Source organism: Natrix helvetica (assembly GCF_964273705.1).
Source record: "Natrix helvetica genome assembly, chromosome: 5".
Lineage (NCBI taxonomy): Eukaryota > Metazoa > Chordata > Lepidosauria > Squamata > Natricidae > Natrix > Natrix helvetica.
In genome coordinates this window covers 50,141,309-50,285,487 of record NC_138551.1, presented here as the reverse complement: position 1 = coordinate 50,285,487, position 144,179 = coordinate 50,141,309, and the positions used below count along the sequence as shown (strand labels likewise).

Here is a 144,179-nt window from a genome sequence, read left to right as displayed (position 1 = left end):
ATATATTATTATGTAAAAGTAAACGGAGTTCTATGCTATTACATTATTCTACTGCATCAAATGGAGTTGGAAGTCCATGCTTTTATTTTTCTTTTCCTATTCACTTTTTCCTCTTCCCCTTTTCCTCCCCCATTTTTCCCATTGTTTTCATTTCTCTTTGTATTTTATTGACAGGTTTTAATTGAGATAATTGATATGACACTTTATGCTGTACACCGCCTAGAATCCTGCGATCGAGCAACAAAGAATATAATGAACCGATACAGGTAGTCCTCATTTAACAATGCTAACCGGGAGCAGAAACTCCAGTGGTGATGAGGTCATAAATTGAAAAATCATGTTATCATGCCACTTAGCAATGGCAATCCCAGCAATCCCAGGTGCTCTTATTAAACAAGGATCACATCGGTTGTTAAGCAAGGGCATCGCGTGACTGCAATTTGCACCTCCCTGCCAGCGTCCCCATTGAGTTTGCTTGTAGGAAGTTGGCAGGAAAGCTTGGAAATTGTAATCATATGACTGTGGGGACACTGCAACAGCCATATGTATGAGGTCTGGTTATATCTACCACTTGTTTAGTGCTATTGTAAGTTTGGTTGCTGAATGAGTGGTCCATCCATACACACCTTATTCTTTTGCCTACTTAAAGGCAAAGATAAAAGTTTCCCTCCCCACATATGTGCTAGTCGTTCCCGACTCTAGGGGGCGGTGCTCATCTCCATTTCAAAGATGAAGAGCCAGCACTGTCCGAAAATGTCTCCATGGTCATGTGGCCGGCATGACTAAATGCCGAAGGCGCATGGAACGCTGTTACCTTCCCACCAAAGGTGGTCCCTATTTTTCTACTTGCACTTTTACATGCTTTTGAACTGCTAGGTTGGCAGAAGCTGGGACAAGTAACAGGAGCTCACTCTGCCTACTTACAAGAAATTAAATGCTTAATCACTGGCATACCTTATAAGAATTAAGTCTCACCAAGTTCAGTGGAGCTTAATTCCCAGTATATGCAATGTATATGTCCCCGGCAATATGGGACTAGTGCTTTCGTTTTTAAGTGGAAAGAAGAGTCTTTTTTAATGACTTGCCAACAGTGGATGGTCCTGTCCAATTGGCTGTGTAATAATGAAATAGAGAGAAATAAACATAGCATTAAAACATTGAGGTGCAAAAATACCAAGAGACACATTTTGATCAAGAACCTCTTTGCTCAAGCCCTGCTAGGGATCAAACCGGAGAAGAATCTTGTTCAGAACTAGATGGCAAATGACCTCACAGAGATAGGCTAAGCACTGATAATTAAAACACTTGCAAGAAATGAAAAGTTGAAGACTTCAGAGAGGGCTACACCACAAAAAACATGAGAAATGTTTTTGTTACAGTTCCAGCTAATTAGCTAACTACCACTTTGATTTTAATCGCTGTCTGCTTGTTTAGGAGTTAATCCCATTCAACTCAGGCAGAAATTAGGAACCGCAGAACTGGACTGCACAGCACCCAGTCATTCTTTCGGCACTTGGTAAATCCCAGGCTATCCAGGTCTGCACTGATTTCAGAAAGCTGCAAGATAGACATCCCATTGTTAAGGCAAACGGTTCCCCTGGCTTTCAAACACAGGTTGCCCGTAACAAGAGAAGTCCTTGGCAGTGGATGGGAACAACAAAAGGTTCTCACTCATTTAAGGAAGATTAAGGATAGCTTTCTTGAGGACCTGCAGATTGCAAGTGTTACCATTGATCGGGAGGCAGTGGCCTGAGTGTCAGTGAATTAGTGAAACTCAAGTGAAGGTCTCTCACATAACTGAGGGAGAGAAACGGGGAGTGGAGAGAGAGGGAGGGAGGTAGAGAGAGAGAGAGATAATCTATTTTCTTATCATAGGTCAGATGTGGGGCCATTCACACTTGTACAGAATTTGGAAAGGAAAAGAGGATTCTTCTGTGGCCGAGATACTCTCTAGCTCTTCTACCTTACAAATAAATTATCAAACAAAGAGCGCTCCCACTGTGCCCCTGCCCAGGATGGAATGAGTGACAGCTGCTAATTCAGTGTAAATGGCTGGTGATGGCTCAGGACTCTCCCCTCCTCCCCTCAGAAGGCCTTATCTTATCAAGGCCCGTAATTACAACTGCTATTTTGTTTCCTCAAATCAGCAATCAGTGCTTTTTGCCACCAGGACAGCTCCTGTCAGCCTGAGCCATGAGTGACAGATTAAAGAGCTGGTGCCCTGCTTCTCTCTCTCTCTCTCTCTCTCAAAAGAAGGGCACAGCTTGCTTCAGTTCTTTGTTCCTTCAACTCCCAAATAAATGAGATTTTCATTTTAATAGAAAATATACTTTTTTGGTAGAAAAGTATTTTGGATTGACAGATTTTTTTTAAAAAAAGTTTCAAACTCTACCCCCTCACTTTGCTCTTAAAGCATTGTTTCATTTCCATTTTGGAGGTAAAAGTATGGCATCCTATTTGGATATTACACAATTTTTGGATATCAAAGATTTTGAACATGCAATTAGGTAAACATTGAGGAATCTGATTTCTGTTGACTGTGATACTTATTTCAGTTAGGGTTGTTTCTAACAAGGGTAACATTGGATAGACAAAAAGTCTATCCATCTATGACATATGATAGAGAGCCAGTTTAGTGTGGTGGTTAAGAGATCAGGCTGGACTGTGAGTTCTAGTTCAGCCTTAGGCATAAAGCCAACTGGGTAACCTTGAGCCAGCCATCTTCTCTCTGTCCTAAGAAGGAGCTAATGGCATATCACTTCTGAAAAGGTTGCCAAGAAAACCACAGGGACATGCCCAGGCAGTCACCAGGAATCAACACTGACTTCAAGCCATATATGTGTGTGTGTGTGTGTGTGTGACCATATGTACATAGACATATATATTTATACACATATACATGCACTATAAAATATGTAAAAACCCAAGGAAACACAAAGGGGTCCCTGTTCTTAACATTCTTCAGGGAGAAAGTCAAAATACCAAAAACAGTTAATTAGTCTATTCACCCAATACCAAGATTCCTTAATGTAGCTCCCAATAGACCTAGTTATCCACAGGGCTAAAATACCTGCACTCAGTCAAACATATTGTAGGACCTTCTAGTGCCAGTCAAGCAGGGATGGGTTCCTGCCAGTTCTAACCTCTTCTATGGAAGAGGTTCCACAAATCTACAGTGCCATTTAGAACTGGTTCCAGCTCCCTCCCCTCGCCCGTCCGCACATCATCAAGATGAAGAGCGAGAGGAGGAATTCTGGTATTTGAAGTCCACAAGTCTTAAAGCTGTCAAGTTTGAACATCCCTGGGGTTTTTTTCTAAAGGGTTAGGGGTGCAAAGATCTTATAACTTGACAGCTTTAAGACTTGCATGCTTCAAATGCCAGAGTTTCTGAGCCAACATTTTGGTTGCTAAGCCAGAGAGTTGTTAAGTGAGTTTCACCACATTTTACAAGTTGGCCACTCCCACCCAGTCACATGGCTGGCAAGCCACTCCCACCCGATTGCATGCCCAGCAAGCCACTCCCACAAAGCAGCCCACACCTACAGAAGAGGTTCTAAAAAAATTTGAAACCCACTACTGCAGTCAAGTGACGTTTTTGCTTAGCAAGTTTTCTAAGAAAAAGAGCTGGAGGGGGAAAAAAGCAAGAGAGAAAATCAAGTTTAGTACAAAATTCACTATTAAAACCTGCCAGCAAAGGATATTCTTCATTACTGTGCTTACGCTTATCCCATTGACCAACAGAGGTGAACTACAATTGTCAGGCAGTCTTAGCAATATTTGTCTGGCACCAGAACTAATGATATATCAGGCAGGTCCTTGTTGCAGTTTCAGAATCTCCAAACATTTACTATTGAGTACAATTGTCTTGCTGGCAGAATCACTAAAATCTGACCGTTATCACTGATGACAGAAGCTTGAGCTTATAAAGACTTAAAGAAGCAATTAATGCGACAGTCCTGGATACATTCTGATCATACTGAAGGTCACGAAGAGCCAAAAACAACTGAATGACAAATTGCCCGAAAAGTAACTGGATAAGAAAAGATGTGAAGAAAAGATTCGTAAATATATAAATGTGTCCATGCATCTTCAAGTGGTCAAAAAAGCCAGAACCTATATCAAATGCATTATGAGAAATGGAAAGTGCTGGGAAACAGAATAGCCTGGTTATATTGGGGGACGGGGACGGGGAGGGGGACGGCGACGAGCAATACTGTATACAAGACAAACCTATAGAGAACTCTTGGAAATAGGACTATGGTTCCTAGGGTTTCCAAGATCATGGCACAATTTTGATTTCTGAGTAGGATGGAAACTAATTCCACAGACATGGAAATCACTGTTAGGGAAGCCCACATTGCCATTATGTGCATAAGGTACTTTTGCTGTAAGCTTAGCTGTTGTCCACCAGGTGGCACTCATGCCCCTCTAAAGACATTTTACAGACCTGAAGAAAAACCAACGGCAAAATTCAAAGAGGTTTAGCTCCTTTTTGAAGCTTTTTGCAATATGGTTCATAAGGCATCTTCAGATTTGTTGCCTCTTCAATTACCAGATTTATTTTGCTTGCTTGTATTTATCCGTATTTTCATCTCAAGGCAAGCTATTTCCTTTTGAACAAACCTTTGTTCTCAGTTTTATTCTAGTTTGCATTCATCTATTTTAATCCAAATTATTTTCTCGACAGCCAGAGTTAGCAGCAGAATCCCTGCAAAGCCTACTTTAGTGGCATGAGTTCTATGCCTCTTGCATGTCAAAGCTAGGTATTTAATATTAAAACATACGACAATCTATTATAAAATTGCCTCAGTTTCCGGTTTCCTCGAGGGTGGTTTTAAGCATTCCGAAGGCTTCAGGGAAGCCTTCAGATGGTAGCCTCCAGATGGTCCCTGAAGCCCAAAGCAGTGTCCTCATGCCACCCCAGAAAAATGATTGCCAAATCTTTTCTTGAAAACCTCCAGCGATGAAGCAGCCACAATCCCGGGAGACAAGCTGTTCCACTGCTTCATAGTTCTGAACCAGCTGTAGAACGGTAGCATCCCACCACTATAAAGCATTTGTTACAAATTCCATGGAAATGGGAAGAAGAAGTATCAGTATTTGCTAAAATGGAAGACGTACAGCTATTCACTTCTAAAATGAATAAGCAAACAATTGTGGGGGTTTGGATAAGGAACAACCAACCATCTCAAACACAAGAAGACTGAGTGGTTTTGAGTTTTAAGGCCTCCTGAATCTAGTGATTTTCATCTTTAGTTCTGGATGGGCTTGCATCCTTCCAGACAGAACCAATGTGCCGTTTGGGGTGGCAGCTACTGGATTTGCAGCTCCTATTCAAAGAGCAGGAGGCAGCAGTGAACAGGAGGGCTTTTGCACAATTTTTGCACTGTGCGTCAATTGTGCCTCTTCCTGGATCAGAAAGTATTATAGACTGTCCAGTGGTGAAATTCAATTTTTTTTTACTACCAGTTCTGTGGGTGTGGCTGGGTGGGCATGGTGTGGCTTGGTGGGCGTGGCAGGGAAAGGATACTGCAAAATCTCCATTCCCACCCCACTCTAAGGCCAGCCAGAAGTGGCATTTGCCGGTTCTCCGAACTACTCAAAATTTCTGCTACTGGTTCTCCAGAACCTGACAGAACCTGCTGGATTTCACTCCCGACACAGTCCTTTTTGCTTTGGTCACCTTCTGGCTTAATGCAATGGGGCAACCCGTGCTGAACATATGTAATTGCTAGAGAATACCGTGAAAGCAATTGGTGTGCCTTAAAACATTTGTGTGACACTTTTGGTTCACGAATTGCACTGAATCCCCACAGTTTCTAAATGTAATTCTAGGTGTTAGTTGTCACCTATAAAGCCCTTTATTACATGGGACCAGGATATTTAAGGGAGCTCTTATCTCCAATGGTTTCCACCCATTTCGTTAGATCTGACAGGAGGAGCATGCTCCAGGTCCTGACACCTAAAGAGTGACACTTAAAGAGTGTCCTCTGATGGGAGCCAGGAAGCCAGCCTTTTCTCTTGCTGCTCCTGCTTTTTGGAAAACCATTTCACTCAAGATTGATTGGCCTTGACCTTGCTGGCCTTCCATAAATCCCTTAAGATCTGGATGTTTTCCCAGGCATGGGGGTTGGAGGTAATTGAGCTTGTATGATCTTTTTCTGATGGCTTTACCTTCAGCTGCCCTTTTTTTTTTCTGTTGGCGAGCTACATGGGTTACTACACTTGATCTTAGCCAAAAGGCCGGGTTATTAGTAAGATTCTGCTTCTGCTTCAAAGTGCTGGTTATTATCTTTAAAGCCTTACTTTGCATAGGCCTAGTTACCTGAGGGACCATCTACCATTCATAGCTTCTGTCTGTCCTCTATTAGGCAGCAGCATTGGCTTACTATAGATCTTTTCACTTAAACAGTAAACCCAAGAAACAGGCCTTGTCTACTGTTGCCCTACTGTTGCAAACTCATGATGTCACGTTGCCGTCACTTGACATTTTGTGATGTTTTCTCCCTTCACGGAGCTGGGGTGGGCATGGCCTGTGCATGATGGACCCGGCCTCCACCCGTTTGACACCCCTGCCCCAGAGTTTCTTATGATCCCTACCCTAGTTGCCTTTAATCAAACCTTAAAAACCTGATTCTTCCTCCAAGCGTTGAGTTAGCACAGGATCAGATCAATTTTAATTGGGGAATAGGATAAGATATATAAATATGATTATTTTCTTTTCCTTCTCATTTATTACCCTTTTCCGGTTACATAACCCCCAAAAGAAGTAGCATGAGGTGTGTGTGTGTGTGTGTGTGCATAAGAAACAGGATTTGCCACCTTGAGTAAAACCTTGGCTGGCTTTGCTAATTTACATTTGGGTGACTGGGAAGCATCATTTGGGCAGCCAGAATCCTTGGGCTGGCCTTGGCCCCAAGGGCAATCTGAAAACAGACATCCAGTTCAACCAAAGACTAAGCATCTCAAATGACGGTTGGTCATCTTGGCCACTGCTGTGCTTTTGCCCCTTCCCCTCCTTCCTTCTGCTTCCCTCTTCCTTAATAAGCCAAAATGTGGGACACATGGAAATCAAGGTAGATATATACCTTAGGCAAGGAAGTACCTGGACAACTGATGGGATTGGGTCAACAAAAACAATCTCAGAGTTCACAGCACAGGCAATGATCTCTCCCACCACCTCTACAAAAGGAGACCCAAATTAATGGAACACTTTAGTGACAACAGCACAACTTTGCTATGGCTGGGTGACTCCCAGTTGCCGCAGGCAAGGCTGTAAGACCAATTAACATTGCCTCTCCCAGGCTCAGTGTGTTCCCTCCCCAGCCTTCTAGGGCATACTCCATGGGAATGACTTTGTTGTTTGTACCCACAGCACAAACATGGCCCCAGGGCAGCAACAGCCACTCATGGGAGCAAGTCTTCATTTACCCGCTTTGATTATCAGAAGGAAAACACACAATAGCCGGCATTTTCAGAGCAGGGGGATCACCCGTAAAAACGTCAGTAATTCTGTACTGGCTTTCTTCATTCTGCTTGTATGTTGGATTCCAGAACAAAGGATTAACCCCAAAGTGAGCCAAAAACTGTCCACGATAGGATAGAGGAACACAAGACCATTTTCCTAATATTGATTCCCAAAATAACGCAGGTAACATTTATCTGGAATGCATCATAGAGTTGCAATGTCACATTTCATCTTTCATTTGTCACAGGGCTGACTTTTGCATGCAGTCTACAACAATGCAGTTCCACAAGAAGGCAGTTTGCAATAAGTGATTTCCTCAGCACTTGGCTTACGTGTGGGAGGGAACCTACTGTATGTTCACAGACACAATTTTTTTTAAAGGAATGCTTCCTAAGAATAAGACTGGTTTAATGGTTTAGAACAGGGGTCTCCAACCTTGGCAACTTTAAGCCTGGAGGACTTCAACTCCCAGAATTTTGAAAGTTGAAGTCCTCCAGTTGCCAAGGTTGGAATGGAGACCCCTGGTTTAGAATAAGACTGGATTAATTGTTTAGATAAGTGGTTTAACAGTGTAGCTAATTGCTTTAGGGGTGGTGGGATCCTTTCATTGGATATGTTGAAACTGAAGATATGCTGCCACCTGTCCAACTAAACGTTGAAATGGATGATCTGTAGCAGGGGTCCCCAACCTTTCAGAACTGAGCTGCAGAAGCAGTGGGCGAGCACAAATGCATAGGCAACTCCACTTGCGCACACAGTGGGCAGGTGACCGCCTACCGCCCATGTGGAACCATCCCCTCTCCCCCCCCCCGCTGGTCCACAAAGCCAGAAAGGTTGGAGACCATTGATCTAAAGGACCTTTCCCCAATGTTCAATACTATTAAAGATTATGTTTCTTTTGCGGATAAAGTATTTAGCTTACATACTAAATTAATAGCTTAATTTAATAATATAGTTATTTTTCCATATATAGGAGTCATTCTTGTTCCACTGGGTGACATCCAGCTGTACGAAGTCTGCATCTATGTATATTCTCTTTGAGCCATAAGGCCATAAGCATACCATCACATAAGCATAAAAAAAAAAACAGGAAAATGAGTGTTATGTTCATAAAACTATTGTTGTTGTTGTTGTTGTTGTTGTTAGTTGCGAAGTCGTGTCTGACCCATCGCGACCCCATGGACAACGCTCCTCCAGGCCTTCTTGTCCTCTTCCATCCTCTGGAGTCCATTTAAGCTCATGCCTACTGCTTTGGTGACTCTATCCAGCCACCTCATTCTCTGCCATCCCCTTCTTCTTTTGCCGGTAATCTTTCCCAGCATTAGGCTCATAAACTGTGGATAGAAACAATTGCTAAATAGCCAAGGGTCTCCAAGACGGCCCAAGGATCAGGTTATTATATTATTATATGTCAATTACTCAGGCAGGAGAAAATAATGGAATTTTTAGATTCCATTCATACCTCTACCATTCCTTCCACCTCTAACTTACAGCATATAAAACAGTAAGCTTTAAAAAACTGCATATGAAGACAATTCAGCAAAAAACCCCAGTCTGGAAGCACTTTGAACTATATTTTAAGTCGGTCTAATTCCTATTTCACAGTGTTAGCCACATGTATAAGAATTGAGGCTGTTGCCTAGAGAAACAGCCACCTTCAGAGTTACAACGTTTGGTATTTTCAAGTCATCAAATGTAGAAGTGGGCAGGACAGAAAGGTTCAGACAAATGTCACTATGAGGAAAACTGTAACTTGAGACCTGTGTGTGTATTTTAAAAAGAAGCCTAAACAAACTTTATCAAAGAAACTTTTAGGGCTCCTGCCACAGTGGTGGGTGATTTACTGAACACATGAATTAGTAAAACTCTGGCGCTTCAATCTAGACATTTTAGCCTGTAGGCGATGCTGCTTCTCATTGTCCATTTCAAACCACAGAGGTGCACATCTGTTTCCTTATGTTAAAAGCCTGGAAATGCCTGGATTGGGAGAATAAGCAAAAATATATCAACATCTCCAAATTAAGAAAAAAATGTCAAAAATAAATAAGATGCCAAAAAAAGAGATTTACAAGAAAAGTGAAAACATGAGAGAAAACACACAAATTTATATTGGAAATGTAAGTCCATTTTAGCTAAGGCTGACTGGCTAATCCTCTATTTTCTCTGTTTTTAACTGAGAGGAAAATGATATGTACAACATAATCATAGCATTCGTACTATTTTTCTTATGAGAAGCTTGTTTTGCTTCTGCTCTTAGTCTGGTGGTCCATCTCTCTTGATTAAGACAAGTTTTAATCTCTAAGGAAACCTGAATCTCCCCCCTCCCCCCAAGGTGAGAAAGTATCTTTAGTTTCATGCTATAATTTGGCCCTATATCTTCTATACAAGCAGAAATTCTACAAGGAGACCTGAAAGGTGCTTTTTAGGACTTTAAACTGCTAAAATGATCATTAAATTGGGCATTCTGGGTAGAATTATGTCAAGCAAAATAGACTTGACCACTATACTAAATTGACTCTTAAAGACACTTGGGAAACTAAAAACGTAAAATTAGATGGTAGTATATAGTTCAGCTGAATTCTTTTCAAAATGTTTGCTAAATGTTAATTGTGCAAAATAACCCGTTAACAGTGGTCGGATTCAAATAATTTAACAACTGGTTCTCTACCCTAATGATTTCTTCCAACAACCAGTTCACCAAACTGCTCAGAAAGTTAACAACCGGTTCTCTCAAAGTGGTAAGAACTGGATGAATCCCACCACTGCCTGTTAACTGGAATTTCTTTTTAAATTCACTTTTCTCCTTTAGTGCCTTAATTGTGCATTTTTTTTCCAGCAGGGCATTGGTTTCTTTGAATGATTCTCCTCATTATTGTTTAATTCTCCGTCCTCTCCTCTCCTCACTGCAGTACCATACTTTCCACTTCATCACACATGGGAAGCATGTTAAGCTCAATCAACATTTAACAGAGAGACTCTTGTGATACTCCCAAAAGACATTTCCTGCTTATAGATACATAAGGGATCCACCAAACTTCAGAATTTTGCTTAGTTCCCAAATTGAGAACTAAAGCGGGTCCTACTAGTTCAATGCTCAATGTTAGAGTCATTATATTTACTGGAGAAAAAGCCCTCTAGAGTTATATTCAGTTTCACTCTTGCACAATTGCAAAAATAGAAGCATGGCTGGCTGAGGAATTCTGGGAGATGAAGTCCACAAGTCTTAAAGTTGCCAAATTCGGAGACCTCTACTTTATACAAAGAAGTACAATGTTGGAATCTCCTCCTGCTGATGATTTTTGATATGCTGGAGAAGATGGATAAATGCGATTTTATCCTGGACATGCATACACGACAAGGTTTGACCATACAGTAGAAGCTCTGGTCACGGCCATAATTCATTCCACAACTTTGGTCGCAAACTGATTTGGTCATGACGCAAACCTAATTTTGGAAATTTGTCACTTACAAAAAAAAATGGCGCAGAAGGGGAAATTGGCCGCGAAAAAAAAAAGATTGTGAATTTTTTGGCCAGAACCCAATTTGGTTGTGGTCAGAAGCGTTTGTGACCAGAGGTTTTACTCTACCTAGTTTCCTCCTTACTCCTTTAAATTCTCTCCTTCACATCTGCATGTAACCTTGACTTTAAAAATGTGCTGTCTTATGCTATAGATAATATGATATAAATCAGTGGTGAAATGTAAAAATTTTTTACTACCGGTTCTGTGGGCGTGGCTTGGTGGGCATGGCATGGCTTGGTGGACGTGGCTTGGTGGGCATGGCAGGGGAAGGATCCTGCAAAATCTCCATTCCCTCCCCACTCTGGGGCCAGCCAGAGATGGCATTTGCCGGTTCTCTGAACTACTCAAAATTTCTGCTACCGGTTCTCCAGAACCTGTCAGAACCTGCTGGATTTCACCCCTGATGTAAATACATTTAATGATATTTTTACCTGTTAACAAGTCACAATTCTTTCAAATAATCTCCCATTGTTAGTGCAGATCCCAAGGCTAGTTCACCTGTGTATATTCATTTATTCAAGTAGGGAAATGCCTATGTGAATAAAATATTATAGATACGACACAAACAGAACTTCTTCTTAACTGGGGTAATTTCAAATGCAGTGTTGTTTTTTTAACTGATCATACAAATGGCTAATCTTGACAATGTACAGGACACGTTGTATTAAAGGCAGTAATGGATTCCATGACTTTGTTTCTCTCTTAAACCAAATGTCACCACCTGCTGTGGGGGTAATCATAACTCTCCTTAATGTGGGATGAGGTGGGGTTGCAGACACGTTTTCACAGATGGCTAGGTTATTGGGTTTGGCCTCTGTCAAAACTCCCTCTAATTGGGCGAAAGTATTTTGGGCAGTTGAATTCAATTGGAGATGAATGATCGGTTCTTGCCCAGCACAAATACTATGCACACTGCATTCAAAGGGGACTGCTTTATATATAAATGTATTTATATTATTCTGTCAATTTGAGATAGCTGACCATTTCATAACTGTGGTGTGTACTTTACGTTATGAAAGCAATGTATATCAGAACAAACAAAGAAGATTAAAAGGATGCTAATCAATATGCCACTGTCCCTGCTAGAGATTAATTCCATATTCTGGTCCAGTGCCCAAGAGGAAGCAGGTTTTTCAGAGCCTTGTGAAACACCAATAGGTTGGAGCCATCTGAAGCTTGGAGATAAACCGTTCCAAAGCAACACAACAGAGAAGGCAAGCTTCCTGCACCCTTCTGAATAGAGGTTTAAGAAATTAGCACCTGAACTTCTGTCTGAAAAAAATATGAAGATCATCTGATAGTTAGGTTCCCTTTTAACTCACCCATGCAAAACTTTTGTGCCACACCAGAGCTAATTATTGGGCTTCTCTTGGATGTGGATTTAATGTTATTCCAGAAGGGTATCTGTATTCAGAAATAGCCCGAACAACAGCAATTGCAAATGATAGTGAAAGCCAGCCCCCCTGAAAATTCTTACACACTTCCTAATAAACGATGGTCTAGTAATAATTAGAAGGAAATTACATATTAATTTCATTTACTCTGACAAAATAAGTAATAATGAATTTACTTGGCCAATTGATACCCATTTATGCTTAATTGCTATAAGGGTGATGTAGGATCCCATTTTTGCTCTGGAAGTCAACTGAATTGAAAAATTCACCCGATCTCATCTGAGGCCATTGGTGATACATTTTGCTGAATGGGGGAAAAATATTATTTCTAATTTAAATATTTCTAATTTGTTAATATTCTACCCTGAAAAGTTGGTACCTTTTCTCATAAAATTTTGTTTTAAAATCTTCATAGAATTCATCTCACTTTTTCAAGATGGTAATTTCAGTTTCTTTTAAACATTCGTTCATTCTCTGTGATATATCCATATACTTTTTTTTTTTAGACAAACGGGGTTGCAAGACCAGTAATATTTCTTTATAAACCAGGAGGTAAAAATTTATTTCACAAGTCTGTCTAAACCCTGGGATTACATTTATCTTTTTGTGCCGTGACATTTATGCTCAGAGCACTTATAGCGCTCCATATTTATTTGGAGAAAAATAGGCTTTCTATTTGTTTTCTTAGTCCTAGTAAATGGAATAGAAACAAATATACCCACATGTGTATCTGTCCTTGTTTGGGAAAAATAAACTAACCGCTCCTTTTCTTGGAATGGTTTGCAACAAGAAATCTGTGACATTAAGATCTCCTTTTCCTAGACAATCCTCTTTGTTTGCACAAGGTATTTAAGTCTATCCTGATAGCATCATCTCTACAGAAGAACTCATTGCCCCTGCCTGACCCTCTAATCCTATTCTTCCCCTTAAACATGGTCTGTATAACTAATCTTTCTCTCTTTCTCTTATACGCACTCTCTCCCTCCCTCTCTCTCTTGATGACAATCTCAGTATGGATGTTTGAATCTGCAAAGGTTAAATATTAACTTTAGGTACTTAGTACGTAAGAGTTGGTTGCTGATAAAAGTGTTCATATAGACATCACAGTTGATACACCAGGAAATTTGCCACATTAGGATCCAGCTTCAGTCATTTCATACATGAAAAGCGTTGATACGTTAATTCTCTGCTCCAAGGATTCATCAAACACAAAATCATGACTGCTATAAAGAACGTGGTTAAGCTGATCAAAGCCCTGAGTAGCATTTGAAAACAGGTGGGGTCTGGCATAGTGTAATTCACCAATCTCCACTCTGCTATTGTATTGTATGTCTAAGTTTGGTGGGGATGAGAGAGGAGAGCTGCCTTCCAAAAAGTAATGGGAGTATGAGAAATGAAGATTGATGTACACTTTAAGTTGAAGTAAATTTAGAAAAAAGTATATGTAACTATTGTGCATCAACTTTACCTTATTGAATAATAATGACAGCCCATTTGGTGCCATGGTTAAGGTGCTGGCCTAGAAATCACAGTTCTAGTTCTGTGTTAGCCATGAAAGCTGGATGATTCTGGCCCAGTCGCTCTGTCAGCCCAACCCACCTCAGGGCATTGTTTTTCTGGGGAAAATAGGAGAATTAAGTAAGGTATATTCTCCATTTTGGATTACTTGTAAAGTAGGATATAAATAGAATCAAATAGAATCGAATAACAGAGTTTGAAGGGACCTTGGAGGTCTTCTAGTCCAGTGTTTTTCAACCTTGGCAACTTGAAGATGTCTGGACTTCAACTCTGGGGAATGGCTGGGGAATTCTGGGAGTTGAAGTCCACAAGTCTTAAAGTTCTCAAGTTTGGACACCCCTGGTCTATTCCTAAACTGGTCCTTCAAGTCTCTCAAAGCTACACCCATTTCCACTGCAATTGTGCCCACCTCACTTGCTGCTAGCCTTTCTTTTTCCTTTTCCTTCCACTTTTGCCAGCATCGGAATCTTCCTCAGAGGAGGAAAATATGATTCTGATCAATTGTGCCCCAAGAGGACTGATTTGTTTCACGATCCCTTTGTTTTCTTGGCTGTCCATCACATTCTCAGTTCACTTCAACACAGAAAACTATGTAAAAGACTGTAACTTTATTAACTGTCTTTAAAGGATCTCATTATTGTTCAAAACAGTTTATAGGAAATAGTGAGTGTCACTGGTCTGGTCTTCTTAAGGCCAATGTTTTATGAGGGAATCTGTTGACAGAAGATACATTGATAGACCAATGTATTGGTCTATCAATGTATTGGTCTATCAATGTTTTATGAGGGAATCTGTTGACAGAAGATACATTGATAGACCAATGTATTGGTCTATCAGACTGACAGGTCTTCACATGGTGCTTTGGAACTGAAGCTGTGTAAAGCAGCTTTTAAAGAGTTTCAAATGTGCTGGCAAATAGGCAATAGCAAATAGGAATGGATGTTCAAAGCAATGCAACCTGTTTACAGAGTTTAGCTGAAATAACCAATATAGATTGCTCAGTCTCTTAAAATGATGTGCAGGTAACTTTATTGCATCATAAACAAGTTTTCTAACACACCCTGAGCTCCATCCGAGACCTTTGAAGAATGGGTAAAACTAAACCCTTCAAAGTCCCTAGAAAGAAACAAAATTTAATTGTCTTTGCTGATAAGGCTGCCATCCTGTGGTTGCATGAAGACTCTGCTCTTCCACGAAGAGCTGTTTAAAACTGAGAACTACACTTTTTTGCTTGCAGGGGAAAAATATATATATGCTTTCAGTAAATTTGTTGAGCATGTCGCCCCATTCCACAAACCATTTGAATCATAAATGACTTGAAGACCTTCTTGCCCTATTGTTGCCATATTCCCAGCCTGGTATGAGGGATTTTAAGTGGTTGGTCTGCTTATCTAGAAAAAAAAACCAGATTGGGGAGGCCGATTTGGAGATTGAAAACAGGTGGAGAAACTTCTGTGGTTCTAGCTTTCTTGCAAAGGCTTCCAATATCAAGTTATCAGCATCACCCATCTATTAATCTGCCTGATTCATCTTTCCCAAAGCTTTTTGTCCCAGAAATGTTATTTTATTAGATTTGAATTTAATTGAATACTTTATTTTGCCAAGTGTGATCAGACACACAAGGAATTTGTCTCTTTTTATCTGATAAAAAGATTTGTCAGGCATTCAAGGATTTCAACAATTAGAACCACAGAACATGCCTGATCACCTAATTAATTTATTTTATTAAATTTATAGACCGCCCCCTCTCCCCAAAGGGACTCGATGAGCAAAGAAACTGTTCAACTCTGTGCACTATTGTCCTTAAGGATCCAACCCAAGTCTCTAGTTAATGGAATTAAAAGTGGATTATTACCCAAGTTAATACTTCTTTTGCAATCTCTTTCTTGGGCAAATATCCAATAAATATTTGAACAGTGGGTTCAATCTCATCCTATTTGGATGCCCTGAATGACTAGCCCTCATTTTCCCTCAACCAACACGCCCTGTGCTGGCTGGAGAAATGCAAATTGATAGTCCCAAACTGGAGACGGCCAAAGTAAAAGAACTCCAGCCAACAAAATGTGTTTTCTCAGATCTGGAATCTGATTTAATCATGGAATTAAATAGATTTGTTGCTCAAAATATACTTATTTTGCTGGTGAGTTTTTATGTATATGTTTGTACCTAAACGTCCCATCCATGTACATACACAAAAGGAAACAGGGGAATTCCACACTGAAGCAATTTGTTATCTTCACCAAAACCAGGAGAAGCAACACATTTCAGTAACAGGGTATAATTTAATTTTAGGGACCATGTTAAGAATTCATGTTTTTCTTCCTTGATTGCTTTAATAAAGAAAAACCCTCCCAAATGCCCTTTGAACAATGCAGAACCAGTCCAACCCTTACAGCCACCTGAGAATGATTGCTCTGCTTTTCTCTACCAGCAGGGGATCCAGACCTTCTGGAAGCCGCAATCCCTGCTCCGATAGGTAAATTCACGGTCATTCTAGACTGCAATCTCTGTAGCGTTTCTGCTTCTGTCGCTGCCAGCCAGCTATCAGAAAGTCTCTGACAGACAGTGCTGCTGGAGTAGGTATGAGAGTCTGAACGTGGAGACTACTCTCAACAGAAAGGAGACAATACAAAACAGAGGAAGATGATACAGGATAGCGAAGAAGTTGCTGGACGTTCAGGAAACCATAAGGCAGGCAAGCAGAGGAGGCTCAAAGGGGCCTGGGGAAAAGAAAAGACTGAATTGTAAACAAGAAAGCAATGGGAAAAAAGAAGGTTGAAGGATGCTACTAAAGTGACTCACCCAGTAGAGACAAAACACTAATTGGGTTAAAAAAATAATACTGGTTGCGGAAGAGTGGATAGCACAGCCTGAAAGTGAAAAGAAGGGACCTAACAATGACCCACCCTGTGGTAGAGCCTGGGTATGAGCTGGATTCAACAGACAGCTGTTTGCATTCTTCAAGCACAGCTGGAAGAGGAAAACAGCATAGGAGACTTAGCACACAAACCTAAAGCCAGAGCATTATGTAAATAAGCTACCAGGTTTAATAGGAATAAGCTTGGGATTAGAAAGCTTGCTAAAATAGCATACTGTAAGAGTAGCAAATAATTCGGATTAAAACTAAGGTTTTACTTTTGTAATTGTTGAGCAGCTAATACATCCTTGCAAAGCTGAAACAATCCTACTTGTGTCAGTGCCATCCAAACGGACAGTGACGATAATTGTAGCCTATTTTAGAAAATGCTAGAAATTCTCATTAAACCCGTTACATATTTAAGGAAGGGAATGAATAGAAATGATAGAAAAATGAAGCAACAGTACTTCGTTTTGTATTTTTCAACACTCGACATTGTTCAAGAAAATAAAAAGCAAAAGAGACCATGTATAATAAATGTGTTTATTTTTTTAAAAAAAGGACACCAGTAACAAGGGCAAAACATACAGGCAGCATTCTCAGCTATCTATCAAGTTCGAAATTGTAATAAACTCCATCTGGCCAATAGCGAGCAATGTTTCAAACTCTATGAAGTTAAGTAAAAAAATAGACCTTTATTTTTTTTTCTCAGAAAGTGTATCTCGGGAGTATCTTCAATAACTATGGAATATATCAACCATTGCAGAGAATGTGGCTCATATCAAAACAAAATTAAGAGCCACCCAGCATTAGCAAAATGGACTCAGTAACTTTCCCCGAGAAGTTGATAATGTTCACTTAAAAAATGTAACCTTAAAAACAGATATAAAACATTTGGAGAACAGACCCTATTTTTTACCTGGAAAAAAATAAATAATATCAAGAGCAAAGGGCTTATAATTAGATACTTTTCTTAGTATCAATAAATTCTTGATATTGCATCACAGTATTGATATTTTTTTCCCAGGAGTGGAAGTTACACACTTGCAGTTCTCCAACAACTCCACAGATTCCCCACCTCCAAATAAGAAACATCTATTTCTAAAGATCACTAGATTCAGTGACCTATTTGATTCAGCTCCAGATGCATCTCGATAAAATAAAATGTGTAGTACTTGTCACAAACAAAAATCTCAATCACGGCAGCAAACACATCCAGGATATGGGCACCTATTTTTTTAGCCCCACAATTAACCACATCTAGATGGTCCCACCGCCCCTCTCATCTTGGGGAGAAGCAGAGATCCCAGACCAACTTCATTAAGCTGCGACCAGTTTTGCAAGATCAGCACATTCTGTGGGTCTGTAACACTCCCATGACAAAGAAAGCTGGATCCGGGAAGGTCCCTACCGTGGTATTGCAGATAGCTACTTTCCTTGTCCATCTGCAAATAGCAAGCTCTTTTCCACACTACACCATGCTATTTAGAATATAAAATCAGAGATGGGGTCAATGAGCAAAAAGCTGTAGAACATTTCCTGTCCAGAGCCTTTAAATGAAAAGGCCGATTTCAAGAGGTCAGTTACTAATGGTGTGAATGGAGAACTGTCCATGGTATCCTACAATAATATAACAAGCTTAATTAATAAAAACAAGAATTCTACAATATTCCTCTGAGGATGAGCATTCTCAGGCAACTGAACAGGTACCTACAGAGAAGCTCAGCTAAGATTTTTGTTTCTTCTTGGCTGGCTTGATAGGCGAAAGATCTTCCTCCTGCTCAATAGATTCTTCATCATCACTGACGTCTTCGTCTGAAAGATCCTTTCTGTGAACTGAGAAACAATTTGGCTTGTTTATACCACCCAGAGAATTCCTCAAGCCTCTATCCTTCCTATTAACCATTAATTTCCATTCTAAAAACAATGACGTTTAAATTGGTAGAGCACCCCATATTTAGCAGTTCACCCAATATCCTCAGGGGTTTACATTGCTCCAAAGCAGTAGATTGGCAAAAATGCTGGTTCTGTTAAAGATAGCAGATCTCTTTTCCATGTAAATGACAAAAACCAGCTTATACCAGGAAAAGTTCCAGAATCCACAATATTGACCGTGCTAGTTGGGGTAGCCGAGACACTCAACCTGGAATTATGATCTCTACTCCAGAAAGTACTACTTTTCTATGTCCCTGAACTACTATGACATGCTCACTGTACCCAATAGTTTCTTCTACCCCTTTCCCGGGTTCTTACAGATTTGATGTTGTCCTGAAAGATGAACAGGGCCAGATCCTGAGCGCAGACGGAAGGTCACTGGGGGCTGGAACTCAAAATTATCTAAACACAACTGTGGAAAAATAAGGAGACAAAGCAATTGTGAAACATCATGGATATCCCCAGGTCTCATTTAGTTCAACAGGTTTTGAGGTTTATTCAGATGCTTTGTGGCTATTGGGGTTTTTTTGGGGGGGAGGGGGAGAATGTGAGCCGTGACGTTCTCATATAATGAAAAAGAAATACTGTGTTCCTACTTTTCAAATTTAACTCTCATTAACACGTCCATGGAGATTCAGAGCACTCATTAACACCTTTTAAACCGGTGCAATATATCCAGTTATTCTAATGATTCATTATTATATCAAGCCGCCTATTTAAGCTGATTAAACAGATATGATCTAGAAAGTCATGAGTCAAGACAGATTTTCTGATACCAAATTTTCAAATCCCAAATATTTCACTCAGGATGAGCATTCTTTGGCCCACTCTGGAGAAACCATAGAAGGCAGGCTCTGGAAAATCTGGTGATACAACTCAAACTCTGGAGCATAGCAATAGTGTTTAGACTTATATACCACTTCACAATGCTTTAAAGCCCTCTCTAAGTGTTAGGTAAGCTCCCCGTTAGGAGGGCGAGTGTGCAGAGAAGTTTAATGAGAGTGGTATGGAAGAACACACAAACCAGCGTACAGAGACACTGCAGTTTAAATAGGTTTTTACTTTTGTGGAAAATAGAGGTATTCAGAGTTCAATTTACACACAGTTCAGTCAGTCAGTTATCCATCGAACACAGTCCAGTATCATATAATCAGTTCAGCACACAAGGTCGCTAACAGTAGCAAAACTCACAATAACTCACAAGCAGTTTCCACCGATCAGCATCTAACAAACAGAGCGCTAACAGTCATTCTGGCTCCATTTTATGGCTGCTTGAGGTAACAGCAACCAATCACATTACAGCAGTACTTAAAGCTACAGTACTACCATCATGGTTTATATATTGCTGACCCAACCGTTAGCTTACATTCCGAACAGCAGGCTCTGGAAAATCTGGTGATACACCTCAAACTCTGGAGCATAGAAATAGTGTTTAGACTTGTATACTGCTTCACAATGCTTTAAAGCTCTCTCTAAGAGGTTTACAGGGTAAGCCTGTTGCCCCCATCAATCTGGGTCCTCATTTTACCAACTTCGGAAGGATGGAAGGCTGAGTCAACCTTGAACAGATAGGAATCAAACTCCTGGCAGTCGGCAATCAGCAGAAGTAGCCTGCAGTACTGCATTCTAACCGCTGAGCCACCACGGCATATCAGGGGGGGAGCCATCCCAAGTAAGTCCAATTGTGTTTGAAAGTCTTTCAAGTCAACATTCTGGAACCATTACACTGATTTTCTCCAAGACGCCCATATTCCCAAAATATTATTTTACCCAGGGCTGGCACGACAGCTTCAGATTGGCCACAGGCACAGCAACCTCCTTGTTCTGATAGTCACGACCCACCACCTCCACAATGTTGCATTCTTCTTTGGCACCCGCGGACAGGCAAGCCTTGAAAAGAGAAGGAGAAACAAAACTGAAGGGGGATACTGAGGAATGCTTAGCTAAGAATGACATGCTATCTTAAGCTCTAATGATGAACCTCTTCCAATAAGCATTTGGAAGCAGGATCAGAACAAAACCATCTAGTAACAAACATGAACAAAATAAAAAACAGTAAATTTAGCCAATTTGCAGGCTACGTAATTCATCCCATTAAATCAATTCTGTAGCCTTCATGATGTACCTATCCCAAAAATCTGCTCGGGGGTGTTTGGGATGCCTCTGGAATACCCAGAGGTATAAGAAGAGGAAACAATACAGTCAAACAACACTGGGTTTATATATATATCCCTAATCTTTTTGCGGTAAAGTTCCCTTTAGTGCTAAATTTATTGATTAAAAGAAGTATGCAGAATCACAATACACCTAAGAGATTCTGTTTTAAAATCTTGCTTTATGATTTTAAGCAAGTAATATTTGGGATGATACAATCAGAAAAGGTAGTCTTCAGCACAAAATATTTAATTTTTGTGTATTCGTGTGTGCAAATGCACAGGCTGTGTTCTGTGGCATAATAATGCAGAAAAATACAAAGGCTCAGAGCCATCTTGCCCAAGCAGATAGATATTAAACCAGCTTTGCCAACAAAGTATTTTATCAACTATGTGAAATAAACAGACTTTACTTCCATGTTGGCCACAGAAGATGTGCAGCTTCATTCATGGTAATCTGCACAAAATTCTACCTTATTAACACTAACACTAGCTAGGAAATAGCCTGTAGCTAGTCTCCCCATTTCAGAGTGAAGTGAAATCTCTTACCATATTTAGAGCTAGGAAATGCTCTGAATCATCTTCTTCTGAAACTTTAAAAGTATAGGAACGTGCACTGCTGTTCAGCTCACATCCTGGGAAGGGGGGGGGGGAAGAGGGAGATTCAAATGAATATAACAAGGCATTTAAAAAAAATAGCACACATTTTCTTAAATGGAAGAGCTAAGTTTCTCCAACTGCAGAAATGCTACACATTTCAACATGCTTTCACTCTGCAGAAGCCAAAAAAATAAATCCAGCATTATCAAAAGCCGAAAGCTTTTGGTCTCTGAGCTGAGCTTGATTTCTGCTACCTCATGGAAATCCCCATCTCGCTTTTTAGGCAACAATATAAAAACTGTCATTGTCTTCTTATGTGATGCTTTTTCAACGTGGTTTGTATTGATCTCCCCTATGTTTCCTCCAACTTGAAATGATGGAAGTACTATATTGGATTCTAAAGCCAAAGGAATTAACAAGTATTTTTGATTTTCAGAATTATCTGCAAATCTACCAATGATGTTTTAGTGTTATATAAAGGAACACATTCTTAGTTGTTCATTACGGTACTTCAGAGTTGCTGCCCAACAAACGTATCTTTTATGAAAAATGTGAGATAATTTTGAGTGACATGTTGCATTTCAAATCCCCTCCATCAACCTTTATAGAAGCAAATGAAAACAGGCAGAACAATCTCTATTGCACATTCACTTCAGTATTCCAGGCTGTATGAAAAAAAAAACCACAACAGACAAATTTTAACAGCTTTAATTTTTCGTTTACCAATGTTAGAAAGCCTTGCCGTGCAATTACTCCAACATGGAGTGAGACCTGCCTCCTGCCCCGTGGAACACGCATTAAGTCCCACCCTGATCGATGAAATTCATCCTTCCTTGCAACCCAAGAAGAGCAAACAACACGTGGCTTGTATGCCTTCCCGGCCTTTTTTTTTTCAATCAACAAGCCAAGCCGCTTGCAAGGGCCGAGCTGGAGAGCCCGAACGGAAACCGGGACAGGAAAGCACGTGGTGCCTCCATGTGCTAGCTTTCCAGAATGAAAAACCCGACCTGCGGTTACTTCATTACGCGGTCCAATGTCCCGTTCTAATACGATCCTTAAAAGCCCCGTTCAAGCCATTCCCAGAGCGATCAAATCCTCCCAACCGATGGCTACTCCGGGCGTAGCAAAGAACCATCCCCCTCAAAGCGCCTGGTTTGGCTTTCCAGCACCCCCCCAAAAAAATCTCCCTCCCCGTTTCTCAAATACGACCGCCAGCCAAAATTTCCGGGCCTGCGAAGCCCCCGCGCATTTTTTACCAACCGAAAACGAAACGACTGGTGCAAATCGGCGGCGTAGCTTCACCGTCCACGCTGTCCAGATCCAAGAAAGAAGCCATGTCTGGCCAGGAAGCGCAGAGCAGAAAGGAAAAAGGGGACGGCAGGAAGACGCTCCGGGGCTAACCCCGCCTGCTGCCCGCCCCGCCGGGCCTGCTCCAATCGGCCATGCGGCTTTTCTCCAATGACAAGCTTGTCCGCTCCAGAAGGGAAGGCAGACAAGGCCTGATTCATTCAGTACAAATGGCAGAAATCGCGGGTCTCTCAGGTGTTTCGCTATTCCCCCCCCCTTTCTTAAAAAAAAAGGAAAAACCCAAGTGAGATTCTGAAACTAAACTATGCACGCGTCGAAAGTGGGGGGGTGGGGAGACAATCTAGATGGTCCTGTTGTGGAAAACAAAGCTTTCCTCTGCTGAACATCTTTGCGTTTAGGGCCCCAAAATTGAAACCCAAAACTCCCTGAAAGAAAGGGGATGTGTAGCTGAGGGAAGTTCTCCGATTCTACTCCTTCCTTACCAGTGAGCATTATCAGAACTTTATGTAGGGCTTGCTAAAGGGAGGGTGAGCCAAGTTCTCACCACACACTCACATCGTGAACAGAAGCAGCATGGGGAAACGTCTTTATGCCTATTAGTCTGGAAAAGGGTCATAAAAAGGGGATCCACCAATCCACGTATCAGTGATACTGTCTTAAAACGGATAATAGAAATAAAAAGTGGCTATCCTGTCGAAATCATTCCTAAAATCACACCTTTAATGAAAATAACATCCAAGGATCTGCTTGTCAAAGGCCTTTCATCTGGATTAAAATCAGTATCATTCCAACACCAGAGACAATGGGTAGAAATAGAATTCAGGGGGGAAAGTAGCAAGTTGGAAGCAATTCCTTATTAAGAACATGGATGTTTGTCTTAGGTTTCACAAAAACCATGCATATAACTCTCCAGAGTTCTGGAAGAATGAGTCAAAAGTGGAAGTTTGGAGGCTTAATGGATGAGGCAGTCAAGAATTTCCTACCATCAAGCATGAAAATAATACAGGTAGTCCTCAACTTACAACCACAATTGAGCCCAAAATTTAGGTTGAGAAATTAGTTAAGTGAGTTTTGCCCCATTTTACATCTTTTCTTGCCACATTTCTTAAAGTGAATCACACGGTTAAGTGAATCTGGCTTCCTGTCTTTTACTTCTGGGAAGATTGCAGGTGATCACATGACCCCAGGACACTGCAACTGTCATAAATAGGAACCAGTTATCAAGCATCCAAATGTAAATCACATGACCATGGGGATGCTACCAGTCTTAAGTGTGAAAAGTGGTCTTAAGTCACTTTTTTTCAATGCCTTTGTAACTTTAGGCACGAAATGAACTGTTCTAAGTTAAGAACTACCTGTACTGTGAACCTGAAAAACTTGTCCTTGCTTAACAAGGCATGAATTCTGCATTGTATCAGAGACTTCACCTGGAGAGTATGTGGCCATCTGTCTGTCAGCTGAAGACAGTAATTCCAATTCCAATACTTGCTTCCACATACAAGCAAGTCTATAGGAGAATGGATGGAGAAAAGCAAACTCAATGTTTGGAATGGTCAAAGGTGAGATCTAAACCCAACAGAAATGTGGCAAGAACTGAAATGAACAATTTAGGTTATAAAACTCTGAAATATGATTCAGTTGAAGCAGTTCTCCATGAAGATGTAGGCCAAACTTTCTGTGATCTGAAATCTAGGAATTTCACACTGTCAAGTTGACATCTTTATTGGACAAGTCCTGAAGCAGATTTTACGTATTAAAAACAGCCCTTGAATAGAGATGCAACAATTAACATAAGCCACAGTGGGCTGGTTGCAAACTAGTCATTAATTAGTCTCATTTTCCTACAATTCGCTTGAAAATAGATTGGGAGAAGTGCCATGGCATAATACTGAGATGAGTCCACAGAGTTTTCTGCTAATCAATTTTGTGAACGACCTAAATGAAGAGGTTGTGGGAATAATGATCAAGTCTGCACATGATACAAAACTAGGAGTAACTAATTTTTTTTATTTTTCATGCAGTGATCAGGATGTTCTAAAAATAAGAGAAATAAGGAAATGTTTGAAAAAATATTAAGGGATAAAGTGCTCCAAAAGGATTTTCTTGTTTTGCACTTTCTCTGTGGAAAAGTAAAAGTAATATTAGAAAATACAGAATGCAAAAATAACCATTGTCAACATTACTGTGTGAATAAGAGTTAACATAATCTGATATATAACATACTACACACTCTTCCTAAATAATACTATAATATACTACGGTAACTGCATTTTAGACTACCTGATCTAGTCAAAATGTGGGGAAATTTGATGGTCCATAGATGTTTCAAGCAGGGAGTAAATTATCTCAGTGTTACCGTACATATCTAAAGACCATCTGTTGAGACAATCATAATTTCCCTTCTCAGAAAAGAAAACATTTGAGGTGAGAGTTATTAAATTACCTACCATATAGCGTCATGGCAAGATATTTTGTTTTTTCTGGTAGTTTGGAAAACAGATAATGTTCCCCTTTGGCCTTGTTATTTGTAGAGGCAGTAGTATGCTGAGCCTGAGATTTAATGTTTTGGAGCAATTTTAAAAATTAAGGTCAGTGATGCAACTTTACTACCATCATGATTGTAATAGGCAGGCTCATCAGTTTTAAACTTTCTACTCTCCATTGAAGAGCATGTAAAAATGCTTGAACTAACCCTCAACCGAAGGCAATAATTACTGTCTCACTTCTGTCATTACATTGTGATCTAAATCTATTTTTTTAGTATCTTTCTTGGTCCAGACCTGCAGCACAGAAGGAAGACATTCAAGAAGCAAACACTTGGGCCGGAAAGAAATACCTATTCAATCCCCAAGTTCCAAGTCAAATATTTTATTAAACTTAGAAATAAGAACTAAAAATATAGAACAAAAAAAAAAAAATCAGACAAATGACAAAAGAGCGACATGAAAGTTTCAATTTCACATAGCCTGTTAATACTATTCCCAACCTTTATGAAGTCCAAGAAGGCAATTAAAAAATTTTTTTTCTGTTTAAACAATATGAAATTGAGAGATTAAAAAGTACAATATATAAAACAGCTAAATCTGGAAAACTGAGCAACTGACATAGTTGGGATCCAAACAAGGAGGCAAATGATGCCTTTGAAGTCCTTGCTTAATTGACTAAGCCAGGTGTCTGGATGTGTGTGTTAAAGCTATAATTTCCACAATTCCCAATCAGTATAGGCCAGGGGTGTCCAAACTTGGGAACTTTAAGACTTGTGGACTTCAACTCCCAGAATTCCCCAGCCAGGCTGGCTAGGGAATTCTGGGAGTTGAAGTCCACAAGTCTTAAAGTTCCCAAGTTTGGACATCCCTGGTATAGGCTAATGAACTGACTTGCATTGCGAAGCGTATTGATGTTTACCACACTGTCCACTGTACTGGGGGACAGAAATGGCACCCAAATGATATATATATCAAAAATGTTAATTCATATGTAACACATTTAGACTATCTGAATAGAAATTTACTCATTAAATATTCCATTCATCATGCTAAAATACTTAATTCTAGGATAAATTCTTTAAAAAATCCAGACACGTTATATGAAAATCGTTCCTCTCTTATCTAGTAATTATGGAATTCAAGGGTTTGAAAACATATCAACTAAAATGGAATCAAAAGGATAGGACTAGTATTAAACATCAGGTCAAGCTCCCCCCCCCCACTTCCCTAATTTTTCATTCAGCTATCTAGAACTATTGGGCAAAATATAAATTTCAATAAAAGGTTATGTTAGGTTTTGACCACCAGGGTCCCTGAGCTTGATTGCTTTCTTGCAGACATTTCATTACCAAACTAGATATCATAACTACTACCATTGATGATGTTACCTAGTTTGGTAATGAAGTCTGCAAGGAATCAACCAAGCTCAAAGAGCACCAAGGACCCCATAGTTCAATCCTAAACTACAATATGTTCTCCTATTGGTAGGCTAGGATCCCTATTATTTGGAGCCAAGACAAAGTGGAATTCACTTTAACTTAATTTAATTAATTAAACGTAACATTATTACTCTCATTTTCCATTCTGTCACATTGAAAATTGCTAATTGATGGATCCTTGGGAGTTTTTCCTTAGGGCTTTGGAGGGGTACAAATTGCACCCTTCTGCTGTCAGCAGTGATCTTAATTATATATAGTGGTAAAGGACCATTATTACCCGGAATTACTAGTCTTTTAAATTAGAAGATATTATTTGTGAAATCTCAGTAAGAATAAACACCTACTTCAGTAGCCTTTAGAAATGTCCATCTGTATTTATAGAAAAGCACGCCCAAGAGAAATGAACACAAGAGGCAGATTTTCTCTATCCAAACCTGCACCGTGGAGCCAAAATATGAACTATCCATTGCTACCATACATTCATTAGAGAGTTATAAAACACAACAGAGGAGAAAATTATTTTTCTCCACTAATTTTCCTCATTCTCTAACATTATACCAAAACATGCCTTTACATTGACTTTGCAATTTATTCTATTTTTCACATGGTTTCCAAATACAATTTTACAATCTGTTTTGCTACAGATACAGCAGATCGAAAGACAGTCATGAAAATTGCATTCCAACTGATACCATAACCCTGAAAGTTGAGTCAGCGCTACGCTTTATACACTCAGAGCAAGCAACTGACTCAAACTTCCAAGATGCACAGAATTAACTTATAACAGTGATAAATTTATATTTGTTAACAGTATAAAAATCCAGATGCCCTCTTCCCCACAAAACTGCAGTAAATCCAACTACTGTACTGTATATACACACGCTGCCTAGCTAAAGCCAAACTTTAAAAGCATTTAAAAAAAAATCCATGAGAATCCTTTTGTCCATTATTTTGCTCCTCAAATGAAATGTATTTGCTGCAGCTGAAATTTTCTGCTTTTCATTGTGAAAATAAAACATCAATAAGCAATTATAACTAAGGCCAAACACTAGCTTCTATGAAATGGGTGCAAATTGAAATGGCAGTAAAATGTCATTTAAAAAGTATGATATTTTGAAGTTTTTTTTTTTTAAAAAAAACAGGATCAGTTCAGTTTCCATCTTTATTAAAAAGAAATAGTTTCAAAGGAAACAAAAAAGATAGTTTTTTGTAATAGGTGAAAATAATGAAGCATTATGTTGGCTAACAGCTTCTTAGAACAAAAGAAGTGCATCCATCATCTCTCCTACAGCTCCATAGAGTTTGTCAGATTGCAGTAAAAACCTTAAATGTTTGGAACAGGCAGTGATATTAAAATTAAGTAACATGTAAATAGTATATAAAATGTGCTTTTTGCTATCCCCCCCCCCTCGAAGTCTGTAACAAATATGTATGACTTGAAGACCTTGATTTAATGAGACTGAATAGGGAAGAATGGGGCACTGAAGTTGTAGTATTTTTCCATTCACCCATTGGGAGTAAGGGTGAGCAACTCAGTAGCTATCATTGAAGTGACTGGCGATAAGTTTTTCTTAGTAGGAAGCAATATTTACCCATTTCCTGAAATTTCATTCTCTAAAGGATTGATCCCTCTAGATCAGCACTTTTCAAAAGCTTTCACACTGGCATTTTAGTAAAGGGCATGAAACATAGTCTAGATCAAAAATAATAATAATAATAATGTCTTTTTTGAAATTGAAGGTGCTGTCTCGGAAAAAATACCACTTTGCTTTGGAAAGCAAAAATAAAATAAAATACAAAAACAATTAAACACAAAGCGTCAGCATTCAGCAAGTTTATATATCTATATATCTATATATGTATATATTTACACACTGAAATTTACATTTCTGCCACTGAGTGACTTTGCCACAGACAAATGCACAATTTATCCCTACAAAGCACAAAGCTTAATCAATTTTCTTTAGAAGTGATGGCCATTTCCTTACTAATAAGCAAAATAGCAAACACAATCATGAGTTATTGTTCATCTTTCATAACATGACCTGCACAGGTACTCTATTCAGGGATCCCACTTCCGTATTGCATCCCATTTCATGATACAAAGGAGTTGACCTCTCTGCTGATATGCAGAAATGGAGAAGCCCCCAATCCTTCTCTTGACAATTCTTGTGAATCTTTTCCTGAAGCTACTTCATATGCAGTATCCCTTGGCACTTCATGTAAGACCAGGAAATGATGACCAGTAACCATTCTTCCAACTCTTTTCAGCAGCATAAGGGAGAATGAAATGGGTGGTTCTTTCCTGTCAGGCCAGCTGACTGCTGCCATAGAAAGGGCAGAGAATAACAAAACTCAGGCTCACTACTCTCCAACCGTTGGTTGGCTCCAGTCTCAACAGGTTCACTAAAAAAAAAATCCCTTACAAACTTCTTCCAAGGATGACAACATCTTTTGGAAAACCTTCCATTTTGGCTATTTCAAAGCATCCCAGCTTGCTGTAAAATTCCAGGATTCTTTTATCATCCGGTCTCACCTCACAGAAAGCCCCACGGGAGCCTAAAAAAGAGCAAAATGCTAGATTGGCAAATGAATAAAACCAAAGGAAAGCATTTGGTAAGAGTGTAGAAGCAGAGAGAATCTAGACTGGTGACTGAACAGAGAACGGCACAGATCATTGTACATTTAGTCCTATAGTTTGATCCAAATTCCAATCATGCACAGCGGAATGATCAGCTTTTCAGTCTTCATGAAATTGCCTAGCATCCAGAAAGTTACTTCAGGCATGCCTGGAGCTCTTATAAACTGTTCTGGAACCTTTTTCAGGGTTTCCTGTAAAACATAAAGTTCAAACTTCCTGGGCATATGAAACTAGCTGTAACTGGATTATGCACCTCGGTTAAATCATGGACTTAGGCCTTCTCAGAAGCTAAAGAAAAAAAAAATGAAACAAACTATTCAAGACATACAAAGGTAATATAGTATATTAACTCCAACCTGCAGTCACAACCTTTTTTGGTGCTTTTCTGTATCAGTTGATGGTTTTCGTTATTTAATTTCCAACTCCTTACATTTGCTATGATGAGTAAGTTCCTGGTAGCCTCTTTGGGCTTTTTGTTTCTTTTTTATATATTAAAAGAAGTAGCAACCCCAAAATAATGCATCTTGCCTTAGTACCAGCAATGATTCAACTTTAGATTGTTACATAATAGAGATGTCCATGTTTGTGAATGGAAACGTAATATGGAGTTTATTCCATTGGAATGGCTTATGACAAAAAGTCATTAAGAACAAATCTTCCACAAGCTCATTGGCAATACGACTAACAGATGCCTTTTAGTATTTACAACTCCAAAGGAAATTAAGTAGCTAAAAGCCCATCTGAACCAAGATACTTAAGGAAACTGGGAACACTGTTCCACATGAAGATTATAACCACTGACCCCCCCTCTTGATCTCACAGAATCTCAGATGCAGATAGCTTAGTAGGCTTTCCAAGATAGATTTTAAGGTAATGTGATGGAGAGGCACACAATAATAAATCTTCCTCATGTTACTGCTAGCAAGCATCAAGTAAGAAATGAAAGTATTGAATTCTGGAACAGTTGCTATTGCTAAATAACTCATTACAATAATTTAAGCATGAATATTACATATCACTCCTAGATTACAAATCTGATCTCTTTACTCTGTAGTGGAAGTATTAATAAGCAAGGAATACAGTTGGCTCATTCCTGATTATTTACATTCCCCACCTGATAAAACAGCGGTCCACAAATTTTCTGGCTTAGCAGCCAGGCAGGTGGGAGGGAATAGTTTCTTGTGAGTGGCACGTGGGCGCGCAGCTTCATTTGTGTGAGAGGCAGGCAGCTCACATGAAAGTAGCTTAGTGCACGAGTGCAAGTGGCTGCTGCTGGTGGGAGAGGAGCTTTGCCTATGAACACAAGATGGCTGCCCCTCGAGCAAGGGGAGCTTTGTGTGCAAGGGAAACCTGACGTGTGCACACATGCTCTCCCACTGCTTGTGCAGCCCAGTTCTGAACAGGACTGGTACTGGGCCATGGCCTAGGGCAGTGATAGCGAACCTATGGCACGCGTACCGCAGGTGGCATGCGGAGCCATTTGCCAGGGCACACGAGGCGCTGCCGTTAGATGGCCAGTGCGCAAGCACGCTGGCCAGCTGAGTTCACCCTTTTTTAAAGCCATTTTCTCCCTCCCCAAGCTCCAGAGGCTTTATAGGAGCCTTGGGAGGGCGAAAAGAGTCCCCCTGCGCCCCCTCCGGTAGGCTTCAGAAGCTTCCGTGAAGGCTCTGGAGCGTAAAAAACTGGTCCTACGGGCAAACCAGAAGTTCAGGAACGGACTTCCGGTTTGCTCGGAGGGTCGTTTTGAGCGCTCCGAAGGCTTCAGGGACCATCCCGAGGCTTCCCTGAAGCCTTCGGAACACTTAAAACGACCCTCCAAGCAAACCGGAAGTCACTTCTGGTTTGCTCGGAGGGTTGTTTTGAGCGCTATGAAGGCATCTGGGAGGCCTCCGGACGGTCCCTTCCAGTTTGCTCTGAACTGGAAGTCACTTCTGGTTTGCTCGGAGGGTCGTTTTGACTGCTCCGAAAGCTTCAGGGAAGCCTCCTGAAGGTCCCTGAAGCCTTTGGAGGGTGACGGGGGGGGAGGGGGGGCGGCAGGAGAGGCTGTTTTCGCCCTCCCCAGGCTCCTATAAAGCCTCTGGAGGCCTGAGGGCAGCGAAAAAAGCATGTAAAAATGGGGGGGGGGCGCCTGTAGTGCACGCATGCGCACTGGGGGTCACACATTGCATTATGGGTGCGGCACGCCCGCACACAACCCCCCTGCGCTCCCCCCACTTATGGCACACGAGCCAAAAAAGGTTCGCCATCACTGGCCTAGGGGGATGGGGACCCCTGCTGTAGTTATAACCTTTCCAGAAATGCAGAGTGTAGTTACTGCTCTTAATACCTCAGTAACCTGTAAAGCAACAACAGCAGTTTACCATTTGCCTTGAGAGAGGACAACAAACAGGCCATCATGCTTTTAGCGACGCTTGGATCTGTCACTTTTTTATGAATATCCATCTTTATCAGTGATGGGAAATTGGCAAGGAATGTTTCTGGCAGAACTTCTTGCTCTTCATGAAAGCTCAGCATGATTTTCTGTAATATACAAATATGTATTTTACTATTAACAGTATACATTAGAAACATTATCTTGCTAAACAAGGGCTGTAATAGCATCTTGTTAGCCAAAACATTGACCAAACCACATAGAAAAGATGCTATACTGCCTAAATGCTATGAATGCTAAGATATCCCTCTCTTCAATTGATCTAACATGTTTTAAATTAAACGCTCAAGACTAGAAAAACTGCAGAAGCTTCCTCATGAAAAGCATTTACACGTAGAATGTTTTTTCTCTGAATAATTACTTGTGAATGGATAGGAGGAATCTTATATTCCCTTTATAAAAAAAACTGCTGAAAACAAAGCAAGCAGTATAAGACATAAATGCTTGCAGACAGCATTGTTATGGAATATGGATGCCCTTATTTTTGCCTATTTATCCTTATTCTTGTTATACATTCTAATTCCTAACTTCCTTTCCAAAGGATTTCAATTCCGCTTCCTCATTATTCACTTTCAGTGTTTTTGAAAAAAATATTTTGTTGGAAGAAAGGAGGGAGAGAAATATGTGCAGGTGGGTGTTGTTTAATAATGAAATGACTAATCTAAGACATACTCATATACAGGTGTCTAAATATAAATGTCTTAATAAGGATATTATGCTAAATTGTCAGGCAGAGTCTTGTCAAGAGATGCCTAGACCTTTTTACAAATATTGCCATCAACCTTTAAAAACTATGTTCAACACTCAACTCAGAGGCATGCAGACACAAAAGCATAAGGTATAAAGTTTTCATAACCTTGATAGAGCGGACCTTGCATATAATGGGGAACATTTTCATGAGCTGCCATGAAATTATTATGCAAATGATCCAAATTATACAGTCAGCTCTCTTGCATCCACTGCATAATGACAGTATTATACTATTGACATATTCTGAATCACTTGTGGAATATCCTTCCTGAACACATGTACCCATCCCATCAGTTCTAATCATGCAATCTCGCTTCAAAATAAAAAAAAACCTGTCTGAATGGTTGCAACATTATTTTAATTGTTAGTAGTAAACCACCCAAAGTCAAGTTCAGGCAGATGGATGACCATATAGATTTGTTAAAGAACAGAATAGCATAGGGAATGGGAATAGGAATAGAATAAGCTGGAAGAGACCTTGGAGTTCTTCTAGTCCAGCTCCCTGCTCAAACAAGAAAACCTATACTATTTGACTATTCAATAATTAAATAATCAAATACAACTGCACCAACAAGTTCTTTCAAACTGTTTTGGGCCTACCATAGACCAGCAAAACTCAGAATGCTTTCATTGTTCTGATTCTGGAGAAACCGAACTCAGGAGCAAATAGGGCAACGCTGGTGCATATACTCACTTCCCCTAGTACAGTGATCGACAAGCCGCGGCTCGCAAGCCACATGCGGCTCTTTACACCCTTTAATGCGGCTCTTCTGTGTGTCGGGCGGCCGCTCCCCTCCCTCCTCTCGGGCTTCGGAGGGAAACTTCTGCAAAAGCCCGGGCGAGTGACAAGTTCCCGCCGTTACGAAGTCTCCGAGGCTGTAATTTTCTGAGCTGTGCGTGCGTGCCTGTTTTCCACGGCGTGGAGCAGCGGCGAGCGATGATTCCGGAGGCCATCAGTGGGGGGGCAGGGTCCCCTCTCGCGTTCCTCATCTTCCTGGATGGCCCCCGGAATCATCGCTCGCCGCGCAGAATCTCGCCGCTGCTCTACGCCGTGGAAAACAGGCGCGCGCGCACAGCTCAGAAAATTACAGCCTCGGAGACTTCGTAACGGCGGGAACTTGTTGTCACTCGCCCGGGCTTTTGCAGAAGCTTCCCTCCGAAGCGTTCCGAGGGAGGAAGGGCCAGTTGGGAAAGGGGCTTTGCTCCTGCTCCGGGCTGTAAGCTTCCCTCCGAAGTCTTGGGATGTTCTGAGGAGCCCCCCAAGGCAAAATGCCGCTGCCAGGTAGTTAAAAGTACGTCTCTGATTCTGTCAGACTCTGTCAGTCTCTCTCTGATTCCCTCTCTCACTCCTTCTCTCTGTTCCTCTGTCTGTCTGTCTGTCTGTCTCACTCACACACACACACACACTGTGGTCACCTTGTTGAGTGTTCCAATCACATTTGAAACACTCAACAACTGGCCTGCATTTATGGTATTTTGCAGCATTCTGCAGTGGTCCTATGACTGCAGAATGCTGCAAAATACCATAAATGCAGGCCAGTTGTTGAGTGTTTCAAATGTGATTGGAACACTCAACAATGTGACCACAGTGTGTGTGTGTGTGAGAGTGAGACAGACAGACAGAGAGAGGAACAGAGAGAGGGAGTGAGGGAGGGAATCAGAGAGAGACTGACAGACACACACACACACACAGACAGAGAGGGGGAGGGAGGGAGAGAAAGATAGACAGACAGAGAGAGAGACACACACAGAGTGAGTGATTAAGTGAATGAGTGAGAGACAGACACACCCACATACACAGAGTGACAGAGAGAGAGGAAGGGAGGGGAGAGAGACAGAGGGAGAGACAGAGACAGATACACACACACACAGAGTGAGTGAGAGACAGACACACACACAGAGTGACAGAGATGGGGGAAGGAGGAGAGAGAGACAGAGATACAGAGAAACAGACAGATAGACACCCAGAGAAAATGACAGAGGGAGACAGAGAGGGAGGGAGGGAGAGAGAGACAAAGAGCCAGAGAGAGAGAGAGAGAAAGAAAAAGAAAAAAAGAAAGTGGGAGAGAGAGATGAAATTAAAAACAACAACATACAAACCTGACTTACTCAAACTATCCAAGAAAATGCAAGGCCAATGTTCACATTAGTGGTTGTGACTTTGTCAGTCATTGTCAGGATGTAATTTTCTCTACATTGTAAGGCAAATTTTACGGAATTTAACGTTATCGATAAATAATATCGTTCTAAAGTTTTTGTTTTATTAGTTGTGTTATTTGTATCCTCCCGACCTATGTGGATACTTGCATGCAGAATATTCTCAATAAAAACTTATTGAAACTGAAAACAGTGTACCATCCTATGTATTTTCGGTTTTGAAAATGTGGCTCTCAAAATAAATTTCAATCGTGGTTTTGGCGAGATTTGGCTCAGTTGAAAAAAAAGGTTGCCCACCACTGCCCTAGTACTCCAACATAGCATATGGGTACTCCTCAACGTACAACCAAAATTGACCCCCAAATTTATGTTGTTAAACAAGGCAGTTAAGTGTGTTTTGTCCCATTATATGACTTTTTGTCTTAGTTGTTGAGTGAGTTACTGCAGTTGTTAAGTGAACCATGATCAATTCTCCTATGTTTCTTTTGTAGTAGTCGTGTTTTGGTCTGTGACCATAAATAAAGTATTAAGTGAACCATGCATTAAGCAAACCTGGCTTTCCCCACTGACTTTGCTTGTCAGCAGCTGGCTGGGAAGGTTACAAATGGTGACACAGGATTGTGCAATTGTTATAAATACATGCCAGTTGCCAAGCACCCAAATTTTGATCACACCACCATGGAAAGCTGCAGTGGTTGGAGGTGTGAACACTGGTCATAAGCCATTCTTTTCAGTGCCACTGTAACCTCAAACAGTCATTAAACAAATTGTTGTAAATTGAGGATAAACTGTGTTCCACTGAAGTTCCCATTTTCCCTGTGCCTTCTTACATCCTTGCAGCCATCAGCCCTAGGTCTTTTCCCCATTTCCCCTCATGCTGACTTATTTCTGCCTGTGCCATTCAAAATCAGCTGCTCCATTTGTGGAAAATGTTACATATCCCTATAAAAAAAGTGGTTGCTACGACAGATAATGATTCAAGGCAATTTCTAAGAATGAAATCCAACCTCTTCAATTCACACCCAAACAGTGAACTGAAGATATATATTAATAGAGATTTCTTGAGGCAAAGAGAAAAAATAGGTATCATATTTTTTATCATATGCATTTATAGTCTCTGTAAGTCTAAAATGTTAACACTGGACAGGACCTGCATAAATTGTTCCCACTAAAGTAGAACTGAAACATGTATCATATTACTCGTTCATATCATACATAAGTTGGCATGACTAACCTCAGCCTCTGATAGTTCCTTATCACCGCTTGGCTTGCTATATTTCTCCTGCATGAAAGGAATCCAGGCAATTTTACATTTCTTAATGAAAGGGGTTACATCAACAGTACCCAGTGCATAACCACAGATGCCATCTTCATCTTCCAGGACAAAGCAGTAATCTGGACTCAGGGAAAGCAAGCCACCCACCAACCTGAGAGGAAAGGAGTAGTGAATGAGAACAAAAGCAACAAAAATTCAAATCACAAAAACTACATTAAATAATAGACAACAATCGCAAAACATATCTACAGAAAAGCAAAACCATTAATATAATACATGGGAACAAAACCTGGAAGATATGAATTAATGAATGAAATCAATAAAAACTCTGCATATTAGACAATACCTTGAAACTAAAAACATTAGGCCAGTAGGGTATGTGTTATGCTTTCTAATGAAACTACATGTTAAAAACCTAAAGGATCTGGTAATATCTTATGGGAAATTTTGAAAAAAAAAAAAACCTGTAGAGGTAATGGCAAAAAGAGGAGATCAGGCCATATCACTCCATGAAAATCCATGTCAAAGTGGATTTAAAGAACATTTGGAGAAAGCTACCTTAAAAGGTGAGAAAACAGATCTGAACTAGCCATTTCTTAAACTTGAAATTCTGGACCAAGCATGAAAAGGGAAAGGACAAGTAAAACAGTAAATCTAGATCTATTAAAGAATAACAGAACAATCTCTTTCCCCTAAATTATAATACTATGGTAACATGGAAGAAATTTCTGAAGAGTGATTTTTTTTAAAAAAAATCTGCCTTTTGTACCAATATTTTATATCAATCTCAGCATTCTAATATTAAGTCCCAGATGTGGGATAGTGATAGAAAATTTGAACAATTATAATTGCAAGATACACATACCATCCTAATAAGACATTCTACTTGAAGAAAAACAACCAGCAGAAAAATAACAAAGCAATAGGTATTAGTTGAGATAAATCTCAAATGGCTCCAGTTAGGGATGAAAAAAATAATTCTACTTAAGCCAAATAACCTAATAATGAAACAACCTTTTTTTGATATGGTTTTATTTCAGAAATCAAACTTATTTAATATGAATCTTCAGTTTTTAAAATTAAGACCTGTATATATCTATATAGGGATGTGCTGGCTCAGTGGCTAAGACACTGAGCTTGTCTATCAGTGGCTTAAATCCCTAGCGCTGCGTAATGGAGTGAGCTCCCATTACTTGTCCCAGCTTCTGCCAACCTAGCAGTTTGAAAGCATGTAAAAATGCAAGTAAAAAAATAGGGACCACCTTTGGTGGGAAAGAAACAATGATCCATGCGCCTTCGGCGTTTAGTCATGTCACCCACATGACCACGGAGACGTCTTCAGACAGCACTGGCTCTTCGGCTTTGAAACAGAGATGAGCACCGCCCCGAAACACGAGGATCATGGAGGAAAGAGTTTTCAGGCTGAGCAGCAGCAGGGGGAAAGAGTACACCTCTGAGCTGCGGGAAGCGGCTGCCAGCGATATCCTCAGGGTGATGACGTTGTGAGCGGAGAAGGCTCAACCCCCTCAGGAGCCACCAAGCCCTTGCCGCCCTTCTGACACCCGTGAGGATTGTGGAGGAAAGCATTTTCAGGTGACCCCTCCCCCGCGAATCCAATAACAATGTGTGCAGAATGCGCTACCACCGGAAAGCTCTTTCCTCCATGATCCTCATGTTTCAGGTGGTGGATCTGGCCAGGCGAAAAGAGAATGTGCGTCTGCGGTGGGAGGAGGCTCAGCGGGTGTCAGAGGGGCGGCAAGCACTTGGCGGCTTGTGGGGGGGGGCTTCAAAAGGCTTTCAATGCAATTCCCTGGGCAATTCGGGAATCAGGCTCCATGTGGAAGTGAGGATCCCCGCTACCTGGAACCACCTGAAAATCCAATGCATGGACCAAGTAGGTGGGACTACATTTGGAGTATAAGACGCACCCAGATTTTCACCCTCTTTTTGGAGTAAAAAGGTGCATCTTATACTCCGAAAAATATGGTATTACTTTTTCTCTGAAAAAATGTATATGGATGGATTCATTACAAAATGAATAAATCAAGACCCTTTCTCCCACTCCCTTCTGTATGCCACATGCACAGGTTCATCTACCTATCTTTCCAGCATCTTCCTTTCCCCACCTATTCTTAGTAAGTGCCACTCCTGGATTCTAGGTTGGTATATCCAACCAATTTGAACACTCCTTCCTGATTCCCAACACTTTATCATCATCCTTTAACCACAGCTGACAACCTTATCTATATTCTTCCCTTCAACCCCAAAATGCTTCTATGTCTGCACCAAGTAATTTTAATTCAGGAATAGGTCACCAGAAACTGGTTGCTCCATGAAAGGAACTTTCTACACATCCCTATAACGACTAAATATTCCCACCTCAACTTAGCAATTTGAAGTAAATAGTCCTCTCAAAGTCAACTGCAGTATTAGGCTTTGCAAGTCATCCAAAGTTTGTTAAATTCAGGAGAAATGTTTACATTGTATTCATAGTCCATGTTATATAAATTTGTTTTCTTCTAACTCCTTAACTATTTCTCAAGAGTCAGATACAAGATTTAAAACTTTTAGGGCTTTTTCTCTGAGATTTTTGGTTGCTTTCAGAAACTGGAATCTTAAAACATGTGTAATGTATTACCAATACTTAGTTAACCCTATGTCACCATAGTTGTGAAAACTACAAAAATCTCACAATGCACAAATATAATATACAATGAATTGTATTACATTTTTTATAGCAAGAGGTGTACAAATAGAATATATAGCCAACACAATCAAATTTCTGTCAAAGTAATGCATACTTGTCTCCGATTAGGTCTGGCTGACTGTGAAAAGGCTGATCAGTTCCATCATCGTATATTTCTCTACAAATCTTGTACACTGATGCCTAAAGACACACAATACACAAAAATTATGTTTAAACTTTGTGCCAACATGCTATTTTTCTTTGGGAGTCATAGCATTCTAATATGAAACAGACATGCTCATTTATTAGAACCATGGTTCCATAACAGTTCATATTTCACAGATATTGCAACTACTGACAATAGAATGTTATATAAATCAAAAAAGATAACTCTTCAAAACCCCACACAGTAAAGAAACACAAGGGACAAAATTCGAAGCATATTAATTACAATATTAGTCTCCCATCCTCTTTGATTTGATCTGATATTACAAAGCACAAAATTAATTCAGGATTAGTTTTCCAAGTATCAGGAACATGTGAAGCTTTGATTCAGGAGTCTTATCAAGGCAATCAGTCAAAGTATCAAGAATACTTACTTTTTTTTTAAGCAATAGGATCAAGCTAGCTATATTGTACAATTTGGGAAAATGTTGGTATAAATAATGCCAGGACTGCATGTTATTTACAATGAACCTGGAATGAATCATTTAAACTCACTTCAACAATCTTTCCTATTCAAGCCATATATTTCTCAGGCATTCAAAAGACTCTTGAAAAAGGAAACAGTTGCCTCGATCAAGATGTTCTCTCAAAAATCAAGTTTGCACAAGACCACAAAAGAATTTAGGTTACCTCATCTTTCGGAAAATAGGGCCTGATGGTGTAGATTTTGGAAGTAGGAGTCAGAGGAGGGGGCTGAAAGAAGAGGTCATTTGCTCCTTCAATAGGCAGCAAACGCTGTGAAAATAAAAAGTTAATGTAAGTGAGAAGCAAGAGACGATACATTCTTGGGTGCGCACTGCAGACTCCCAAGATAACTTTTGGTATTGCAGGCACCCCAAAGGAAGATAGGATTTTGCAGGCTTTACAAACGTAAGGACCATTTTATCTGAATAGAAGTCTAAGATACACAACTGTTACAGCACTTAACATTAAACTCATTTTTTAGCATTATCTTGCCAAATCTCATCTATGTTCTCAGCATAAGATAGCCATGTGTCAGGAGGAAAGGTTTGGTCTGAAGAGGGTTAACTGGCCAGAGACACTAACCCAAAACAACGTGCTGACTCAATTGGCTGTGCGCAGAGAGCACCTGTGAGGGGGAAGAAAGTAAGCCCCTGAAAAATCCATGAGCAAATTCAAACACAAGAAGAAACCAACTTTTAAAACTGACTTTCCAATTGATTTGTCAAGTAGGCAACCAATGTTTGCTTTGAAAGAGTTCTTAACTACACTGCATGGCAATCTCTTTGCTCATGGAGTTCTCACTGGAAGACAAGCAGGCGCGCATTGTGCAATTGCGGGCGCAGATAAAAACGCTGTGCGACCTGCAAAGAAACAATGTGAAATGTACAACTAAAGCCGCAGCGCTTCGCATGCGCGTGGGAATGGCAGCATCTCCTTGGGATATTACTGTAGAAATGGGAGGAAAATTATTTTAAAACAAGCTATCAGGCTATTTGGGTTTTGAACCAGAAAGCCTTCGGCAGACCAAGCCTTCCAGCCCTCCGATGTGCAAAAAAAAAAAGATTTCTCAAACAAAGACAATGTCATTCAGTTGTGAATTCATATTGATACCTGGAACTCTCCTGCTAGACCACCTCTAAAGGCCCAGGGTTCTTGGTCTCCACTTAAGAACTGTGCTGAAGATTGACTACGACACCCTGTGGAGATCAGATCCAAGCGGAGAACGTTACGAGAAGGGGGATTGTCCTGAGATACTAAAATGTCCAACAAGCTAACACATACTTTGTGGGAAAAGCTCTCTAACTGAGCTATTATCCAAGAGCTTGCTGGGCTGTAATAATGTTGCACAGTACATAGCTTCCTAATCATAAGGTGCTTGTGTTCTTCACTAATAAAATCAAAAGAATGTTACAATGATAGCCTTAGAGCGCAGACAGTCTATTACTCCTAAAAGCTTCTAAGATGCTCCATTTGATACATGAAATATACAACATATAAGGAAACAAATGTCTAATTTCACCCAGTAAGGGACGTACAGTTACTAGCCATTACCACAGCCCTTTAAAAAAAACTTGGACCTGTCTGAAGTCACATTTTCATACGGTTTGAATCTTGCCAGAAAACTAGGTCTGGGGTATGGGATAATATAGCCCAAACAGCTATGTAGAACAAAAGCCTCTTTTTCAGAGGTTAGAGACCAATATTATCTGCTTCTCAACCACATAACACAACAAGTACCTCATTACAAAGAAAGGCAATGGCTTACATTACAGTTATTCCACAATTACATTAGAAATGCTATAATTTCTGACAGCCAGCCTTACGTATGCTTTTAAATTTTTGCCACAATCAAGGATGAAGCTATAAATTTTAAACTAGGACTCAATTCTGAGGAAAATTCTGTTTTAAGACATTAGAAAACCAATCAGTATATTTAAGGAGATAAATAAATGATGTGAAGCGTGTATCACCCATCTAGTTTTCTGATAAGATAAGCTGCGCAAGTTTCTTTCTTCTTGTGGACAGCGATCTACTTCCTGTTCAAGTAACAATCTCAGATCAGTAGTCACACACATCATGCTAGCCAGGCAGTCTCAAAGCGAATAAAGCTAAATATTGTCCCTTGGTTTCAAATTATAAAAGCAAGCCTTTAACACAGCAAGCTTGACGTGACCCAAAAAGCCCAGTTTGAGCTTCAACTGCTTCTATTTGCTAGTCTCCCGTAGACAGAGACTTTACACAGAACCCCTTCACAGGTAACTTGAAATACTTCTCCTTTGAGATTACACTGTAACTAGCACTTCAACTATTGTACATTTTATAGAGCTGCATGAATGAAGAGCTGTATGAATGAAAATCAAGAGTTAATGCCTAAGTCGCTGCGCAAATGTGACTTCAGCCCATGCCTACAACCCTAATCTGAACTGCCTCACAATCAGAACTTTCCCATCTTAAATTTATTAATCACGACACGCTGAAAGCATCTGGCGTGGTCCATCCAATAGCAGTAGACACTTGTGCTGAAGATTCTCCCATCTGCACACATTGGGGAAGAAGACAGTAGAAGGCATTAGTAATCCATAGTAGAATTATCTACGCTAGTTATATAAACTGAATGCTAGCTGGATTGCAAGAAAAAGTAAGAAAATCAGCCTTCAGTGGACCACTAAGCATTTGAATGTTCACTGATACTGTTCTGATTTAAGTTTCTGTTCATTGTAGTTTAATATTTTATGTGTTCTTATAACTTTAAAAATTGTTTTATTATATAAGTAAAATTAACTAAAAATCATTAACCATCGGTATCAGTGAGAATTCACCATTAACCCCTTGTAGGGGTAAAGTGTAGAGTAGAACATGAAATGCACAAAATTGGTGATTAATTACTGTTAAGAGAGCGCCAAGTGGAGCAATCTATATGGCTAAAATATAAAATAATGTATATTCTGGTGGATTTGTTTATTTTAAATTTTGTTAAGATGGTTTAATGGTGGACAGGATCACATGGCTTGAGCTCCTGAACAGAAAAAGGGGAATCACGAGCTTTCAGATGTTGGGTGAAGAAGAGACAGAGATGCTGACAGTCCCTGGTTTTTAGATTTAAAAATATTTTTTTTCAAGAATTAATTAGTAACTTGAGAGCCTATTTTTCTCGCTATTAAAATTATGTCTGGATTAGCTCCACAGAAAAATAGAATTTCATATTTAGTTCATTTAAGGAAATCACTGCTAGGCAACTTTAGTGTCTTGATTTTAATGACCACATAGGCTCCCAGCATCTTCCATTCAGAAGGTAATGTGCATTATTCAGTTACTTCAAATAATACTGCCTTGTATTTTGGAATCCTATGCTCAAGCCATTCGTTTCTATTTCAATTTCTGCCCTAAGGAAACAAGGCCACTATTTCTATGTTGCATAGGGATTCCAGGACTGTGTGCCTGTACTTGTACTTATGAAATTACACAGTATGCTATTTGGCAGCATAGATTTGTCATTTAGATTCTTTACTTTGTATTTCTAAAAATTTAGAAACTGAAAGTTTATCTGTTGAGGCTTCAGGGTTCACCATCCCTGGAAGTTTTTAAGAGGCAGCTGGATAGCCATATGGTTTAACTGATTTTCCTACACATAGCAGGGAAGAATTAGTTGCTCTAGAAGATTCCCCTCAGTATACAATGCTATCATATGGAGAGTTTATATTTCTAGTCCCTTATATTGGCCATTGTCATCTTTATAGAACGAATTTAGCTTTTATCTTGTTTCAACTAGCCTAATCTTTTGATGTGGTTAGTATGTCATTGACTTCCGTAAAGTGACTGTAGAGACATTTTAACTTGAAAAGAAATCATGTATTTTAACCTCCATGTAGTGCTATTTTTGCTTTAGCAAATTAGCTGACAATTTTAATGAGTTGTCAGAGAATAACTTTATTTCTCCAACTGTGTAACTATTCCTAACTGGTGTGTGTGTGTGTGTGTGTCATTATAATAGAAAAATATCTTGAATTCAATAAGGATTGCCCATGACCAATAATCTCTATACCCAATACAAAGAGAAAGTGGAAGCAAAAGAAGTCAAACTCCTCACAAAAATATATCCACAGCATGTGCTATTATAATGCTGTCACTTTGAATGATTCCCTTTTTTGTCTGGGAAAAATTATTCCCATTACAGAATATCTACACTAAAAACTCAAAGGTGTTGGCTACCTTAATTTTCAACCCAAGAGTCTATGTTATATGGCTATTGTAATATAATTTTATGACTATAATATTAATGACTTATGTGATCCAAGCACTGTAGGTTGATCCAATATGGAGCAGTGAGTTTATGAAGACATTTGTGACTACTACAGAAATGGTGACAAGAAACCATCAGTTTTGCTGCCTGCTATGTACATCAAACAAGTCCACAGCGTATTTCCTTACAGCTGGATTGAAACCTGAAAGTGAAACGAGGTCACTAGAGGAACCCAGGCCATGCTGGTGCTATTCCCAAAAATATTTAATTTGTAAAAAGCTGCAGACACACATAAAAAAAAGCTCTTGGTTTTGGCTTCAGAAACCATCAGTCTAGCATAAAGACTCCAGAGCTCTGTAATTTCTTACCCTTGCCCAAAATTAGGCTCCTTGCAAAGCAAATAACTTTTGCACCAGAATAGCCTTATGCTAAAAGCTCGCATGCGCAGAGAAAGGCTAGAAAGCTCGGCTCCCTCTTGGCCAAGCCCAGTGAAAGGTCACATCTGCAACTGTTCTGTTGAAGACAGCAATAACATTATTGAAACAGAGCAAGCAGCAGAGAGCTGAGGTATGGTCACATTTCATAGTGTCGTTTCCAATTTTGCTATAAGTTGGAAATACAAAATAATGTAGTCCAGTGTGCATTCAGTCTGAGTCAACACTCATATTTCAGAGATAAACTTTCAGATTAATTAGCCCAAGGAAAATATATATATAAATCAAGAGCTATTCAGCGTAAGTTCACTTGTGCTTTTATTACCAATTTAATATGAAACCATAAATAATGCACAAAAACAGAAGTAGTTTAAGTACAACAGATCCCAATATGAAAACATTTGACATTCTCTTTTTCCCGTGGGCTAATTGAAGACAAACATATATGCTAGCTGACACTATAATTGGTTCCTAGAGAACATACCTAGCCACTGCACAAAAGATTTCACCATTGACATGATGCTCTTGATGTCCCAGACGTATGAGTACATATCATAAAGGATTGTCCGGTTGGCGCAGTTGGAAAGGCGAGTGAACATTCCCATCACCAAGCTACACATCTCTTCAAACTTTGCTGCGCGAGCCTGCCATTCTTCAATCTAATAAAATTCATTCAAGTTATTTATGTTCCATTTTTATCAAGCAGCTATACAGGTTGCCTTCAATTTACAACCATACATTTAGGGACTGTTTGAAATTACAATGGCACTGAAAAAATTGACTTGTGACTGGTTTTCAAATTGATTACTGTTGCAGCATCCCATAGTCATGGGATTTCAAGCACTTGGCAATTGACATGTATTTTATAATAACTGCATTGTCCGGGAGTCATGTGATCACCATTTATAACCTTCCCAGCTGGCTTCTGACAAAGTCAAGAGAGCAAGCCAGATTTGCTTAACAACACGGCTTACTTAACAACCATAGTAAAGTTTGGGCTCAATTTTGGCCATACATTGAGGACTACCTGCACTTAATTCTATCCACTTTGCTTCTCTGCCATCAAGAAACATTCACTAAACGCTCATCTATCTCTTCCATACCTATCATCAGATAGAGCTAATCAAAGAGTTGGCAATTAATGCAAAGTGTGACAAACTTTATAGTGCAGGCTTTCCTAACTGGATACATTTGTTTGGAACTGGACATTAATAGCAGCGAATTCTGGGATTTGTAGGCTCAGTGTAACTAGAGAGCAACAGGTTGAGAATTACAGGACAAGGAAATGAACATCCATGTCTGCATGAACATTTTCTCTTTACATCAAGTTTATCTCAGAAGCTTTGCTTCATTTCCTTTGTTATTGTGTCATCCACAATACTGAAGACCCACCTGTTCAACTTAGCTGGCCTGGCCTAACTGTAGTTTTTATGTCCCCTAGCCTGTATTTTAAATTTTCAGGGATAGATTTTTAGGTTGTTTTAATTCTTAACTATATAGTACAGCCATCACTTAATTTGTTTTAATGGGTATTTATAAATATTTAAGTTTTGTATATTTGTGGTCTGTACACCGCCCCGAGTCCCTTTGGGGAGAGGGGGCGGTCTATAAATTCAATAAATTAAATTAAATTAAATTGAAAGATGATAAAAGTGTCACTCACTTTTTCAGAATCTTTTCCTTTGCAATTCACACTGACAACACTGCTATTTGCTCTGAGCCATTGGAATTCCCGTAACATTTGAGCCCCTTTAGGTCCATGTTCATAGGGCAAATAGAACAAATCTGCAAGCAGCTGTAGATCTTCTAGAGTCAACGGCTCTATAGCATATAATGACTTCTCATGGGGCCCTGGCACAAACTGTTCCTTGTTAATCTGCTCATCTGTCTGCATTGGTGCAATATCACTACCACAGTCCTCCTGCATTGACATCTCTGGAGATTTTGATTCCACTATGCTCTCTTTATCGGTATCCATTGGTTTTAAATCTTCTGACATTTTTGCTTCGGAGATGTCAGTCAATATTTGGCTGATATTCTTGTCAGCATCCTCTTGCTTTTCCACCACCATATCCATCGGTTCCTCATCTAACTGCTTCTTCTCTTCCTCCTCTTTCACCAGAGTCTGTGACTCACTGCTTAGGTCAGCTCCTTGACTCATTATGGGTTCCTGATATACAGTAGTAATCACCGTGGTAGAATTTAAAGCGGATGGTGCAATTAGAGGTACATCAACCACACTTGTTTTAGCTCCACTGTGGGCCACTTGCCTACCTGTGAAAACAGAGAAGACCAGCAATTTTTATTCCTACCTATTCAACTATTTCACATAAATATTTTCCTTCATATATTTCACCTGTACAAAAACATGAATACGGAGTGTTCATTTTGCTATTGAAATTCTTTAAAAAGAATTTATTTGATTTCCATGTCATGAAATTTTTCTTAATTCTTTATATATAAAAAATACAATATGATCTTTTTGGAATATTGTGACTTAAATCTGAGCCTTTTTGATATCAAGCTATGTAGCATTCTCAGAAATATAAAAATGGCAAAGAAATAATGTACTTCTTTTTTCAACCTCTTCCTGGCCCTAAAAACATTTCTCTTCTACTGAAAATAATGGAAGAGAATGTATTTAGACTTTCCCATAGGTTACGTGTGGCAAGAGCTTATGGGACATAGGGTTGCAGTACCTTCCCTTTCTCTTTTGGGGCTTTCAACAATTGTATACCCTGAGTTTAGAAAGAACCAGCCTGTCAGATAAGCAGGATAAGGTAGGAAAATCTGATGTTCTATCCATTCTTGTTATGACAGGGTCTGAGAAGTCAGAAAAGCAAGCAACAATAGCAAATCTATATACTGTAGAATTGTAGGTTACAAAATAATTCCACTTCAAACAGTTCACATAACATTCAGAATATTTTGCATGGTTTTATGATAAAAAACAAAAGGTTTGTTTTCAAAACTTCCCCTCTGTTTGCCCTTGGACTGCAAAGTCAAGTGTTTACATTTAATTCTGCAGAAACCTTACCAAGGAGGTATTTTTAAACAAATTGTAAACATTTTTAGAATTTCCAGACCAGCAGGGTTAGAAACATTTGAGCAGTTTATACAGCCAGCACCTGCATAAAGATCTGCGGAACTGGGTCCAGCAAAGAAACTAACCATTTCAATGCTGTCCTTCAGTAATATGGTAACAGCACAACTACATTTCTCTGGTTGTTTGCTTGAAGATTCTTCTTCATCCACGTTCTTATATAGTGCCTACTCTTTGCCCTTAGCCCTATACACATGCACTAAAAAACACACCATACTGCTTAATTTTAGATTTGGCTACCCAACCAAAAAAACAAAGCACAACAGAGAACACTAAAGCAGGAGTCCCCAACCTCTGGTCCATGGACTAGGACAAGTCCATGGCATGCCAGAAACTGGGCCACACAAACAAGCGAAGTCCCATCTGCTGGATGCAGGCAGCACACAAAACCACGCCCCCTCCGGTCTGCGGAAAAACCTCTCTCCACGGAACTGGTCCCTAGTACCCAACAGGTTGGGGACTACTGCACTAAAGGATCATTATATTACAACCCATAAAATCGTCATAATGAACATTATTGTGTTTAAAATTTCAAACTAGGGTTGGGAGTACCAGAGTTCAAGTCCACCTCTTAGCCCCAGAAACTCACTAGATCTCCCAGTTCATCTTACTTTAAAGAGCTCTACTGCGGGGATAAAATGACATTTGAGCAAGAAGCCTATATACGCCACCTTGAGCTTTTGGAGGAAAGGGTAGTCTACAAATCTATCAAACAAAAGTACTAGATAAAAAGAAATCTTTTTCTTAGGAATAAATTTTGCTTAATTGAATCTCCTTTATCTCCACAGTCCCATCAACTAAGTCTAGGACATGGCAGCAGTGACATAACCTTTACATTAAGTCCTTATGTGGCTTGAAAAAGTTAAGCTTTGGATATAAGAAGACACACAACACAGCACACCTTATCCTCTTTTGAGCTCAAAATGTTTTGTAAACTCTAACAAATTACAATAATATGCAATTAAATGATACGTTTTTCAATTTGATAATTTCTCTCCATCTTAATATTATGACTGAGTATAATACTGTGTTCGATTTAGCTTGATAATATTTTGTCAGGTTCCAAAGGGTTAATGAAACCAGACATGTTTACTGTAGCTATTTATTATTTATTCTTTTCCCTCTGGGGAAATAGGTACAATTTTGAGACAAAGAGTGAAATGAACTTGCAACTTACTGGATGACTTTAGCTCATCCACTGTATATCCTGATCAAACTTTCTTGAAATAATCTTGTGAGATAAAATGAAAGATTGTCATGTATGCTCCCATAAAATTCCCAGTGGGAAAATAGGATATACTGTACATATAATGCAAAATAAGCAATATATCATTTTAAACTAAAATAATAGCACAGTATATTTCCTTTTGCGTTTTGTTTCCCGAGAGCATGAAAGTCACCGTTCATTTGAAGAACATTCTTCATTCCATTTAAGCTTAAAGCTGAAACAAAGCTATAAATCTTTCTTACTGCTATATTGATGAGGTACTGCAAATTCCTGCAGCCATTCTGTTAGTGATAACTTCAAAGCCATCTGTGGGCTATAAAGAACATCTGTTTCAATATCTTCATCACTTCCTTCATTTTCTAGTTTAATCTGGATTGACACTGTACTGTCTTCAGTGTCAGCTGCAGAAAACACAGGAAATAGCATATTAAATGGTGAAAGCTACAATCAAAATTGCTGTTTGCATTTAAATACAACTCCTTTAATCATTAATACCTGCCATTTTAAGAAGATTAATATAATTCTGCATTAAAGCAACATCATTTGCAATTGTTGTAAAGTTTGACCTTTAAAGTTATTAAAACTGGCTATGCAAGGCAGTCCCCACAGCAGCCAGATAAAATCTGCTCCAAATTAATAATTCCAGAATAGATAGAATGTGGGTGTTTTGCATAAAAATCAACTGGATATTAAAAACCTAAGAATTTTTAATCTGCATCTTTGTCAAATGATTGATCTAATAAGAAACCGGTGTCTAAACTGTAATCATGTTCACTAATAACATTTATTAATTTCTTTTGTTTATTTTCCCCTTGCATTATTCTTCTTTGTCAACATGCTCGGAAGCTTCATTAATATCAGCTCTGGGGAACCACCGTATGCCAGATATCAGCTATAATTTTAAGCCAGTAAACCCAAGTCATGTTACATGTTTAATTCAGCATTATCTGGATGGTGTCTGAGCATTGCATTTCACTCTTTACCATAGTTGGTAAAGAGTTAACAGCCTTTTAAAATATTAACTAGATTGCAAAAATTTTCTTGCCAACTATCAACAATGTATCTTCATGTTAGACAATGCATCATATTTCCTAAAGAAACCCATTTGATTTGAATGTAAATCTTCCTATAAATCTTTGTTTGCCATCCAGAGTTGCTTTCGGTGGGCAGCTGTATAAATTAGATACATAAATAAACATTATTACACAAGACAGTGTGCATTATCCATTCAATCAACTCACTCATCACAACATCTTTCCTCACTCCATTCATGTTGGATTTGTACCAAGTTGCAAGAGTGTGAATTGCAACAAAATTAGCTTCAAATTCACAGTTTGGATTAGTCAGGACCCCTTTTAAGCGTGGTATGAGTTCTGTTGATCGGCCTTTATACGGCCCAAGAAACAGTCTTTTCTGATCATAGTCATTAGCATGAATGTTGTCCCAGATAACAGGAGCTCTGCGAATTATTTTTGAAACCTCCTCAATAGACTCCACTGAAATGTCTTTAGATACCACTTTGGGACCTAAAATGGAAATAGGTGGGTTAAAAAAATGGCATGGTTTATTCAAAAGCAATATTTAAATAGCATTTTAAAATTACACTAAACTTTCATTTAAAAAGGCTAAATTGAGCTGGTAACCCTTGCTCAAATTAGAGCGGAATACTGATGCTCACCTGTCCATAATACATCAATTGCTAGTAACAGTTTTTCTCCTACAGTTCGCAAGTAAGGAGACTGAGCAACATTTGGATAACAGAAAGTGCCACAATATTCTGGAAGAGAGGGGGAAAAAAAACATTTTTAAGTTGAAAGCTCAAAACAGGCAGAGTACTTTCAGGTACTGATAAATATCCTGCCAAGAGAATTACTGTAAGTATTGGAAATCAGATATATGAACTATGTATCTATATATCTTAATATTGCCTAAAATTACCTAAATATTTATAATGTAACCACACTGCAAGATGAACAGCATATAACTTTAATAAATAAACAAATAAAATATACAGACAAAAAAAAATAAGCATCAATATTGTATTTTGAATGGATTGAGAACCAACTGCAAGAATAGAATAGACTTTCTGGCTATTATTTTAGAGTTCTAAGAGAATCCAGAAGTTTATTCTCAGAATTTTTCAAGTAAAAAAAGTGAGCTTTCAGAGTTAAAAATAGGATATACAAAATACTCCATGCACAAAATGATCCTTGCACACAAGAAATATGTTCACTTACTAGACATCTTTGGATCTTTTCATAGTAGATATAAATTTAGGTAATTTATAAATATCTAAATTATAGTTTGATAGTTTTGTCAATTCTGTCCCAGAAGCATGAAAACAATAAATATTTCAAGAAAAAAATATTTTAAGCTTTCAAACTTGCAAGTTTTTTCTGAATTCTAAGAAACATATGAAGACGTGAAAAACTATTCCTGGAACAAGCAATATAAAGCATATTCCCAATTTTATAATTAACAGCTGTATTAATTTTGTGACTGCAATAAATATGGTATATCATAGTGAAAGATGTTTTACCTCTGTAACCTTATAGGCTGAAAGGGAATTTTAAAAATTAAAACTAGATGTCCAGTTACTTTATCTTCTCTATTTTTTTTACAAATTTGTTAAAATTCAATGAATTATGCAGTGAAAAAGTCAGAAATAACACATCACCAGATCTTGGTGTGCCCCCCCTCCCCCACAATGACTCTCTTGCTAGGGTTGAATTGGAACTGACTGGTTCCAATCCAAACTCTCCACCATTGTATCAGAAATGAAACAGCATCGACTTGCCCAGCTAGAAATGGAGAGGTATAACTGGGTATCATCACCATATTGATGGGAGCATACCCTGTGCTGGCAAATGACCTTAACCAGTGGTTTTGTGTAGATAATAAAGAGGAGCATCAAAAGATTCAAACTCTGAAACATTGTCAGGTGCAAGAAATCAGAAGCCAGTACAGAGATCAAAAGCATTGCAAGTTTATTCCATGCTACTGTCAAGGCAAATTGGCACCAGATAAACACCAATGGATTTCAGGGGTTGGGGTAGGGATGGACTTCGATCTCTTTCAGGGGCGTGGAATCACTTATTATTCCCTAAGAAGGGACAATGGTATACATTGAATAGGCTACTGGAATTAATGATGTTCAGGCTTCAACCAACATACCACTGCAGCTATGCCTCATATCCGTCTACAGCTTTGTAGAACTTCCATAGGATAGCTAAAGGCAACTCTATGGCCTATTGGATGGATCCTTTCTATCATGTCACAATTGAAGAAGCTCTCCTTGTGACTCTTCTACTATAGAAATAGATTATTGTGATTTAATATAAGATCTCTAGCAGAAAATGAACACCAACTCAGTACAGCAAAAAGATAAGGAAGAGGAGCCATCCAAGCTAGAAGGGGAGAGAGTAAAGAGAGAAAACAAACAGTATTACCATCTACTTTAGAGACTGAGGAAGCTGCTCCATCTTCTGCTTCTTGTTATTTCCTATTGCCTGTTGACTGAAATGAAGTTGAGAAGAAAGGCCTCTCCTTTTTATCAGAATGCAAAGCTGAGTCAAGACAGGCTACTTTCCGAGATGTAGGAGTCTTAACATGCCTGTTTTCTGCTCCATCCTCCGTGGATAACTAGCCTTTCATATAAATTATAATAAAAGCCCTTCCATAGGAACCACTTTGATAGCATTAGAGATTATCTGCTCTTTGTAAACACCGTTTTCAATGTCTTCCAAAAGATCAGTTGATGAATATAGTTACTGGAGTGAATAGAGAAAAGATCTCTCCCCCACCCCCCATTTGGGGATTCAATGTTGGGGGAGATGTCAATCTCACAACACAGTGTATGTTTCTAATATTAATCAAAGACGTAGAGACAAAAGCTGTGATTTTATAAAGTACTCATCTATCAACAACACAAATGTCTACAAAAAGAGATAAAATGATTAAATACAACAGAATAATTAATTGGCTATTCTATTTTTATTTATTTATATATCATGGATCATATTTCTACAAACTGCAATTACAAGACTCTCAAGAGATGCACAATAACAATCAACCAAGCATTGGTTGCAGATAACATTGCTCTTGAAATGAGATATAAATAATCTATGTACATGACCCCTGAAGGAATCAGGAAGGGAATCCAAGCAACAAGGGGTTGAGTATGTATCAGAGAGCACCATCTTCACTTTCTGTGAGTCCATAAGCTAACATGACTTCCAAGTAACATGCCAAGGTGCTGTCTTCATCACCACAGAATCTGTCCATGAAGAATCAAGAGATTGCCCACCTGAATAACTATCAGCAAGGGATCGTGCAAGCTGGTCACAGAGTTCAGGTGGAGCTCTACTTGATGCACCATCCTAAAAGGGAGTTGTCTTTCCTATGATTCAGAATTTGACTTAGCAGCTTACCTGTGGGGCAGAAGAGGAATTTTTCTGGTTCTCCTAGATACTGATAGATTTCATTGGTGATTGAAATCTGAGCATGGGCAAAGGAGCTGAACACTTCTTTATCTGCTGCACACATATTGTGATCAATGTCATCAAACAATAACGCAAAACATTTGCAACCAAACTGAGAAACCTAAAAGAAAGACAAAATTCTGAGCACTGAAATTAAGAATTAGCAAACCTATTCTAATGGTAATTTATTTTATTTTTACCTCTACAGAGTTCAGGTAAAAAAAACCTCATCCCTTAGCCAAGACTCCCCCACCCCCATTTCAATTGCACATAGGTTTACACAGGAAGAATAAAGGAAGAAAAGAAAAACAGAATATTGCTTATAGTATTTAATGAGTATATACAATAAATTTCAAGTCTGTTAACTATAAAAAAAAACTACAATTGTTCTAATGATTTCATTCATGTTAAATTTCCATTGCTGCAACAATAGGCCTAAGCTGCAACTAATAATCCATACTGCAAGTTAGCAAAATAGCGCCCAGTATTTCAAACAATGCTTCCTAAGAATAGTTATAATTATACTTTAATTATGATTTCATTAACATTTTAATCAACATAATATGTACAAATGGTCGATACCTGATCTAGCTTGCGTTTCAATGTAGATACTTCTTTAGGGTTTGAGAAAGTAATATCAAGACCAGGGGAAATGGCATAAATAAATTCTATCTCATATTCTTGAGCTGCTGCAATCAGAGTCATGAGCTGTTCTAGAAATAGAAACCAATTATTTTAACAATAATTGACCATAAGAATTTATTTCATCAAATTAAATATATTATATAATATATATACATAGCAATATAATGCATTTAAATATATTATATACATCATGTTGAATATATTACCATGAATTGTAGATAACTGGTTTTATTTTTATATATTTTAAAAGTGATTAAGAAACATATTAATTGGGGTTTGCAAAGAATATTAAACTAGTTATTACAAATGGCTGGAGGAGCCTATTGTAATACTGAAACATCTTTGATGTAAGGGAGGACGATCCTTTTGATGAATTATGATTTCTGGGTTACATTCAATTAGGTAAACAACTTTCTGATGAAGTTGCGTGGGTATCAGTTGCGTTGAAGGAAGTTTTGCAAGTAAGTAATTCTATGTTGCAGTTATTTTGTATTGCAATATATTGTAACCCATTTAGCAGTAGCATTTTATTTATTTATTTATTTTATTCTTCATATTTCTAAACCGCCCCCTCTCCCAAAAAGGGACTCGGGGCGGTGTACAGTCCACACAACAAATAAAGATAAAATACAAATATAAATATAACTATAAAAATACATATATATGTAGAGGAGGTTAAAATTAACAGTACTGTACTGAAGAATAAATATGGGTCTAAAAGCCCTAAAAACAATTAGAAATTAAAACATTAAAACGTTACCCTTAAAATAACCAGGTGAGAGTATGCTACCAGGAGTTCACAGTTGTAACATTTATAATTATAATTATGCCAGGCCGGCTAATCGGAACAGGTGAGTCTTCAATTTTTGTCGGAAGGAGCGGAGATCCAAGGTGGTTCTAATGTCGGGGGGGAGGTCATTCCAGAGGGTTGGGCCCATCACAGAGAAGGCTCTACTCCTTGGCGCCGCCCGCTGGCATTGCCTAGTGGACGGCACCTGGAGAAGGCCCTCCCTGTGAGAGCGGATTGGCCGCAGGGATGTATGTGGGAGGATGCGATCCCGCAAGTAACTAGGTCCTGAGCCATGGAGCGCTCAGGACCATTTAGTCTTATATAGCGCTTTACAGCCCTCTCTAACCTGTTTAAAGTAAATTTATTGGTCCCAACAATTAGGGTCTTCATTTTTCCGACCTCAGAAAGATGGAAGGCTGAGTCAACCTTGAACCTGGTGCAATTTAAACTGCCAAATTGCAGTCAGACAGCAGAAGTAGCCTGCAGTACTGCACTCTAACCACTGCGCCACCACGGCTCATATGATTTTGATGCAAGTTTTTTTTAATGTGCAAGTGAATTTAACTATTGCATTTGGTTTATATGGGTAACCTTTCTTGGACTTTGGTCTCAAGTATCTTTGTGTGTGTGTGTGTGTGTGTGTGTGTCATTTGTGCTGATAAATAAATAAAGGGAGACTAGTATAGATCTATTTCAAGCTATTTAGCTCTCATCAGCTAGCCATACCCTTACTGGGAATTGAACCTGGGCTGTATTCTCAATTCCCAGTAAGGGTATGGCTAGCTGATGAGAGCTAAATAGTTTGAAATAGATCTATACTAGTCTCCCTTTATTTATTTATCAGCACAAATGTAACAAAGGCAACATAAAAAAATGCCTTTCTGCCTGGATGGCTCCTAGGGTGAGCCGAAAGACAGAAAAGGGAAGCAGTATGCTCCCTCCCATATTTGGGCATACCAGGGGTTGTGACACAATACATACATACATACATACATACATACATACATACATACATACATATGACGTCCAGAAAATATAGTTTGGTATTTGCTTTTTGTACTAAAATGATTCCATCAAATGTGTGATTGTTTAGGTTATTTGGTTTTCTATCTGTTCTTTTTTGATTATGCTATAGGTTGGTTGTATTAACAGAAGGATTACTTTTTAATTGTTGCATTACTGCTTCTGCTATACATCTTGAAAGGAGGGGTCTCATTCAGGTCCTCTTGATCTGTTAGTAAATTTAATAATTGAACTGGTATGTCAATGAGTTTCAGTATCTTGATTTTTATATATTCCATTAGACTGGGTCTGGAATAGTACTGTGATTGCTTAATTAACTAATTTGAAGTCAACTGATATAAAGAAAAATAGCATTATTTTGTCATTTGCTACTGTCAAGTCTTTTTTCACTTTCTCAATATATTGTACTAGTGCATTGATAGTGAATCTGACACGCATGTCAAGGACACACATCACAATATTTTGGGTGGCACACCAGTGTTTACCAACACCTGACAACAACTATTTTTGAAAGCACATCTCATGCTCACAATATTTTTGGAGGCTGCAGAGGGTGCACAAGAATGGGTGAATGTGCTTTTGTGTGAACTCTGGTGCCTCTGAAAAATCAAACAGGGAGAACAGGGCATGCTTTTCCACTATTTTTGGAGGTTGCCATGGCCACAGAAAACCATTCTCCACAGCCGCTTCAAGAACAGAGGCCCGGAGTTCCGGTTCCGGCGGCAGCGGCGACGGGCAGCTCTCTGCCCGCTCCGGCTCCCCGGTGGGCTTCCCCACTCCTTGGGGGGCACAGGACACCCCTCAGAGGGGTCCTGCCGGAGGGGCGGCATCGCGGGGAGCTCCTGCAGCGGCGGCGGCCGGCGGGAGGTCTCTCGCGCGCCCAAGGCACCGGGGAGCAAGATCGGAGGGCGCTTCGCGTTTCTGCGCCTCGCGCCTCGCTAAAGCCGTCTGGAGAATGAAGCAATAGAAGGAAGCAGCTGCGGTGCGGTGAGGTTGCTTCTCTCTTCATGCCCTATTTTGCACGAAGAACTAGTCAGCTTTCCTTAAAATAACTTTCGGAGTATTCTGGAGGCGCGGCTGGAGGGAGGGGGGTTTCTCCCCCCCCCTTGGACAAGCGGCGAGGAATAATTTTGCTCTCAGCCCCCGGGGAAGGAGGAGGGGGGAGAGCTAACGAATGAAGCCTCACCCAGGTTGAGATGGTTTTCTTTTTAACTTAATTTCACTTTCTACTGTGATTTGAGGACTTTTGGAACTTTTTAAAACTTTGTTATGCCTCTGTGCCCAAAACTGGCAGGGCAAGATGGCACACTTCCGTTGTCTTTATGAATTGTGAAACCTGACTCCACCTTTAAAATTCAGGCTTCCGGTCTTTGTCTCCGTGTCTCCCAGAGAAATCTCTTGTGGATTGGTACTTTTTGAACTTTCTAGGGGAAACCTTTCATCTATTGCCAGACTTATTAGAGAGATTCTCTTCTGCCTGGTTCTTCTGCTCCCGGACCTCACCTGCCTACCCTTCTTTTCTAACTGTTTATCTTATATATGGACTGAACTTTTAACATTATAAAGGATGGCATCCAAAAGACCACCTCCTGGGAAACCTGGCTTTGCCACGTCTGCTCCAACATCTGCAACATCCAGCCCAGCCACACAGTCAAAGATAACAGAACTGATGCAACCTAAGACTACAGAGATCGACTTTCAACAAATGCTTCAACAAATTTTACAGGGCCAGGAGGAAATCAAGAAACAGCTAAGGGAAATGAAAGATGAAATTAAAGAAAATCAAGCCCAAATTTATAAGAACTCACAAAGACTGAACCTTGTGGAGGGGGGGGTGGAGGAGGTGAGGGGGGTGGTGGAAGCTGTGCAGAAAGGGAACAAAGATCTTGACATCCAACAGATGAAATCAGAATTTGAGAGAATGTCCTATTATCTTAGATTTCAAAATGTTATAGAAGAAGATGGGGAAAACATAAGGGACATCATGACAAACATTCTGGCTGACTACACACACAAAGAAAAACAACAGATGGGGTGGGATATAGACCTGGTTTATAGAGTGAACTCAGCTTACGCTAGAACACACAATGTACCCAGGGAGGTTCACATTAAATTCCTTAGAAAAAGCACAAGAGATGAAATTCTGGGTGTACAAAGGGGGCAAGCATTGACATATCATGATATGGAGATAACCATTCTGAAGCAGATCCCTAAGAAGATTAGAGAAAAAAGAAAAAATTATTCGCAATTAGCGAATAAATTATACCAGAAAGGGGTGTGGTTTAGATGGTTGATGCCTGAAGGTATGCTGATATTCTGGGAGGAGACAAGAATTAGACTTAATTCACCCATAGAGGCGCAGGCCTTTATGGAAAAAAATAAAACACTCCTAGAGAAACCACCAGATACCACAACGGACACGCAGGACACGGGAGGGGCCAGAGCTCTGCCAGTGGAGGGAGATGGGGCAATAGCAAGAAGACTCAGATCACAAAAATAAACAAGAAAATCATATTATTATAAACTGACCGAAAGTGAAAATGGAATTATATTTGGATTTTATACTGTAATGTTTAATTTGATTGAATTTAATAATAGAACTAATATGCTGATTGTAATCAATTATATACTAATGCATTATATATAAATGTATACTATGGGTACGGAGGGAGGGGGGCCACACACACTTTGCAACTGCCAAAATTTGTATATCTGTCCATTTACCCTTTTCCCTATAAATCTTGAAAAACCAATAAAATTTTATTATAAAAAAAAAAAAAAAAAAGAACAGAGGCCCCATGCAACCTGAAGCTGCCTTGAGTAGGCCATAAGGGACTGTCAACAGAACGAGAACATCACCTGAAAACAAGAGGCACAGAGCAGATCTTGGGGTTCTAACACATGGGTAGGTAAATAATTGCTTCTCTTTTGTTTGGGGATGGAATGACACACCAGCAAAGTCAAGTCAGACATTTTCTGAAGTTTTGACATGCAAGCCCAAAAGGTTTGCCATCACTGTATTAGTGAAATGGTGGTGTGTTTGCAGCCATTTAACATGGGTAGTGTAGTGTATTAGTGTGTTGCTGCCTTGTGCAGCAACCTTTCAGTTATTCTGATGCTAAAAAAATAACTTTATGACCAATACCTGCATTTATCATCTTTGCAGCACTTTTACTCATGTGACTGTCACTTGTCAGTACGTTCTGTCCTGTACATGAATTCCCCCCCCCCCCATTTTTAAAACAGCAGTTAGATTGAAGAGGAAGGGATTACAACAATAAGCAGGCACACATCGGGGGAATACACGTCAAAATGAACGCAATAGTCCCAACAGCCCCGAGCACACTCAGAGCCATAAGTGCACTACATATACAGCCCAATGTATTTCCCTTTGTGTGCCTGCTTATTCTATTGTAATCTCTTCCTCTCCAATCTCTCTGTTTGGGGCGGGTGGTGGTGGTGGTGTTTATGGGTCAGGCACAGTAAAGATTACAAGGGTGAGCATTCCAGAGGGCAGGGATGTAGAGAAATAAGAAGCTGAAGTAAAATTGTTAGGAGGCTAACAAAAGCGTAAAAACTGATTACTATAGTCTTGTCAGTTACAGATAGCAGCTGTGAGCTGGCTATCCTAACCCTGGGGAAAACATTCTAAAGAGAGAGGGGAAATACTGTAGGAAACGGCCACATGATTTCCTACTGAACTGTTTCACTTAAAGACAGAGCTGTGGGTCCCAACTATGGTTACTAAACAAATACTACCTGTAAATCTTTATTTTTTCCTGATCAGTTCTTTTGGTAAGTTGTACGCCAAGATGCCCAGCTATATGTTTGTATGACAGAATATGTTAAGAGTACGTTTGTGTAGTTTTGGTTGATTCCAGAAACACATAAATTTATATTCAAATTAGGCACTGATTATAGCATGCGTATTTTGGAAACACATTAAGAAGATGTGTTATATTAAGGTTACATCTGCTTTGGGCTTTCAGAGCCAGAAAAGATGTCAGCTAGAAGCACAGGCTCCATAGCATTGTGCTCTTCGCCTTTTTCCATTTGAAAGACATTACAAAGTTGACATGGTTACATATGGTTTTTCTTTCCTGGTATTATAGCAACACGTCTGTTGATATATAATACAAAAACCCCTGTAAGCCTGACAAGTGCCAGAATGAGAACTGAACAAAGGGATGGGAGAATGAATAATGAAATACAGGTAAGTCTCAGCTTACAATCAATTCTTCAGTGACAAAAGTTATGCTGATGCTGAAGTGGTATTTACAACTGATCCTTGATGTTCCAGCCACTGCAGCTAGCATCCTAGCAGTCATGTAACTGCATTTTTAACATTCCCTGCTGCTTTCCCACAAGCAGGGTCAGCTTAAAACAGCATGCAGGAAATTGGAAATTGCGTTTACATGAGGTCATTTGAAAACATGCATACTTTTCATTTAAAATGGCAACTGGGACTGCCAGAATTGCCATCCTTAAGATGCACAATTACATGACATCACATTTTGCGATCCCATTGTTCAGTATTGATAATCCCAGTGAAAATTGCTATTGAATATTGAGGACTACCTATAAATAATGTTCATTTACGCTAAGATAACACTGTTCTTTCATTATCACTTCTGACTGAAAAACTTTTAAAAATACAAAGAGGTTAATTACCAGCTTCCTCCACGGAATACATTTCTCGCCAAAACATACGGTGCTTGTAGTCATCTTTCGGAGCATATAGGTAAGTATTTAGTCCCCATTTCTGAAGTCTATAAGGTTAAAAGATTTTATAAAAAGTATAAAGATGAAAATGGAACTGCTCTTCAACTATGCTCAATTGTACACTACCAGTTGTGATACTATTTATACAATACTATACAATGGATATAAAAGTCAACACACCCTTGTTAATACCAGATTTTTGAGATGAAAAAAAAATTACACCGATAAATTACTTCAGAATTTTTTCCACCTTTAATAAAACATATAAATCGAACAATTCAATAGAAAATCAAACTGAAATCTTATAGAGGAAAAAATAAAAATCTTACAATGTGTTGCATCCTTAAGCTACCATATTTTTCGCACTATGATGCACCCCCCCCCCCCAAAAAGTGAGTGGAAGTGTCTGTGCATCTAATAGAGCAAATATTGTGCCAGGGGGAGGAAGGTTGGTGCAGCGGCAGTATTTGTCGCCACTGCCTGTCACAGCTGTTGCTATTTGCCACCACCGGGGGACACTGGAGTTTTTGCTGCCAAGCAGCTGATTGGCACTGCCTAGAACAGCTGATCGATAGTACACCGGCATAAATGCAGAACAAACATGATGTCATATACCTTCTAAAAAGCTCCTTTCTCTGTTCCATAACCCAAGGTCTTCCATAAAAACCTGTAAGAAATATTGAAGGTATAAATTTAAGTATTACAATGATTTTGAAATAATCAACCTCCACAACAGAAAGCTTTGACTAAATGCTTGTTTTCATAATATTCATATGAAATATAATTTATAATCTTGCTTTGCCTACCTAATTTCTGCACCTGTGAGAAATAGTTGAAACATATTCTATATAAACAGATGTAACAGCAGATGGGAGTGTACAATTTTGAAGAACAACACTGGAATTTAGGAATTCTCCTGGATTAAATGCTACTTAAAATGGTTTAGATTACACTAGCAGCCAAGAATTATTTTCCCTTCTTATAACTATGCTAAATAAGTACTTTATTTGAAGATGTTTGATCTTAGTTACCCAAGCATATCTGGCAAGAACATTTTAATATGCTGTACAACCACAAAGCTTCTCTTAATTTGATCAGGGCCACATAATTGTTTTTTTACTGTATCATGTGAATTGTTTGTCAAAAGTGTAAGAATTATTACTGACGTTTTTTTGAACTGTTATTTGAAACACTGCTTCATCCATATTACTTACCAATAGTTTAAGATTCACGAGAGTATTCCTTCTCACAAACCCATACTATAAAGTACTTAAGATAGGTGAGATAAAATTTTCTGTAGCAATAGCACCCTGTTTTAGTAATGTATTAACTAGAACAGTGATGGCGAACCTTTTTTGGCTTGCGTGCCATAAGTGGGGGGAGCGCAGGGGGGGGTCGTGTGCAGGGTGCTGTAACCATAATGCAATGCGCCCCCCAGTGCGCATGCGTGCACTACAGGTGCACCCCCAGTGCACATGCGTGCACTACAGGAGCACCCCCCCATTTTTGCATGCTTTTTCGCCCTCCCCAGGCTCCAGAAGCTTTATAGGAGCATGGGGAGGGTGAAAACAGCCTCCCCCCCCAGGAAGCCCTCCGGAAGTTTCAGGGACCTTCAGGAGGCTTCCCTGAAGCCTTCGGAGCGCTCAAAATGACCCTCAGAGCAAACCGGAAGTGCGTTCCCGAATTTCCGGTTTGCCCGTAGGGCTGTTTTTTTGCGCTCCGGAGACTTCAGGGAAGCTCATGAAGCCTCCGGAGGGCCTCCGGGGTGGGGTGGGGCTCTTTTCGCCCTCCCCAGGCTCCTATAAAGCCTCTGGAGCCTGGGGAGGGCAAAAAATGGCTTTAAAAAAGGGTGAACTCAGCTGGCCAGCGCGCACATGCACGCTGGCCAGCTGACAGGGCAGCGCCTCGCGTGCCCTGACAAATGGCTCCGTGTGCCACCTGTGGCACGCACGCCATAGGTTCGCAATCACTGAACTATAATCTAAAAGATTCTATCATTTCATTTTTTTAAAAAAGTAAAATGATACATTTGTATTTGGGTACTTTATTAGATTGCCGAATTGTCATTTTTTAGTTTTTTTTATTTATTAGATTTTTATCCTCCCTTTATTACCATATAAGTAACTCAAAGCAGCATAGATAATGCTCCTTGCTCCTCCTATTTTCCCCGCAACAACAACTCTATGAGATGAGTTGGCCTGAGAATGTGACCCAACTTTTTTTGATTACCGTATTTTTCAGAGTATAAGACGCACCTTTTTTCTTCAAAAAAGAGGCTGAAAATCTGGGTGCGTCTTATACATCGAATACAGCATTTTTTTGCATCCCAAAGCCCTGCCCCCTTCACAAAAATGGCTGTGCATACCCTTATGGAGGCTTTCAGACAGCTTGTGGGGGCTGGGGAGGGTAGAAATGAGCAAAAAATGGGCCGTTTTCCCTCCCCCCAGCCCCCAGCAGCACTCAATACGCCTCCATTATGCTATGCATGCAGTTTTTTGACAAAAAAACGGGCCTTTTTTGCTCATTTTTGGCCCCCCAGGAGCACTCCGCAAGCTCCCCAAGGCTATTCATGCTTTTTATTTGACAAAAAAACAGGCCCATTTTCGCGAAAAACAGGTCATTTTGGGGAGGTTTGCAGAGTGCAAAAAGATTTTTCCCCCCCTTTTAGAAAGCTCTTTAACTGATTGATGAGAATTACATTGATCACGTGCTGTGCGAGCAGAAACAAGTCTTAGGTGCTGCAGGTTGTCAGCGATTTCCTTCTCTAGCACATGGATAAATACACCTGGAAACATCTACCTACCTACCTACCTACCCCTCCCTCTCTCTCTATCCCTCTACTTACCTACCTACTCTCTCTCTCTCCCTACCTACCTACTGTATTTCTCTCTTTCTCTCCCTCTATCTACCTACCTACTTTTAAAAAAAATTTCCTCTTCAAAACCTTGGTGTCTTATACTCTGATGCGTCTTATACTCTGAAAAATACAGTAATTTTATCTTAGACAGTTAAAGGCAAATTGAAGATGTTTAGCGTTTAAAAATAAATAAATAAACAATAGCACTCAAGAAATTATGGGAAGATCCATTTAAAAAGAAGTCATTCAGTTATGTTTTGCCCTAAGCAGTTTAGAGCTCTATAAATGAATTGAGCTCAAAGGCAACCTTGAATAAGTCTAATTCAAAACTGTTATTTCACACCCTGTAAAACACATATAGTCAACAATATAACTGCCATATTTTGTATTACCTGTACAGTACTTTTTAAACATTTCAGGACATTCCTATATAACAAAAATTATCCTCAGATCCAAAATTATTGCAAAATTGCACATACACTTCAGGAATACACTAATAGTAGGTTTAATGATTTAAAAGGTACTGGAGAATTAATTTATATAAATTATTATGATTACATAAGAACATCCTCCAACTTTTCCTGTATAAAAATTATTCACTAGGATTTGTCCCAATGAATAAAAATGAGTAAGGTTTTGAATTAATAAGGTCTATCTGAAAACCTGTTCTAATGCATTAATGACATTGGCATTAGTTACCATAGCCACATCTTCTACCACAGACCTCCATGTGGCTACTAGGCTAGAAAGAATGAGTCAAAATGTTAACATAACATTGTTACAAGTCTTGATGTAACTCTCAGGGATTACCTCTCTTGTTCTGATCTTGTTTTGATACTAAGTCGTCCAGCAAACATCCATTAAAAATGGAAGCCACTAGTATTGTCAGGGTCCTCTAAGGTGAAAGTGGAAGAGTATCTTCTCCATGATTCCAAAACCACAGATTATGCTTCTTCGGGGATGTATTTTGTCCTGACTGGATCCATTAGACAGTTTACTTCAACAAGTCTCTTTTTAACTACTAATCTCAAAAATGTGAATATTTAAAATAGGATCACAATCACCAACCATAAGGTGCTCAATCCAAATAGCTAAAGAGACAACTCCATCACCCAAAACTGGGAGGAGCATCTATTTATATATACATCACTTCACCAACAAAAAAAATGTGTTTTTATTATTTACTACCTTTTTTCAATGGCCATTGTAAATCTATTCTGTATTTTTTCTTCATTCTGTTTATAAAATCCTAGCATAAATCAGAATAAATGCTACTTATAATACAGAAAGATTATATTAAAATAGATTGAAATATTTTAAGTTCCTATAGTTATAAGCACAAACAGTTCAACAACTGCTAGCATGGGAGGCTGTTATGTTCCTTTCAGGTTGTCAAAACCATCTATCTGTCATTTTTATCAAAAGTTTCTTATTCTAAAAAAGGTAGGGGGGAATTAAATATATGCATTGTATTCCAGTTTACCTATGCTTTAGCACATTTGCAATTGAATAAACACATACTATACAGTTTCAATTGTTAATAGTATTTTCAATATGATGTAATATTAACTGCACATCTAGAAATATCTACTAATCATCCAAATTCTATTATTCCTGAATATTGCACAAAGCTATTATTAACCTAGATGCATATTCCTCCATATTAACTATATTACAATAATTGAACACAAGCTTATTTTTCATCTTTATATATCACTGCTTTTCTCTGTTCTGATATAAATATTCTGCTATAGCGCAAACCAATAAAACAAACTGTAACTGCAGCCAATATGGTTACTATGTGGGTAGAAAGAAAACCAATCCAAGATTTGAATGATATCTTAGCTATATATTTTAGGCTCACTCTAGAATAGAAAATAGTACAGTATATGCACAAAAATATTTCCTAAGCCTGCAGTAGTCTATTTTTGTAAGCAAGAGTAATTTTAGTAATTATATCACATGGACCTTTAATATTAAAATACTAATTATGTATTTCACATATCCAATGAAAGCACCTTGAGATTGTCATTTTAAAAATAAAGTCATTGCTTTCAAATACCAAAGATAACAAAATATCAATACAACACACACATTATAATTCAAACAAGAAAATCTCAGTATTTTTAGCAATTGGCTAAAACAAACACATAGAAGATTATTCATCACTTTTGCTTAGGAAAAAGTCTGAGAGAATGAGCAGATATTATCTTATATCAGGTCTCACAGGCCATCCTGGGAGGGCACAAATCTACCTGCATCAACCATGTTTTTTAGATGTAGTTAACACTATAGCCTAGTGGGAACAACCTGCTAAATATTACCAGAAAGTTTGCAGCTCAGATAATTAATCTTCAGAGGACGCACCTACCTCTATATTATTTTGCGTTTTCATCCATGCGCCCAACATTAACTATGGAACCTGACCTCGAAGTTTAATATGATCACTAACAAAACTGATCTATATTGCTGTAACCTTTTTTTCTTTAAAAAAAAAAAACCCAGCTTGTACACAAAAAGCGCTTCGCAAGCAATTCAATCTGTGACTCTTCTTTTAAAGGCTTCATTTCACGCTCGATGGCATGTCAATCATCGGGCTTCGGCCAAGTTCACAGAAAGCGATCAATTGAAACTGTGGGGCGGGGGGGGGGGAGAGAAAGGAGCCAAGTTAAAACCTCCGCCGCCGCCGCCAGATTTACTGCTAGGGCGGAGTCAGGCGCTGCTACACAAAGAGGTGAAGAGTAAGGAAGGCGGGGGAAGCAACGCTTTGTTCGAATGGCGGGTCCTCTTTTTCAGCGCTTTTTCTGGTGACCAGCCCCGGGTCCCTCCCGGGTCCGAGCTCTCTGCCATTACCTTCCACAACGCCGCAGAGGAACCGCCGGGCTCCCGCATTGCCCGCAGCCCCGGAGCCATTCTCGGGAACCGCTTCTGGGCCCGAGGAGTCCGGTCTTGTCGGGGGCGACTCACTTCGGGGCGAGGAAACGGTGGTAGAAGTAGGAACGGAGGTGCCCGGAGGTTTCCCCCGCGTCTCGGCCACCATCCCAGCCAGGTCCACTCCGGGGCTCCCGTCCGCCGCCATCGCCCTTCCCTGCACTCTAACCAGGGTAGGCTGCGCTTGCGCGGAGAAAACCAGCCCCAACTGGTCCAAGCCGGAACCAACCGCTCCGCAACCTCGATTTCCAACCGGGGCCGCGGTTGCTGATCACGTGCGGCTCCACCTCTCTTCCCTCCGCGCGCCAGCCAGAGACGCGGATGGCGAACGAAGCACTCGAGCACAACACTAGCTTCAAGAGAACGAACGGACTGTTGGAAGGGTGGGGGCAGAACTGACGGGAAAACCTTACAGCGCAGGCGTGAGGGGCTCGCAGGCTACTAACTGCGCATGCTTAACAGGGTCAGAGGCGCAGGGACGCGCCTGTACGCACGCGCGAAAAATGAAGCCTCGCTCTACTGCGCATGTGACAGGCGTTGGCTTCTCAGCGAGGCATTACAGCGCATGCGTAGTTAGCGGACAGGCTCCGGGGGCGGTACGGCGCAAGTGAGAAGGAAAATAAACAAAGTACCCGGCGTTAAAGCGCAAGCGCAGAATTTAAAGCGCGAAAGGGAGTGATAATTTTGTTTAGGCTAATACTGTGCAAGGGGGCGGAGTCCTGTGCTGGCCGAAACGTTCAGCGCCGTCCTTCCGCGTTACTTTGGGTTCCTTGCGGTTGAGGAGGAGGAGCCGTTCCTTACAGTACATACTTTGTGTCTGGTTGCTGAGCAACATTGAGGGCGCCTAAGGAAAATATTGCATTCCTTCGACTGTTTAACCCACAAGATAGAAAAATGAAATAACTCAGCAATACTTACTAGAAATGTTGTGTTTTACCGGTAAACCAGAAAGCTTTCCGGTTGCCGTGTTTTAAGCCTTTAAAAAAATCCTGTCCCAAAGCCTGGAAAGGGGATGTTAGTTTGTTTCGCTTATTCAATTACTTTCTTATTTCAAATTTTCAGCGAAAGGCTTGCCTCTCCAGTATAAATGCGTTGCCCAAATATATTATCTTTTATTCCTGTCGAAGCCGAAAAAATGTAAGCTTTCCGAGTCCGACTCCAGCTCGACCGTTAATAACAGGATGTTTCTGGCATCTTCGCAATGGCCTTCGGTCATGTTTTTCCCGCCGACCACGTAGACAAACCCCGAATTTCCTTGCGTGAGAGAAAGGGCAATGGTGATAAAAACTATAGTGCTTTGGGTGGGTTAGGAGGAACGAAGAGAGAATGGAGGATTTAATTAGTAAAAACCATACCAATCTATCTAATTTAATTCTGTTAATTTGATGATCCTTGGATATGTGAATTGGAAAGTATGTTGGATATTTTCGCCAACTCGAGTTATTTATAAAAACAATAAGGGTGGGATACAAATAAATAGCGAGAATGGTAATGATGAAAGAAATGCCCTTCTGGGTTTGGCTCCATGTGGGGGAAAAGACACTGGAGACATGGAGGCTGCTTGGAAAGATGGTTTTAATGGTGGACAGGACCACATGGCCTGAGTCCTGAACAGAAAAGGTGATCACATGCTTCAATGTTGGTAGAGAAGAAGAGAGAGGAGGAAGGGCTTTTTATAATCTGTTCAACCCCACCTCTGTTTCCTGTTTCTGTGTAAGAAATGTATTCTGGTTGGTTGTCAGACTCACATGGGCCCATGCAGGGGCAACTCTCTAGGCTGAGTCCAGGTTTGGTTGAATTCTCAGAGTTCTGAGATGCCATGTGGTCAGTTGAGTAAAGGTTTATATTATCATGCCTTCATTCCCAACTTCCTGGAGCTGAAGGAGAGAACTCTTTGTAATGTAAAGGGTCTGGCTTGGCCTTCTTAATGGCCCATTGACAAAGTGGGTGGGGGCAGGAAGCTACAGGGAGCTATTCTCAATTTAAAACATGTTTCTTCCTTTTCACATCCAGGGAAATATAATATTCTGCCTTATTAATATTTCCTAGGATATTTCATTTTTCTGGGAGAGGGCTGGGTGATAACTTCCTACAGTAAAATACTTAGTAGCCTTGATACTGTTTACAGTATATAGATATGTAGTAATTTTATAGAGATACCAAGGTTCAATGGTGGGATACAAATGTTTTTAAGTAAAATAAATATTGCCCTCATAATAAGTACTGATGATAATAGATTACAATTGAGGGAGGGAGAAATCAATCCTTGGAAAAACTGCTTGGAAGATTGGTAATCTAGAGGTAATATGCCATTGGTTTAATTTAGAAAGAAATCCTCCAAGATTGGCTGCTGTTTTCTTGCAAATTACTTACATTGAGTGAGTAGCTTTGGACTCCTGGATCTCCATGTTCCCCACCTAAATTCAACTCTTTTGTGACTTTTGTGCAACTCTGACTTTTCAAGGTTGAGAATTCAGGACAGGTTAAAAAAACTGGAATCTAGTAAGCATTTTTTCCAACTAATACATTTTATTAAAAGGCATAAACTTTTGTGAGCTGTAGCTCACTTCAGCAGCTGCAGAGTGCATCCTATATAATTTATATAAAATTTGGCTGGAAAAGTTGATTTTTTTTTCTTCTAGACTGGCACTTATTTTCCAGTTCTGAAAAGGAAAATTGAAATAGACTATCTTCTCCTAGATCCCTAGGATTGCAGTCAAATAACTCCAGAATACAGATTTATGTGTTGTAGTTTTGAAAATAGAAGTGACTTATTAATTCTTAGATCAACATAAGTTTCACCAGCTTATGACAGCATAGCTATTTCGTTTTTTGCATTCTTTGATTTTGATATTATACCAACAAGAACTTGCATCTTATTTATTTTGGATACTTATTAGAGAATTCTTCAGATTGCCATGAAGCTGCTTGGATATCTTACCTTGAATTAGTTAGTCTAACCTACTTCATAGTGCTGTAAAAGTAAAATGTATTTGTAGCATGAGGAATTTAATCATATCATGTATTCTGTCCTGAGTTTCTAGAAGATTGAGTATAAATAAAAAAAAGAACATTCAAATTCAGAAATTGTTTAGAGGTACTTCAAAAGGCAACAGAACATGGTAAGTTTTAGCAATTTGATTAGATAAAACCAACACTACCAACATATTTCACAAAAATGTACTGTAAGTGTACTTTTAAAGGAAATAAAATAGATCATAGTTTATTAGAGGAAAAGAATCATGAAACTTAAGCATCTGCATGATTTATGCATTTGGGATTGAATGCATAGGAAGTAAAATAATGAAATATTGAATTGTAATATGAAATAAAATTTCACATCTTTTAATGAGCCCTGGCAAAAAGGAAAAAAGAAGTTGTGGTTGCATAGTTTCCACATGTTTGTTATAGAGATCATATGTATATTTGCATAAGTTTACATAGCATGTTTATCTAGAAAAATGTAGATGCTGTATTGAGATGTTTTGAAACTAAATATTTACTCTTTCTGCAGAAAAATTGTAAGATTGATTATACCTGAACTGATAATGTCTAAAAGTACAAAATGAATCCATTTCATCATGTATTTAGATATGTTCTAATTATGGTTGTGATAGCAGTATTACAATACAAAATATAGTTTGACCCTATTAGCTTCTAATTTGGGGAACCAGAAGTTTCACTTGTCAAAAGAATCAGAATCTAATATTAAAACAGTTGTGTATCCCCTGCCAAAGGGCAAAGAGAACTATAAATACAACCAAAAGGTTTTTAAAACAAGTGTAGATAGAATCTGTAAAACTCATTTTAATGCATTGTGCTGTACTTTTAAAAGCAGGTTTTAGGTGGAATTTTTAGGTGGAAAATCTCATGACTTTATAGTGAAACATGGAGATGAACCAAGGCAGAAGAGATACGAAAGAGAAAATAGGGAAGAGTATAGTATATATTCCCTTTGAAGGACATATATCTCAAAACTCATTGTGAAAAGAATATAGCAAAGCAAACAATAGCAGAGGCTATGGTGTTTGTGCATAGCCATTAGGTGTGCATTTTATTGTTATATCTGATTGTTATTATACAAAATATATACAGATGAAAATGCAAAGCTGATAGGAGAGCTTGTGCAGTGGAATTAGGCTGCTTGGTCCCACTACTGATTGTAATGACAGACAGGAGAAGGAAGCAGCTAGTAAGTGAGTAAGGAGCAGTCAACAGAATTATCAGTCTCCAACTTCCAGAACTGAATATAGCCCCACACATGTATTTACCGTCTACTCAAAAGCATACTGTAATTGCAATTATCAGTAAATAATATGGAGACATATTGAACCAAATTGAATTTTGCAAACTAATCCCTCCAGATGTATTGAGCTATCAATCCTATCATCCCTGTCTAATTAATGGATTGCTGATTGGCAATGATAAGACTTGAACACATGTGGAAGGACCAAATTCAGAAGGAATTGTGTAGGTTTGCAGAGTCAATTTATGAACCAAATCAGGTCAATATGATGGGAAAATAGCAAATGTATTGCCAAATGAGAAGGGCACACGACATCATGTTTTATAAAATAATTAATTCATGTAGTCATAATCTCTAAAGCAAGTTGAAACTCTCACTTTACCCATAAACATGCATTGCAGAAGTGATCATGAGTAAATTCATAAATTGTATCATCCATAATTGTGAAAACTTAACTTTTTTGGATATTAGGAAGACAATTTGCATTCACTGAAATTTTATATGTAGCCTAAGACACTATTTTCAAATGTGAAATACCCTTGCATGGAGAATTGCTTCCTCAAATGGGGATAGAAGCCCTTACTTTAACCTGTAGTTCGTTGTGATTAGAAAATTGATGAGGAGTTCCTTATTTGCTCCCAGGATAACTTCCTATAGATTTAAAATTGCATCTAAATTAAGAGAAAATAGAGGAATGAGTTCACCTCTATGTGCAACAAACTCTGATGATGCCAAAATGATGATAGGTGCATAATGGTGTCATCACATAAATGTTGCAAATATTTCATTTATTTATTTAACAGATTTATATAGCCACGTAGTTCACACATGGCAACTCTAGGTGGCAATTTTGTACAGCGCTTAAGGTCCAATATCTGACACAAATAAAGTGTGACATTTACTTATGACATCACAATGCACATTTCTTCATTTCCCTTCTCTCCTATAAATGAGATGTTGTGGTAGAATGTGGTGCAGACTTGCAGGAGGGAAGGGGATCTTTCGAAAGGAGCAAATCATTCTGGAATCCTTGCTATGCAGGAAGAGGGCCAGAGTGGAACCTCCATAACCTTTCATAGGGTATATTTAATCATTATGCAGATTGTATTTCAGTCTGCCAAGATTCCTGTCTATAGGCCAGCAACAAAAAAAGTACTGTGAATAAATACTTGTGTTGTTCTTGGTTTCAAAGAATCAATATTACAATCATATGATAACTATTTACTTGGGAGTGAGAAAATTTCTTCTGCTGATTAAAAAGGCAAGACTGCAATGGTTTGGATGGCAAATTGGGCTATATAAGTATTGGCAATCCTACATGCTTTTGAATAAGAAATATATTCCAGTTAGGCAAAATAAAAATAAATTATTTTGATAATAGTATAACAATGATACACAGCAGTCTCATATTTCTATCCATCTTGGTTGAGGAATTCCTCTAACGCAAATGCCAGAGGCTGCTCCTCTCCTCCTGTTAGATTTATCAGCACCAATTTAAATATCTTGCCACCATGTGGCATTTCTCCATATTAATCATGAAATATAAAGTGTAGCTTTCCCCCATGCTGTGCTGTGTTGAGCTTCCATATCACAGCAAGACATTTCTCTCCCTATCAGTATGGAAAACCTCATAGTAATATGCTGTGCATGCTAATTTGAATGGCCACTATACGGAACCAGCTAATCCCAATGACATCATATACCAATTGTAGCACATATCTCTTTAGGCAACTGTTGTAAGGAAAACTGGAGATTAATAAACAGCTCTTAGTAAGGCAATACCAATTCTTTTGGCTGACCTGAGTGGCCATCGGAGATGGTCAGGGAACTGAAGTGATTTTTTTCTCTCCCTTGCTACTATTTTGGGTTTTTGAGAATTAAAGAACATGGAATGGACTTTCATCTGAGGTTAGTCCAACAGAAGTATTGAAGGAGATTGCAGAAATGAAGTATGGAAACTTAAGAAAATAAGGTAAGTAGAATAGATTTTTTTATATCAAACAAAAGAGAAAATTACAAAATATTAAGAAAATGTTTCTTTGAAAAAAATAAAAATAAAACATCATAATGGGTGATACTGAACTCAGTCTACAGAACTAGATTCCAGTGATCCTTAATAATTTACATATGATGGTGTAATGGACTAGCAAAATGTAAAATAATCTCAATAAGGGAAGAGCCATACGTGGTTACAATGCACATGGCAGTCTGTTTGCATAGCTAATAAATCCTGAGCCAGCCTATTCCTTTTCTAGACTCAATCCAATATTTCCTGCACTTCTTTTGGAGTCCTGAAATATTTATTCCTCTTGCAGTTCCTACAGTAGAAATCCCTGGAGCTTGCTTTGTGTGACAAGGTAACCTAATGATTATTAATAGCTGGGGGGGAAATCTGAAACTGAAAAAGAAACATCAGAAGTTATCAGGGCTCGTTATTAAGAGGAAATACTGGAGGAGTCTGCCATTAAAAAAGAAATGTGGATTAAAGGTAATATTTGTGTATTAGAACAAAACATTTATTTCAGTGGAGTTAAGGTGAAAAATAGCCATCTATTTATTAAATATTACCTTTGCATCTTCCCAATCTAATGCTTTTCAGTTATTAAGACTGCAACTTCTGTAACATGATCGTGCTTGATGGGGAGTTCTTAAAAGCTACTGTTGTAATATTTCTGCAGTTTCTTGAGATACAACAGTATATTGTCCAAAACACTTTTTATAGATGTCTAATAGCCAGTCAATTTGTGGGCATCATTTTGGAGGAAGGTAGTATGTAGTGATAACTATACTTCGGTATCTCCTTTGTCTGTTATGATTCAGCTTTGCCTCTTAGAATTTTCGTGTTTGCTGCTTGTTTTCTTTTGAATTTAAATAACAAAGCCTATCTATTTTCCTATTACTCTTTTCTTGATTCAGTTTAATATCTTCATTACTTCATTCCCTCCTGCTGGCCATCTTTCCTCCGATCTATTCAGAATGTCCAAAATGGTCTCATCTCTTGCCATATTACATTTTCCCTTAAATTGACTGTTGGCAATGTATTCAGTGTTAAGTTTTTCCTCTTTCCTGGTTTTTTTATACCATACTGCTTCACTTCCTATTTCAGGTAGAAAAAAGGCTTCACTTTTTTTCAAAGTGTTTTATAAATGACCTACATTTTTTATCACTTGTTCTGCTACTAATGATTTCCCTAGCCTAGCACATCCCCATTACTGTCTTTTTACTGCATCCCTATTGTGCCTATTCAACCTGCTGTTGTTGCTATTATATTCTGTATAGAACCTGGCATGTCCTTGGAGCAAGCATGCTCTGGAGTTGTTCGTTGTTTGTAATGCTTTGACAACCAAAGGGCCCATAGGCTGTTTATCATGGTAATGCTATAGTAACAAAACCAGCAGACAAAATCACAGAAGTAGCATTTTGCAAGTGCTAAGGTAAAGTTCCTTTGCAGAAAAAGGAGATTGCTGGCACAGAAAAGGAACAGCCAGGTGTATCTCCCTCTGTTTTCTCATATATGTTTTTTTCCCTACTTCTCTCATATGGTGCCCCTTCCATCCAACAATACTTCTGCTTGTAATCTGCCTATACATATAATTCAAAGACAAGGCACAATGTTGAATTCTGCCCTAATGCCACAAGAGCCCAGAGCCCTCACACGTAGATATTACCATGGCATTAAGCATATTGCTATCCAAAACTTTTAGCTAATCTCTTTGTTTTTCATTTAAGGATGCTGGAGCTGTTGGTACTTCTGTTGTGTATCTAGCTGCAGAAAGTAATTAATAATAAGATTATAACAACATCATCTGGAGACACATCCGGTGAGGCCACATAGAAACAGATTTAGATTGCATTCTGACCTAAATATTTCCATTAAGTAGATTTCTGTTTCTACTTCTGTTTGCACGTTATTTACTAAGATAGGGAGCAGTGAAAATCTTTGACCCAATTATTTGCTTAAATACTTTTTCTCTGAATAGCAATCCAAACATAATTTTTAATTTTATCTCCTGAGTTCTAAAAAAAAAGTGAATGGTTCTTTTGCACTTCGGTCTGGAGTGATACAAAGTACCCGCACGTTTTTTGTGTGGATGCAAACAAAAGAATTTTCAAAGCGAAATACCATTCTTCTGCAGTTTTCTTCAGAAAAGCTGAGTTCCGTTGAATGTAACAGCAGAACTGCAAGATAGCTTAGGACTGAAAAATATTACCTCCACTTGTTGGACGCATTAGAATAATACTCCATGTGCTATGAGAACCTTGGTGCAGATCAGATCAACTCCCTTCCTTGAAGGTAAGAGTGCATTTGCAATAGGTTTTTTTTTTAAATGATGCTTACATTGCCATTTGAGGGTGTGAAAGCCCTAATGCAGGATCATGGAGTTGCCGTGATTTTGAGAAGTCTTAAGGAAAAGCACATTATATAATGAAAGGTCAGTGCAGTTTTTGTGGGAGGGCAACAATTCATTTTGTAGTTAATTTCCCAGAATAAGAGTTTGTAAATTCTAGGACACACTCCTTGCCTATCCTTATTGAATCCAGACAAAGACTCCCATTTCATTCCCCTTGTAGGGATTCCCCATCCCACCCCAGTTGGATCTTGAGTACATGAGGATTGTCTCCACAAAATGGGCCTGCTTTGTCCATGCAGCCAAGGGAAGAGTGCCTCAGGATACACCAAGGAGAGAAGCCCTGGTGTGTATATGATGGTCTTGGCTCCAGGTGTGGTCAGCTAGATCACATTGTCAAAAAGCTTCATGGAACTCATGATGTTTTCATCCTGCCAGAGAAAAGACAGAATCAAGGCCTTAGAAAACATGGGAAATTAAAAAGGTATAGCTTACTGTTACTAAAAATATTGTTTTAGCGCTCTCCTCACAACCTGCTCTGGAGTACTCCTCCAATTGTGTCACAATAATATTAATATAAATCCAGAGCCAGTAGTGAAGTATCACATCTTGATCTCACTGATAGTGGTGATAAAAAGTTCTCATCTATAGAGCAAATAAGACTGGCTATGCACTTTTTCCTTATTGACTGCTATAATTAAAATGCCAGGAGGACAATGGTGTTACCTTCTGACAGGATTCAATGAATTCATCAATAGTCACCACACCATCTCTGTTCCGATCCATTTTCTGAAATGTAAATGAAAATTGAAGAAGAAACAGATTAGTTTCCTAGGAGGACCTTCAGATGTAGAGAAACACCCTATAATATCTGAACTCAACATATCACCAGCCTAGAGGCAGCTGGTCTGGCAATATGTCTATGATCTGAAAAGCCCCACCAGTAGAAAATGGCTTTATATCTCATTTACTATTTTAAAAGTATTTAAGGCAGAAAAAGCTTCGGAATTTTGAGATTTGTGAACTTCATCTACTAGAATTTCTCAGAATTCCCAAACAGCATGGTACTTGAGCCGTAAGTCTCAAAGTTACCAAGATTGGACACAACTGATTTAAGGAGACAGAAGCAATTGAGTTGCTTAAAAAGTTTGTGAACATAATTATAGAATTATACTATGGTCAGCACTAAAACTGAAGGAATCAAAAGGAAAGGGAAAAGTATGAAGAGGAAGGTTTTGTCTTCCCAAAAAGCAGACAAAAAAAAAATACATATTCATGACCATGAAAAAGTTCTCACAGGTAAAGTACAGGATATTAATTGGAAATATTCTGATACTAAGCTTACCTGGAAAAAATTTTCCACATGTTCCTGGGGTGCATCTTCTCTCATGGCTGGATAAGTGTACTTGCCCATCATGTCATAAATGGATTTCATTATATCCAACATTTCCTGAAAGTCAAAACACAGAAAGAATTATTAGCCAATGTCGCCAGTGGATTCTTACTTAAGCAGATTCAGCAAAGTTCCTCATTTTCTGGCCCTGCTACTGTCTGTACCTCTTTGGTGATACAGCCATCTTTGTTCAGATCATAGAGATTGAAGGCCCAACTGAGCCGATCATCTATAGTGCCACGGAGAATAATGGATAAACCAGCTACAAAATCCTGCAAGAGACAAGGTGATGAAAAAAAAGATGAAATACATTCTAAGCACTACTGCAGCTATGATATATACTACAGGAATGTAACAGATCCAGTGAGTACAGTGAAAAGTTGATAAATTGCATCCATTCATGGTTTCCTTAGAGAAGAATATTCGGATGAAGATACAACTGCTCAAGATTCAGTAGTTTAAAACATATAACACAGCTATGGGCTATTATTTTCAACCTCTCTTTAATTAGAATTGCTGGAAATCTTTAGCATAGTTTTTGTCCTGTTCTTGTATTGTCATATTTTTAAATATGCCTTCTGTCATCTTTTAAACCCTGAAGCACAGAAATACAGATTCTGTTAGTACCAGCAGGTGGCCTATTATTCAATGATTAGTTGAATGGCATGATTCAAAATTAAAATACAGAAGCATATATTCCTTTTAAAAAAAATTCTAACTGTAGACATGGTATTTATTTGAACACAACATTCCTGGAAGGCAAAGTACTTCCATCAGCAGATATCCGGGTGTGAGTCTCTGGGCGTGAGATGGGGCCCAGGGAGACAGCTGGGCCTGCTGATTGTATACTTGGCTCCTTGCTATACATCAGCGGCCCTGCCCGAACTCCTCGAGCGGATCACTGAGATGGCGGTTGAGACCCCCAAACTCTTAGTTATGGGGGATTTCAACCTGCCGTCGATGGGAGAAGCATCCGAGGCAGTTCGGGAGTTCATGGCTTCCATGGCAGCCATGGATCTGACTCAAGTAATTCAGGGCCCCACACACGAGGGAGGCCACACACTGGATCTTGTGTTTGTCTCCGACCAGTGGACGAGTGATCTAGGAGTAGGGGATCTAGCTATCACGCCCCTGTCATGGTCAGATCACTCACTTCTCCGGCTCGATTTCCCTGGCGCTACCCCCCGCCACGGAGAGGTGGAACCAGATTGTCCTAGATGGTTCTGCCCCAGGCGTCTGATGGAACCGGATAGGTTCCAGACGGAGCTTGGGCCACTTCCTGTGGACCTGACCCGCTCCCGGATGGAGGACTTGGTGGCTGCATGGAATACTGCGGCTGCCGGGGCCTTAGACCGGGTTGCGCCTTTGCGGCCTCTCCGGTGGCAACGAACCGCCCTGGCTCCCTGGTTTAACGAGGAGCTAAGGGCGATGAAACGCCACAAGAGACGCCTAGAGAGCAGATGGAGATCCTCTCGCTCCGAATTTGACCGAACACAGGTAAGAACCTACTTAAGGACTTACCTTGTGGCATTAAGAGTGGCCAAACGTCGATATTGTGCCACTCTCATTGTGTCCGCAGAGAACCGCCCTGCCGCCCTGTTTCGGGTGACCCGCTCCCTCTTGTCACAGAGGCAGCGGGAGCCCCCTTTGCAGGGCAGGGCAGAGGAATTTGGGGAATACCTGCAGGATAAAATCGCTCAAATCCGGAGGGAATGGGTCCCCTTCAGTGTTCCAGGGGGGACGTCCGAGGCGAGTCTTGAGAGACCATGCTGGGAGGAGTTTGACTCTGTTGCCACCGAGGATTTGGACAGGTTGCGTGGGCGACTGCGAGCCACCACGTGTTTATTGGACCCGTGTCCCTCCTGGCTTGTACTGGCATCCTGGGAGGTTACACGAGGCTGGCTATTGGGACTTGTGAACGCTTCATTGAGTGAGGGTTTCCTGCCAGCCGCCTTGAAAGAGGCGGTTGTGAGGCCCTTGCTCAAGAAGCCTTCTCTGGACCCAATTGAGCTAGCAAATTATCATCCTGTCTCCAACCTTCCTTTTTTAACGAAGGTTGTAGAGAGCGTGGTGGCTCAGCAGTTCCCACGTCACCTGGAGGAATCTGATTATCTAGACCCGCGCCAGTCCGGCTTCCGGCCCGGGCACAGCACAGAGACGGCCTTGGTCGCGTTGGTGGATGATCTCTGGAGGGCCAGAGATAGGGGTTGTTCCTCTATCCTGGTCCTATTAGACCTCTTAGCGGCTTTTGATACCATCGACCATGGTATCCTACTGCGCCGGCTGGAGGGGTTGGGGGTAGGAGGCACCGTGTTGCGGTGGTTCTGCTCCTACCTCTCCGACCGGACGCAATGTGTGTTGGCAGGGGAGCAGAGGTCGACCCTGAGGCCGCTCACCTGTGGGGTGCCACAGGGGTCGGTCCTCTCGCCTCTCCTGTTCAACACATATATGAAGCCGCTGGGCGAGATCATCCGTGGTTTTGGGGTGGGATACCACCTGTACGCTGATGATACACAGCTGTACATTTCCACCCCAAACCACCCCAACGAGGCCGTCGAAATGATGTCCAGGTGTTTGGAAGCCGTACGGGTCTGGATGGGAGACAACAGACTCAGACTCAACCCCTCCAAGACGGAGTGGCTGTGGCTACCGGCACCCCGGTTCAACCAGTGTATTCCATCGCTGGCCATCGGGGGCGAGCAACTCGCCCCCGTGGAGCGGGCGCGCAATTTGGGCGTCCTCCTAGACGCCTGGCTGTCTATGGAAGACCATGTGGCAGCCGTGGCAAGGGGGGCGTTCCACCAGGTTCGCCTGGTGCGCCAATTGCGCCCCCTATTGGACCGGGATGCCCTCCGCACAGTCACTCACGCGCTGGTGACGTCCCGCCTGGACTACTGTAATGCTCTCTACATGGGGCTCCCCTTGAGATGCACCCGGAGACTGCAACTGGTCCAGAATGCGGCCGCGCGGGCAATTATGGGGAGAACGAGGTTCTCCCATATAACACCTCTCCTGCGCGAGCTGCACTGGCTCCCTGTGGTCTACCGGGTGCGCTTCAAGGTGTTAGTTACCATCTTTAAAGCGCTCCATGGCACAGGACCTAGCTATTTGCGGGATCGCATTCTGCCCCATACATCCCTGCGACCAATTCGCTCTCACAGAGAGGGACTCCTCCGGGTGCCGTCCACCAGACAGTGTCAGAGGGCGGCGCCCAGGAGTAGGGCCTTCTCTGTGATGGGCCCAGCCCTCTGGAATGACCTCCCCCCAGACATCAGGATAACGACCGATCTCCGCTCCTTCCGCACGAAACTCAAGACCCACCTGTTCCAACTAGCCGGCCTGGCTTAAACTAGAACTTTCTAACCTCCCTGGCAATTTTAATTACGGTAAATGTAAATTTTGGGGTTTTAAATTATTTAAACTGTTTTAATTATTGTTATTTATTTTAACCTAGTGGCTTTTTATTGGAATCTTATTTGTTAAGCATTGATGTCACCTCCTCCATGCCACATCTGTATATTTGTTTTGATTGTACGTCGCTCCAAGTCCCTTTGTGAAGAGGGGGCGACTGATAAGTCAAATAAATAAATAAATAAAATAAAGTTTAAAATTTTATTTTAGCTAATCTTTTTGGAGTGAGGTTAAAGGGAGGTTACTGCTTTTTTTTTGCAAATTTGTGTTATTTATGCTTTGCCTACAAGAGCCCTGAATATAACTTGTAATATATATAAAATTTCTTCAAAAATATTAATTACTCTACCGAATACATTTATCCTTAGGCATAACTTCTACCTGCCTAATCGGATCCAGCAGAAGAGACGTGCTATGGTCCTATCAATTAAGGAGTGTCATCTTACAAGACCCAGGAAACGAACCTTTTCTATTATAACACATCCCTTTTGGAACCTCATTCCGCTAGAAGAATAGATTGGCCCCAACCTTGCTGGATTTTGTAAAAACCTTGAAGAAGTGGTTTTGTTCCCAGTCATGGAGTATTTCAGAGCCTGTGATGGTTACTTTATTGGCATTTTTAATTTTTTTTTCCCCTGACGGTTATGTATTTCATTTTGTTTTATTTTTATTATTTTTATTTTTTAATTGCTGTTGGATGCCCAAAGTCACCATGGTGAGATGGGCAGCCATAGAAAAATAAATAAACAAATACATAATAAATAAGTGTAGCTACTTTTGCTTTTAATCTGTAGTTTGCCCGGATAATTTTATAGGGGCTTACATATAAATAAATAAGTATAGGGAATCTTACCTCAAAACTGACGGAGCCATCATGGTCAGTATCAAATGCGTTGAAAAGAAAAGTTGCGTATGTACTAGAATCTAAACACAGATATGTCAAAGATAGTAAGAACTACAGTGTATGCATATTTTAGCTGATTTTATTGAATCACTTGGTTATTAGGAAACTATTAGAGAAAATAGCTAAGCTGCAATTTTTTTGAAATTATAGATGCCATAACATGATGATCTCTCACTCTTAGTTACAAAAGATATAGTTATTTCAACATTTATCCTCCTCTTTTGTATTCACAAGGGAATGTATTAATACAAATACATATCAAATTAAGAATAGTTTTAGCAACAAGTGAGCAACAGTGAAACGGTACTATTAAAAGTGTATCAGCAACCAATGTAGCACCCTGCTATTTCACTTTCTGTGAAACTAATTGAGAGAGCCACGCAATATAGTGTACTATCTTTTTCATGCCAGAAAGGACACCTATAGAAAGAGTATAAGGGCACCACTAGAAGGCTCCCAAAGCAGTGGCTGAAAATTTCATTGCTACTCTGGTTATACACCATTAGAACTGAGAATACAGTATTCCAAGAATAATTTTGCACCTCAAGCCCCTCATTTTTTAAATATGGATCAATAGTTATGCCAGGTTAGAACTGGCATACTAAATTTCTTTTAATTAAAGGAAAGTTAGAAGTGAATAAAACATCTAACTATGGCAAACCTTTAGTGTATCACTTTTACAGAATTGTTCTGTGATACATAGCAATGAAGTTGATTTCAAAACAAAGCCCATGGCCAGGTTATTTTCAGGATCACTGGATTTTGAACATTTATGCCCATCCCACCCACTTTCACATGTCGACCAAGCTCCAGACCCTTTCCCTGAGGCAGTGTTATCTATTGGGATCTAGAAGTTGTGCCTGTTCTGTGGCATTGTCTGCCCCTAGAAATGATCATCTCCCTCTGAGATTAAAATGGCCCAAACAGTTGGCCTCCCAGGAAGCTTTTAAAACCTGCTTTCTGTCCCAATTATTGAGTCAGGATGATTAATGAACCTGTCTTCTGGAGGTGGAGTGTGTTTGGTTGCCACTAACCTGATGTTATTTGATACATTGTTTATAGATAATATATAATTCTGTATGGTTTCTAGCCTGTAATTGTTGCTTGTTTGGTTTGTATGTGATATACCCTATCCGAAGTCATGATTATATGAGTTGAACAACTAAGTATATCTTTTAAATAAGGAAAATGTCCATTTAAAATCAGGCAAAGAAAGTGGCCGTATTTAAAAGTGCCACAGTTGACTTGACAACAGTCACTATTCCTTTGATATATGATCCAATGAAAAGTATTCACATTTTTGACTTTGTGTTTGTCCTGTGAGGGAGACAGAGGATGATTCTAGGGATATATGGCAATGAAGATAAGGAAGCTACAACTGAGGATGTAAAGTCTCTCATTCTCTTTTATTTCCAATAACTGCCAGTTTACTCTCCTTCCCAGCTTTGCAACTTTTCCAAAATATTAGCTCTTTTGATGAAGGACTTACCTCCCTGTGGGAAGAATTGTGAGTAGATCTGTTTGAAGCTCTCTTCATTAACGATCCCACTAGGGCATTCCTAGCAAATGGAAAAGTGTACATTGTTCACCAGTTGGAATTGCTAACCTACAATATCCCAGATGTGGCATGCAGTGTAATCTGTGAGAAACTGATTTTAGTTTCTCCATCAAACAATAACAGAAAGAGGAATTCCCTCCTTTTGAAGAATTTGGATATTAGTTATCTCCTAGGGTGTTGGCAGAGAACAAATGGGAAGGTCAAACTAAGGGTCACAAGTGTAGCAACCAGCAACCAATGAAGTTGTTGAAGTGGTGGATAGCTGCTATATTTCAGGATCATCTATAAACAGCAAAGGACCCAGCAGTGAAGAAATATGCTGCAGACTAGCATTTGGTAGGATAACCATGAAGATTTGATATTTGCTTGTTTGTTTGTTTTGTGCCTTTGAGTCAGTTTTGACACCCAATGGCTACCTGGACAAATCCTTGCAGTTTTCTTGGCCAGATTCAGAATTTTGCCATTGCTGCCGCCTTAGAGTTGAGAGAGGATAACTGTCTCAGTCACCCAGCTAGCTTCATGCCTAAAGTGGGATTAAAACTCAGATTCTGCCGGTATTTTAGACTGATGTCTCAATCACAACAGCAAGCTGGCTCTCAAACTTGGTAGGATTGCAATGAAGGCTTGAAATAAACATTTAGAGGCTGTAATATGTTTATACCTACAAAATTCAGAATTGTGTGGAAACAGGTTTTCCCTGTGATACTCTATGAAAGCAAAAGTTGGACATTGAATAGGTAGGATAGAAAGAATATGTATGGTTTTGGAACTGCAGAAGACTTTTGAGAATACCACAGAAGAAATTAAGAAAAGGAGATCACTGAATTACATGGAACTAGATATTTCAAAGGAAAGCGGTGTAACTGCAGCTTTATGTGAAAAAAATAATACAAAAATAGTACAAAGCCATTTGTATAACAATTGTATAATTTTATGCTATTCCATAATGTCTTCAAGCAACTTAATGGGATAAATAAATAGCAGGCTTCAGTTTTTTTTCTCTTTATACTGCTGTGCATTATATTGACTAAAATCAACAAGGAGGTTTATGCTGCCTCCTTCAGCTGCCACTCCCTTTGTAAAATCCATCCTTCATGTTCTGAAAAATATCTAAACAAAATTGACAACAATGGAGGCTGGTTTTTTTATGTTACTTTAAACTGAAGAGGGAAAAGGAGATGTTACAAATAGAAAAATAATCCTTCTGCACCTGCGTACTATGATCATCTTTAGGTCTCCAAATGTTGATGATAATGGGGTAGGGGAGTGGGGGTAAAGTAAAACAGAGAGTAGCTGAATGCAGTTTGACCTTCAGAAAGAGGGGAAGATAGATTTCTTGGGAGTCCGAATAAAGACAGAAGTATGGAGACTGTGGTATTGTTAAATAATACAGATAAAATATCTTATTGCAAAAAAAAAGGTTTGCAGAATTGTTAACGTTTTTAGGATGTAAATAAAAAAATCTACCAATGTTATAATAACGGGTTCATAGTAAATAAATAATTACAGTTGCTCATTTAATAAAGAAACAAGAGAAAAGAAAGCAATCAAACCAGAAGGAAATGGCAGCTAGAAAGGGAAGAGTCTTCTCAACTTACATTCTTGAAGCCTCGGTATAAGACTTGTAGCTCTTTGCGGCTGAACTTAGTTTGTTCTTGTAGTTGTTCCAGACCCTCAGGCCGATGACAAACTGTGGAGAGCTCAAGCTCATCCTCTATGCTGTCTGCAGGAAAAAGAAGAACCTCAGAAGTATAGTAAGACACAACCTCAGTCCCTTCCTCCCTTCCATAACTCTATCTTCTTTCACCTTGAAGATACTGGGTTTTTCCCCCAATCCTCACACTGACAGAGAAGGGCTCATTATATTTGACTGAACGTAAGACTAAATGCCTCTTTTTAATTTTCTAAGAGAAGAACATACTTCAAATATATATGCATGCTACAGAACCTCTGTAGATACAGTCTTAAAATAGAGGCACAGTCAGAAAGTCAGAGCCCCAGTGATCACACCCTCGGCTAGAGGAAGACTTCTAGTCTATTCATAATAGAGCTGTATCAACCAAGTTCTCCTGTTTATTATTATTAAAAGGAATCAAAATGGGGAAAATAAATTTCAGAACGGGTTTATATAGCAACTGGAGGCTATAGCTGACCCTGTCATCCATGAGAATAAGAAATAAATAATATATGCTTGCCACTTCCCTGTACAATAAGAACTTCGGGGATTTACATTCAATTAGATGAGAAAACACATTAAAAACATGGAATATTTTTAGACTATCTAAGGCATATAAGTCTACAAACAAGTGGGATAAATATTTATAGCAGGCAGCAAAGCTACAAATATGCCTTGGATACTCCAAGAGCTGTTGCATCTGAAAGATATTCCTGCATTATCCAACTCTGCACTAAGATCAAACTCAACAGTCTCTTAGTGATTTAATGCAAAAAAAAACCAATGAAATGTCTTGCCTAAGACAAACGGTAGAAAGTTTCAGGCATTAAAAACATTCAGACTTTTTGTTAAAATGCTGATAGATCATTTATTAGTTGCAAGGCAATTAAAACCATAAACTAATTCATGATAGCCAAGAGAATAAATGTTAGAGGCGCAACATACAAGCATTACTATATTTGTCTCTCTTCACCAGTTTTCTAGGCTGAAATACAAATATGTAAATAGAAATCTGAAGCTGTGGAACTCTAATGCTTATTTATTTATTTATTTATTTATTTATTTATTTATTTATTTATTTATTTATTTTCAAGATTTATAGACCGCCCCCTCTCCCCGAAGGGACTCGGGGCGGTGCACAGGCATCTCATTAAAAACCAGATACAAAAATAAATACCCTTAAATACCCTTAAAATCGAATTAAACCTAACAGCTGTACAAGATAATAAAAGTTAAAAATCAACCTAAAACTAACCCCTAAAAATTTAAAAATGCAGACTTGAGGGACTAAACTGGGATTAGGCCAGGCCGGCTAACTTGAACAGGTGGGTTTTAAGCTTCTTACGGAAGGAGCGGAGATCGGTGGTGGTTCTGATATCAGAGGGGAGGTCATTCCAGAGGGTCGGGCCCATCACAGAGAAGGTCCTACTCCTGGGCGTCGCCCGCTGGCACTGCCTAGTGGACGGCACCCGGAGGAGTCCCTCTCTGAGAGCGGATTGGCCGAAGGGATGTATGGGGCAGGATACGATCCCGCAAATACCTAGGTCCTGTGCCATGGAGCGCTTTAAAGATGATAACCAACACCTTGAAATGCACCCGAAAAGCCACAGGTAGCCAGTGCAGCCCGCGCGGGAGAGGTGTTACGTGGGAGTATCTAGTGATTCCCACAATTGTCCGCGCGGCCGCATTCTGAACCAACTGCAGCCTTCGGGTGCATCTCAAGGGGAGCCCCATGTAGAGAGCATTACAGTAGTCCAGTCGCGACGTCACATGCGCATGGGTGACTGTGCAGAGGGCGTTCCGGTCCAATAGGGGACGCAATTGGCGCACCAGGCGAACCTGGTGAAACGCCCCCCTTGCCACGGCCGTCACATGGTCATCCATTGACAGCCGGGTATCCAGGAGGATGCCCAAATTGCGTACCCGATCCACGGGGGCCAGCTGTTCGCCCCCAATGGCCAGTGATGGGAGCACCTGGTTGAACCGGGGTGCCGGTAGCCACAGCCACTCCATCTTGGACGGGTTGAGCTTGAGTCTGTTACTTCCCATCCAGATCCGTACGGCTTCCAGACACCGGGACATCACTTCGACGGCATCGTTGGGGTGGTTCGGGGTAGAGATGTACAGCTGAGTGTCATCAGTGTAGAGATGGTAATCTACCCCGAACCCACGAATGATCTCGCCCAGCGGCTTCATGTATGTGTTGAACAGGAGAGGCGAGAGGACCGACCCCTGCGGCACCCCGCAGGTGAGCGGCCTCAGGGTCGACCTCTGCCGGCCAGAGAGGTAGGAGGAGAACCACCGCAAAACGGTGCCCCTCACCCCCAACCCCTCCAGACGATGCAATAGGATACCATGGTCGATGGTATCAAAAGTCGCCGAGAGGTCTAATAGGACTAAGATGGAGGAACAACCCCCATCTCTGGCCCTCCAGAGATCATCCACCAACGTGACCAAAGCCGTCTCCGTGCTATGACCAGGCCGGAAGCTGGACTGGCGTGGGTCCAGATAATCAATTTCCTCCAAGTGACGTGGGAACTGTTGCGCCACCACACTCTCTACAACCTTCGCCAGGAAGCAAAGGTTGGAGATGGGACGATAGTTAGCTAACATAGCTGGGTCCAGGGAAGGCTTCTTGAGTAGGGGCCTCACCACCGCCTCTTTTAAGATGGCCGGCAAGAACCCCTCTCTCAGAGAAGCGTTGACTAGCTCCTGGAGCCAGCCTCGTGTGACCTCCCAGGATGCCAGTATAAGCCAGGAGGGACACGGGTCCAGTACACATGTGGTGGCTCGCAGTCGCCCACGTAACCTGTCCATATCGTCGGAAGTAACAGAGTCAAACTCCTCCCAGGATGGCGCCTCAAGACCCACCTCCGACGTCCCTTCTAGACCGCTAAAGGGGACCCACTCGCTGCGAATCTGAGCGATTTTGTCCTGCAGATATTCCCCAAATTCCTCTGCTCTACCCTGCAAAGGGGCTTCCCGCGACCTCTGTGAAAGGAGGGAGCGGGTCACCCTAAACAGGGCGGTAGGGCGGTTGTCTACGGACGCAATAAGAGTGGTGCAATACTGACGTTTGGCCACTCTTAATGCCACAAGGTAAGTCCGTAAATAGGCTCTCACCTGTGATCGGTCAGACTCAGAGCGTGACGATCTCCATCTGCTCTCTAGGTGTCTCTTGCGGCGCTTCATCACCCCCAGCTCCTCGGTAAACCAAGGGGCCTGGGTGGATCGATGCCGCAAGAGAGGCCGCAAAGGCGCAACCCGGTCCAAGGCCCCGGTGGCCGCACTATTCCATGCAGCCACTAGGTCCTCCATCCGGGTGCGGGTCAGGGCTACAGGGAATGGCTCAACCTCCGTCTGGAACCTATCAGGTTCCATCAGGTGCCTGGGGCGGAACCATCTAGGACATTCCGGTTCCGCCTCCCCGCGATGGGGAGTAGCAGTTGGAAAGTCGAGCCGGAGAAGTGAGTGATCTGACCATGACAGGGGTGTAATGACTAAATCCCCTACTCCCAGATCACTCCTCCACTGGCCAGAGACAAAGATAAGGTCCAGTGTGTGACCTCCCTCGTGTGTGGGGCCCTGAATTACTTGGGTCAGGTCCATGGCTGTCATGGAGGCCATGAACTCCCGAGCCGCCTCGGATGTTTCCCCTACCGATGGCAGGTTAAAGTCCCCCATGACCAGCAGCCTGGGGGTCTCAACCGTCATCTCGGCGATCACCTCGAGGAGCTCGGGCAGGGCCGCTGATGCATAGCGAGGAGCCAAGTATACAATCAGCAAGCCCAACTGTCTCCCTGGGCCCCACTTCACGCATAGGGACTCACAACCGGTTATCTGTGGCACAGTGGACTCTCTCGGCTCAAGGCCTTCCCTTATGATAACCGCTACCCCGCCACCCTTGCCCAGGGCCCGTGGCTGATGAAATGCACGGTAGCCTGGCGGGCACATTTCCACGAGGGGGAGACCTCCCTCGTGGCCCAGCCAGGTCTCCGTTATCCCTGCCAGATCCGGCACCCCCTCCGAGACCAGGTCGTTAATGAGAGGGGCTTTATTGGCAACGGACCTGGCGTTGCATAGCATCAGTCTCAGGCCCCGGCTCTGTAGGTCCTGACCACCTAGATTGCGGGGGTTGGGACAAATGACCGGCCGTATCCAGTGGCCACGGTCTCCCAACCATAGTATCCTTTAGTCACTATGCATATTGGCATCTGTAAATCATAGAGATTCTCAAGGGTATTTAGTCCATCACAACAATGAACTTAATAAGCTATTGAAAATTGCAAAAGAACCCTTGTATTCTCAGTTTAAGACAATCTTCAGTACATTACTTGCAGTATATATGGAAAGAAAATGTGTGAGTGCAGATAAATACATATACAATAGATATATTGCAAAGCTCCCTAATGAGTCAAATGAGCTAGGATAAAATAGTGTTTAAAAATCAGAAAACAGTGGAAAGAAAAACAGTTTATTTCTTATTATTTGGACTATTTAAACTTTGCACAAATCACCAAAACATCCTGGAAGGATAGGCCAGGCTTTGACAGTAGCATATAACTTTTATTACTGGCAGTGAGTTGAGCAATCTGCTGAATGTGGATGTTAAGCACATTCTTAACTTGTATCTGGCCTGATGTTAATAAATAACACAACAAACCTGTCTACAAAGCTTGGTTTACAAATAGGCAAAGGAAAGGATCCATCTCACAGCAAGAATAAGCCAGTAGTTTAGGATTACCTTAAATACACAACCTTGATGCCCATAATAGTTCTGCACACTGTATTAAGCACCTGCAGCAGGTAACAAAGACCCAATTCCACCTCAAAGCAATGGTACAATATTAGTGGCTCAAATCAGAAAATCAGCCTTGGGTATCTATTTTGTATCTTAGGTATTATTAGCAAATCATTATTATTACAATATATATTTGATCTAAAGTTTGTTTTAAGAAAAGAACTATCTAACGGTTTATATCAATTCTATGCAGAGGGAATCCTTTCTCCCCCTTCCTGGATATTATAATGTCACAGCACAGAGAACATAAAGAGGCACAAAGTATCACTTGCTTTCGCTGATTGAGGGGATGGATTTAGGTTGGCGGCAGCAGGGGAGCAGCTTGAGGAGGCGCTGCTTCAGGGCTTTTTTAGCATGACCAGATGGATTGCCTGCAAAAAAATGACAATCGCCACAAGGAATTAACACATCACGGCATCGTTTATCTACCCCAATCATTCCCTAACTGTCAGTCATAATAAACATGGAATAAATCAGAGAAGACAAACATACATAATCTCAGTGCGGCAAAAAAAAAAAAAAAAAAAAGGTCCAACTCGGTTACAGCGCAAAACTCACTTAAAACAAATAATCATTCCTCTCAATCAAAATGGATTGTAGGAAATTGTACAGTAAAAAGATGGGAAAGGAAAAGAGCACAGATGTTTATGTAGCCTCTTTTCCCCCAGTAGTATTCAGAAGTGACAATTTAAACAGTCTTACTGAGCATGCAGTGACACCATGAAAAAAACCTCATATCTAGGCATCCCAAGAGCAGTACATTCTAACAGATTTTGTGGAATCAAGGAATTGATACTTGGAAACATACTGTTATGCCGTGCTGCATAACTGCTAGATAGTTAATAAAATTAACAAAAATTTAAGTTGAATCCTGCCACATTCTCAGCTCAGCCATGAAAATTAAACAATTGCAAGGTGACTTTTTGTTTGTTTATTCATTTCTTCCTGCCATTTATAGTGTTGTACATTAAGGAGGCATAAAACTGCATTTATGTCCATACTGATGCAGGTCTTAGTTTTAAAATGTAATTCTACATCTGAGAATACTAAAAGGCAGTTAGGAATACAAATGGAGCAGGTGTAAAGAAGATTTAAAACAAAAATTAAAAAAGAACATAGTAATTAATTTGAACAAAAACACTGAGAATGCAGCAACTGATTATGCATTTCAAAAGAAGAAGTGGTACAGGAAACCACTTGCACTGTGTTTCATTTGTTTTTGCTGTCCTGGCTTTCATTAGTTCATTATCTACTCTCTTGGCAGCTACTTCAAATAATAATTGCACTTGAAATAACTTTAAAAACTAGTCACTCTCTCTTTCACACATGCACACATTTTTATCCTTGTTAAGATCTAATGCACATATTAAACTGGTTGATTTCTATCATGATATTAACTAGAAAGAGGCAGATGATTCCTACACAGAGTATATACATCATTTGTCACCCTTTTATAAGCACACACCTGGAAAGCTTAGCTGCATTTGCAACAGTTGATGACCACACAGCTTTATGATCAAATTGCCCAGAAAATAACCTCTAAATGGGTAATAAATAATAAATCAGCCCAGAAACAAATATAGCTTCATTCTGGTCGGCATTTTCTAGCTAGAAAGTACTGCATAAGAATCTGCCAGTTTCACGTTCCGTGGTTAGAGTTCCTGTAAGTTGCTTAATAACTTATGTAGGGACATCTTAAAGAGATGACTTTAGTGAGCTTTTGTTTTGCTACTATATCTTTAATGTTCAGAAATGGCTACAAGAGCTAAATTATCCTTTTGCTATCTTGAACAGAAGTCCACCACATGTCTTTATCTGTCTATCCTTGCTAATCCTGGGCTGTGAACATATTTCTACCACATTTCTTAGCAGTAATCTGAATAACAGAACCTGAATAGCAGAAGCTTCTTACTTTGGCCTGTTCTTTCATGCCATTTTTTCCCCTATTTCTGATCCTTTGTTTAGTCTCCTGTAATGCTCCCCAAATGTTAGCTCTGATGATTGGACCTTTGGATCATTTTCCGTTTTGATATGTTACCTTTATATTTAGTGTGTAGGAGGGAGGCATTATCCTGTTTCTAATACATGCTACTATATCTTATTATAGGATTGCTTGCTTCATGGCATAGACTTTAAACTCTCAGCTAACCTGAATTCTGTGTTCACCTTCTTAAAAAGTAATCTTATGAAAAAAATATTATGAATGGGATCATATCAAAAACTAATCACCAGCTTAAAGGAAGCTGGGATGCCAAATGTAGAATTTACTATAAAACTTCAAAAGGAACACAGCTGTGTAAGTATCTGTTACATTCCGAGTCATAATCGTATCACTTTCAATGAACATAGTGAAAAGAGTTTCCTTCCTAAGTAGAATTTGCTTTATAAAAGTGATAAAGCCACTGTAGTACAGTGGCTAAAGTGTGAATTAGCACCAAGGAGACCCAGATTCAAGGCCATCCTTAGCTATGGAAACTCACAGGATGATTTTCAGCCAGTCCTCTTCTCTTAGCTTAACCTATGTATCTCAAATGCTATGATGTGAATAAAACGAAGGGAAATTCCCAGGTAAACGGCCTTAAGCTTTGGGTGAAAAATGGATAGAATTCTAACTAATTAATGATATATGACCTCCTGGACAGTTATTATAGTCCCTCTGAGGTCAGCCATTAAAAATGTAATTTACCCCAGAAAATATGTTCAAAGAATGGAATGGATTAAACTTACTGTAATATTGTGCTGGTTCTCCTCCTTTCTCCAGGGTCAATACCAATCAGTGGTGATTGGGGAGAGCCTGCTCTCGACTCCTACTGTGTGAGGTGCTGTAGAGCATTGCTCTCTCCATTCCTATTTATATTTATAGGAAACCACTGGATAAGCTCATCCAACATCATGGGGTGAAGTATCATCATTTCCCTGATTGATACTCAGTTGTACATGTCTGCCTCTGGCAAAGTGAGAAATTCTGTTGATGTCATATCCTGATGTCTGGGGTGACAGGAGTCTGGATAAGGCACAAAAGACTTCAGTGGAACCCTGCCTAGATTGAGTGGCTGTGGGTTTGGGACCTACCAATTTGGGGACTATATCATCTTTCCTCCTGAGTAGAGTTGCATACCCAAAACTGACCCAGTGCACAATTTGGGGGTCTACTTGAAGATCATCCTGAACTCATGACTCCTGTTTGAAGACAAGGTGACAGTCATGACTAGGAGGGCCTTTGCACAACTTCATGTTGCGCCCCAGTTGTGCCCATGTCTGGATTGGGAGGCTTTGCTTATGATTACTTATGCTCTGGTCAACTCCTGGATAAGGAATTGTATGGGGCTGCCTTTGAAGAGTAACTGGAAGCTTCAGCTGGTACAGAATGCTATGATGCAGGCAGTTACATGTGGCCCTAGAATGGCACTTGTTATACCTCTGCTCTGTGAGCTGCACTAGTACCCAGTTTGCTTCTGGGTCCAATGCAAGGTGCTGAAGCCTTTCATGTTGTTAGGTTAGGTTATTTGAGGGACCACTCTTCCTGATTACATCTGCCAAGCCCATCAGGTCTAGCAGAAGCCTATTGTGGGCCCTTGTCTTTTAGGGTGTTATATTTGATGGGATTCAGGAGATGAGCATTTTCTATTCTGGAACCTGCTCTGTGGTACCCTAAACTCTAGTACCAAAACTGCTGGTCATTTTCATTCAGACATATTGTATGGTAGGTGTGACCTTATAGGTTATTCAGTTGATTCATTATGGCATCCAAGCAATTGACTATAATTGATTGACACTAAATTTAGTACCTATTTTTAATGCCAGATAAAGACACTATGATTCTCAAATGCTTTAATTGTTTGTTTTTCATTATGGGTTATACTGCTATTTTATTGCTTCTGTCATTGCCCTTATTTTTATATTGTATTTATATATTAAATATATTTTTAAATGACAGGCTATTCTGATGACTATAAATGAACATGTTAAAATACATAAAGCATACGAATAACATATTAGAGAAAAAGAAAGGAAGATCGCACCAAACAATGGAACAGAAGAGGTTAAGTTACTCCAGTTTTTCTACAGCATTTATACATCCCTTAAACTTCCACTTATGACTTCAACCCTGAAAATATAAACTAATGATAGTGCATTATCCCATTCCTACCTAAACGAGGATTCATGCCTCTTGCTGTCTGTGTTACAATTGTATTTAATTTTTTTTCTTTGCTAACTTTTATTCTAGTGTTATGTTACTTCTGTTTCACACCACTCATGGCTGGTGAAAAGCACTATGCCTATATATGTTTACACTGCTGGAAAATGCAAAAAGGTATAATATTACTTTAACTCCTAAAGAAATGTTATATCACTAACATTGGTCAATACCCTTACAAAACATCTAATACTGCTGTAACAATCAGCTTATACAGAGTAGGTGGCACCAAGGGGTTCCCCAAATGAACCCTTGCAAAACTGTTCATCTCATCCGAGGTGTGATAGACAAACATACTGCCGAGAAGCTGATAAGATTAAAATAAACTGAAATCTCAGAGTAAGCAAATGAGAACAAACCTGGAATGTGTATAGTTTTCATTTTCTTATGTAAAGTTCTCATTGTTGCTTTGGCTCTTTGCAACTGGGCTTGGCAGCTTTTTGATATGGGTAAAAATTCCTCTTTGAAGTGTATGTGAGTTCTCAGTAATTATACGCTGCATTTTCAAAACAAGATGAGAAAGGTATTTTTTAATATTTGAATTCATTTTCCATGAAAATAGATTCCAAAGAGTGGACATGAAACAAATAGGAAGCATCAAAACGGCTAAAAAGGCATGCCACACTACCTGACAATGGTGTTTCTGATAAATGTGTGTGCTTTTCTTTTAAAGAGAAGCTTAGTCTATCCCAAAATTTACTAAATTTATAATTTGGATTTCATCGCAGGCATTACAAGAGGAAGCTGCTTCACACTATGGATCAAGTTATTCTCAGAAGGTTCATAGTGCCTAATATAGCAATAGCACTTAGACTTATATACCATTTCATAGTGCTTGTACAGCCCTCTTTAAGCGGTTTACAGAGTCAGCACATTGCCCCCAACAATCTGGGTCCTCATTTTACCCACCTTGGAAGGATGGAAGGCTGAGTCAACCTTACTATCAATATTTATGTTGAACATGAACCCAAACAAGAAAGCTGCATTTAAAAAACAAGGCAGATCCTGGAAGCCCCTCCTCTGACCTCTCCAGCAAGTGGTCGATATGTGCCAGCGTACCCATTCCTGATCCAACATGTTTTGGAAGTTGCTGGGAAGTGTAAAGGGGGGAAGATAATGCCCTGATTAATGGTAGCTTCTTATCACCTTTATTCATATTTTTATCCCACAGCTGGCTCTCTAATTGAGTCCCTTCTTTCACTGCACAGAATCACCCCGTCAATTTCAATCAGGACTTTTGTCTAGTATCCACTGTAGACTTGATTATGTGGAAGCTTCTTGTAGTTGGAATTTTTATCTTTTCTTTTCTCCCTGCAACTCTTGTCACATCCTCACTTAGGCACACGCTTACTCTGTTTCCTGCCAATTTTACTTCTGAATTATTGATGCCAGCATTTTAAGAGCCACAATCAATAACACCAGATTTTCAATCTTCCCTATAGTCCCACTCTTTTTCCTATTAATATGTCAGGTTTTGGACCACCAATGAGTTAGCCAGTTTGAGGCTTGTGGATAGTAGCAAAGATGGCAATGTCCTTCAGAGCAATGGGATCCAAGGACAGCACTCCAGACACCCTGGCATCAATCCCTGGCATTGCATGGCATGGTTTGTGGTGAAGCCTTCCTAAACTATTAAAACACAACATTTTGTATCTATTTACAAAAAGCTTTTATCAGAAGTTGTGTAAAGTTAGTGTTTTCTGTGTGATTAGCTTACACTCAGAGTTTGCCTATTAAAGAACTCGAAGTAGTCCTCGACTTATAACCAGTCACTTAACCATTTAAAGTTATGACAGACCTCCCCAAAATTAGTTACAACTATTTTTAAGTTATGAATGCCCCCCAACACACATGGTGCATTCTGGTTGCTTGGCAACTGAGTACTTTTACCACTGTCTGCAGTGCCCTGTGATCAAATGAATGTGATTTGCAATGTGTTTTGCTGATTTCTGGAATTTACTTTCAGTTTCTGGCAAAAAAAAAAAAACACGTTCGGGAAAATTGATTAATTTATCAACCATGGCATTCGCTTAATGCAGGGGTGTCCAAACTTGGGAACTTTAAGACTTGTGGACTTCAACTCCCAGAATTCCGCAGCCAGCTGGGGAATTCTGGGAGTTGAAGTCCACAAGTCTTAAAGTTCCCAAGTTTGGACACCCCTGCCTTAATGATGATGCCATTCACTTAATGACCATCAAAAATTTAAAAAATGGTCCAGTCAAATGATTTCTTGACTTATAACTTCAACTCCCTATGATTGTAATTCCAGACTCAATTACAGTCATAAATCAAGGATTACCTGTATAGTTTTTCAGCAGCTATTATAAGCGATGACTAACAAGCTAAACTGCCTTTTAGTAATTACACCTTAGACCTCCTTCATCTCCATCCAATGTCAAAAAATGCAGTGAAAATATCTGTTGTTCAATAATCAGGCAATGACAATTGTACTATTTTCTCTCTGTATTAATAGATTGGTAGAGAAAAGAAAAACATTGGGAAGATCTGGAAAAAGTTTTTGCTGCATCATAATAAAGTGTCCTTAGCTTATAATGATTCCATTAAAGATAAAGGTTTATGGTGTATTCTTTCCCAGAGTAGTGTCCTCCAGGTGAAATACAACTTCCATTATTTTCTGATAGTATGATTATATCATGTCAGTACTGTGGACTACACTGTATAAAGTTTTCAAGTTCTATTTAAAATAATGAACAGAAAGAAATCAGACATCAGAAATGATAATTTCAAAAAATATAAATGAGACAACATTTTACCAGGCCGGAATATCTTGTTGCTGACCTCAAGTTGTTCATTCATTGGGGGGGGGGGGGACCCATTAGACACATTATGTAGCTGAACTCAATTTATTAAGGAGTTTAACAACTTTTTCTTAATCACCTTAATCTTTAGCACTGTTGCTTGCCACCATGCATATGTTAATTAACTGATTCAAGACTGTGTATCAGTATTTCTCAACCTTGGCAACTTTACGATGTGTGGACTTCAACTCCCAGAATTCCTCAGCCAGTTTTGCTGGCTGGGGAATTATGGGAGTTGAAGTCCACCCATCATAGTAGACTTCAAGTTGCCAAGGTTGAGAAGCACTGTTGAACAATTGTTTTGGGAATGATAATTCTCAATAGATAAATCACTAAATTTTCTGTTCTCTTTTTATTTTCCTTTGTTTTTTTCTTTTACTCCCCACCTCTCCATCAGTTTATCTCTCAGGAACCATGAAAGCTTATGCTATAAAAATGTATCAGTTCTCAAGGTGCTTTAAGATGCATCAGATTAACACAAAAAACTCTTTGGAAACTTGTAGTATAGGAAGATGATTGGTTGTTTTCCTCTTTTTTTTTCCTTGCTGCACCAACAGTCTCCTGATTCAGCATCTCTCACCTTCCTCATTTTGTCCCTTTTTCTGTTGGGCAGCAGTCAGGGAAAAAAAATCAAAAACAGCCCACTCTTTGGCACAACCACAGATACAGGGTGATTGATTGTGGTGGGCTGATGAAGGGATTCTATCCATTAAAGTCTGTAAGCCATTAGGGGGTTTTATTTCACTGGGGAGCATGATGCAGCAATGCTTAGGAACACTCTTATGGTCAAAAATAACACGGGGAGAGAGGTAGAGACAGTTTTGAGTGCCGGAGACATGAGAATCAGTTTGGGCAGGAGTTGCAGGGACTGACCTGCACAAGTGTCCCCTAAGCCTCTCCAACAATGTGCTTCCTTGTTGGGAAGAAGGAAGTCCATATAGGACATAGAAATCTGGAGCATCGATATATAAATTAAATAAAACACAAACACAAAATCTGGAAAGGGTCTTGACTGGCACTTCTCCTTCCTCAAAAGATCTTCTGTGGAAATGAAAATGCTGCACAGTTTTGTTCTAACTCTGGTAAAAAGAGAAGCAACAGAATTCACCAACTAGGGATTCAGTCTCTCAGATAAACTTATCAGGCTAATATTTACCAGGGAAAAAGAATGCAGAAGAAAGCAATTCTTCCCAAATTTAGGAGTGAATAAAGCTTTGATCACTCCTAATACAGTGATGTTGTAGACTATATTTATGGCATCATAAATAGTATCTCAAGCTGTTTTCAGCAGGACTAACACAACATACTTTCGTAGTGGACCAAATGCCACACTGATTTCATAAACAGAAGACTAGCAGCTGACATTTGTTTCAGTATGGATGCTTGTTTCAAACATCCTATAAAGCACCTGATTAAACTGGATGACAAACACAACCCTATCACGCCACCATCCTTCTACCTGCCCAACAGAATATTTGAACCATGAGGAGACATTATTCTGTCTAATGACAGGCAGAATCATATGATTCAAAGAAGTCATTTAGATTATCAGATCCAGCCCCATAGCTCAATATAGGAATCCAGATTAAAACAATTGTCAAACCCAATGGTTCTCAACCTGTGGGTCGGGACCCCTTTGGGAGTCGAACGACCCCTTTCATAGGGGTCTCCTAAGACCATCGGAAAACACATATTTTTGAAAAAATATGGAAAACATAAAAGAATCTTATGGTTGGGGGTCATCACAACATGAGGAGCTGTATTAAAGGGTCACGGCATTAGGAAGGTTGAGATCCACTGGTCTAACCTACCCCAAAGTATATGGGTAATTAATTTCCAGTAAAGAAAAGCAGAGTGCTTCTCAGGACAGAATATCAGCAAATAGCCCGAGCCTGTAAAGATGAAGTGAGGAAAGCTAAGGCTCACAATGAAGAAAGGCTTGCCACAAAAGTAAAAATTAACAAAAAAAGCTTCTTCCAACATGTTAAAAACAAGAAAAAAGTTAAGGAAACAATTGGTCCATTGCTAGGAGAAAGTGGCAAGAAGGTGACAAGCAACAGGGAGAAAGCAGAACTATTTAACTCATGTTTTGCATCTGTCTTTACACAAAGGGATAAAACAGTCCAACCTATCAAAAGCAGCACCACAAAATTAGGAACACAAATTGAAATAGGGAAGAAAATGGTAAGTGAGCACCTGTCTACCCTAGATGAGTTCAAATCACCAGGACCGGATGGATTACACCCCAGAGTTCTGAAGGAACTAGCAGACGAGATCTCAGAACCACTGAATTATATCTTTCAGAGATCCTGGAACACCGGGGAACTACCAGAGGACTGGAAAAGAGCTGATGTGGTTCCCATCTTCAAAAAAGGGAAAAAATTAGATCCAGGAAACTACAGACCTATCAGCCTAACCTCAATACCAGGAAAGATTCTGGAAAAAATAATCAAGCAACGAATTTGCGAACACCTAGAAGCAAACAAAGTAATAGCCAAAAGCCAACATGGATTTGTCAAAAACAGATCATGCCAGACTAATCTTATTGCATTCTTTGATAATGTGACAAAATTAGTGGACCAGAGGAATGCCGTTGATATAGTTTACTTGGACTTCAGTAAGGCTTTTGATAAGGTAGACCATAACCTACTACTAGATAAAGTAGAAGAATGTGGGTTAGACAGCATCACCACCAGATGGATTGGTAACTGGCTGACCAACCGCACTCAACGTGTAGTTCTCAATGGAACTGCATCTACATGGAGGGAAGTATGCAGTGGAGTACCCCAAGGCTCTGTTTTAGGCCCAGTACTCTTCAACATCTTCATCAATGATTTGGATGAGGGAATAAATGGGGAACTCATCAAATTTGCAGATGATACCAAGCTGGCAGGAATAGCCAACACTCCAGAAGATAGGCTTAAGATACAGAAGGATCTTGACAAACTTGAACATTGGGCACTATCTAATAAAATGAAATTCAATGGTGAAAAGAGTAAGGTTCTACATTTAGGCAACAAAAACGGAATGCACAGGTACAGTATAGGTGATACCTTACTCAGTAGTAGTAACTGTGAAAGGGATCTTGGAGTCCTAGTGGACAACCATTTAAGTATGAGCCAGCAGTGTGCAGCAGCTGCCAAAAAAGCCAACACAGTTCTAGGCTGCATCAACAGAGGGATAGAATCAAGATCACGTGAAGTGTTAATACCACTTTATAATGCCTTGGTAAGGCCACACTTGGAATACTGCATTCAGTTCTGGTCGCCACGATGTAAAAAAGATGTGGAGACTCTAGAAAGAGTGCAGAGAAGAGCAACAAAGATGATTAGGGGACTGGAGACTAAAACATATGAAGAACGGTTGCAGGAACTGGGTATGTTTAGCTTAAGAGAAAGAAGGACTAGGGGAGACATGATAGCATTATTCCAATATCTCAGAGGTTGCCACAAAGAAGAGGGAGTCAAACTATTCTCCAAAGCACCTGAGGGTAGAACAAGAAGCAATGGGTGGAAACTAATCAAGGAGAGAAGCAACTTAGAACTGAGGAGAAATTTCCTGACAGTGAGAACAATTAATCAGTGGAACAGCTTGCCTCCAGAAGTTGTGAATGCCCCAACACTGGAAGTCTTTAAGAAGATGTTGGATAGCTATTTGTCTGAAACGGTATAGGGTTTCCTGCCTAGGCAGGGGGTTGGACTAGAAGACCTCCAAGGTCCCTTCCAACTCTACTATTGTATTGTATTGTATTACAATTGATTCCAGAATCAAACTTGTCTTAGCAATATTTTCTTAACATTGAAACTACCTTTTCCCCCCCTACAGTTTGAGTCTATTAGTCGGAATGGCATATTCTATCCTGATTTATTTTATTTATTTATAAAGTTTATATAGCTGCCCATCTCACTGAAGCAACTTGCAGTGGTTCACAACAAATGAGTAAAACTACGTATTAAAAACCCCTGCAGAAAAATAATAATAAAAATAATAAAAATATAAAAATCACATTAACAGTAAATATCATAAAATAGAGAAGCGGAGAACTCAGCATCTTATCGCCGGATTTAGTTTTCCGTCCTCTGACCAATCGTTGCCTTTGTCTGAACCTTCTTAACATAAATAACTGGAAGTAAAAATAATACCTGAGGTGCAATCTAGCTAATGCAACATAGAGTGGTAAAATTACTTCCTATGCTTTAGAAACACTATTTTTATTAAAGTAATTGTTGTAGTTGCCATTTTTGCAGTTATATGATTCATCTTCAGCTTATAATTGCCTACAATTCCACATTCCATTTCATATCTATTGTTACATAATCTTGTACCCTTTGTATCTATCTGTGCATTTTATTTCTTTTTCCTTGAAGAGCAGTTTTATATAATTCTTTGGAAACGTGGAACCCTTCTATTCTAGAACAATATACCTTTGGTTATCAGTGATGGGAAGAGAAAATAAGAACTGGAAATTGCCTTTCTATTTCACCTGTGAGTTTTCAGATTGGACCCTACCATGGTGCAGAGGTGGATTGCTCCCAGTTCAGCCCGGATCGGGTGAACTGGTAGTAGTGGTGGCGGGAGGCTCTGCTCACCTGCCCGGACACTTCTGTGCATACGCAGAAGTGTCACGCGCACACAAGAGTGCACACACACAAGTGAACCAGTAGTTTAAAAAAATGGAAACCCACCACTGCCATGGTATAATACAATAGCAGAGTTGAAAGGGATCTTGGAGGTCTTCTAGTCCAACTCCCTGCCTAGGCAGGAAACCCTATACCAGCGATGGCGAACCTTTTTTGGTTCACGTGCCATAAGTGGGGGGAGCGCGGGGGGGTCGTGTGCGGGTGTGCCGCACCCATAATGCAACGCGCCCCCCCCAGTGCGCATGCGCGCACAACGCGCCCATTTTTGCATGCTTTTTTTGCCCTCCCCAGGCTCCAGAGGCTTTATAGGAGCCTGGGGAGGGCAAAAAGAGCCTCCCCCGCCCCCCCCGGAGGCTTCAGGGAACGTCTGGAGGCTTCCCTGAAGCCTTCGGAACACTTAAAACCACCCTTCGAGCAACCCGGAAGTGACTTCCGGGTTGCTCGGATGGTCGTTTTAAGAGCTCTGAAGGCTTCAGGGAAGCCTCGGGACGGTCCCTGAACAGGCACGAGACGTGCGTCTCCATTGCCCGGGCCTGGATCACCTCCGCCGCGCGGCGCCTCGGGCCCGGCCTCCTTGCGCCGCTCCGCCCAGCCTCTGCGCGCTCGCCAGGGCCCGGCCTTCACATTGCTGCCGCCGCCGCCGCTGCCAGGGCAGGCGTGGCCGAGGCCTGACGGACTTCCCTTCGGCTGAGCCCGTCCTGGTGGTGGCGGCGGCGGCAGCGATGTGAAGGCTGGGCCCTGGCGAGCGCGCAGAGGCTGGGCGGAGCGGCGCAAGGGATCGAGGTGGCTGCACGGCCGTCAGGCCTCGGCCGCGCTACCCTTGCCTCCTCCTCCTCCTCCTCTAGCCGCGCCACGCCAGGCAGGCCGCGCAGCCGCCTCGATCCCGGCCTCAGGTGCCGCCGCGCCGCGCTCAATAGTCGCAACTCAGCTGCCTGCCGCCTTTCCCCTCCTTTGTCTCCCAGCCAGGGTGGCCCGCCGCCGAGTTGCGACTATTGCCGCCGCTGCTGCCGCCGTTCACAGGACCCGCCTCTCACCCTCTTCCTCCAGTTGGCAGGCTCCGATTCGTTCGCTGCCTGCCGGGCCCCGGCGCCGCGTTCGAGCCGGAGGGGGAAAGGAGGAGAAGGAGAAGGAGGACAACAAAGCCCCCTTCGCTTTCCCCGTCCCCCCCTTTCGGCTTCATCCTTGCGACGCCCGCACAAAGCCCCGAGGGGATGGATTCCTGTGCGGGACGCATGGCAGGAAGGGCATAGAGTCCCCCCTCCCTCCGCCGTCCAGACAGTCCCTGAAGCCTTCGGAACGCTTAAAATGACACTCCGAGCAACCCGGAAGTCACTTCCGGTTTGCTCAGAGGGTGGTTTTAAGCGTTCCGAAGGCTTCAGGGATGGTCCCTGAAGCCTCCGGGGGGGCGGGGGAGGCTCTTTTCGCCCTCCCCAGGCTCCTATAAAGCCTCTGGAGCCTGGGGAAGGCGAAAAATAGCTTTTAAAAAGATGAACTCAGCTGGCCAGCGCGCGCATGCGCACTGGCCAGCTGACAAGGCAGCGCCTCGCGTGCCCTGACAAATGGCTCCGCATGCCACTTGTGGCACACGTGCCATAGGTTCGCCATCACGGCCCTATACCGTTCCAGACAAATGGCTATCCAACATCTTCTTAAAGACTTCCAGTGTTGGGGCATTCACAACTTCTGGAGGCAAGCTGTTCCACTGATTAATTGTTCTAACTGTCAGGAAATTTCTCCTCAGTTCTAAGTTGCTTCTCTCCTTGATTAGTTTCCACCCATTGCTTCTTTTTCTACCCTCAGGTGCCTTGGAGAACAGTTTGACTCCCTCTTCTTTGTGGCAACTCCTGAGATATTGGAACACTGCTATCATGTCTCCCCTAGTCCTTCTTTTCATTAAACTAGACAAACCCAGTTCCTGCAACTGTTCTTCATATGTTTTAGTCTCCAGTCCCCTAATCATCTTTGCTGCGCTTCTCTGCACTCTTTCTAGAGTCTCCACATCTTTTCTACATTGTGGCAACCAAAACTGAATGCAGTATTCCAAGTGTGGCCTTACCAAGGCATTATAAAGTGGTATTAACACTTCATGTGATCTTGATTCTACCTCTGTTGATGCAGCCTAGAACTGTGTTGGCTTTTTTGTATGTTAAACCAGTCCTTATGGCATACTTCTTATTCTGTGTTCAAGTCTTGTTCTGCCATATTTAGAAAACAGAGAGGCTGATATTGATGGATATCCCTTCCTTACGTTTGAAAACATGCCAAAAATTCAAGTACCAAGTACTCTTCTTTTAGTCGACGTATCTTTTGAGTATTGGTGGAAAACATACACACACAAACCAATGTTTCTCAACTTCAGAATGCTAAGATGTGTGTTGAAGTATTCACATTTAGAAATTGTTGAGGTTGAGAAACACTGCAATAGACAGTTATTCTGATTACTTGACAAAACTCAATTTCACCTGATTTGGAAATTGCTCCTGTTCCCACTGATTTTTTGCTTGGACATGGTCAAGCTATTTCTCTATTTAGGAAATATCTCTAAAAGGATGATCCAGCGGGTCGTGGGTTATCTAATTTGCTTTAAAACTCTATTGTAAAGAATGAGGTGTGAATAAATTAATCTCCTTTGGAATGTCCAGGGCTTATCTTCTGAAATTTGCAACTGCTTGTCCCCTCATCTCTAAATAAAGGCACCGCCTGTCCTTTTGCTGAGGTTAGCAGAAATTGCAGGTTCACACTGTATTTAATTAATTATAGTCTGATTCAAGAAGGAAACTTCTGGAATTTCTTTTTAGAAAACTGGCAGGGGGGGGGGGCAGACAGATTCAAGGAACTGTGAATGTTGTTCCTGAACTTGTCACTAACTTTATGTGTCCAGGTATAATGGAGCAGTAAATAGTTTTGACATTTTGCTTTTCAGACTCTTTCTAACTGTATTTCAACCTGACAATTCTAAATATGTCAAATTGCCATTCCTTTCACTCCTGACTACCCTAATCTACAGCCAGAAATTAAGTTATTGGTAACTCGGTATGATGAAGTCCAACTTAACTACATAAAATCATGTTAGAAAAGGCTGATCTGCAGCCATGGATGTCTGTACTTACAGAGGCATATGAACCAATTCATATAGTAGTGTCATAAAGATGCATGAGAAAAGAGAATGGAGCTCTGCAGAGTGATTGGTACCTCCATCTAGAAATGCAAATTTTCTATATCTTCTGCTATGCTGTAGAGAAATGTGTATATCAGAATAAATGTGTGGGTGGCTACTTTTGCACTTCTATGTCCAAATGTGTGTGTACATGCTTTATACAAAATTCAAATTCTCTCATCAGTTGACATATTCTGAAAAAACATACCATAACTCTCATCATTCTCAAAAAGAATAGCCGTAAGCATGCTGGTTGGGGATGATGGGTAGTACAATGCAATTCTCTCAGGGCAGCAAGTTGGGTAATGCTGCTATGTGCAAATAACAAACAACTGCATTCATTTTGGTATCAAATTTATCTAAGAAACCCAGAGGATAAAGTCTGGCTTAGTCCACACCTTAACTATACTGTTCCCACTAGTTAAATCACTTGGAAAGTGACTGGAAGTTCTTTTCCAGCAGACAAATCTCTGGAGAATTCCAATGTCAAAATAACCAATAGGATTTTGAAGGGATATATATACATACATACACACACACACACACACACACACACACACACACACACACACACACACACACATATATATATATATATGCACAAAACCCAAAGCAAAGGGAAGAAAATAGAGGCAAAGAGGAGATCTTATTGTCCCACTAAAATATAATCTTAGGTAAAGAGGCTGTTTTTTTTTTAAACTAAAAGCAGGAACTGGGAATCAGGACACCTTCAGATTCTTTTACTTAAGAAAGTCCTTCAGAAACTGAAGTAACATTCCAAAAGAAATGGATGCCAATAGTATAAAAAGTCACATAGAATCTAAATTCATACAGGTATTAACAGGCAAGCAAAACATAAACTGGCCTAGAACCGTCTCATTTACCCAATTGTTTGGTAGTGAACTGCTTCTTTAATTTTATTTAAAGATTTTAGATCCCGTCCATAATAAGCAATTGTCTAAACCACAGGCAGGAACATAAAAGCAAACCATCATTAGAGCACTAACTATGCGCTAACTCTTTATTTACCCCATATCCTATTTCCTGGACTAAAGAAAATCAGTAGACCCACTTATGGAGAGACCATACATTCTATAATGTGTCTAGCCTTCCAGTTAGACAACCAATAAGGACTCCCATTCTTTGCTTATGTTCTAGAAGTTCTAACTAAAAAACCCGATTCCCTGATTTTCCGAGGGGGGGGGGGCGAAGAGGACAAAAATGAAAAAGGGAAGGATATAGAGATCCCAGCAAACTTTCAGCAATGTATACAGATTTACTTGCTAGTAATTAACAAATATTATAGAAGACTCCTTCTGGACAGTCCAACCACTCTACATCTCTTTCTAACAAAATGAAAACATGCCTATTAAAACCATTATTATTTTCACCATATACTTCATCTATTCCTACACAGTCTATTCATCCTTAAACATGCATACCATACCAGAAATATTTTTCATGAGTGAACACAAGCAAAAAAAGGACCAGTTTGGCATGCCTATTCACATACCGGATACAGAGTTAGAGAAGGTACTGACACCAAGTACAGCCCTAAAAGTTTGCCATGACGGTTGCCTGTTTGATGGACCTGCCTGCTTTGAAATTTTGTTTACTCAAAGCTCATTTCAATCCTCAAATGAACACTGAATAGCAAGAAAAGACCTTGGCTTCCATTTCTCTCATCCAAGACTGGCTTTGCTGCTGCTTCCCTGAATAGCATGTCCTTTGGCTGCTTCCACCCCCTATGGGCTCTGCTCTGAACCCCATTTCTATATCCTTTAGCATCCATTTAAAGTCCTCCAGCAAGACCTCTGCAAGTACCATCACTATTTAATAAAATATTTATCCTGATTAGAAGGATCACTTTCACTAAGTAAAGCAGACTCTGACACCAGCTCTGGAAGTATGGAATGACTTCCCTCACCCTCCCACTTTTCCTGTACATTACCTTCCAAGGAGACAGGCTCAAAGAGCCCAAATTGTTCCAGCACTTTAATGAAGAGGACCAGAACCACCAAAACAGCGATAATCTCCAGACCTTCCAGGTTCATGGTGAGAAGGACTCATGGCATCCAGCCCCCAGCCCAACCCAATCTGTTCCCTCACCCCAAGTTAGCCAGGACTACCCACACAGTTCTGGATTCTTGTATCCAATGCCTCTGCTTTCAGTCCTGCTGTGGAAGATCTCTGCATCAGAATCCGTACTAGGGCATCTCTGGCCTTCCCCAAAGGACTTTGCCTAAGGAAGTCACAGAGGAGGAGAAGGAGAGGGAGTTTGCCCTTATTAGCTCAGAGGCTTGGACTCTAAGCTACATTTGCTTGGCTTACAAAGAAGAAAAAGGGCGGGAGGGAGTGTGGCAGACCAAAGAAAGCTTATAAGAACAGGAAGGGTGAGAGATGCGCAGCAGGAGCCCTGCCCTCCCATCCCATGCCAATGACACCAACTAAATCGATTTGCTTAATGCAGTTGCTAAGGAGATGGGAGAGTTAAGAGGATCTTGGCTTACACTCAGGGAGGTGGAGTATAATTGGGGAGGGAGTGTTATGCAGAGTCCCTCCCTTGTGTGACACCTCAGTATATCAAATCCCAGCCCTCCACTGAGAAGAGACTTGGGCCCAGATTGACTGCTCTGGTACAACTCCTGGGGCAAAGGAAAGAACTTAATGTCCTGCAAACTTTCAGCACAGTCCCATCACTGCTTGTCATCCATATTTCCTTCATACCCACAGCCTACATAGGCATCCCACACAGACACTGATATCTTATTACATGTGGCCTCTTCCCAATTCTTCTTCCTGTTGTTCTTCATAATCCTCTTAGACAAATTCTCCATCATTTCAATTATTTTTGCTATCTCACCCGGGGGAGAGACAACAATACTAACACTTCAAGCTAGTTAAAATGTAATATCCATCAAAGTCAAAGTACCAATGATAAACACAGAGGAAACCCTACCAGACTGGGGTTTATTTTAAAGAACTGGCCTCTGTAGAACTATTGCAGATTTCGGGGTTTCCTGTTCAAAAAGTTTCATTAGCAGTTAAAGGGATAACTGACTGGGGAAGATGTTATAAACGGCAATAGGGAGGTATATTTCTTGATTGTTGTTTCAGCTGCTATCTATAAATTAATACACAAAATACATAATACCAAAAATTTAAAAGCTGCCACTTCTTCAGCATGGTAGAAAGAAATTGCAACAGTAACAACAACAACAATAATAATAGCAGCATTTGTCAATTCTTCAAGCACAAAATAATTGTGCCAATATTTGTAAGATCCCCTTCTTGTTCACCAGCCAATTACTTCTATTTCAACTTTCTACAGTGTGATGCAAAACAAAAACAAAAAATTGTTGCTGTTATTGTACAGCTACAGATGTACTGAAGTGTCAGCAGTCCCAAGGTTTTCTAATTACCAGCCTAACTGACACCTCATTCGGTATGCTGAAGGATCTGCCTGCACCACAGTCAAGAAAAATGCCAGGCCTGGTGCCAGGATTCAGAAAAAGGGGGGAGGCTCTACGCAGACTATGCACATCGCTCAGATAAACATAGCCCAGGCGAAGCTGCCAGGCTGGCACTGGCGTCAGCTCTGCAGGCAGAAGAAACTTAAGCCCCAACTCTGGAAGGCAGGAAGAAGGCAGGGGTCCCCCACATCACAAAAGCAGTTGGTTATTATCTCTTGAGTAGTTTTACTCTACGATTACTAACCCATTACAAAAAACACAAAAATAGGAGGAAGAAAGGAGTAGAAGTGAAGAGGCTGGCCTAGAATTCAGGAGATTGTGAATTCTAGTCCCAACGTAGGCATGAGAGTCAGCTTGGTGACTTTGGGCCAGGCACTCTCTCTCGGCCCCAACCTACCTCACAGGGTTGTTGTTGTGGGGAAAATAGGAAGAGGAAAGAGTATTAGGTACACGTTCATACCATATAAAGCAGGGGTGTCCAAACTTGGCAACTTTAAGACTTGTGGACTTCAACTCTCAGCAGAGCTGGCTGGGGAATTCTGGGAGTTGAAGTCCACAAGTCTTAAAGTTGCCAAGTTTGGACACCCCTGATATAAAGTAATAAAGACTGGATTTTAAAAAATCTTTTATAATGCCTTTAAATATTGGAAAAATGAGTGACCAGGTAGATAGGTAGGTAGGTAGATCTTCACTTTGGGTTTTTTTGGCGCATTTTTTAGATGTTCCAATATCAAGAATGGGATGTTCCATTGACAAGGTTGGCTGATGAAGCCAAAGGAAAGCCATATGTGAAAAACATAAACTGGGATATAATAAATCTTAAATATATACAGAATAATTATAATAACCATACCTGTATGGAAGATGCAGCAGATATCCTGTTAGAATAAGTAAAAATAGGAGCAACAGCAGTCATGAAACCTAAGTTTGAGAAAGTAGGCCTTTTTGTCTGGAAGATGAATAGTGAATTGGTACTGAAAGATATCGTAACACCTGATTTTCTACCTAGTGCACAATAGCAGCGCAAACATGTCTTTACTACAATAAAGAAGTTTGTTTTCTGTTCCTTTGCCACACTCGTTATATCATTTAATTTTTATCCTTTGTAGTGCCATAAGGTACATGATATAACTACAAAACATCCACAGTAATTCTAATCATAAAACCAAATGAAAACAGGGACTTCTTACATAAAGTAAAAATAAAAATGCTGCCTACCTGCTACATTTTTTATGAATTGCAATTTCCAAATACTTTTAAAGTGTTGCTCCATTTACAGCTTATTCTGGTAATCAAGAAAGGAAGTAAAGGAAGCATGAAAGTTGATAGACTCTTAATAGTTTCAATTAAGGCAAACTTATACAGTTGAGTCTCAGTCTTCGTATCTTCTGTCCCACCCAGCTGCTTTTTCTGTGGATTCCTTGGTGTTCTCTGAGCTTGGATGTTTGCTTGCAAATGTTTTGTTACCAGACTAGATAACATCTTCAGTGATGGAAACGAGTGGGATTTGCTCTCTGTTTATATACCGCAACCTGCTGTTAAGTGTTGATGGGGTGTTGCTTTCTCCTTGGTTGTTCCTTGATTAGGCTGTTGTTTACTGCTTGAGCTGCATATATTCTCTGCTATTGCTTTTCCTGGACCAGCTTTGGCTAAGGTCCAGGGAGATGTAGAAGATGGCATGAACAGCAAGAGTCAATGTTGCAGCACAGAAATATCATTGTCAATTAAAAGTAAAGCCAAAGTTGCCAAACGCCAGCATGTGAGAATGGAAAGTGCAATAACAGGGAGCCAAATCAATAGAGGCCGTTACAAAAACACTCAAGGCTAAAAGTAAATGGCCCAGCAATAGATTGGCTGCATCAATTGTCATTCTAAAAACTGAAGACATTTTAAACACTAAATGAAGCTTTCATGACTTCATACATTTCTTAAGTTTATACGGCTTCTTTGGAAGCCAAGATCTAAGCATCAGACTTCTGCTTGTCTTGGCTGGTTGGCTAAAGTGTAATAGTGATACCACTTAGACTTATATACTGCTTGGCAGTGCTTTACAGCCCTCTCTATGTGGTTTGCAGAGTCAGCATATTTCCTCCAACAATCTGGGTCCTCATTTTACCGACCTGGGAAGGATGGAAGGCTGAGTCAACCTAGAACACCTCCAAGGTTCCTTCCAACTCTGTTATTCTGTTCTATTGAACTGGTGAGAATTGAGTAGCCTGCAGTACTGCATTCTAACCATCATGCCACCATAGCTCTTGCATGCACCTATAGCATATATTAAATGCTATAGTGCTCAGAATGTTCTATATTATTAGAACTTTGAAGCTTATTTAATAAACAGTTATTAAGGTTGTTTAACATGATGAAAGAATCAAGCCTAATCTTGTGTTGCTGGTAAAAGGTTGCTTGTAGCTCATCTTTTTCACAGAGATGAGCGTAAGAGAATATTCTTATAGGATTCATCAAATATTTGTCTTCTTTCATCTCCTCCAGAGAAAAAGTGCTTTTCTCTTATAGTCAATCTATGAATGCCAAGAAGGTCCCTTCTTGGCATTTATAATATGCCAAGAAGGTTCTGCAGCAGGCTCCCTTCTGCACACCTGAAATGAAGGTGATGAAATGAAGGACCAAGACATACTAAAGCCAATTTAGGGATCTAAGAGGAGAATATGTCTGGTGCAGTGGTGGGTTCCAGATCCCATTCCAACAGGTATGGTTGGAACAGGCCTGGCGTCGTCCACATGAAGCACTGAAGACTTAAAAGACCGGTGAGGAGCTCGGACGGGCAGGTGGACCCTCCGGAGCACCGTACCACAACGGTATCCAGTGCTTCGGCAAGCTCCGGTACGCCCATACCGGGGATGTACTGCCTGAAACCCACCACTGGTGCTGGTGGGAATTGAAGTAGAAATAGTCCTTGAATTATGACCATTTATTCAGCAACCATTCAAAGTTATGGTGGCACTAAATGGAGGCACTTACAGCTGATCCCCAAAGTTAGGGCCACTGCAACACCTAGACAGTCAAGTCATAAAAACTCAGGTGTTTGGCAGCCCATCTGCATTTATGACAATAGAGGCACCTCAAATCCCCCCAACCATCTATCTCCCCTCATATAGGATGTTTTTGGCCCCTATCTGAATTTTGCCATCTTCTTGTTCCCACTGCTGACCAAGCATGCTCAGCCTGGTCCTTTGCAAGGCAGCTGCCGACCACAGGAGGCTTTCTTCCCCAAGAAGATGACCAGCAGTTGCTTTGCAAAGGGCCAGGGTAGGCATACCTGTCAGCAGCAGGAGCAATAACACAGCAAAGTTCAGCTGGGGTGGCTGATCGCAGGGTGGTGAGGATGACTGGGACTGGGCTGGGGCTTTCCAAGGTGGGTATGGCTTTGTGCCATGCTGCTGGGGTTGGCTGGGGCTTTCTGGGGAGGCTGCCGCTTTGTTCTGTGCTGTTGGAATGGTTGGAGCTTCCCACAACAGCTGCAGGTCTTGTGCCATGTTGTAGGGGAAGGCTGACGTTTCCAGGCGCGGCTATGGTTTTGCACCACACAGTTGGGGTGGGCTGGGATTTCTTGGAGAAGCTGCAGCTTTGTATTATGTTGCTAGGGAAGGCTGGGGCTTTCCAGAGTGACTGCTACTAGGACAGCAGGGGCTTCTTGGAGTGACTGCAGTATTGCACTGTGCTGCAACTCAGGGCCTTTTTGTACCTCCACATTAGCAGCACATCTAGAAATCACTGATCCTCAGCATGGAAAGCAGCTCCAGAGCCCTGCAGGAAGAGATGATGGGGAGTGGGGGGGAATAGGCAGTTTGGGAGATTTCAAGAGTAAAAGGTCTCTTATCTTTCTCAGGGCTGAGAGAGACCAAGCTGGAAATGGCTTGGATTGAGGTGAATCCTTGCCTAAATAGTGGTAGAATTGGGTTAACAATGGCAATAGGCATTGCCAGGATTGTTGTCACTAATGGATGTGATTATGTGATATTGCACTTTAACACTGCATCACGTAGCAATGGAAATTTGGATTCCAATTGTGGTCAGAAGTCAAGGACTACCTATAGAAGAAGGGTTTACAGAAGAAGATCTAAAAAGTTGCATGTTGTATGTGCCACATACAAAAGAAATTTAGACATAATGACTGCATTCAAACAAAGAAAGCCAGTTTGGTCTATAGTTAAGGCACCAGGCTATCAGCCCTTAGGCATGAAAGATGGGCCAAGGGAGTTTTGGGCCAGTCACTGTCTTTCAGAATAACTCACCTCACAGGATTGTTGCAGGGAAACTAGGAGAAAGAAGGTGTATTGGGTATGTTTACATCTTGAATTATTTATGCAAGTAATAAAGGTGGGATAAAAATAAAATGTAAAAATCCTGGTCATGAAATTAATCCATTTTTTAGATTCATGAAACACATTGGAAATAACTAACCAGATATGTCAAGTTCATAGAACAACTAAAGTGTTAACTATACATTAAAACAAAAATTCAGCAATAGCATTAATCAAATGTAGCATATTGTACAGAGGTGGCTGCTAGGACCATGATGGTGAACCTATGGCACGCATGCCCGAAATGGCACACGAAGCCATGTCGCAGGGCACACGAGGTATCGCGCATTCCTCTTCTGGGTTTCTGGTGTGCATGCACGCACGATGATCAGCTGACCTTCGCGCATGCAGCAGTGGTGGAAAATGGAAGAGCTGGTCTTCCGTTTTCCTCTGTGCGCATGTGCACCGGCCAGCTGATTGTCGCGCCAGAAAATTGGAAGACTATCTGGCTAGCACGCATGTGTGTGCCGGAAACTGGAAGTTTATTTTTCGGCACGTGCACGCGCCCTGAGCAGCTCCTATTCTGGGTTGCGGCCCAGACGAGCAAGCGCGCTCCCTTTTCAGCACTCAGTGCCAAAAAGGTTCACCATCCCTGTGCTAGAACATCCTTTGGTCCAGAAATACCTGAGCAACCTATGACGTATTATTGCTATACTGTCTATTCTGACAGGTTATCCCATGGAAACTGATTGCTGTTTGTAGGAGTCAAGATCTAAACATTAACCAGCTAGCTCTTAATGTTTCATTCTTCAACTATTTATACTATCAATACCCTATCTGGATTACCAGGGAAACAGATACATAGAGATGTGTGATACCTGGGTCCCCATTTCGCCTTTCCAAAGAAAGTTCTTCATTTTGGACCACGATCCCCTGCTTATTTGAGTCATCATTATCACAACTACTTTGACCTGTCTCTTTAGTGTCCCCATTAAGGTCAGCAAGGGCGATATATCTGTTATGCAGCTGCCAAAAAAGCCAACACAGTTCTAGGCTACATAAACAGAGGGATAGAATCAAGATCAACGATGATTAGGGGACTAGAGACTAAAACATATGAAGAACGGTTGCAGGAACTGGTATGTCTAGTTTAATGAAAAGAAGGGCTAGGGGAGACATGATAGCAGTGTTCCAATATCTCAGGGGTTGCCACAAAGAAGAGGGAGTCAAACCATTCTCCAAAGCACCTGAGGGTAGAACAAGAAGCAATCGGTGGAAACTAATAAAAGAGAGAAGCAACTTAGAACTGAGGAGAAATTTCCTGACAGTTAGAACAATTAATCAGTGGAACAACTTGCCTCCAGAAGTTGTGAATGCCCCAACACTGGAAGTCTTTAAGAAGATGTTGGATAGCCATTTGTCTGGAATGGTATAGGGTTTCCTCCAAGGTCCCTTCCAACTCTGCTATTGTATTGTATTGTATTGTGTTGTGTTGTGTTGTGTTGTGTTGTGTTGTATTGTATTGTATTGTATTGTATTGTATTGTATTGTATCTATAGTAGAGCGGCCTCTTGTGGCCAGCTGGTATAGCCAGCTGCAATATGAGCAAGAAGAATTAAGTGTTTTGGGGAAAAAAGATAACTGCCTAAAATAAGAAAGAAGGTAATTGCTGTATGCCATCCATCCACACCATATCATTTATTCCTCCACATTTTTTTTATTCGGGCTACAGTTTTATACTATTTATCTATCCAGGGAGAAGCCTGTTTTCTTCTCAATAGGTATGAATAGGAATGAATGCCTGTAAATCCAGACTGCAAATCAAAACTTAGTTACTCAAAAGTAGGCAGAGGCGAACTCTAAGTAGGCCTGTGGATGATTGGGCTAGTGCTAGAATTGCATCTAAGTACAAATTGCAGTTGGGTTATGAGAATAAAGAAACAAGCAACTGGTGATCTTCTGTTTTCAAAAATATAAAATGCAGCCATTTATCTAGTGCCAGCAGGTGTAATTACAGGTGTAATTCAAGGTCCTGGCTGTCATCTCATGGCCTAAGGACTGGTTGTCTAAGGGACCATGTGTTTCCATAGTTTCTGCCTGACCTGGGTGATCAGGGAGAGTTGGCATGTTCTGGGTCCCATCTGTTAAACACTGTCATCTGATAGGATCTAGGAAGCATCTCTTTTCTCTTCCAGCACCTGCCCTCTGGAAAAGCATTTCCTCCGAGCTCCATCTGGCTACCACCATGTTCATGTTTAGCTCTACGACTTTGATTACACTGAATGGTGGATTCTGTGGGCTGTACTATTTTTTAGAATGGGTGATTGTTTTTCTTCCCAAAGTCTTTGTTCATTTTATTTCTATTTTTTTTAGTAATGATTTCATTATTTCCACCATTTGGAACTGTTCTAAAGTTGGATAGCCTTATAAAATACGTACATACATACAACTTCTGATGTTATGAAATCACCTTGGAGCTCTTCTAGTGCAGCTTTCTACTTTGAGTAGGTATTTTTATACCATCCTAAACCAATAGCTATCTAAACTTTGCTTGAAAACCTGCAATGATGACTCAAGACGCCAGGTGGTAGGCTGTCCACTGTTTAATAGATCTTGCAGCCAGGAAATTCTTCCTTATTTTAAGTTTGGATCTCTGTCTGTAAAGTTTAAACCCATGATTCTTGTCCTCAGGAATTATGGAGAATGGTCTGTACCTTCTACCTTGTGACAGTCCTTCAATTATTTGAAAATTACTGTCACATCTCTCCTATATCTAGTTTCTTAAACAATTCTTCATAGGAGCCTTCAAACCCCTCAAAATCTTTCAGCATATTTTATTGTACTTTCACGACCAGATCTGGAAACCTGTATTCCATATGTTAGTTATGACTAACTGAGGCTTAGAATTTAAGGAATAATAATTGTGCTATTCAAGTCTTGTTGATGGGACCATCGAAAGAGACGATGTCTCACCGGCCCCCCCCCACAAAAAGCAGAGATCCTCTGGCCTAGCCCTACTATTAGTACAGGCACAGGATGCAGAAAAAAACAGCAGAATTATCTTTGAGAAGTATCTCATCAGTCACATGATCTTTTGTACATGATTCACCCATTCTACACTCCCAGCAGGAGGAACTTTGGCAAAATATTGCACAGAATATACAAGGAAGGCATAAACAAAGGTATCAGCATGTAATTACTTGTATCAAACAGCAGTCCTCTACTCACAACCAAAATTGAGCCCAACTTTTATGTTGCTAGATGAGACATTTGTTAAGTGAATTTTGCCTCATTTTACGACCTTTCTTGCCACGGTTGTTAAGTGAATCACTGCAGAAGTTAAGTTAGTAACATGGTTGTTGAATCTGGCTTTCCCATTGACTTTTCTTGTCAAAAGGTTGCAAAAAGAGGATCACATGACCTTGGGACACTGTGACCATCATAAGTATCAGTCGGTTGTCTCAAGCATCTGAATTTTGATCACATGATTATGGGTATGCTGCAATGGTTATAAGTGTGAAAACTGGATATAAGTCATTTTTTTCAGTGCCATTGTAATTTTGAATGGTCACTGTATAAATAGTTGTAAGTTGAGGACTACCTTTACAATACCCTTTCAAGGGTCACTTTAAAAGAGAGTTACAAAGTACAGCAGGTACCTAAACTAGACTGATTCTTTAATGTCCACAAGGGAATCTGAAGTTTTGAACCAGTTACTTAATGAACTTGACTCAGTAGGATCAGATTTAATATTAAATATTCAACCCCCAATAATGGACCAAGTCTTGAACCATCCTCTGCAAAGATGAATCTCCTATAGCTACTCATATCCCCAGCCCTACAAGAACAAAAAATGGAGGATTGTAAGGCTTCAGAAACAAGGACGCAGTGGCTCAGTGGCTAAGATGCTGGGCTTGTCGATCAGAAAGGTTCGGTGGTACGAATCCCTAGTGCCACGTAATGGAGTGAGCTCCCATTACTTTTCCCAGCTTCTGCCAACCTAGCAGTCCGAAAGCATGTAAAAATGCAAGTAGAAAAATAGGAACCATTTTTGGTGGGAAGGTAACAGCATTCTGTATGCCTTTGGTGTTTAGTCATGCCGGCCACATGACCACAGAGACTTCTTCAGACAGTGCTAGCTCTTCGGCTTTTAAACGGAGATGAGCATCGCCCCCTAGAGTTGGTAATGTCTAGTGCATATGTGGAGGGGAACCTTTACTTTTAAGGCTTCAGAATTAATGGACCTCTCTTAAGAGCAGATTCAGCTTTGAAACTTTAAAAAAAAATTTAAAAAACGTTTCCTGCAATAATAGCTATTCTAGTAGGAGTACTTAATAGTTAATTTCATCTGTACTACTTTCAAAAAGTTAATGTTATATCTTCCCACCCCAAAGCCAGATTACTCATACTGTTCTAAGCACTTCTTAAAAGTTTTCATAAAGTTCTTTAGGGCTCTTGGACACAGCAGAGCAATCACCAATCTGCTTGCAGAATGAGAATTCTGTAACTTTGGTTTGCTAATAATATAATACTATTTAATAAACGATATATATTCCACAATTTTTTAATTTAGTCTAATTGAATACATTGGCTTTTTTACACACGTTCCTATAGTTATCAATAAAATTAATTTAAGACTTTAGCCAGCCATAAAAGTATGATTTTTACCACTTTTATAATGATTGTAGAAAAGTTAAAGCATTTAAGATCATAAAAGACTGTTTACAATTTCTTTCTGAATATAAATAAGTTCCATTTTACCTGTTTCTTTTCTCCATTTGAAAGCTTATTATGCTCAAAAATTATACAAAAACATTATCTTTCAAAGAAAGGTCTTGGATTGTGATTAAAAATAGTTAAACATTTCAACTTCCATTAGTATAAATGGTATGTAGGAATGATCTTGAGAGACAGGGGGAAGGGATGCTGCCAAGGGAATGATTAGGTAAGAGGATGCACAGCCCACAGCTGCATAATGGGCAAAAAGGCACCTCCCTAACTTCCCAGGCTGAAAAAGAGACAGCAGGATATTTGTACTATCAGACTTGAAAGATTCTATAATGTAGCCTTGCAATAATGTAGAATTAGCTCTTCTGGTTATGTTTCCTTTCTGGACTACTTAAGAAGGCTGACAATTAGTCTGTCTCCAACTCTGATTGTATATTTTGTAAATGCTTCTGCTTCTTTTATATTGTGTTCTTTATATTAAAATATTTGGGTCATCTATCTGAATACAATACTGTACAGTATGCAGCAGATGAAGTGTCCAGGGTGCTGAAATTGCTGCTCACACCTGTTTCAATGACAGGATTCCGTATTTTGATAATGCAGCTACCTGAATAATAAACAATGTTAAGTTGAAAGAAATTGCATTTCTTTTATGCCCTCTAAAAAATTCACTTCCTCTTGTGAAAACCATGAAACTACAGGAGATACTAACATCAGCACCAACATTTACAACTCCAATGGACTGGAAACCAGGGAGCATTACAGGTAATATGGACACACTTCTTTCTCTCCATCCCTCCTTTCATTAAGATTTAGTGCAATAGTGCAATAGTGCAATAGTGCAATAGTGCAATAGGAAGGATATCTTGGACTGACTGGTGTAACCATCAAATCATACCGTTGTAATATCCTGAGCCTTTGCATTGTAACCTCCAGAGTTCTGTGATGTAATGTCCTGAGCAGATGCTTCGGTTTGGCTCCAGGTTTGCGGTCTGGCCATGTGTTCATGGCGTCTGTCAGTTTGCTTTGTGTGGGGGTTGGAGGGGGGTGCAGGAGTTGGTGATGCCGCCGTGGCTTGGCTTCTGGATGGTGGTTGCATTTCATCTATGGGATGGGTTTGAGTTTGAGTCTGGTGAGGGTGATTGGTGGTGGCGTCCTGTGTTGTTCTGGGTCTGGTGTCGTTTTTTGTGGCTGGGACTCGTTTGTTGACTAGGGTTAGTTTTTACAACGCAAAGGCTCAGGATGTTACAATGCAGCCAACCTCCAAGGATGTTGTAGCACAAGACTCAGGATATCACTACACTAGAGCTCAGGATGTCATCACACAGCCCATTACCCAGGTTGTTACAACACAAAAGACTAATGGGCACACAGCTAGTACCTCAGCCACACAGGATGTTACGAAACAGCGGACTAATCTGCATACATCAACTCCATCAACTAATCAAGATGTAACAACACAGCCAACCAACCTGCTTACCGCAACAAAACCAGCACTGCACACATCCCCACCAATATTTATAGAAAGACGGCAGCTCCGATCACGCTTTGCTTGCACAAGCATGAAGCCGAAGGCACCAGCCTGAAGATGGTGAGTGGGACCTCGTTGAAACGTCGCCAAGATACTCTCAATCTTACATGGGAAAAGACCCGAATACAAGACCTGCATACCTGTACCCGTGAAAATATATATATATATTTCACGGGTACGGGTATATATATTCATGTTCACCATGAGTTTCCTGATTGAACTGCAAATGCATAGGAAGGGAAACAAAAATATTCCAAAAATGACATCACAACTGCAATACACAGGATTGAAAAAAATTATTTATACAATAATAATTGTAATTATAATTGTTGATATCCTCAAAGATGTATATCTTTGAGGATATCAACATAGCATACATACCATTCATCTTCCAATAAGTACCCAGAGCAACCCTATGACATACAATAGGCCAGACTGTGAGAAAATGACTGAATCAAACTTGAAATAAAAAGGCTATTAAAGAAGAAACTTTGTTTCAGAAGAGAAACTTCATACTACAAGTTAAAATGCACAAAATTGTCACCATATTAATTGTAACAATATTAATTGTGTTTGCACTGGCATCTTATTTATGAGTTATGCTATATCCTTACCCAGATATAAAACCTTCATAGATAAATCTACTGTATCATATTGATGCATACAGGAAAAGTTCCTGATATTAAGTGAAAGCTAAGCAGAATTTTCTCATTTAACAAAATAATATCACATTTATCTCACTGCCCACTAGTTCAAAATCTATATTTAAGTCATATATTTAAGTCATGTGTATAAAGCAGTTGGAGACGTATGTGTGTTAAATTTCGTACTCCTGTTTTCAGGTATAATTAGTAATCTCATGAGTCAAGTGCCTGTAGAAACTGTTAAGACAGTCTTATAAAACTGCAAATTAGAACAAAAGGCTGCACAAGGAAGACATTTCTTAATTAGCATTCATTAGGAACTAGATTTGAACAGCCACTGAATTTACAGTAAACAGAGACAATAAAAAAGAACCATATCTGATAAGCTCAGATTTTGCAGTTTTTTACTCAGTTCTACTCTCAAGGTGGGTTCATTTTGTTGATGGAAATGACCATAATTAATATAAAATTGAGCACATGTTTTTATGATGCTTGACCTTTACATATGAGGATTTAGCTGATTCTAATTATCAAATTAGAATTGATGTCAATCTAAACACTGTGGACAAGCTATCAGTAGAGGCATCAGAGAAATATTTTATAGTGGCCATGCTGTCTGCAAATTCTGGGAATTGTAGTTCTAGTTTGTTATCTAATTGGGAAAGCCTGGTATAGATCATTAGTAAAAAGCAAATACCATCTGTGCCTTTACTTTATATACTTTGTGCATATAACATTAAGGTCATTAAAACAAACATGAATAAGCAACATTACATCAATGCCACTGGGTTATTTCAACATGTTCAAGAGTCCATGGCAAAGAAAAGAATGGATGGACAGATGGATGGATGGATTTCTATAGCCACCCATCTCAACAAGTGACTCTGGGCAGCATACATTATAATGTAACATGGAGTAAAGTTATGGATGGCTATGTATTTACAAATTATTCCTCTTTTTTGCATGGAGTAGGAGTAGAGGAGTACAATAACTTATGTTAGTGCAAGACATACAGCAGCTCAGGGCAGGGCAATAATTTTTGCTCCTTATTCTCATCATTTCAATGCCTGTAGATCAATTCTGATTGCAGAAAATCTTCAAATTATTTTCTAGAATTGGGGAACAGAACTGATAGTGTGAGTGTGCCTTATATCATTTATGAAAATGAATGCATATTCATTCTATTTAAAAAAAATATTAATTCTATTTTAATTAATTCTATTTTTTAAAAAGGTCTAACATGCATCGTTGCCTTTAGGCAAATTGAGTGGAACATATAAATCTAATAAATAAATTGTCCTTTGTGTACATGCTAAACAAATAATGCACATTACAACAGTAGTGACTTTGGAATAGCAACAACCTGCTGCCTTGAATCCATCAAACCCAGAATACAATGGTTTTAGCTACAACAACAACATAAGACTTCATATAACATGATAGAATGAGATACCTAATCCAGTTCCCTGCTCACCCACTTCCCTTTCCCCAGAAAGAAATACATTGGATGAACACAAAAAATTTGGCAGCACGTGGTAGTGATTTCCTTCCTTGTGCTCTGCTCATGAAATATAAGGCCTTGTCTTAATTGTTTCCAGGATCACTGACTCTGTACTCTATCCAGCTCTGTGTTTCCTGCTACATCTGTCTTTTGGACAGCTACATGCTGGTTAGAAATGAACTACTACAAGGTAAGTATCTGTATCACTCCTTCTTTTTTGGCAGTTCCTCTGGACTCAGTCAAGAGGATATAACTTAGTTCAGTGGCACTCATACAGTTTCTCCCCAAAATCTGAAACTAGAAGCAAGGCATAAAGATTTACTAAATTCCCCCACTGCAGCTCACTCACTCCCCCCCGCCGCCATTATATGGTACCTCAGAATTTCTCTACTACTAAGATGGACTGTGCATTAACATTCAAAAGGAAGAGATAATTTCATTTCCATTACATACAATTATAATAGTGTTCCTGGCACTGGAACCACATTTATAGGACGATCCCTCTAAAACATCTGCATTTTGTATCATGCAGAAATATCTTTGGTCTCAGATTCCCATCCTTATAATGGAAGTGATAATGACTTTCTTCACAGAGATATTTGAAGTAATGAGCTAATGAACAGTAAAATGCTTGGCACACTGAAACTGTGAACGAATTATTTATAATGAGTGAGATTACTCTGAATGTTTTACACCAGATTCACAAAGAAATTAACAACAAATAGCTCTAATAATGTGGAACACATCATCTACAAATTAGGTAGGATAAGGTAAGACTCCAAAATGACCTTGGTAGTAGTTATCTTTAATATTGGTTTTAACAAAAATAAATAAACAAACATTTGTTTTCCTAGTTATACCTGGTCTCCTGGTCTGATTTGATCTCTTAGCAGCCTTCAGTATCACTGATCGTGAAATCTTTCTGAGCTGCAGGTAGTTGCAAGGATTGGGGGGGGGCAGTGTTTTGATGTGCTTCTCTCTTCTGAGTGGTCAGTCCAACCAGTAGGGATGGTAAGGAGAAGTCAAGCCCTCAGGAAATCTGCTAAATGATCTCACAGGGCTTAGTTCTCAGTCTTCGGTTGTTTAATACCTTCATGAAGCTGCTAGAGGAAATCATCCATCAGCTTTTGTAAGGCATTGTCAGTGCATTGATAATACTCATTTATACATCTGAACTCTGGGCCAGGCAGACTTGAGGAGCCAGTGCTTTGAGGATGTTAAGAGTCTGAATGGGGAGAAATGAAACTGAACCCCAATGAGTTGGCATGATGATGGATTTGAAAGACAGCTATTTCCAAGGATAGGCAATTGTTGTGGCCCAGCAGGTGCCGTTGCTGCTGCCACCAGACTCCGAGAGTGAGGGTCCCTACGAGTCAGCTCCAGAGGAGATGGGGGACCCAGGACAGGGTTTGGATGCTGAGCAGGGATCCGAAAGTCTGGTCGGCCACCAGGAGGCGCCTGAGGCATGGAGCAGTGGTGAGAGCCAGAGGAGGGGGGCTCCCGATGCCATGCCTTGGAGCAGCGGGGAGGAGTCACGAGACAGTGAGTCAGAACTCAGCAGGGAGTTTCTGGACGCTCGTTACCGCCGCGCCCATAGACGCAAGGAGTGTGGGCATAATTATCAGCGGTAAGAGCTCTCAGCTGCTGTTTGGGAGGCTCCTTTCCAGGTTATAAAAAGGGTTGACTGTGCATACGCCCTTTGCAGCAGTCAACAGAAGACTTATGCCAGAAGTTCTAGTCTGGAATTCTAGCAAGCTGGATAGCTGCTTTTGTGTTCTGTTCTTGTGAGTTTTGTCTTGGTGGCTTGCTGCCACGGAACCTTCTGTTTGTTTGTGCAATAAACCTTGTTCCCTTGTACTGTTCCGGAGTGTGTTCTGTGTGGGCACCGGAGGAAGGGGGGTCAGAACAGGCAATGGAGTTCATTCTCCAAGCCAGAGGTGAACTCCAATCCGGTGATTCACTTGGATTCATAGCTTGATCAGCAAATGAAAATTGTGGCCAGGAGACCCTTTATACAATTGTAACTTGTGCACCACTTGCATCCATGTGTGGAATAGGTTTGCTTTAGTTGTTTTGCTGCTTTAACTCATTCCCCACTGTGTTACCCGCTAAGACTATTTAGAAGTTTCAACTAGTCCATCATGTTGTGCCTAAGTAGTTATACACATATCTAGGTTTGTGGCGACATATTCAGTGACACTTATTGATTGTGGTTTATTTAATAAACTATGGTGATATGAGCTATGATTTAACATGATGTGTGTGTGGAGTCTTAAACTGGCATGTTTTTCCTGGATTTACAGTGTTTTTCATTACTTGGGCAAGAAACTATGGGTAGTTTAGCTGTGGACAGGAATTCAGGGATGTTTTAAAAATAGAAAGTGATGGTAATTTCAACAACTGTACTGGTTAAATCAGTGTGGTGTACTGATTGGTCATTTCTTGGTGCTGAATGACTATGGCTGGGAGAAGGCAGTAGCCATATGCCAATAATCTGATCCCTTCCGATAATTTGAATAGACTCACAATCCCTCATTATTTTACTAATGCAGTAGCTTCTCTTGAGCCCTATGGCCCCTCAATTTACTGAATATAGATCTCTCTTTGGGAAATGAGATCTCTTATTGATGCAGGATATAATCTTCCACTCTCCAATTAATTGACAATTTAAATAGGTGCAATTCTTCCAAGCTAATCTCTCCCCAAATTCTCTTATATTCAGAAGGGAATTCAGCTAGAAAAGGGAGGCATTCTTGTGATTCAACCTTCAATGAAGATCATTCAGCATCCGTTCTTTTTCATTCTTACTTTTTCATTCCTGTCCTGGAGATTCTGCTTTCAGGCTATGCCCAGTCTCTAAATATTAATGTTTCACTTCACTTTTCCATATGTGCATTTGTATGCTCATGTGTACAAAATTGTACTGTGAAATAAAATGATGTAAAGAAAACTCGGTCAAAGCTTCTGCAATTTGTTATGCAATAATAAAATTAAGAGCTGCTTCAAAGAATAGAGAGTAAAGGAGCACACCTCCCCTCTCCAATATTGCTAGCATCATAGACCTTAAGCATGAGGGAAGAAGAGATTATGGCAACTCTCTGTAAAGTGTCAGCTGAAGCAATCCTGGAAAATCAATACAATTGTAGTCCCATCTCTAGGGTTTTATGGACATTATGGCAAATAATATCTACAAATCTCAATTTTACAGGCAAAAAAGCTATGTTTTTTATTTCCCGAGCAAAGTGAACAGACATTTGTATATGATGCCTATAGTTCAGTCTGTGCAGTTCCAGGAGTTGATCTAATAAGAAAGCATTAAGTTCAGAAGCTAAGCTCATTTAACACACATAACACAGTCATTAATAACTAAAGAAGGCATATTAAGAATGCTTCCCCCTTAACCCCCCCCATGGGAACTCATACTGGAATTTAGATGTCAAGGTTTTCAGAACAAAAGAAGAAACTGAGTTCCACAAATTCTAAATGCAGAAACTAAGATACAGAGAATGTCCATCAGACCATAGATCAGTTTGGCATTAGGTTGGCATTAAGAGAATTGTGCTGGTTTAGAAGGAAGGCCATCATAGCCCAGTATTTTATTCCCACTATGACCAGTCAGAAAAAAAAATCTATAAAATATGGTATAAGTAAAATATCCTCCTCTTAAGGATGCACTTTTGCAACTATAGCAAGAAGAACATTGGTTTCAACACAAAACACTGTTAAACGATCATGATCTGATCATCATCATCAGACGCCATCAATATCCCTGGGGGAAAAAAATCAAGTCCTTGTGGATCATCAGCTTCCTACATGGTGGGGGATATTCCCAAGAAAATGGGTACCTGCGAAAGATTAGATGCTACTGAAGACAAGTAGTTACGCAAGAAATATGCTGATAGTTCTGAATGGAAAAAGGGACTGAAAATAAGGGAAAGAAAGTGAGAATGAAGGAGGTTGGGGGGCCCTTCTCCCACTTTCACAGACATGCCTGCCTGCCTGCCTATATGCCAGCTACGCAAGAAGCCCTTCCTTTCTGCCCACTGCCAGGTCCTCCCAGCCCACACCTACCTTCAATGCCACTGAGGATCTTGAAGCATTTTGTAGTGAACCAGTAGGATATGATCAGGAGAATGATGATCAGGGAGGCATACAGGAGGCTGTCACTATGGGGGGATTCCTTCTCCATATCGCCATGCCAGGTATGTCCCCCCCACCCCTTCTCCTTTTGCCTGGGCTCCCTGAGTCTCTGTTACATTAGCTTCTCCAAGGCAATCTAGAGCTCTCATCCATGCACATGAACCTGGCTCCCCTGACCAATTACGTTAATTGCTCTCCTCCAACACATGGCGCCTATCTAAAAATAACTGGCTGGCCCGGGGGGAGCTGGGGGGGGGTGTACAAGAGATAGGAAGAGAAGATATGTTATTGGATCAAGATTGGGCCCTGTTCCACTGATACTTCCTCCATGAATTGGCTGCCATTCTTATTTCTCTAATGCTTGAGCCTTTTTCTGTTCCAACGCAATCATTTCTGCCTGCCTGATCAGAATTTCCCCCCTTTGCATTTAGCGAGTTTTAATAATAATGAATTGGAAAATCTTAAGATAGTACACGTATTCAGTGATTTAAATGTTTGGCAGTTAATAGGCTTTTCTTATTTTTTGTCTGCCTTTCTGGGAGACACTGTAACTCTCCCCTCTGGACAATATTTTCTCTCAGGGGTGTGAAGATCAGGAGCCAGAACCCTAGCCATATAATCTCAATTTTCTCTTGTATTCATATTTGATTCTTCCTCATATAGTCTGGATCCTGGACAAAAACAGTTCAATACAGAACAAAAGCATCAATTATGTTAATTGTGATAGTAGCTCTATCAAAGTAATTCTCTTGTCTCACGTTTGCACTCATTCATCAAGCTTTCACATCGCTCAGATGTCTTTCTTCTGGCATGTGTTCAGTGATAATGATAATCAATCTAGCTGATACTTAAAAGGGTCATGAGGGAACTTCAGCAATAACAGCAATATTTGTTTGCATAGCAAATACCTTGGAGTTAATACTTAGACACCATGGATTAGTCTACAAGACTAAATGGTGTTATTACTTTCTCCTTTGCTCACAGAAACACACCATTTATATTACACAAATATCCTTTATTTCATTGTTGCTACAGTAAAAGGCAGTTAATCTCTTTGTTGTTGTTAGTTGCAACATCGTGTCCAACCCATCACAACCCCATGGACAATGTTTCTCCAGACCTTCCTGTCCTCTACCATCCCTCAGAGTCCATTTAAGTTCACACTGACTGCTTCTGTGATTCTATCCAGCTACCTCACTCTGTCATCCCCTTCTTCTTTTGCCCTCAATCTTTCCCAGCATTAAATAGCTCTTCTCCAGTGAGTCCTTCCTTCTTATTAGGTGACCGAAGTATGTGAGTTTCATCTTCAGGATCTGGCCTTCCAAAGAGCAATCAGAGTTGATCTCCTCTAGGACCGACCGGTTTGATCATCTTGCAGTCCAAGAGACTCGCAGAAGTTCAAAGGCCTCAATTCTGTGGTGCTCAGCCTTTCTTATGGTCCAACTTTCACAGCCACAGATGAAACTCAAAAAAAATAGAATATTGTGCAAAAGTTCATTTATTTCAGTAATGCAACTTAAAAGATGAAACTAATATATGAGATAGACTTATTACATGCAAAGCAAGATAGTTCAAGCCATGATTTGTCATAATTATGATGATTATGGCTTACAGCTCATGAAAACCCCAAATCCACAATATCAGAAAATTAGAATATTATGAAAAGGTGCAATATTCTAGGCTCAAAGTGTCCCACTCTAATCAGCTAATTAATCCATAACACCTGCAAAGGGTTCCTGAGCCTTTAAATGGTCTCTCAGTCTGGTTCAGTAGGAATCACAATCATGGGAAAGACTGCCGACCTGACAGTTGTGCAGAAAACCATCATTGACACCCTTCATAAGGAGGGAAAGCCTCAAAAGGTAATTTCAAAAGAAGTTGGATGTTCCCAAAGTGCTGTATCAAAGCACATTAATAGAGAGTTATGTGGAAGGGAAAAGTGTGGAAGAAAAAGGTGCACAAGCAGCAGGGATGACCGCAGCCTGGAGAGGATTGTTAGGAAAAGACCATTCAAAAGGGTTGGGGACTTTCACAAGGAGTGGACTGAGGCTGGAGTCAGTGCATCAAGAGCCACCACACACAGACGGATCCTGGACATGAGCTTCAAATGTCTTATTTCTCTTGTCAAGTCGCTCCTGAACAACAAACAACGTCAGAAGCATCTTACATGGGTTAAAGAAAAACAGACCTGGTCTGTTGCTCAGTAGTCCAAAGTCCTCTTTTCTGATGAGAGCAACTTTTGCATCTCATTTGGAAACCAGTACCCAGAGTGTGGAGGAAGAATGGAGAGGCACACACTGCAAGATGCTTGAAGTCCAGTGTGAAGTTTCCACAGTCTGAGTTGATTTGGGGAGCCATGTCATCTGCTGGTGTTGGTCCACTGTGCTTCATTAAGTCCAGGGTCAACGCAGCTGTCTACCAGGAGATTTTGGAACACTTTATGCTTTCTTCCGCAGATGAGCTTTATGGGGATGCTGACTTCATTTTCCAGCAGGACTTGGCACCTGCCCATACTGCCCAAAGCACCAAAACCTGGTTCAATGACTGTGGGATTACTGTGCTTGATTGGCCAGCAAACTCGCCTGACCTGAACCCCATAGAGAATCTATGGGGCATTGCCAAGAGAAAGGTGAGAGACATGAGACCGAACAATGCAGAAGAGCTGAAGGCTGCTATTGAGGCATCCTGGTCTTCCATAACACTTCAGCAGTGCCACAGGCTGATAGCTTCCATGCCATGCCGCATTGAGGCAGTAATTGCTGCAAAAAGGGGCCCAAACCATGTACTGAGTACATATGCATATGCTTATACTTTTCAGAGGTCCGATATTGTTCTATGTACAATCCTTGTTTTATTGATTACATGTAATATTCTAATTTTCTGAAATTGTGGATTTGGGGTTTTCATGAGCTGTAAACCATAATCATCACAATTATGACAAATCACAGCTTGAACTATCTTGCTTTGCATGTAATGAGTCTATCTCATATATTAGTTGCACCTTTTAAGTTGCATTACTGAAATAAATGAACTTTTGCACGATATTCTAATTTTTTGAGTTTCACCTGTACATTGCAACTGGGAAAACCATAGCCTTGACTATACACACTTTTGTTGGCAGGGTATTAATCTCTAGGAAGATACAAACTATTATCTAAAATGATCATTTCAACAAATGTGTATAGTAAAATAAGGAGAAATAAGACCAAGACTAAATGGGTGCTAAATGAAGGTGGACTGAATACAAAAGTGAAAGAAGTATGTAAGAAAATATGTTAGAGGTGGTTTAATCATATAGAAAAAGTGAGTGAGGATCAAGCTTCAATGCACATCTGCGAAGAAAAGAGTGAATGACTTAAAAAGAAGGGATAATCAAGGAATTTCACATATCTAGTAATATTAATTTTTAGTTTAATACTACAGGAGTTTGTGTTTGTGCTCTTTTAACTCATTCTTTTTCTGGATATTTTATTCCGTGTTTCTATATTATTTTTAATGCTGTTAGCTGCGCAGGGTTGCTTGTGCATAGGCAGCAATATAGATTGAAAGAAAAATTTAAAATATGGGAGAGATCCTAAAAAAGAGAGCAGCGAGCATTTTTAGGGGAAAAAAGACAATGTTTGCAATAATGGACAAATGTAGTAAAAGCAAGAATGGTTTACTAAGACAGAAATGTATAGAGAGATATAATGAGTACTATTGATATAAATACAAATGTAGCTGCATTTTTCTTTCCCTTTTTTATTAAATGCCAATAATTTTTGGAGATACTATTTCTTCCTTCTTTTCCACAGAATGTCCTGGAAAGGAATAGCACAAGGACCATGTATATATGTATGCAATTCAACTAAGGTGGATACAATATGTATTTAATATGTACTAGATGTAGGCAACCCTTTTCAAGCAAAGAGCTAAATTCATGAGAAAAGTTATTAGGTAGAAATGTTATTAAATAGATAGAAATGCCTATTGATCTGAAAAAGTCCTGGAATGATACTCATTTCCAAACAAAATAATGATTATGTTGAGTAAGTTGAATATTTTACAACTTAAGTACTATATAGTACTAGCATATATTTCTATAATTGTTGAAATATAAGATAATTACATATAGTGTGTATACATGTATGTTACTGTACTGCACTGAACACATCTAAGAGTTTGGGATAAGTCATGTGATACCTGTGCCTCTTGTTAGCATCTTGCCTCTGCTTTTTACCCACCTGCTTTTAGTTGCCACTTAGCTGCCATTAAGCAGAGTGAGGCAGTTGCTTCACTCTGCTTAATGAAAGAGTTGGCCCTACTATCCTAGTATACAATAACCTTAAAACCAAGGTGGAGAATTGTGACGCTCCAGGTACTGCAGAACTAAACTCTCAGTAACCCCAGCTATGGGGGGAGGATTACAGATGTTGTATTTATGCAGCATCAGTTTCCCCAATCCAACATGCAGTTAATATTATTATTACTCCATTCAGTGCAGGTGGCAGGATTGAAGTTCAGAGAGAATTGATGAGCTAACGCTGCAAAACTAGCTTATGGAAGAAACAGTATTTGAACTATGGGCCCCTGGATTCCTAAGACAGTCTTTCAGTCACTTTCGGCCAACTCCTTCTGCGTCCCCTTTCTGTTTAGAGAAGCCTAACAGTCACAAACTAAATTTAATCAGATTTTTCTTTTCCCTTTTATTGTGACATAATAATTTCTGTCCATCCTTACATAGAGCTCAAGCCCAAGAACCAGGTGCTACTGTCTCTCTTTTCTCACTTCATCTGTAAAATATAGCTAAGCACGTATTCACTTTCTTTCTCACATATATACACTCAGCCACCCACCAGTTCCCTGGCAAGACAGCACTGGCATAGAGCTAAAATTAGCCAGTCACCCACCTGTCTGGGTATAAATAGAAAATTAAAGCAGCACATAAGCAAGGTTTCAAAATCTCTGAGCCCCAGCTGGGTACCACAATGCCTGATGCCTGCCCTAGACTGCATTGCAAGCCAGTCCCTCCTGTCAGAGAGGCACAGGCATTTTGAGTCAAAGCCATTGCTATTAAATATAAAAGTCAAGTAGAGCATGGGATTCTTTCCAGCTCCTCATAGGAATCCTGCTTAAATATTCTCCACCCAAAAAAGTGTTATCCAGACTCAGTGGACTGTAACACCCACTAGCCCCCAGCTCTGATCCTCTTTGCTAGTTAGAGACAGGAGTCTTAATCCGTCTCATTCTGACAATGCCAGATGGAGAGAGGATCAGCTAAAGATGCCGAAGAATTGATTATCCTACTGACAAACTCATAGCTTTTGGTATGGCTCCACAGTGGCCTCTAAAACATCTGGCAAGTTGTTCCAAGTTGAAGGATTGGAATTTGTAAGCCTGTGCAGGGAATAACACAACCCTTATTCCCAAAGGTTCAGATCAGGGGTGGGTTCTAGCTGGCATTATTGCCGGTTCGCTCATGTGCATGCTTCCTGCGCACATGCACAGTTCAATGGAAATTGTTCTGCACATGCGCAGAACTCCAAAAAAAAGATGGTGGCGGCAGTGACAGGGGAACCTGTTTGGGGCGTGGCCAGCCTGGGTCACTGCCAGTTCTGTGACCCAGGCCGGCATACCACTACTGGTTCGGCCGAGCCAGTCCAAACTGGTAGGAACCCAGCTCTGGTTAAGATATGAAAGAGTTAAGAGAAAGAGAAAGAGAAAAAAAGAGTTAAAAGAACCCCAGAATCTAACCTGTCAATCTAAGTAGAAAGTAGAATCTATCAGAGACTAGGAAAACGGAATGGTACATAGCCAGATACAGTAGAAGCAAGAATCTCAGCTTTTACAACAAGATCAAGCTCATGTTATCTTTGTGTTGCCTTTTCTGTCTGGCTCAAAGCCATATAGACACTGGCCTAATTCCCAGAACAAGAGAGCCCATCTGATGTAATGGTTAATGCATAAGGCTAGAAACATGGAGGCTGTGGGTTTTAGTCCTGCCCTGAGCATGATACCAGCTGGGTTACATTGGACCATTCTCTTTCTCTCTGCCTTAGGAAGGAGGCAATGGCAAACCTCTTCTGAAAAACCTTGCCAAGAAAACTGCTCAGGCAGTCTTTAAGAATTGGATACAATTGAATAGAAGAGGGGGAAAATCCAAGGAGAGGAATCAGAGATCCAGGAAATGTACAGCAATCCAAGTGGAAACTGGGTGCTGAATTTTATTTTATGGAGAATGACCTGAGTTGTGTTTCCTTTATTATTCATTGTTTTCTTTTGTTCTACCTAGTTCTGCATTGGCTGGAGGAGCAGCCACTGAAGTAAACCTTATAGACTTCTCTTTTTCTTTTCCCCCCCACAGCTTCATTTTCCATTTAGTTTGTTAATCCTGGTGTTTATAATAATATCTCACTTTTTTCATGAATCTGCCCTTTCAGTCCAGGAATTTAGCCTTCATCACATGATCCAAGTACCATAAACTACAGAAAAAAGAAGAAAAGCAGAAGCTGGTAGCAGCAGTTATTGATTAGGCTCTCCCTGCCATCCCAAAATAGTGAGAAGGGGCAGCGAGATTGTGCGTGGAGGATCTAAAGAACCCATGATGGGATCCAGGCAACCTAGTTTATCAAATTCCTGTGGGTGCACGTACCAGCATGTCTCATTGCAGCCTGACTAGATGGAATTCAGCTTTTGTTTCCCTAAGAAGCCTCTTCCATATATTCCTATTTATACAATGACAAACTAGACTAGCTCTTTCTATCTCTTTTAATAACTATGTCATTATGAAGTCATTAACTTTAGCCACTAGACAATTCTTGACTTCTTTGGCTACAGATACATAGCTTCCTTACTTAGACAAAAGAGCTCAGTTTCTCCAAAGGGAGTATAAGGGTAAATTGTGGAGGGGGAGGAAGGGAAGGCTTTATTGAAATCCAGGCTGGAGAACCATTGGGTCTTTTTAAAACTATTATCTTTGCAATGAATTCCAAACACATCCTGATTGTCAGATCTCAAAGCCATCTTTTACATTGAGTCTCCAAGCCTGCCACATTTTCTACTGTGGGAAAATGGGGAGAGGATTAGATAGGAGTATGGGTGATATATAGTCAAAATAACATTCTTTTCTAAAAGAAAGATCAAGTCCCTGTCCAGCACCCATATGTCCATCACATGATCCAATCAGGCACCATCCAAAACTGGAGATGCCTTGCAGTTACATCATCGCAGATGCAGGGCAATGTGTCCTTGACTCTCTGAGAAAATAATGTTATTTTGATTATATATCACCCTAACTAATCCCCCCTCCCATTTTCCCACAGTGGAAAATGTGGCACTGATATCCAAGAGCTTCTTCAAGCATAATAAATAACTGGTTAGGTAGGCTGACTGTAGATTTTACAATCATATAGATTGGGTCAGTAAATAAGCAAGTGAAATAAATAAAAAATTGGAATTCTTTGTCTTTCTTACATTCTCCCTTTCACACTAAATCCCTTTTCTACAGATTTGGTTTCATTGATTTAATAAGAGAATTTCTCATTAAAATCTTCTCCCGTGAAACATTATGGTTTCTTAGATATTCCTTGTCTTTCAAGATTGCCACGAGGTTTATTGTTTATTTCTGGGTTTGGGACAAAAGGCATCTCCCCCCCCCCCCACCTCAGGATGAACTGAAGGGAGAAACTTTGGTAGAATAGCTAAAAATGAAGGTGGACTGACTAGGGAGTACCAGGAAGTTCTATTCACTGGTGGTAGTTTGTCGTAAACATATTTTATTGCACAGCTCTGGGAAGAAATTGTCCTCCCTCTAAATCTGTAACAAGGTCAAATTTTCATAATCTGGCTCTCAGGCTCTACTCAGAAAACCCAAAGAAGTGACTTGTGTGTGCCCATGGGTGCTCTGACACAGAGAAAGACAGGATGTCTTGTTTCATAATACAAGACTATTTCAAAGAGACAATTGCCATCTATACTTCGTTTTATAATTTATATAATGGCAATGGATTCCATAGAAAGTCCTCAGTTGCAACATGGATCGAGACTTAGTGACACTATAATAACTGCTTGCATACTGTATCCTGTTTTGGCCATAGTTAGCTCACCCTTCTCCATTATGCTACCTTCGATATATGTTGTTTATCATGTCCCACGATTGCCATTACTAGGATGAATATGTTAGGAAGGAATGACTGGGGTGGAATTCCATAGCCTCTACAAGGCATTATGTTAGGGCGGGCAGGCAGGCACTGTTGTCCTGAGCCTCTTTTCTCAGAGCTGCTCATTCAGGCAGATTATTTGTCTTTGCTAAGGTGATTTAATGATGTATTATCATTTTTACTTTTTTTTTAATCTGTCCACTATTACAGTTAAATTTAGGTCACTGACAGTTGAATCTTATTATAGAACTACTGATCAGAGTGAAAGTCGATTATTAATAAACGTACATCCAAATATTGGCAAAAGGCTATTTTTGGCCACTGGTGTTACTGCTTCAATCTGGTTATTTAATGAAGAATCTTCTCTCTTTGTCCAATGTCACCTATTCTAAACAATCTGCAGGATACAAGAGTGCCTGGAATATAAAATACCAGGAAAACTGGTTGCCATTCAACAACCAGTGAATGTATACTGAGAAAAATGCAGAGTTTTTTTTTTAAATATTAACTATAAAGTGAATGAGCCTTTGGTTAAATAAGATTTCCTGAAAAAAACCCTGCTAGAAAAAAGAACTGAGTATTAAACTTATTTGACTGTTAGCAACTCTGAAGCTCTTTTAACAGATAAGTAAGTAAAAGATGTAATTATAAAGTAAGACTGCAACCCTGAAGGAAAATGTGTATCAGAAAACTATGTTACGATAAGCTGTGTAATAATTACATTTAAACAGGCTGGTTATTTTGGATGGCACACTGCTTACATTTTTAAATCTCTTGAGTCTACCACATTACTAGTATGATCAATCCTACAAACAGGGCAGAGACAACTGTTGCTAATGGTAGTCCCTTTTAGTAAGTCAAGTCTTCTTTCGGAAAAAGAAAGACAAGAATTTAGGATAAAATCCATGGTATCTTTAGGTGTGCAACCAATAGGAACAAAGTGCATCTGAAAAATCACTTTTCACTTCATGCAGTCCATAGTTTAAAGGAGATTTAAGATTACGGAAGATCAAGGGATGTCTGTGCCAATTCTGGTACCACCATTCTCCACACTAAATATATAGCTTTTAACCAAGTGCCTGAAGATATATCTTTACCTTTTACAAATTGCTCTCATTCACAACTGCAACTCAATTCTCTGTAAGCATAACCTCAAGAGGTCTGTCCTAATTTACATATCTTGGTGTCAGGTAGGCTGATCAGGAACACTTCCCTACAAAAGTAAGTATTTAAAGATGCAGGGCCAAAAGGGAAAAAAAGTCCAGAAGGTTTCCAGAATGCAAAGAAGATCTGAGGTGAGATCCTAACCCAGCAGTGGCATTCCCGAGGCACTTAAAAGTTTTCTCAAAGGTGATACCTAGGTTTCTGAATGTCCCTCCTATATATTAAAAACTGGATTATAGTTTCCCCAGGCTGCTCATATATTATATAGTTTTATATCCAGTTTATGCTTTGTTATTCATGTACTATGAATTTTGTTCATACCAGGTGTTCTGTGTAGGGGTTTTCCTCATATGAAGGAGGCTCTCCCCCCTCCCTCTCCCAGGAATGGAAAGCCCCACTCTTCTTGAAGCTCTAGGATTTTAATGCTGTATTCCTGGTATGCTTTGGCCTTTGTATACCTCCTGTATACTGCTTTTTTTAACGGTTAGGGTTGCTTTAGAGGCCTACAAAGAGCATAAATGCAAGGAATGGCGACAAATTTACTTTTTCATCTCCATTGTAACCGTGCATGGTTGCTGTACAGGCAGTCACTAAATGAGGATTATTTGTTTTTTCACACATGCTATACTTCATGTACTAATCACATTCAACTTAACACTTTCACAAAATACTCCATACTTCGAGCCTGTTAAGTTTATCTTAAAAAGCTTTTCTGAGCAGGTAGGCACTACTACTCATTTGCTCGTGTGTGCGTTGCTTGTGCATGTGCAGTGCAATTAAAATAGTTCTGTGCATGCACAGAACTGAAAACCAAGCTGCCGGCGCTTGCCCAGGGAACTGGTTCAGGGGCGTGGCTGCCCAGGGAACTGGTTCGGGGGCGTGGCTGCCCAGGGAACTGGTTTGGGGGTGTGGCAGGCCTAGGTCGCTGTTGATTCCAGTGACCCAGGCCGCCAAACCACACCGGTAGGAACCCATCACTGTTTCTAAGGCAACAAACTCACAATATACTTTCCTTCTCACCTTTATATCTGTTTCTCAATGGCTTTCTGAAGAATAAAACTCTGATGTGTACACCTTGTGTCCTTATAAAGTTGAACTCTCCTTACCAAATCTTATTCACTGAATTCCCTCGTAGCCTCTGTGCTTTTATTTTGCTTACGAATTGAAATAAAATGATTCTGCTGTTTCACTTCCCAAAAGAAAAAGGAAAATGGCAAAGGGCTGACAATCCCCTGATGGCTCACAGGATGCCCTCTTACTTGGCTGAGAACATGATGCCCAATCTTTTCAGGACAGGAGAGCACATTTGGCTTTTGAGTGATATGCTGGGGGCCAGTAGTAGGAAAATCAAGGTATCCATCTAGGACAGCGTTTCTCAACCTTAGCAATTTTAAGACCTGAGGACTTCAACTCCCAGAATTCCCCAGCCAGCCATGATGGCTGGGGAATTCTGGAAGTTGAAGTCCACAGGTCTTAAAGTTGCCAAGATTGAGAAACACTGATCTAGGGGGACTTTGGGTAATAAACAATACAGTAACACGTCTAACAGGCTCCTTTCAGAGTTTGTAGTCCTGGCAAAGCAAAACCCCAAACGATTAAAAAAACACATTTCTGAACCTTCAGTTACCATTTGAGCACTACTAAGCAAGCAGTGGCATAGATACAGACAAAGTGGAATAAATTGCAGGTTTATCCTAGTTCAACCGTAAAGCACAGTATGAGATCAATAGGACACAAAAGGCAGGAAATTTTCTTTGTGATATGCTGTCGGACAGTGCATTGATGATCAGCACATCAATTTCTCTATGAGCAGCTGGAGATGCGTAACCACCATCATTTAGACTTTCCATTTCACTCTCCAGATCCTGGGAATTAACTTAAAATAGCCCTCATGATAAAGTGGGGTTACTATCTCCACAAGATAAAACACAGATAAATTGTATAGATGAGTAATACATCAAACATATATATTACTTCCATTGTTTGTTCATATTTGGAATAAAATAAAACATTGCATACTAAAGTTAGAGCTGGGAGACACCGCAGATGGATAATTAGGCTTCAAACAGAAGAATTTTACAAACACACACACACACACACACACACACCGAGCTGCCCTTCAGTTTTTCAAATACCATGCTATGTGTGTGTGTCACATGTTTGCCCATGATATGGTTTCCTGTCTTAACCCAATTTTCTGTTAACATGATACCCTAGACACATCATCACCATATCAACTGGGTACACACATAATCTAGGGCAAACTTGTGCTATAGCAGGAGTGTCAAACTGGTGACCCGCAGGCTCGATGCGTCAGGCCAGGCCAGGCCCATCCCAGCTCCACAAAGGGGGAAAACGTCACAAAACATCTTGTGACGGCTACGTGACGTGGTGAGTTTGACACCAATGTGCTATAGTATATCCTGTAAAAATAGCCCATTTGGACCTGGGCCTGGATAGGTCAAAGTCCATTTGCCATTGGTCCAGAACCATACTTATTTATATAGCTATGAAACATTGGGTCCCTCCATAGATAACAGAGCTGAAAGGTGATCAGATAGTTTGCCACTCCTTTACAAGATGGAGGATGCATGATTAAGCCATGGAGATTCTTTGAAAATTACCAAACAGTCTGGGGAGAAGACAACCAGGGTGTAAGAGTGCAATGATTCTGCAGATCAGGACAAAGATAGATTAATATAAAGGAAACATGCAGCATTAAATGATAAAGTAGGTCAGACAGGCTAATATATTTCCCAACAACTACCCCCTTCAATTTGGGGATTAGAGACAGAGGATTATGGGAATTGTAGCCCAATGCATCTATAAAACATCAGGTTGGAAGAAAGCTAAAGTAGGGCTAATCTGTTGTAACTCCTCTTCTTTTCCCTGATAAAAATAAAAGTATGGACTATTGAATGTAAAAAACAAAGGAGGGGAGCTGCAACCCAAAAACTGGATCCAAGAGATCTTTAACCTGGCTCTCCTCCCAGAACATCTCTTGGGTAGATGCGATTTCATTTAAGCAGCAAAGTTTTTGTCTATCAGTGAAGAGGTTGACTAATTGATTTGTAGAGAGTGGTATGGAGAAAGGACATGGGAGCCAACACAACTGTTCTCTCAGTATGGAAAGAAGAATTCTGAAATATGGTGTTGATACAATATCTACCAGGTTATCAGTTGACCCTGGTGATCCCAGGCGAAATGTAGTCTGGTACTGAATCAAAACAGAAATATGTCTATTATCTAAATCCAGTATAATTCAGAATATATAATTTTCACCCCATGATCTCCATATAATGTCTACTGTATGCTGTTTTCTTCCTTCTCTGAAGAGCCACAATAACCTGCAACTGTAATGGGGGTAACTACAGCCTTTTCCCATTCTATTGCTTATAGAGCTCAGGTGTTTTTTAAGACCCACCACACAAACACAAAAGATGTCTAGGCTCTCAACATCCCTGTGCCTGCTGTTCCAACGACACATGTCCCAATCCACCCCTCCTCCAGAGTGCTGGGAACTCCTACCTTCATATAAGGTCCCAGTTACAAACTGGTAGAAGAAACGGATCGCTCGTCCCAGCTGCTTCTTGCATCGTTGCTGGCAATGAGCCATGGCATTAACAATACAGTGGCGGGGGTGGGGGGACACCTGGCTGTAGACCCCCAGGTTCTCAGGAGCAGGTGAAACCTAGTAGAACTCGGAGAGAAGAGGGTCTTCTGCTCTGGGCTATCACACAGTCAGTATTCAGGCAAGAAAGTCAGAGCCACCATTGAAGGCAAAGACTTCTGATCTCTGACACGAAAAGTTTGGACTAGATTGAAAAGATCCAGCTGAGATCGGCTGAAGGCTTCGGGGACGCTAGAAGAGCAGAAATGACCAGGCAACAAACAGACACGCCCAGAGCCAAGGCGAGAAGATCGTTGTGTGCCCAGCCCTTGGGGCGGAGGCAGGGACCGGCAGCGGCCGTCGTTTCAAGCCAGGGCGCTCGGCGATCCTTTCCAGGACGCTCCGTGGAGCAGGAATTTCCAGCAAAGTTGCAACGAAGAGCGGACCGCGAAGCTGGGGCAGCGTCAACAACGCCGCGGTTAATCGGCCGTCCTGGTTGCTGGAAGAGGGCAGCAGCCAGCAGTTTCCCGCTCCGGGCGGAAGCCTTTTCCGATCCTTGGTCGCTTTGCCTGACATGACATCTTTCTCCGCCACACCCAGTTCTCCACAAGGCAGCTGCCAGGAAACCAGAGGCAGTGCTAGGTTGGCATGGCAATGGTCTGACTCCACAGGTCCTGCTGACCAATGGGGCGCTGCTTCCCCCCCCCGCCCGATCCTCCTCCTCCCGGCTCGTCTACTGGAGCCTCCCTGGATGTTCCTTCCAAAGCACTCCCTCAACTGCCCTGGACCACAACGGAGCGCGTGCAAAGTGACTTCTCCAACTCTCTCCGGGCGAGCAGAGGAGAAGCCACAGATGGCGAAAACAAAGCGCCCGCGGGAGGCATTTGCGACTGATCAAAATCCTCGGTGTGTAAAAGATCCAACATCACGCGAAATTTGCACTGGCAACATTTGCAGGAGCCCTCGGTGTCTGAAAAAAAAAAAAAGAGCCAACATCACACTGGCAACATTTGCAGGAGCGGCTGGCACACCCGGAGCTCTGCCCTCCTGAGCTGGAATAACTTAGAGAAGTCTGCTTTTTTTTTTAAAGGGAGGAAAGGGGAGTTGAAGAACTTTCGCGAATTATTTCTGAAAATAAGGTGGAAGAAAGGGATTTGGTCTGGGCGTGAAAGAGAGAAGACTGCAAGAATCAGAAAGGAAGAGCTGGCTAAAACATGATTTGTCTGCTCAGATGCTGCTTCCTTTTTGAAATTAGCAAGAAGTGGATGTTAAATTGGGTAAAGGATAGGCACACACAGGCTTAACAGTAACAACAGCTCTTTATTAAAACACAACAAGTGAGAACAATCCAGCAAAGGTTGAGTCTGACAGCAGCCCTTTTATAGGAGCTGTCAGACCCTTCGACCAATAGGATTAAACCTCTGTTCCCGTCAGAACAGAGGACCTTGGTGGAAACCACTGTAGTTGGTATGAGTATCTAACACCCCTCCCCTCTTAGATGGAACAATCCTACTGGAAATGTAGTCACGCAGGTAGGCGGGCTTTTGAGTAGCTCTGCCTGACCTGCGCAGTTCAGTAGGAGGTGTTTCCTTGGATAGGGAGGAGGGAGCGGAGTGGGGGAGGAGAGGGAAGATAGCATTCCTGTTCAGGGCTCCTTAATACCAACGGTCGTGGGGAGGGGCAGGTGTGAGGACAATTTAAGAACGCGTAGTCGGTTGGGAGACCGGGGCTTTTGGTCATTCCCGGTCGTTTGTACCAACCCCTGCATACTAGGTGGTCAGGATCTACAGACCCAAGGCCTGAGACTGCTGTTATGCAACGCGAGGTCCGTTGTCAATAAGGCCCCCCTCATTTACGATCTAATTTTGGAGGGGGAGCCGGACCTCGCCGGAATAACCGAGACCTGGTTGGGCCACGAGGGAGGTCTACCCCTTGTGGAAATGTGCCCACCAGGTTATCGAGCATTTCACCAGCCTCGGGCCCAGGGAAGGGGCGGTGGGGTAGCAGTGATTATCCGGGAAGACTTAGAGCCGAGAGAGTTCACCGTGCCGCAGACATCCGGGTGTGAGTCCCTCGTCGTGAGATGGGGCCCAGGGAGGCAGTTGGGCCTGCTGATAGTATACCTGGCTCCTCGCTATACATCAGCGGCCCTGCCCGAACTCCTTGAGCTGATCTCATCGGTGGCGGTTGAGACCCCCAAACTTTTAGTGATGGGGGATTTTAACCTGCCGTCGATGGGAGAAGCGTCTGAGGGGGTGCGGGAGTTCATGGCTTCCATGACAGCCATGGACCTGACCCAGTTAATTCAGGGTCCTACTCACGAGGGAGGCCACACCCTGGACCTTGTTTTTGTCTCTGGCCAGTGGACGAGTGATCTGGGAATAGGGGATCTAGACATTATTCCCCTGTCATGGTCGGATCACTCACTTCTCCGGCTGGACTTCCCTGGTGCTACCCCCCGCCGCGAGGAGGCGGAACTGGAAGGTATTAGATGGTTCCGCCCCAAGCGCCTGATGGAACCAGATAGGTTCCAGACGGAACTTGGGCCACCCCCTGTGGACCTGACCCGCCCCCGGGTGGAGGACCTGGTAGACGCATGGAATAGTGCGACTGCCGGGGCCCTAAACCGGGTGGCGCCTCTGCGGCCTCTCCTGCGGCGACGAACCACCCTGGCACCTTGGTTTACCGAGGAGCTAAGGGTGATGAAACGCCACAAGAGACGCCTAGAGAGTCGTTGGAGATCCTCCCGTTCCGAATTTGACCGAGCACAGGTACGAGCATATTTGAAGACGTACCTCGTGGCATTAAGAGCAGCCAAACGTCAACATTGTGCCGCTCTTATTGCGTCTGCAGATAACCGCCCTGCCGCCCTGTTTCGGGTGACCCGTTCCCTCTTGTTTGAGAGACCACGGGAAGCCCCACTACAGGGCAGAGCAGAGGAGTTTGGGAAATATCTACAGGACAAAGTCGCTCAAATCCGGACGGGATGGGCCCCTTTCAGTGGTCCAGTAGAGACGCCCGTGGCGAGTCTTGAGGGACCGCTCTGGGAGGAGTTCGACTCGGTTGCCATCGAGGATTTGGACAGGTTGCGTGGACGTCTGCGACCCACCACATGTTTATTGGACCCGTGTCCCTCCTGGCTTGTACTGGCATCCTGGGAGGTTACGCGCGACTGGCTCCTGGGCCTGGTGAACGCCTCGTTGGGTGAGGGGTCTCTACCGGCCGCCTTGAAAGAGGCGGTGGTGAGGCCCCTGCTCAAGAAGCCTTCCCTGGACCCAACGGACCTAGTCAATTATCGTCCGGTCTCCAACCTTCCTTTTTTAGCGAAGGTTGTAGAGAGTGTGGTGGCACAGCAGTTCCCTCGTCACCTGGAGGAAAATGATTATCTAGACCCGCGCCAGTCCGGCTTCCGACCCGGGCACAGCACTGAGACGGCCTTGGTCGCATTGGTTGATGATCTCTGGAGGGCCAGAGATAGGGGTTGTTCCTCTATCCTGGTCCTATTAGATCTCTCGGCGGCGTTCGATACCATCGACCATGGTATCCTGTTGCGCCGGCTAGAGGGGCTGGGAGTCAGGGGCACCGTTTTACGGTGGTTTGGCTCCTACCTCTCTGATCGGACGCAACGTGTGTTGGCAGGGGAGCAGAGTTCGACCCGGAGGCCACTCACATGTGGAGTGCCACAGGGATCGGTGCTCTCGCCTCTCCTGTTCAACACATATATGAAACCGCTGGGCGAGATCATCCGTGGTTTTGGGGTGGGATATCATCTGTATGCTGATGATACTCAGCTATACATTTCCACCCCGAACCACCCCAATGAGGCTGTCGAAATGATGTCCCGGTGTCTGGAGGCCGTACGGGTCTGGATGGATGGCAACCGACTAAAACTCAACCCTTCCAAGACGGAGTGGCTGTGGCTTCCGGCCTCCCGGTTCAACCAGGTGCTTCCATCTCTGGCCATTGGGGGCGTCCAACTAGCCCCCATGGAACAGGTGCGCAATTTGGGCGTCCTCCTAGATGCCCGGCTGTCCATGGATGACCATGTAACAGCCGTGGCAAGGGGGGCGTTCCATCAGGTCCGCCTGATGCGCCAATTGCGCCCCTTATTGGACCAGGATGCCCTACGCACAGTCACCCATGCGCTAGTGACGTCTCGCCTGGATTACTGCAATGCTCTCTACATGGGGCTTCCCTTGAGATGCACTCGGAGACTACAGTTGGTCCAGAACGCGGCCGCGCGGGTGATTATGGGGAGGACTAGATACTCCCCTGTAACACCTCTCCTGCGCGAGCTGCACTGGCTTCCTGTGGTCTTCCGAGTGCGTTTCAAGGTTTTGATTATGATCTTTAAAGCGCTTCATGGCATAGGGCCTAGTTACATGCAGGATCGCATCCTGCCCCACACATCCCTACGACCGATTCGCTCACACAGAGAGGGACTTCTCCGGGTGCCGTCCGCCAAACAGTGTCGGGGGGCGACACCCAGGAGCAGAGCCTTCTCTGTGATGGGCCCAGCCCTGTGGAATGACCTCCCCCGTGACATCAGGATTACGTCCGATCTCCGCTCCTTCCGTGTACAGCTGAAGACCCACCTCTTTCAATTATCTGGCCTGGCTCAATTGTAATTTTTCTCTTATTCCTCCTAACTGTTTTTTAAATTGTTTTTAAACGTTAAATTTTTAATTACATATTGAGTTCTTACAATTGGGGTATTTTAATGCTAATTTTAACTGTCTATATGATGTAATTTGTTACCTCCTCCGTGTCCGTGTCCGTGTATGTGTATATGTGTTTGGTATGTATGTATGTCTATTTGTTTTTTATACATTTTCTATGTTTTATATGCTCCATTGTACGCCGCCCCGAGTCCTACTTGGAAAGGGAGCGGCTAATAAATTCAATTTATTATTATTATTATTTATTATAGGTCAGATGGATCTGTTTGCTCCGCAGCTCTGCTTGGTGGAAGCTCCTGGAACCTTTCACAGGCCGCGGCTGGAGGTTCTGGAGCCGGTTCGCTCAGAGCTCGCTGCAGGCCTGCAACAAAACCAGATAAGTTTCCTGGTACCCTCGGGCTTGAGTTGACTGTGGAAGGAGTGAGTGTTTGCTCCGTTTGGGTAGGGCTTTGGCTAACTCGTGCAGGAGTTACCTCTGGTTGTCTAAGATTGGAGTTGGAGAGGCAGCCACGGAGTTGGTCAATATGCCTTCTCCAATTCCTACCGTCCTCGGGCTCTAGGAGGTAAGAGCAAGGGCAGGTGATGCCTATCACTGTGGCAGGAATCCACAGAGTTCCCCTGGCATAGTTGTGGGGCATATACCGAATCCCCTATGCTAAAGTCCAAAATCTTGCTTGTGGAGTCTGGGGGAGAGGAGGCAGAATAATTGGGGTGTAGTCAGTCTAAGTGGGACCTTAGCCAACAACCCATGAGAGGCTCAGAGGGACTTCTCCCAGTAATGGCACTGGGTTTGATGTGCTGAATTAGTAGGTAATGGTCAGCCCATGTTTGCCAATCACCTGGGCCCATCCTAGAGAGAGCCTCTTTTGCAGATCACACCATTCTCTCCACCTGACCATTGGAGGCCGGATGGAATGGCGCAACCAGGGAATGCCTGATTCCCTGAGCTGCTAGGAAGGTCTCAAATTGCATGGCTGTGAATTGGGGCCCGTTGTCAGAGACCAAGACGTCGGACAGGCCATGCATGGAGAAAAGTCTCCGTAGCACCTTGATGACCGCTTCTGCCATTTTGGAGGTCATCAGGACTACCTCTAACCACCTCGAGTAGGCATCCACAACTACTAAGAATGTCTGGCCATGAACTGGGCCAGCAAAGCCAATGTGCACCCTAGACCATGGTGCTTGAGGTTGCTCCCACTCCTTAGCGGGCACCTCTGGGGGAGCTGGTCTGGACTCCTGGCACAGTGTGCAGGTAGCCACTCATTCTTCGATCTCCCTGTCCATATTAGGCCACTACACATAATTCCTAGCCAAAGACTTCATCCTGACAATTCCAGGATGCCCTACATGTAAAGCTTCTAATACTGCAATGCGCAGTTTGGCTGGAACAACAACCTGGTCCCCCCACAGTAGACAGCCATTTTCCCCTGATAATTTGTCGCATTTAGCAAAGTACATTTTAAAAATCCGCCCCAACAGGACCCTTGTGCCACCCTGTCCACACCCAGTTCAAAACTTGTTTGATGGTGGAATCCTTCGCAGAGTGACGGGCAACGTCAGTGGACGAGACAGGCCCAGTCTCCAGGCAGTCAATGAGTAGGACTGGCGTCTCAGGGGTAGGGTCAGCAAGAAGTTCTGGCAGCGGGCAACGGCTGAGAGCATCGGCATGCCCCAAAGTGGAGCCAGGTCGGTGGATAAGGCGGTAGGAGTAGGCAGCCAGGAAAATAGTCCACCTGGTCATGCAGGGTGATAACAACACTGGGGTAGGATGGTCCCCAGCCAGTAGACCCAACAATGGCTTGTGGTCTGTGATCAGTTCAAAGTCCCTTCCGTAAAGGTACTCATGGAACCTTTTTACTCCTGCCACAGCAGCCAAAGCCTCACGGTCCAACTGGCTGTAGTTCCGTTCTGTGGCGGATAGGGTCCTGGAGTAAAAGGCAATAGGGGCTTTGGTTCCATTGGGCATACGGTGGCTGAGGATGGCGCTGACGCTGAACAGTGAGGTGTCACAGGTCAGCACCAGGGGCAGGGTCTGGCTGTACTGGACAAGGAACGAATCTGCCAATAGGAGTCTTTTTACTGTGGCAAATGTGGCAGTCTTGGCTTTTCCCCAGGTCCATTTCACGTTTTTGGCCAGTAGACGATGTAGGGGCTCAGCAACAGTGGCTTTCTGTCTAAGAAAGACGCTGTAGAAACTAAGGAGCCTGAGGAACTCCTGCAGTTTGGTTTGATTGCGAGGTGTGGGGGCGTCCTGAATTGCTTTTATTTTTTGTGTGGTCGGGTGAATCCCAGAGCCGTTGATCAGGTACCCTAGAAATTCAACCCTTGGCACATTAATTTGGCATTTCCCCTTTTTGAGATGGAGGCCCTTGTCTCTAATTCTAGCCAAAACCGCTCGTACTCGTTTTAAAAGTTGTGCCTCATTTGCAGCCGATACCAAGATGTCATCGGGGATGACTTCTGGAATCCCCTGCAAAAGCCGTTCCATGATGCTTTGGAACAGTCCAGGGGCGATACTAACGCCGAATTGCAAGCGGTGACATTTGAATGCACCCCTGTGCGTCACAATGGTTTGGGCTTCCGCTGTAGCGCCATCGACAAGCAATTGTTGGTATGCCTGTGCCATGTCCAATTTAGCAAAAAAAAATCCGTCCTAACAAATGGAGGAGATGCTGTACAACGGGGATAGGGTAAGCACTTTGTTGTAGTGCTTTATTAATTGTGCATTTGTAGTCTGCGCAGATGTGGACTGACCCGTCAGATTTGACAGGTGTCACTATAGGGGTCTCCCAGCATGCATGGTCAACTGGCACTAGGATTCCCTGGCCTATGAGCTTGTCAATTTCCCTGTCAATTTTTGGGAGGAGAGCAAAAGGCACTCTCCTGGGTTTTAGCCTTATTGGGGCTATGTTGGGGTCCAAATTAAATGAAATTGGGGTCCCCACATACTTACCCAGACCGGTGCCAAAGTCGTCCTCAAGATGGCTTCAGCGCCGTCGTCTTTCAAGGCATTGATACCGGTCACATCTAGGCCCAGGGCTTGGAACCAATCTAGCCCTAGGAGACTCTGCAGGTTGCCGCTGGAATTTCCCGCTGAACTGTTTGAAGTTCACCTGGGAGGTGCCTTGGCCCACGATGGGGACCTGGTTTCTCTAGTAATCGCATAGGTGGATGTCAAGGGTGCGAAGGTGTTGCTTCTGGAGGCTAGGGATAGCCTGTTTCAGGGTAGACCATGGTATGATGGTCAGAGATGACCAGGTGTCGATCTCCATCTCACATGGAGAGTCCTCAATGAGGACTGTGATCTTCAGCTTTTTTGGCCGCCTGGTGCGGACTTGTCCGATCGATGTGTGGTGGGTGACTCTGTCATTGCCCTCTGAGCACCATGGTG

At 41.0% G+C, this 144,179-nt stretch overlaps 3 protein-coding genes and 2 long non-coding RNA genes across 8 annotated transcripts; 2 read left to right on the top strand and 3 right to left on the bottom strand.

Annotated features, from left to right (window-relative positions):
• Positions 1 to 17,282: 17,282 nt before the first annotated feature.
• Positions 17,283 to 22,860, bottom strand: NPM3 (nucleophosmin/nucleoplasmin 3). Its single transcript, XM_081956568.1, has 5 exons — positions 22,707 to 22,860; positions 21,396 to 21,481; positions 20,464 to 20,583; positions 19,012 to 19,105; positions 17,283 to 18,594 (listed from the first exon to the last, which is right to left on the bottom strand). Exons 1-5 carry the CDS (start codon positions 22,780 to 22,782, stop codon positions 18,485 to 18,487), a joined length of 486 nt encoding a protein of 161 aa, XP_081812694.1. The 5' UTR covers positions 22,783 to 22,860; the 3' UTR covers positions 17,283 to 18,484.
• A 1,615-nt stretch (positions 22,861 to 24,475) lies between these two features.
• On the top strand, positions 24,476 to 27,805 carry LOC309392854. Its single transcript, XR_014175505.1, has 2 exons — positions 24,476 to 25,934; positions 26,090 to 27,805. It is a non-coding gene; the product is annotated as an uncharacterized lncRNA (long non-coding RNA).
• A 27-nt stretch (positions 27,806 to 27,832) lies between these two features.
• On the bottom strand, positions 27,833 to 66,205 carry OGA (O-GlcNAcase). Its single transcript, XM_081954362.1, has 16 exons — positions 65,687 to 66,205; positions 60,592 to 60,643; positions 59,926 to 60,023; positions 53,379 to 53,509; positions 52,746 to 52,917; positions 49,994 to 50,092; positions 49,557 to 49,841; positions 48,558 to 48,716; positions 45,648 to 46,258; positions 44,469 to 44,643; positions 40,421 to 40,506; positions 39,476 to 39,580; positions 38,736 to 38,821; positions 35,893 to 36,085; positions 31,681 to 31,840; positions 27,833 to 29,238 (listed from the first exon to the last, which is right to left on the bottom strand). Exons 1-16 carry the CDS (start codon positions 65,910 to 65,912, stop codon positions 29,102 to 29,104), a joined length of 2,775 nt encoding a protein of 924 aa, XP_081810488.1. The 5' UTR covers positions 65,913 to 66,205; the 3' UTR covers positions 27,833 to 29,101.
• Positions 66,206 to 67,790: 1,585 nt separating this feature from the next.
• LOC309392586 lies at positions 67,791 to 79,933 on the top strand. Of its 3 annotated transcripts, none has more exons than XR_014175479.1 (4): positions 67,791 to 71,982; positions 74,583 to 74,843; positions 75,947 to 76,115; positions 79,532 to 79,933. It is a non-coding gene; the product is annotated as an uncharacterized lncRNA (long non-coding RNA). The 3 variants fall into 3 exon arrangements; XR_014175480.1 differs by having other exon boundaries at positions 74,147 to 74,843; XR_014175481.1 differs by lacking the exon at positions 67,791 to 71,982 and adding an exon at positions 74,167 to 74,304.
• KCNIP2 (potassium voltage-gated channel interacting protein 2) lies at positions 74,659 to 136,703 on the bottom strand (the record flags this gene model as incomplete). 2 transcript variants are annotated; one of them, XM_081953988.1, is made up of 9 exons in its annotated part: positions 74,659 to 74,790; positions 75,086 to 75,148; positions 75,705 to 75,809; positions 75,917 to 76,024; positions 80,017 to 80,087; positions 81,557 to 81,626; positions 83,224 to 83,344; positions 88,370 to 88,472; positions 104,867 to 104,969. In XM_081953988.1, 9 exons carry the CDS (start codon positions 104,967 to 104,969, stop codon positions 74,743 to 74,745), a joined length of 792 nt encoding a protein of 263 aa, XP_081810114.1. In that variant the 3' UTR covers positions 74,659 to 74,742. The 2 variants fall into 2 exon arrangements, with proteins under 2 accessions (XP_081810114.1, XP_081810115.1); XM_081953989.1 differs by lacking the exons at positions 88,370 to 88,472; positions 104,867 to 104,969 and adding an exon at positions 136,028 to 136,703 and having other exon boundaries at positions 83,224 to 83,348.
• Between the last annotated feature and the right edge of the window lie 7,476 nt (positions 136,704 to 144,179).

Coding starts and splice junctions, on each gene's coding strand:
- OGA (XM_081954362.1), bottom strand. CDS start 65,912: ATGGCGGCGGACGGGAGCCCCGGAGTGGACCTGGCTGGGATGGTGGCC. Junction 48,717..49,556: donor GAGGAAAGATGTTGTGATGA/GTGAGTTGATTG, acceptor TGTTTTCTGCAG/CTGACACTGAAGACAGTACA. Junction 46,259..48,557: donor AGTACCTCATCAATATAGCA/GTAAGAAAGATT, acceptor CTGTTTTCACAG/GTAGGCAAGTGGCCCACAGT.
- NPM3 (XM_081956568.1), bottom strand. CDS start 22,782: ATGGCTTCTTTCTTGGATCTGGACAGCGTGGACGGTGAAGCTACGCCG. Junction 20,584..21,395: donor ATTTCCTAGCTCTAAATATG/GTAAGAGATTTC, acceptor TCTCTTTTCAAG/GCTTGCCTGTCCGCGGGTGC. Junction 19,106..20,463: donor AGCTGTCGTGCCAGCCCTGG/GTAAAATAATAT, acceptor ATTTTTCCACAG/TTGTGTTTAGATAATTTTGA.